We start from the raw sequence: 116,054 nt of genomic DNA, 5'->3' as shown, positions 1-116,054 counted from the left end.
AATAAGCAAATAATCATTGCAGCGATTCCAGCAATGTCGAACATACTGTAGAATAGTACAAGAAGCCAATGCCTGTTGTTGCATTTCACATTATAGGTGCCTACGAGTTGATCCACAGTGTTAACACCTCAATTGAGTTTGTTGCAATTCTCTATTACTCCTGGTTTTTTTATCATGCATTACAGTTCTTAATAAGGGAAGGGAGGAGACCAATATAGTTGGTGTTGATTTCTTTTGTACACATAATACTAGTGAGATGGAATCAGAAAATTCAAAAATTAACAAATTTACATCCATTGAGCGATATGGCTACATCTCCATAGGAATTTCAATTCCCTTGCTAAGGGTATATTATTGAAAAAATTGTCAATTGAAATGCTACAGCCTTTATTGGAACCATTTGGAAATAGAGTTTTTATGAGAATGGAAGCCTGATTTTCGTCTCTCTGTTGGCTGGGTTGTTTTCCCAAGTAAAGCTGTCCATTCACAGAAAATGCATTTCTAGAATCACAATCCCGCCTTATTTTTATACCATGTTTAGTAGGCTTACTTTTAATGTATTATCGAAATGGATATTTCCCTCTAAACACAACAAGTTGCTTATTAACAGTTTTGTCTAAGCCTTGACTGTATATGGAAGAGGTCTATGAAATGAACATTTCTCAAATATCTCTAAATGCAGCTGATTTATCATGAATCCTACAATCAGCACTTGCTTCTGTACTGTAAAATCGGAGAAAACGTGTGATATCTTAAACTCTTTTCAGGAGCATTATTGCCCTGAAAATGGCCTACTGTATTCTTCATTCCACTGTTCACTCTGATCTTCCCTCCCTGACCTCTCGGATCCAGAAGATGTAGCAAAACCAATGTGTGGCCCTAATCGTTCCATATCTAGTTCCTTCAAATACATAGGTAAACTACTAATCTTCATTCTACTAGTTGTTTTCACGCCTATCCCCTCTGTTAGTTTCCTTTACCAAGACAGATATAATTTTTGGTATAATTAGGAGCTTTACGCTCCTTTTGTTCAACTGCAAGATGTCACCTTAGAGCTAGGTTGATTCTGGATTATATTATGAGCTGGAGTTTGGCACTTAGGTGGAGGTTCTCTGTAGCAAATCATTCTTTTTTTTCGGTGAAAGGATCTTTTATAGGGTTATCATTACTTACATAATCATCAGAATGAATTACACCATCTTCATTCTGTTCCTTTTCCTTTATGTTACTGCCTTCCTACTTTTCACTATCTAATAAAAATATTCATCACATTCATCAACATCAGCATAATCTCACATCTGAAGAGGAAATGTATTTGCCTCTTCAGCCTGAATAAGCATTCCATGAACCGTGAAAAAAAATTTATTATATATTTATATTCTAACGTAAGTTATCAAACACTACTTTTCCTGACAGTACTCACAATTTTCATAATTCATGAGTCCCTTATGTCATAATAAGCAGACATTATTTCCTTTTTATGATTAGAATCATGCACATACAAATTATAAGATTTGAAACAAAAACTAAGCTCGCTTAATAAAGCCAGCCATCATATGTTTCCTTTACACTAACAACACTGCCTGAAGCTCAACAAGTGAGTAAGACACATTTTAATGAGATCTGCCAACTTCAGCCATTTGCTGACAACAATGAGTCAGGCTGCAGTCTTTGAAGACCTGAAGCGCCCAGTTTTGTTGATTCCTAAACTAAGTCACCATAAATAAAAGAAGTAAATAATTATTGGTATTCTTTATAGTAGTCCTTTAGATCATAACTATGAGGGACATGTCAGAGACCAGGAGCATTGCAGGATTACCTAGTAACAATGTCTGAAAAGTATAAGCAGTATGTGGTCTCAAACGGACTCACAGGCCCAGGAGAGGATTTAGTTAAAAGGAATTACAAATTATATTACATACAATTAATACAGAATACAATAATAATTTAATATATCTATAACTTTTAAGAAAATCACCTAAAATGTAGTTACTAGCATAATAATGCAAAATCTGAGGGCTCAGCTTGGATTATACTTAATTTAATTTATACTATAACCCTAACCTACACTCTAATAATCAAATTCAATTACTTACTCACAATGAAATAATTGTTTTGTAGCTATTAATGAAGCTATTAATACACATAAAAATGTAAAAACGTAATTAAAAATATGTTAGACAAGTTGCCAAAAGAAAGGATACAAGCACTCATTGGACAAGATAACTGGAGTACTTGGCACTGCATTAACACAGTCGAGGAAAGCGTTCATAATTCATTAATTTACTAGAAAATATGGAAAAACATCTTTTTATTTTGTAAAAATAATAACCAAAAATGCTTCTCATATCCCATTAAATTTAACATAGTTATAAGACAGAACAAGAAATAGATATATCTATTAACATCTATTCATATTACTATCATTATGTAGTAAATGCAATAGACATAATAGAAAATAAACAAGCTAACCACATTACTCTGCACATTGCTATTGGATATACATTTCACTGAATCAGTAGATGGAAAAAAATTGAGAGAGATGTTTAATACATTTCCCCTTAGAATAAAAATAATTATCCATAAAGAATTGTACAAAAATGGACTTCTTTACCCACAAAATGAAACATCATTTATTTTCGAAATCGCAGTTAAAAATCGGAGTACAATCTGAGAGTTATGGTGATTTTGGAAAAGTTCTTAAAAAATACAGCAAAATTGAAAAAGGAAATTTGTCATCCACTTGAGGACTAAGAGAAATCCTTTAAGCTTTGGCTACGTAATTAATCATTCAAATGTAAAGGCTGCAAATTCACCCTAACAGCTAGGAATTACAATTATGAACAGTTTTAATTGGAAAGAACACATAGAAAATGTTGTGAGGAATAGGAACCAAGCACTAGGTTTTATTTGTAGAACACTTCGAAGATGCAGCAGATTTATTAAAAAGATTGCCTACACTATCGCTATCCATCCTCTTTTGGAGTAGTGCTGTAGGGTGTGGAATCCTTACCAGATAGTATTAACAGAGTACACTGAGAAAGTTCAAAGAAGGGCAGCACATTTTATATTATCAAGAAATAGGGGAGAAAGTGTCACAGACATGATATAGGTTTGTCGTGGACATCAATAATACAAAGGCGTTTCTTATTGTGGTGGGATAGTCCTACAAAATTTCAGTCACCAACTTTCTCCTCCAACTGCGAAAATATTTAGTTGACACCATCCTACATAGGGAAATTTGATCATCTTAAGAAAATAAGTTAAATCAGGGGGTGCAAGGCAACATATAGGTGTTTGGTTTTTCCATGCTCTGTTGGAGAGTGGAATAATATAGAATTATTGTGAAGGTGGTTTCATGGATCCTCTGCCATGCAGTTAAGAGAGATTTGCAAAGTCCCCATGCAGATGTAGACGAGGATGTAGATGAACCTGATCCATAAGTGAATAAATTCTTAAATTTATTGAGAGGTATCCAATAACAACTGAGGACGGTTTCACTAATGTTTTATACAAGGATGTAATAAAAGATAAATATAAACCAAACAATGAACTAACAAATCTTATTAAGGTAACATTAAATTACATGTTTCACTACATGAAATGTCAGAAACATGAGATATTTGGATTTTCGTATTATATAAAATATATAATGGAAACAATAAACTACTAATTGTCTATATAGATTTAAAGAATTAATTCTCAATGAGGTAGATATTTTAGATAAGAAATACAGTGAAACTGTGCTTCTTTAATCAGTGAGGGAATAAAATATGCCACATGCCTTGTATATGATGAGTGTAGAATTTAATTTAGAACAGAAAATTAAATACAAAAGGAAATAAGAGTGTATGTATGAAGATGCAAGTATAAATAAAATAAAAAGGCAATGGAAAATCTAAAAATTACAGAAAAATTATTTTGCAAAATTAGAAAGCCTAAATAACAGTGAAAAAGAAAGCATCATTAAACTGTGAGACCATAATCATTTAACTGGATAATATCGAGATATTGCTGAGAGCCATTGTAGGCACCATCATCAGCAAACTAGCTTCGTACCCTTATTTTCCCATGATTTATCTGGTTAAGATTTATGGTGAGATAAGAGGTGTTGATTTAATACCAAATATGTAGCTTTTGTAAACTAGCTAATAAATTGCATATTAGATTCATTGGCACATTCATTTCATATCATCTTTCTTAGACAGTTTAGTCTCAGATATATAAAAACGGCCAAAGGTCTAATGCTACAATACATTATTGAGATAAAAACAAAGATTTAGTTACAGAATACGCATTTAACAATACTATTAGTTGAATTTTTTTCATGGATAACATGAAAATAGATTTTCACATTAAAATGACATTTATAACAAATTTGATGATATATAAGTGTTGAAATATATCAACATGGAGTTTAATAACAAACAAATTCTATCTAAGAGAACTTTGTGCTCATCACAATCAGAAGTAATAATATTAGCTAATGTGGTTGAACATTTTAGAGATATGTGTGTAAATTCATAAAATTAGAACCTGCATGGTGCTATACATTGTAAGAATTGTCATGGGATGCGATATTATTTTTACTAATTAATCACTACACTCAGTAAATGACTGCAATGCATTACAATTAGTGTTAGTCGTGAGGTATCACAGAGTAGTAAGAGAGACATTAAAGAAAATAACATATATAAGAAATATTATGATATAAATGCTGAATGAAAATATATTGTGTATGTTGATTCAAATAATTTACATGGGTGGACTACTTCATGGATTCACCATAAAGTATATATATATAACCACCAATTTATATATCATACCAAAATTAAATAAAAAATATTACATAACTCGATCGACAGATGTAACGGTACAGTAGTGTCTGAACTGATAAGATTATAATAATGATAGATATATGATCAGATTCTGATCAAAGATTTGTGTACACATAGTGGAAACAAATAAATTAAAATTCAAATCAAATTAAAAAAGTGGTGTATAAAACATTATAACACAAGCTAAATAAAATATGGTTTATTGAATAACAAATCCCAATTTGGCACTATATACTTAATTAAAAGTATCTACAATGCAGTCTATATTGCTGAAGCTAGGTACAAATAGTTATGCCCACATGAGAACAGTAGAGTTACATTAAATCACAAAACTAATACAACATAATATTCACATTATAAATTGTTGATAACACAAAGATTTAAAATTGTGTTATGTAGTTGATGTAGAAAATATATCATATTGTGTATTGTGATTTCTCGTCTTACTGAATTAAAAATATTTACTCTTTGTACAAACATAGATTATTTATTTAATTAGAGATTAAATCATATTTTTAAAATGTTGCAATACACAAATCAATAATATGTACATTGTCCATCACTTATTTGACTTAAAAAATTATTTTATATGTTTATGCAGTATTTAAATAAATACATGTACTCCATACTGTCTCTATTAATCTCTTTATTAACATAATTAGAGGTTAATACATATTCTAATCTTCCATTGTTATTTTATTGACTTTATGATTATATTAGAACTAAAGTAATGTACACATTATTTGATTTGGCATCCATTATTCATATAAAGATAATTTCTTTTTTAAGGCCACGGTGATAAGTAATATTAATAACAAACAGTGTTCTAATAGTACATACATATTTATTCTACTTTATATAAAAAAGAACCTGTAATTTCTTTGGTAACTGTAACCAAAACTTCTGTTACATTATATGTAAAACAAATTTACAAATTATTACATGTTTATATTAATCTTACCAATTATATGCGTAATTTAATCATAAAATGAAATTACGTTAGTGATAAAAATTCTGAAGATGTAATACAGTCAGTTAGACAGTATGGATAAAATAATATAAAACAGAATAAGCCCACGAAAACTAGAAAATAACCATTTGAAAGACGTAAATGAAATCAGAGAGATGTTACAATTTTAGATGATACTTAGTTTTACAAGGTAATATTTTTAATGGAAAAAGGATTAATAATACTACACTGTCAAAATAAGAATCTAACATCAGTATTTCGTTTTAAAAAGTAGTGGAAAAATTTTAAGTTGATTGTAATTTTATCTTTCCTTAACTGCAAAAATGGTGAATCATATGCTTACCATAAACAGTTGATAATAAGGACTACTATAAAATCTGTTAATTTATATCAGAAAACTGAAATGTAATTGAAATATAATTTTGTATTTACTACAAACTGTATGTCCCATTAATTACAAAAGTTATGTAGAATATTTGACATATCTTATTACATTACACCAATTTAATTAGATTTCTATCTATCTTTCTCATTATTAATTTTCAAAGAAGATTTAAAACCTTGTTCATCAAGAAGTACATCGATACTTCACCCACCGTCAAGCCTGTCAGTGCAGAATGGTGTTTTACTTTGACACACTGAGAATGGCTAGGGCTAGGCTATCATCCAATGCATTCTTCAGGGTGGTTGCTCGATAGACACCAGGACCAGATTCACACTGTGAGACTCCATCTCCTTGCTGCTGCATTCTATCTTACAGATTCATCATGCACCCAGGACCCAGAGTCACGGACACCCACCACAAACGAGATGGCTTCTTAGCCCAAGGAGCTACCCATGGAGGTCGACGCACACTCATCCCCAGTGTCATAACTGCAGCTCCGCATGTCACCTTGGGCAATTTCTCTGCGCCCTGGGTCCTTCCTTTCCGAGCAGAGTCGCCGACTTGAGTCGCAGTTCACATCCCACTTGCTCTACGTGCACCCAGACCTCGCCCTTGCCATCATTCTCACCGCAAACACATGCAACCACAGCCAGGAGATTTGGGAGAGAGGAGTGTGGTGTTGTAAGCACAGCAAGCACCACCAGGCAGCACGAAAAGCGTTGATAGCTCTGCTATCCACTCCAGAGATGGCGTATAACCCAGTGATTGCTGCACAAAGACGTCACAGTGCACGTGCTGCCAGAGAAGTTACATGCACTCGATCCATAGTAGAGTAGGCTGTTCCAAATTAGCTCAGCTACCAAGAGGACCACTTATGTACTCAGTGCATTGTCTGCATCTAGCGAGTACACACCAGCCCATCTCCTGTGAACGTTCTAGTGGGACAAGAACTGTCGAGCCTTAGCTTCTGGAATAGGGGCTGAACTTCAGGACCTGTTGCCTGTACATAGGTACATAGGTGAATACTGATCAATAAATGCGTGTGTTCTACACATTAATCAATACCAGAGTTTCAATGTTCTCTACGTTATACTCTTGTAGTGTGTCCCTTAGCGTACAACATTTAACAACTAATTGTCTTTAATAAACATGTGCTTTTATTGCAGTGTATGTTGAATATTGATAATTACTACATTTTTCATGAGTTGTTTACAATTATTATATCAAAAATCTTTTTCATTATCACCTTCTAAATTTTTTGCTGATCTACTTTGAAACATATTATCGAATGCTTGTGTCTCACTTTAAACTCATTAATTGTTAATTGTATCAGCAAATGCATTCATACAAAAACATTAATTGTTAATCTATGTTTCAGTTTATAGAGCACATTTCTTTCATGCTAATTTGCCACATATCATCTATAAACAGTGAAATTATTAACCATTGCATAATATAATTTATCAGATTTGGTTTTCTTTTTACAAAATTCCTTTTAATATTTTTGTGCATATCAACACAGTTTTTATATTTTGTGCATCAACCACAGTTATCCTGACGTAATTATTGTTTAAATATTATTAATTTAGGTCAACTATTACAATAGTAGCGATACTTTTAAGTTTTACAAGTAGAAACTCAGATGAATGTACAGTTAGTAATTTATTTTTAATTATCTGTTAAATATAGTTCATCACATTAACTTAGTTTAAAATTAAAATAAATAAATGTTTAATATTTGTTTGTATTTCAACTAATAAAAATGCTTTTATTGGTAAAAATTCATACTCGAAATTGTACACTCGTTCATTTCCTATCATAAATGAAAATTAAGTTACTTGTGTGTCATGCATTATTCATTCTGATTAATTACTAGCATTATCAGATGATTTCCCCTCATTCAGGAATAAATTATTAGAATCAAAATAATTTTTCACCAATACATTATATTGTCATGTAATGAATATAAGTTATATGTGTGGTTATTATTTTTGTAACAACAAATCCAGTAAGTACAAGGGTGGTTAAATATATTTGAATTAACATATTCACAATCAATATTTTTGTGATATTGAGTAATAATCAATATTTTTGTGATATTGAGTAATCCGTTAATTTTACTCAAATCTCAAAAATTTTAGCGTATATAAATTAAAAATTTGTTGCATAGAATATTACTTAATGCTTTGTTATATTTTAGTACCATTTGCTGGAAAATGTACATGATTTTTTATCTGCTGAAACTTCTTGTTCCTTTTTTTATTATTTTTTCATTAAATTAGTTAATATTCTTTCATTTTTGTTTATGTTAATAACAGTTTTTGCAACTGCTACATATGCAACATCCAGTGTATCAACTGCACCAACATCATCTGAATGCAGTGTTGTTGAACTTAATACTGCTCGTGTGAATAATGCAAATCTGCCCTCATGTTTATTTCATCCCGATCATGCCTTGTTAGTATGTAGATATTCATAAATTCTTTGATTAATAGAATAGAAAATATTAAAGTTACATTACCACCTAATTATTTCAAATGAATGCTTCGTTTTCCTTGTGTATGAGTTACATGTGTATCAATAAAATAATTTAATTTTAAATCATCTTTAGAAATAATAGCTTTTATAGATTTTAGTTTTGTTTTACCACATAGTGTGGTACTACTATCAATTGTTAAAGTATTGATTTAAATTATGTAAAAGTATACGAGAAACTTAAACAAAGTAGTGAAACAAAATAAATTACAAATTTATTATCCTTAAGTATTATTATCTATGTTTAATATCACACCTAATTTTAATTTTCTTTTACTCCATATTTTATCTGTAATTGGTTTAGCAGGCAAACTTTTCACCATGAGATGCACCTGGGCTATTCATTTTCTAATTTGCTATGTTTTGTAATTGTCAGTCATATGTCTATTTTGTATATCTTTATGATCTCTGTTATGCAATATCATGTTGGTTACATCAAGGTATTTCTTCCATTACCACCACAAGGAAATCCGTCTTGTAAATTACTATCTGACCCACAGTCATCATAACCAAATGAAAGCGTATAAATAGACGTTTACTAAATAATATGTTAAAAAACCATTCTTCCTTGTATCTCAATTTTAGAAAATGTATGTGAAAAAAATAATAAACCTAATGAAATAATGCATACCTTTCAAATTATTGATACTAAATTCATGAGATTTAATTGATCGTATTTTTGTTATTCATATTTCAAATCATCACCAAAATATTCCAGGAAATGTTATTTAAATTTAACTCATCTTGTCTAAAAATGGTTTAAAACTTTAAATTATCACTTAATAAATGTTTGGATAATATTTAATCCTTCTGAATTAAGTAAAAGCAATCAATATTTTTATGCTTATGTCCACTAAAATGTTCTATAAGAATGTTTTCATATTTTAATATAAATTCATAAAATATTATTTCTATGTAAACTTCGGTTTTCTTGTACTGAAATAATATATCCATTAATTTCAACAAATGTTACTTTCCTGACATCAAATTTATCGTCAATTTTGAAAATTTATTTTTAATGGATTTCGGGCATGATGGGATGTTGAAGAATTAGCACCTTCTGATACTGTTTCAATTTAACTTACAGCCAGAGTTGCAAAACAGCTCTTTTTATTGCCTGGCAATGATTAGTTTGCATTTTTATTCATAATCCTCTCTCAAATCATCTGTCCAATCAGAATAAATATTACTCCTCATAGCAAAATAATAATAACAATCTTTCTGCAAAGGTGTATAATGGAAGTGATTATGAAACTGGATATAAACAGATCTGTTTTCACTTGCATTATACTCTTTTGCATAAGGAGTCTCATGACTGTTTTTCCTATGAGGAGTAATGTTTATTCTGATTCGATTGATGCTATAAGATTGTGGTTGTGAATAAAAAACCTAAAACCCATCACCAAATAGAAATAATAGCTATTTGTAAGTATTTATAATGACATAAACTTTTAGAATATACATATAAATAATTAATATTATCCCAGTCTATCCATCCTGTTGTTGATGTAAAATCGTCTGTCACTACTGTTATTCCAACACATCAACTAAATCCAAAAATAGCTAATGAAATAGAATCATGCAATAATTACAATGTTTATTATGTGCATGTTTATTATGTACATGTTTATCTCTTATTGTTACATTCAGATCCCAATCAACATTATCTATTGATTTATATTAGATTTTTTATATTACACTGAAGCATGCTAGAAACTGGTATAGGCAGGTGTATTCAAATACAGTGGTATGTGAACAGTCAGAATACGGCGCTGTGATTGGCAATGCCTATGTAAGACAACAAGCGTCTAGCGAAGTTGACAGCTGAGTTACTGCTGCTACAATGGCAGGTTATCAAGATTTAAGTGATTTTAAAAGTAGTCCTATAATTGGCGTATAAGCAATGAGACACAGCATCTCCAAGGTAGGCGATAAAGTGGGGATTTTACCGTATGAGCATTTCATGATTGTACTGTGAAATCATAATTTCAGTATACAACCAACTCACCAACAGCAGTGCAACTGGAAAAATATCCTGCAAGAATGGTACCAACAATGACTGCAGAGAATCGTTCAGTGTGACAGAAGTGCAACATTTCTGCAAATTGCTGGACAGTTCCATGCTGTGCAATCAACAAGTGTTAGCTTGTGAACCATTCAATCGATATGGCTTTTCAGAGCCATAGGCCTACTCGTGTACCCTTGATAACTGCACAACACAGTGCTTTACGCCTAGCCTGGGCACGTCACATTGGTATTGGACTGTTGATGACTGGAAACTTGTTAACTGGTCAGACAAATCTTGTTTCAAATAGTATTGAGCAGATGGAAGTATACAGATACAGAGACAACCTCATGTATCCATGGAACCCAGGTGTCAACAGCAGACTTTTCAGGCTGGTGGGGGCACTGCAATTGGAGTGATATGGGACCGGTGATACACTATGTGATAAAAAGTATCCGGACACCCCCATAAACATACGTTTTTTATATTAGGCGCATTGTGCTGCCACCTACTCCCAGGTACTCCATATGAGTGACCTCAGTAGTCATTAGACATCGTGAGAGAGCAGAATGGGGTGCTCCGAACAACCCACAGACTTCGAACATGGTCAGGTGATTGGGTGTCACTTGTGTCATACGTCTGTACTCGAGATTCCACACTCCTAAAGACCCCTAGGTCCACTGTTTCTGATGTGATAGTCAAGTGGAAACATGAAGGGACACTTATAGGACAAAACCGTACAAGCTGACCTCATCTGTTGACTGACAGGGTCATAAGGTGTAATAGGTAGTCATCTATCCAGACCATCACACAGGAATTCCAGACTTCATCAGAATCCACTGCAAGTACTATGAAAGCTAGGTGGGACGTGAGAAAACTGCCACGCATTACGCCGTTAAGCGCCAAACGACGCCTCACTTGGTGAAAGGAGTGTATACATTGGATGATTGAACAATGAAAAAACATTATGTGGAGTGATGAATCAAGATACACAATGTGGTGATCCGATGACATTGTGTGGGTATGGCGAATGCTTGGTGAATGTCATCTGTCAGAGTGTGTAGTGCCAGTGGGAAAATTCGGAGGCAATGGTGTTATGGTGTGGTCATGTTTTGCATCCCTTGTTGTTTTGCGTGGCACTATCACAACACAGGCCTACATTTATGTTTTAAGCACCTTATTGCTTCACACTGTTGAAGAGCAATGCGAGGGTGGTGATTGCATCTTTCAACACGATTGAGCACTTGTTCATAATGCACGGCCTGTAGTGGAGTGGTTACACGGCAATAACATCCCTGTAATGGACTGGCCTGCGCAGAGTCCTGACCTAAATCCTATAGAACACCTTTGATGCTTTGGAACCCCGATTTCATGCCAGGCATCACCGACCGACATGGATATCTCTCCTCAGTGCATCATACCATGAAGAATTGGCTGCCATTCCCCGAGAAACCTACCAGCATCTGAATGAACATATGCCTGCGAGAGTATAAGCTGTCATCAAGGCTAACGTTGTGCCAACACCATACTGAATTCCATCATTGCCGGTGGAGGGCGCCACGAACTTGTAGGTCATTTTCAGCCATGTGTCCAGATACTCCTGATAACGTAGTGCATGTCAAGATATGACTCTGATAGGTGACACATATGTAAGCATCCTGCCTGATCACCTCCATCCATTCATGTCCAGTGTGCATTCCGACAGACTTGGGCAATTTCTGTAGGACGATGTGACACCACACATCCAGAATTGCTGCTGAGTGGCTCCAGGAACACTCTTCTGAGTTTAAACACTCTCCAGGCATGAACATTATTGAGCATATCTGGGATGTCTTGCAATGCGCCGTATGGAAGAGATCTCCACCTTGTCATACCCTTATGGATTTAAGACAGCCCTGAAGGATTCGTGGTGTTAATTCCCTCCATAACTACTTCAGACATTAGTTGAGTCTATGCCATATTGTGTTGCAGCACTTCTGCATGCTTACGGGTGCCCTGCACAGTATTAGGCAGATGTGCCACTTTCTTTGGCTCTTCAATGTATTTCAGTTAATTGTATATTCATCAGTTCTAAACAAGGAAATTAAATAGGCCAGTCAGAAACCATATAGCGTTAATGGATTTCACACCTAATGAAAAATTCAAACGATCAAATGGTATTGTAAAACAGAACATATCTTACACCAGAGGGGTAATATTTGTGTAAAAATAAACAAAAGAAACATACAAGTCCAAAGAATATAGGTATAAAAGTCATAGAACGTAAACTGTTATGTGGAATACTAACAGACTCATATAAAAGTGTACATCGATAAAGATAATAGTACAGGTTGTTTTTAGGCCTCAATAATAGAAATGTAGAACCAAATATAATAACTACACCTAACAATACTGCATCTTCTATGCTAAATTTTAATTTGGATATTCGGTCATTTATGAGATTAATAATCCTTTATTTCCACCAGTTTGTGTTAAAATTCAATATATCGTAACAACCATAACTAATATAAATGATAAATTGTTTGCTTTTAATGGTGCTATTCAACAGTAATTTTAGGCATGACAGAACTTTACTCTTTTTATAATGTATGTAGAAATGAACACGATTGAAAGTTACGAATTTCATTCTTTCTGTTTGAATGAGAAGACCAAGAACGATTTAAATATTCCTAACAATGATGCAGCAATTAATATTAAGGTCATGGTGGGTGGGTTCATCTAAGTTACGCTCAATTATAAATGAAATTTTTGTTATGCAAAGAGATGGAACAAATTTTATAGCAAATGAAGGTAAAATAATCTTAAAGTAATTGAAAATTTTGTTACAGAGCCAGTAACATATACAGATATCATTATTTGATCGTGCAAAACTATATAATATCTATCTTAAGAAGATACAAACTGAAATATTTCCACAAAAGTCATGCAATAAAAATGTAAATGCTCATGTTAATCCACATAATACTAAAAGTAATTGTCCGAATTATGGTGTCAGTACATATTATAGAAGAAATGTAACAGATATACAAAATAGTATGAAAGTGTGTGCCAACTTTAATGATGAAATGTCTAAATAAAAGTAACAGAAATTGAAAATTAGTTTTATTCAATTTGAAAACGATATTCAATTTTAATCTCAGAGCAAGAGAAAAATAAAATGTATAATTAAACTCAACTGAAATTATTTGACATCAACTGTGGTAGCAAGAAAGTCATATTTTGGATGATAAGTGTGAAATTCACTTACTGATAGACATTTTGCTGTCAAAAATTTTCAAATGTCTGATAAATTTTCAAGAAAATGAAAATGAGTCGATTTGAGGATTTATATATTGACTCAATGTTTATTTCATGATGATTTGTTTATTATTAACACTGCACCAGCGATACTGCTACTGAATAAAAAATAAGCCTCTTTCTCAAAGTACCTTATTACTCTCAAATTTTCTTTCCTGCATTCAATTTCTGCCCAAATCAGATCATTTCTGTCGTTTTTATATTCTTCCTATGCATTACTTTGGCAGGATCTGAATTATGGATAAGAACAAGCAACATAGGGTAGTGTTTAGCACACTGGACTTTCATTCATGAAAAAAATGGATCTGATAGAGACTTAGGTTTTCCAAGATTTCCCTGAATCTCTTAGAAGCCTAATGACGAGATAGTTCCTCTGAAAGGACTAGGCCAATTTCTCCTGCATCCTCCCATAATCTGAGCTTGCACTCTGTTTGTAATGACCTCATTACCAACATGATATTAAACTCTAATCTTTCTCTGTTTCTATCGAATGTTCGAATTGCTTTGATACTCACATGTATTGTCTACACATATACTTTGTGCCGAATCGCTATTTTTTGCATTCCACTAAGTTCTCATACTATAGAATAATATCTCCCATTCACAATGTTTTCTTTCCTGGGTGCAGTTCATACCTGGTTTGGGTCCAGGCAGCAGTTTTCATAGACCTTCATGGTCTTCCTCAGATGCTTCCACTCAGGTATGTTTTACATGCAACTATTTTCACCGTGCAGCAAATTGCCAGCTATTCAGTAGCCCACAGTGTTATGTTGGGTTCTACAGAACGCTGGCAAGTGCTGTATTTTATATGTGCCTTCCCACTGAGAAGCCGGCCGCGGTGGTCTCACGGTTCTAGGCGCGCAGTCTGGAACCGCGCGACTGCTACGGTCGCAGGTTCGAATCCTGCCTCGGGCATGGATGTGTGTGATGTCCTTAGGTTAGTTAGGTTTAAGTAGTTCTAAGTTCTAGGGGACTAATGACCACAGCAGTTAAGTCCCATAGTGCTCAGAGCCATTTTGAACCCACTGAGAAGCTGGCTGCACTATGCCTGGATACCTTTATCCACATGCAGAGGATGATGTGAGGCAATGGCTATCTTCCAACAATGACTTGAAAGCTAACGGCGAGCACTTGGCTCCTGCACAACGACAGCATTTCACTCTTTATTGAGTGTATGGTACTGCTGAGGGAAAATGGTCACTGAAATCGACAAAGAGGAATAAATGCCTTTGGTGCAGGAAACACCTGTGCTCCATGATGAGACTACAGACTTACACAAAGATCACAGCTCCTCTATGAGTGCCTCAAGAGAAGTGTACACTGCTTGCACTGTTGGGCTCTAGCCAAAGAGAAAAAATCATACACTGAGTAGATCAATGAATGACATCAGTGAGTATACTTTCATCACTCTCCAAATGACAGCACTGAGCTTAATGCAAAATTTTTAAATACTGAAACTCTTGCCAAGTCATCAGATCATAATCGCAGTCTTGTCATAAGAGTTGTAAGAAATGTAACCTTATAGAAAGAAAGATTCCAGCATCTTCTTTCACATCAAGTAAATTTAAAACTCTAGAGCCGGCCATAGTGGTGGAGCGGTTCTAGGCGCTTCAGTCCAGAACCGCGCTGCTGCCACTGTCACAGATTCGAATCCTACCTTAGGAATGTATGTGTGTGATGTCCTTAGGTTAGTTAGGTTTAAGTAGTTCTAAGTCTAGAGGACTGATGACCTCAGATGTTAAGTCCCATAGGGCTTAGAGCCATTTGAATCATTTTGAAAACTCTAGAGTTAGAAGAACCTACTGATTACATCGACCTCTCCATAGACGGAATGGAGTCTGCAGCAGTACAAGTTAGTTTTTACAATAGTTCTGACTTACCATAAGGGTTTGTGACACGTAACTTTTGATTTAATATTCTCGTGTTTTGATGTTATAAAGCTTTGTCGATATAATTGTTTTCATTATTCTAATCGCCACCACTTCGATGGCAGGAATAAAATTCATTTTGGAATTTTACAGTTGTAGATTCATCAACTGCATCTTGTCGAAACCTGCAATAGGGTTTCGGTAAAAATTTAAAAAGAGTTTGTTCGTGTTGAGCCTTAGTTATTCAAACTGGAGTCGAAAAGCACGAAGCAGCTCTCTGTTTTGATTAATCTCATTAATGCAGAGGATTATCTGACACTGTTGTTGATGATGAATCCACAAATCAAGTAAATAATTGCTATTCATCTTCACTGAAAGTTCAGCTGGGATTGTTGCTATAAATAATCACCTGTGGGGAGCATAAGCCAATAGTTGTTCTGCAGCTGACGCTGTCTGTAACTGACATGATACAGAACATGGTACCAATACTTTTACTTCAGATCGACTCTTTCATGAATGGAGATATAAGTCAGTACCTTGCCAAGATTAAAATCCTCAGGTACATTTCATATGCCGTTAAGATATGCTACAAAATGTAATGAACAGCAAGTTACACCCAATCATAATATTTCAATACAATATTCATGAATCATGTGCACATGCTTGACTAATGATGAGATTTTGCAAAGAGCATGACGAATTATGACAACGGGGGCGTCTGCTATGAGGCTAAAATGTTATCCGATTGCATAGTAAAAATTCTGATATTTTCAGCAAACATTTCTTTCAAAAGTGAGTGAGAAAAGTTGTAGTCCAAAAAATCTTACAAAATGAGAAACAGATGTTTTCTTTTTTTGTCTGAGGAAAACTAATACACTAATTAATAAGCTAACTCCAATATCAGATTGTGTGTACTGACATTAACATAAAAACATTTTTAGAAAAATGAAGTCGTACAAGCCCATTTCAGGCTATTAGATCCAGTCGGCACTTACAAGGAGACCATATGGCAATAGCTAATGCATTTATTTATTCCTGAGTACATCAGTACATAGAAATCCAGTTTTAATTTTAAATATAAATTACATAACTCATATTTTACAAAAGATTGTTAACAAAGATTTTTTAAATTAATAATATTATGAATTAACTTTTTATGTTTCCGAATTTTACTTTTCAGAGAAATATTCATGAAACATGATCCTTTGTTTTAAAACTTACAGTGTACAGAAATTCACCCTCCACCACACACATAGCAGGCAGAGATAGACATGGCACAGAGCAGTTCACTGTACAGTAGGAACCGCAGTGTATGGACTTGCGTCCTTTGAATTCAAATGCCAACCTTAACGACCGAAACTGCCATATGCAGTTCTTCTTTCAACCATCAGACCACAATCGCTGATACCCGTCGCATGCAGCAGTTCAACCACATTTACTACCAGCAATCACCCATCCACCAGTAGCGTGCATCTGCATATCATGAACTTCGCCATAAGCATAAAAGCATTATATATGTTTGAATTTTCTTTCTGAGCGTCTTTTTGTATTTTATACAGCTGTATAATTTTTAAGTAATGTGGGCTGTAGGCAATGCCACCTGACACCCTACCAACATGATGAATAATTGAAAATACCGATAAAAATTGGAAAAGTAACAGGTCGCGTTGCATTTAGTGCTTTGTCAATGATGGGGAGGATGCCTCCAGCTTATTATATAGTAGTGAGTATTTTACACGAGGCTGTTCCATAAGGTGTTCAAAGCAATATTGCTGATTTTTAGCAAACAAGGGTAATTTCAAAATGTTCAAATGTGTATGTATTCCTAAGGGACCAAACTGCTGAGGTCATTGGTCCCTAGAATTACGTACTACTTAAACTAACTTACGCTATGGACAATACAACAAACACCCATGCCCGAGGGACGACTCGAACCTCCGGCGGGAGGGGCCGCATAATTCGCAATATGGCGCTTCTAACCGCCATGCCACTCCGCGCGGAGATGGTAAGCAAGACATTCAGTTGACTGTAGTCTTGACAGCAACGTGATAAGTCCTTTGCAATTTGGGAACGATGAGGATTGTCTAAAAAGCTTCATAGTATTAAAAACGAAGCGCCAAGATTGAACCTACCTTCACAACTCTAACCAGATACCTCTGCGACAATGTGTTCAGAGCTTTATTGAAAACCCTGAAGGTAAAATTTTCCTGCTTATATAACAGGAGTCATTAAATATAACAGTAGTAAATTTGTAATCTCTGAATGGTTTCCGTGCGAAGATATTTAAATTTTCTGTCTCTACTCAGTGAGGCTGCTAAAAAGACGGCTCTAGCGTGCTTGAAGCGTTAGCTTCAGCAATAGCATCAGCAGCAGCTGCTGCTAAAGCTAATGCTTCAAGCACGCTAGAGCTGCTGCTGCAGCAGTTTACTCGAAGCTATCTTCCACCGACAAACAAGGTCGCATTTGAGCCCTAAGTCATTCACAACCGATTGTGACGCAAGCTCACCCTGATCTGTGTACAAACAGTTGCCCGCTATCTCACTCGTTTATTTACACGCATACATACAGACATGCACGCACATGCACTCACGCACACAGTCTCTCTCTCTCTCTCTCTCTCTCTCTCTCTCTCTCTCTCTCACACACACACACACACACACACACACACACACACACACACACACACACACACACAACAACTGAAACTACTCTTTGCTTTGATGCTACCCATTCTTGGGAGGAAAAAACACAAAATTCTGAGCTCTCGGTGTTGTTAAGATCATGTGTCAGTGGATTAAATACTGACGTCTCCGATTTTCGTCCTCATTTTTAAAAAGCTATTTAGATGACCATGCACGTGATACCCTTGAAGAAGTCATAATTATCTTAGTAAGACATTCTATGGGAGAAGCACTGGCTACTTAGCAGAGTAGGAAAACATATTCACACACAGCGTGAGATAGCTAATGAGACAAGCCACCAAAATTAAATACATCGGTTGTGGGGTTTTGGTCAAGTGTCAGTGTACAATGTGGTGAAATTTATGACATACGCAAGTTATTTTTGACTTTTATAGCGACCGAATTATGAAATTGACAGTAGTTTTTAATGTAACTTTTTCAGTGTCCTTTGAAAGTGTCTTCAAAGATGATTTCCACGGCGTAATTTGTATGGAACTTGATAAAATAATAACCTTGTAGCAGCGCTGTAAAACTGTATCTCGTCGTCAGGACAACACGTACCACAAAGAATTGTACCAGATGTAAGAAAACAGGTAACACAGTTACGGATAAAGTGTTTAATCGTATGACCCTCATATCAAGTGCTCAGAGTGAGGATCTTGGGCACTGATACACGGTATAAAGCTACGCCAGACAAACAATGCTGCACGTAGTATTTCATCTGGACTGATTGCAGCATTGGCTAGAGTTATACCACACTTCATGTCCTCAGGAGTCGTCTTACCTTAACTCCAGTCCTATAAACTCCTGAAACTGTCACACAACTGTACACGAGGAGCGCAATGACCCTCAGTTGCTTGCTGGATAAATTGCCTGAATATTGAATATTTTTAAGGAAACTGGACTCTGATATAGAAAACACATTCCATTTCACCTCTGTGAAGTACAGGGTGTGTATAATTAAAGTTCCAGATTCAAAACCCTGTAGAAAGAGAACCATTGCTTAGAATGACTTCGAATTTGAACAGTAGATTAATCACGCAGGGGGAAACGTCATGAAATTAAAAAAAAAATTGCAGAAATTTTACCAATAGTTGGCGTTGTAATCGTCTTAACGTTAATCTGGTCGACTACAAATGACAAATGAACTGCAATATGACGGTTATGGTTTGGGCTGCACATTACAACATCTGTACTGTTCAATGTGCACGACTGCACAAGATCGGTAGTTAACAGATGTGGCTCTGTTAGTTAGGTAAGTCGACCCAGCACGGCAAGGTTGTACCACATCGAATGGAAAAAAAATCAGTTTTAATTGTTCTGACACCAAAAATAGCGTAAAACGCAAATTTACAACAGCTTTACTTTTCCTGAGGCCAAAAATCGCATAAAAAGGAAAATGACATCGGTTTTTAATTGTCCCGGGGCCAAAAACGTTATAAAAATCAAAATGACATTGGCGTTTAACTGTCACGAGGCTGGCGCAAGAAATGTTCAGTATACTGTCCGCCGGATTCTGCCAAAAGCTGAAATCGAAAAACAACACGTTCCACAGCATATAGGAGTGTCTCGCGGGTCACGTTCAGAATGCGTTGCGCAATGCGTACCTTCAGTTTAGCTACGTTGGTAGCTGGAGCACTGAACACAACATCTTTCAGATAACCCCACAGGCAAAAATCACACAGGTAAGACCAGGTGATCTGGGCGACCAGGCTGTAGGAGAATGATGGCGGACTGCAACGCGTTCGCGTCGCTCGAGGCGGAGGGTCAATGTGGAGGCTGGCCGGCTGGCCTCGCCCATTCGTCCTGTCAGTGGGCAGGTGGCCGCTCCTTCAGCAGGGCCCGAGCAGGCACATGGGGGCAAAGGCTTGCTGGTTATTGGGAGCTCCAACGTTAGGTGTGTGATGGAACCCCTTAGGGAAATAGCGTACAGGGCTGGAAAGAAATCCAACGTGCGCTCGGTTTGTCTGCCGGGGGTCCTCATCCAAGATGTGGAGGCAGCCTTTCCTGCGGCTATCGAGCGTATGGGGTGCAGTCGTCTGCAAGTAGTTGCTCACGTCGGCTCCAATGATGCCCGTCGCTTGGGTTCTGAGGCAATCCTCAGTTCGTATAGGCGGCTCGCCTAAGACCACAGGCCTCGCACGCGGGGTGCAAGCAGAGCTCTCTATTTGCAGCATCGTTCCCAGAGTGGATCGGGGTCCTTTGGTTTGGAAGCGAGTGGAGGATCTCAACCAGAGGCTTCGTCGACTCTGTGAAGGTCTTGGCTGCAGATTTATAGACTTGCGCTATTGGGTGGGGAATTGTAGGACGCCACTAGATAGATCAGGGGTGCACTACACAAAGGAAGCGGCTACTCGGGTAGCAGAGTACTTCTGGCGTGCACATGGGTTTTTTTTAGGCTAGGCAGTAGTGCGAGGTGTCCTGATTAACACTCATCAGTCGACGTGCAGGCAGGGAAATCAGGACGAGCTCAATGTAAAGACACTTCAGCTATCAAGATATTAACAGTAAATTTTCAGAGTGTTCGGGATAAAGTTCCTGAATTTACTGCCCTCCAGGAAGCGTGTGGCTCGCAAATTATTCTCGGGACTGAGACCTGACTGAACCCTGAGACAGGAAGTTCTGAAATATTTAGTGTCTTCACTGCAGTTGACCAAAATATTGTGTCTACTGAGGTCGAAGTAGAGTGTGATTGTGAAGTTATCTGGACACGTTTAATAGGGCTAGGGGAAATAAAGTTAATTGTGGGGTGTTATTACCGGCCACCAGGTTCCACCGTGACAGTTCTAGAATTATTCAAAGGGAGTCTACATTCTGTATCGCAGAAGTACCCGGATCATGCTATATTAGTCGGAGGCGACTTCAACCTACCTAGTATAGACTGGAATGTCTATGGATTCATTACAGGTGGTACAGACAAGTCGTCGTGTGAATTACTTTTTAACACATTATCCGAAAACTGTCTTGAGCAACTAAATCGACAGCCAACGCGTATTGAAAATATTTTAGATCTGGTAGCCACGAACAGACCAGACCTCATCGATGGTGTCAGTGTTGAGACATGGATGATGATTTTTTCATTACGACTATGGTTACGAAAGTTAAAAAGTCCGTCAAGAAGGCTAGGAGAGTATTCTTACTAGAAAGAGCAGATAAGCAGTTGTTAGCATCCCACTTAGTAATTGAATCGACTTCATTTACTTCCGGTACGATGGACGTGGACGAATTATGGACAAATTTTAAACACATTGTAAATCACGCATTGGACAAGTATGTGCCGAAAAAGAGGGTCACGGACGGAAAAGACCCGCCGTGGTTTAACAGCGCAATTCAGAGAATGCTCAGGAAGCAAAGGCAGTTAGTTGCACTCGCGGTACAAAAAAGATCGGGAGAATGAAAACTGGCAAAAGTTAGTAGAGATTCGTGCTGCTGTAAAAAGAGTGATGCGCGAAGCATTCAACCACTACCGCCGTCATACCTTAGCAAAAGATCTTGCTGAAAACCCAAGGAAATTCTGGTCTTACGTAAAGTCGGTAAGCGGGTCGAAGGCTTTCACCCAGTCACTCGCTGATCAGTCTGGCCTGGCAACGGAGGACAGCAAAACGAAAGCTGAAATTTTAAATTTAGCATTTGAGAAATCTTTCACGCAGTAGGATCGTACAAACATACCGCAGTTTGAGTCTCGTACAGATACCCGTATGGAGGACATAGTGATAGACATCCCTGGGGTTGTGAAGCAGCTGAATGAGTTGAAAATAAATAAATCGCCAGGTCCTGATTGGTTCCAGTTCGGTTTTACAGACAGGACTCTACTGCACTGGCTCCTTACTTAGCTTGCATTTATCGCGAATCTCTTGCCCAACGTAAAGTCCCGAGCGATTGGAAAAAAGCGCATGTGACGCCTGTATATAAGAAGGGTAGTAGGACGGATCCTCAAAATTACAGACCAATATCCTTAACATCGGTTTGTTGCAGGATTCTCAAACATATTCTCAGTTCGAATATCATGAATTTCTTTGAGACACAGAAGTTGCTGTCCCTGCATCAGCACGGTTTTAGAAAGCATCGCTCCTGCGAAACGCAACTCGCCCTTTTTTCACATGATATCTTGTGAGCCATGGATGAAGGGTATCAGACGGATGCCATATTCCTTGACTTGCAGAAAACATTCGTCTCGGCGCCCCACTGCAGACTCCTAACTAAGGTACGAGCATATGGGATTGGTTCCCAAATATGTGAGTGGCTCGAAGACTCCTTAAGTAATAGAATCCAGTACGTTGTCCTCGATGGTGACTGTTCATCGGAGGTGATGGTATAATCTGGAATGCCCCAGGGAAGTGTGATAGGTCCGCTGCTGTTTTCTATCTACATAAATGATCTTTTGGATAGGGCGGATAGCAATGTGCGGCTGTTTGCTGATGATGCTGTGGTGTACGGGAAGGTGTCGTTGAGTCACTGTAGGAGGATACAAGATGACTTGGACAGGATTTGTGATTGGTGTAAAGATTGGCAGCTGACTCTAAATATAGATGAATGTAAATTAATACAGATGAATAAGAATCCTGGAAAGTTTGCATACTCCATTAGTAGTGTAGCGCTTGAAACAGTCAAGTCGATTAAATATTTGGGCGTAACATTGCAGAGCGATATGAAGTGGGACAAGCATGTAATGGCAGTTGGGGGGAAGGCGGATAGTCGTCTTCGGTTCATTGATAGAATTTTGGGAAGATGTGGTTCATCTGTAAAGGAGACCGCTTATAAAACACTAATACGACCTATTCTTGAGTACTGCTCGAGAGTTTGGGATCCCTATCAGGTCGGATAGAGGGAGGACATAGAAGCAATTCAGAGGCGGGCTGCTAGATTTGTTACTGGTAGGTTCGATCATCACGCGAGTGTTACGGAAATGCTTCAGGAACTCGGGTGGGAGTCTCTGGAGGAAAGGACGCGTTCTTTTCGTGAATCGCTACTGAGGAAATTTAGAGAACCAGCATTTGAGGCTGACTGCAGCACAATTTTACTGCCGCCAACTTACATTTCGCGGAAAGACAACAAATATAAAATAAGAGAGATTAGGGCTCGTACAGAGGCATATAGGCAGTCATTTTTCCCTCGTTCTGTTTGGGAGTGGAACAGGGAGAGAAGATGGTAGTTGTGGTACGAGGTACCCTCCGCCACGCACCGTATGGTGGATTGCGGAATATGTATGCAGATGTAGATGTAGATGTAGATGTGTGGACGCTGGAGTGTCCTGCAGTGCGGAACACAGTTGCCCCCCTCTCTCTTGTAATTCAGACCTTGAGCAGAGCAGACGTCTTTCCAGGAGGCAGACCCTCTGGATCTGCTTTTCATGACCGGCGAGCAACACAAGTTAACGGAACCGCTTCTCCTTCTGTCGCCCATTTCAGTTAATTGGTCGACCTCCTAGACTGGCCTAAACTTGGTAACTTCCGACCCTAGGTGCGCGCCTTGTATGCCATACACTGAAATATATTCTCTTTATTGCACCTAATTTCCTGTCTGTCATTTAACGGCAGCCCTGGATGCCCACTCTCAAGTCCTGACCGCTCGGCCTCCTGCACACTGTCGTCACGAGGCATATGTAACGACTTTCTTCCCCCTTCCCTGACCATATACAGTACAGTGTCATAGTAAATCACTTATAGCGCTTATAGCGCTTCCAGCGAAGTGGCCTTGTGGATGACTGTGGAATTGACTACCTGTCAACGATGTCCTTGCAGGTTATTAACTCAGATCTGTTAGGTCGCATTATATTGCACCGTGTTGTCCCACAAGCACAAAAGCAGATTTGTGTGAGAGAACCATTACTACCAGGAGAAGCAAGAACTAAAAGGAAAGACTGACTTCGTATGGAAGTACACTCCTGGAAATGGAAAAAAGAACACATTGACACCGGTGTGTCAGACCCACCATACTTGCTCCGGACACTGCGAGAGGGCTGTACAAGCAATGATCACACGCACGGCACAGCGGACACACCAGGAACCGCGGTGTTGGCCGTCGAATGGCGCCGTGCAGGTGAGCGCTACAATAAGGACTGCATACGACCGAGGCACACAGGGCCAACACCCGGCATCATGGTGTGGGGAGCGATCTACTACACTGGCCGTACACCTCTGGTGATCGTCGAGGGGACACTGATTAGTGCACGGTACATCCAAACCGTCATCGAACCCATCGTTCTACCATTCCTAGACCGGCAAGCGAACTTGCTGTTCCAACAGGACAATGCACGTCCGCATCTATCCCGTGCCACCAAACGTGCTCTAGAAGGTGTAAGTCAACTACCCTGGCCAGCAAGATCTCCGGATCTGTCCTCCATTGAGCATGTTTGGGACAGGATGAAGCGTCGTCTCACGCGGTCTGCACGTCCAGCACGAACGCTGGTCCAACTGAGGCGCCAGGTGGAAATGGCATGGCAAGCCGTTCCACAGGACTACATCCAGCATCTCTACGATCGTCTCCATGGGAGAATAGCAGCCTGTATTGCTGCGAAATGTGGATATACACTGTACTAGTGCCGACATTGTGCATGCTCTGTTGCCTGTGTCTATGTGCCTGTGGTTCTGTCAGTGTGATCATGTGATGTATCTGACCCCAGGAATGTGTCAATAAAGTTTCCCCTTCCTGGGACAATGAATTCACGGTGTTCTTATTTCAATTTCCAGGAGTGTATTTAACTCAGCGGCAACACACCAATAGAAGGCAAGACATGTTGTTTCATGTCTTTAATAGTTGTAGTAAACTTTTTTTTATCTTTGCCTGTTTGCAAGATTTCTTTTGTTCAATGGTAGTGATACTGTTTCTCTAACAGAATTGACTTTAATGCACCACAATTATATGCTATTCTGTGTTTTATGAAGTGCTGTTGATGGTATCATTGAACGGACATACAGAATGGGTGACTCTAACATAGTGCAGCTGTTCCTCTGTCACGTTTTGTGCTGTTACTATGTTTGATTGTGCAGAAGTCGCCAAGTCATGTCTGGGAGGACTTTGTATAAATTTTCTTATTGCGAGCTGGCGATTTTTCATGAAGGTACCAGTTTTTGCTTAATAGTTGGAATATTTTCTTATCTACCATTTAGGTACGTTGAGGAGCCTGAAGGCTACAGGTCTGTTTTTTAATAGAGATTTTGTTTACTGTGGTGTTTTTAAATTATGGGTAACTTTTGTTAAAAAAATGTTCAAATGTGTGTGAAATCTTATGGGACTTAACCGCTAAGGTCATCAGCCCCAAAGCTTACACACTACTTAACCTAAATTATCCTAAAGACAAACACACACACCCATGCCCGAGGGAGGACTCGAACCTCCTCCGGGACGAGCCGCACAGTCCATGACTGCAGGGCCTAGACCGCTCGGCTAATCCCGCGTGGCTAGCTTTTGTTAATCAGTGAGTTCAGACACTATCGAGTGTTGAATTTTATTAATGTTTAGAGTGTCTTAGTTTTTTAAAATAAATATACATGGAAAGTAAAGGCCTCCTAACGCTCAATCAATCGTTCCGCTCCTTGACTTCCATCTTACAGTAATTATTCAGTGTGATACCTTAATTTGTAGTTTCAAAATATGTAAGTGGAAAGCAGCTATCAATAACCATGGTTTGGTGAAAATTAAATTGTTTTTAGAGTGGCCTCTTTACTCCAACTTCCCCTAGCCGTAATCAAGAGCAACCACAGTATGAAGATTGTAAATACCACCACTTTTCTGCTTCTCGCGTCAGCACAAAAGTAAGTGAAAAAGTGATCAAACAAACGCTTTGTATTCTGAAAATGAAAGGAAATTGGCTTTTAAAGGTGGAGTTCAAAATGCCGACCACCAACTTCAGTACAAGCTACTAGTCCGTCACGTAAAGGCTGATGTACATTTTCTCGCATTTCATCAGAAATTTCAGCGCTGACTGGTGTAACACGTCGTTTCATATCACTTGGTGTCGTCGGTATGTCCTCGTAAATAGTGCCTTTTAGCTTTTCCCAAAGAAAAATATCCTAAGAGGGTCACTGCCATACGCAGAAATTTGTGCAGGGTGGCAAAATTAGTAATGACACGTTTTATGTAACTTACCCTGCTGCTTCCTCTCTAGTGGTCTACCCTGATGCAATTAAAAAAAAAATAGCAACGTAGAACTTTATAAGGAGCACATTTCTTGATATATTAGGAGGGTAGAAATTCGAATTAACCAGTTAAACAGCAAAGTCTCGAATCACCTTAAAACTGTGGAATATTAACATACAGTAGATCGCGTCCAGCTGCACTATTCCATCTGTAAAGGATTAGCTTAACTACAATGCTCAACAAAATTACAGGATCACTTTTTCGAAACCTCATAATTGACTCGCATTGCGGAGAATAATATTGAAATTTGAGTCAAAGGTGCTTACAACCCACCTCTGTAATGTTGGAAAAAGTAGCGCTCTGCGACGTCACCCTCGAGCTCGCCGACGCTTGAAAGAGGAAAGTGTCGTCACACGCGAACAAAAGGTGACAGCTCAGAAGATCACGTGCGCAGTAAGGCGGGTTAAGGATGTCATTTTTCTTTCCATCAGTCTACTGACTGGTTTGATGCGGCCCGCCACGAATTCCTTTCCTGTACTAACCTCTTCATCTCAGAGTAGCACTTGCAAAATACGTCCTCAATTATTTGCTTGACGTATTCCAATCTCTGTCTTCCTCTACAGTTTTTGCCCTCTACAGCTCCCTCTAGTACCATGGAAGTCATTCCCTCATGTCTTAGCAGATGTCCTATCATCCTGTCCCTTCTCCTTATCCCTCTCCGATTCTGCGTAGAACCTCCTCATTCCTTACCTTATCAGTCCACCTAATTTTCAACATTCGTCTATAGCACCACATCTCAAAGGATGTCATGTTGGCATCAAATTTCACCGCAATTCTTTTCAACGCCACTCCGAACGTGTTACACGATGAGAAGGTCGTCACAGGCCCTCTTACTCGTATTTCACCCCTTCCTTTGACGTTTCTGCGATGGAGGTCAGAACCGTGTCTCACCGTTGAAATTACGTGATTTTCTCATGGGCGACCGAGGAAAACAATTCAGACACAACTCCCCTGAGAATAGACACGCAAAGGCCTCGGGAGGACGGGGGGTGCATGAAGGACGTCAATGAAATCACCCCTTTTCCTGCGAAGTTGATTCCCACACATTTCGCTGTTGTAAATTAGAGTTCGCAGTGCGATGAGCAACAGGAAGACGTTCTTGATAACTTTGATACTGCTGAGACTCTCGGACGTTTCGTCCCTTCTCTGAGGACATTGTGGAGCTACATCCTTATCGAACGTGATCGCAAACCTTTGGAGTGCAGCGCGACCGCAATTTTTTCCTTCGGGTACAGGTTGGAACCACTAGCGACCGTTGAAAACCATTCGACAAAATTTGAACATGATTCCAAGCAGGAAACGGTATTTACGCATTTTCAGCCCTCCTGTTTTCCGTCCTTCAGTGACGGATCACGCGGGAGTGGAACATTAACATGCGCATGCACCCCAGTTCGGCAACACCCTCCTTGCCAACCACGCACCTTCGTACAGCACATTTTTAACGTACCTACGGAAATATCGACACTAAATCAGCCTGGCTGCTGCTCTAGGGCCTGAAGCTTAGGAGACCCCTTCTATGCCCCTTGGGATGGTTTGCCTAATTTCAGTCGCTACAGCACCTACCAGACTGAATTGGTGTCGAATTGCAAGGTTGATAACAGCCCTCTTTAGCATGGATGGCAAATTTCTGCTAAGACTTCACAGGTCAACATTTTTTTTATTTTAGTATTACATAGCATGTAGAAATTGAATACCATATATAAAGAATAGTTCCGTCTACGTAAGACTGATGAGAGAGGGTAGGGACACAGGAGGATTAGACTGCTGAAAGCGGCGCGGCGCGGATTCGACAATTCTGAGTGTGACTGTAAGAAAGACAAGTTTTCCTATAGCAGTTTCAATTTATGACACGAAGAATACCACCTTCTCTGTTACAAAGTAATAACAATGGGGGGCGCCTATTGTGGCTGAGCGGTTCTAGGCGCTTCAATCCGGAACCGCGCTGCTGTCACGGTCGCAGGATCGAATCCTGCCTCGAGCATGGATGTGTGTAATGTCCTTAGGTTAGTTAGGTCTAAGTAGTTCTATGTCTAGGGGACCGATGACCTCAAATGTTAATTCCCATTGTGCTTGGAGCCATTTGAGCCATTTTGTGAATAAGAATGGGTAAAATAAGGTTCAAAAATGGTTCAAATGGTTCTGAGCACTATGCGACTTAACATCTGAGGTCATCAGTCGCCTAGAACTTAGAACTAATTAAACCTAACTAACCTAAGGACATCACACATATCCATGCCCGATGCAGGATTCGAACCTGTGACCGTAGCGGCCACTCGGCTCCAGACTGCAGCGCCTAGAACCGTACGGCCACTCCGACCGGCGGTGAAATAAGGCATTCGATTATGAAGAGTAAGTTTCTTTCCTTTTTGAGTCTTTCCCCTTCTGTACTTTTTAGCTTATTGTTGTGCCGCGCAGCAAAGGGAAGCGCAAAAAAAGCCTCTCTTTTATGCATGTTGTCTTCCATTATTGCCTTTCCTCGAAGTACTGTTGTCAAGTGGACAAAAGGCGTAGCCCGACTGTTGGGGTAATAAAATTCCTCGTACTGTAGATTTTAAAGTCATACTATGGATTATAGTGTAGGCCCTATGTCCCCCATTCTCTTCTATAATGTGAGTTGCTGTGCACGTACTACATGCACACTTTAAGAAAACTCTGGCTAAGTTGGCTGATGAGACTACTTAAATCGATAGAAATTAAATGACATCGATGGGTATTAACTGGTTCTTACTGCAACTGACGTGAAGTAGCAGAAAACACTGTTTAGCACAACTACATCTTCGAGAGCAGAAAACGATACGCCCAGTTAATGATCGCTGAAATGTTATGTTCAATTTATTTTGAAATCATTTATTGGAATCTTACACCCAGTACACACTGTGCTGTTTCGTGCCTAAAATTGTTAGTGATCGGAAAGTAATCAATATCGATTACGAGCATTTTAACTGAATCGCTGCATCAGGAACCTCGCAGGGAGTCTTGCTAGAATTCGCATACACTATTGTTATATTGAAATAATATACTGTGCAATAAAAACAGGGCCTCTAATGTCAACATTACTGTGTGAAGCCCACTTATAGACCTTGAAAAGTGTTAAGAAATATATGAACTTTTAGTAGTCAAGTCAGAGAACATACTGACTCGTTCCTCAGGGCCCATCCTGGCTCACGCTGGCATGTGTAAGTGGTTACATGTAGCATAAAAATGTTAATTATGTCTTAAAAACGAAAAAATCTATAAAATGTAATAAAACATTTACAGTAAATTTTAAAGGCGAATTTTTTCTGAAAACATAGAAAACAAAATCGAAAATGTCGCGCACAATATTGAGAAAGGAAGGAAGAATGGGTTCAACGTCCCGTCGACATCGAGGTCATCAATGAGGAAGCACGAGCTCGGATTGTGTAGAGGATGGGGAAGGAAATCAGCCATGCTCTATCAAACGGACCATCCCTGCATTTGCCTGGAGCCAATTAGGGAAATCACAGGAAACCTAAACCTGGATGGCTGGACGCAGGTTTGAACTACATGCATACTGTAGAATATGAGCTAGATAAAAACAAGTGTATTGTATTTGAGAAAACATGTCTAACCTTTCAGACAACTGAACATTTAGCATAAAATCCTTTCTGTGATTGAAACAAGCACATCTACTGTGTAACATGACCGTATCCTTCGACGGTCAGCCACATAAAACTGAATCGTGTCCATGCACCCAGCCTGTGTGCAACCAAGTATGGTGATTCGACAGAAAAAGGCTGGGAGCTCTTTTGCAGTACTGTTCTGCAACGTTTCGCATCTTTCTTGAATTTCAGTAAGCGTAAAAATGCGACTGCGGGGAAAGAAGCGGTGTGATTTTTCTTTAACAGCGTGACAGCCAAACATGTTATAAAGTGATATAAGACGGGTAAAAGATCGGATCTACACAATTACAGATGAATTACCCTAACATCTGTTTGCTGCAGATTTGTTGAACATATTCTCAGTTCGATCTAATAAAATTTCATGAGGCAGTGAAGCTAATGTCCACGAATCAGCAAAGTTTTGGAAAGCATCGCCCGGGCGAAACTAAGCTTGCCATGACATATGAGAACTACAGAAGAAGGAAAACAGGTAGATTCCATGTTTCCAGATTTCCGCAAAGCATTTGACACGGTGTCCCCCAGCAAACTGTCAATGAAGGTACGAGCGTATGGAACAGATTCCCAGTTACCCGAGTGGGTCGAAGATTTCTTAATTAATAGAACCCAATGTGTTGCTCTTGACGGGGAGTGTTCATCGGAGAGAAGGGAATCGTCAGAAGTACGCCAGGGAAGTGTAATAGGACCGCTATTACTTTCTATTTACATAAACAATCTGGCGGACAGGGAGGCCAGCAATTTGCGGTTGTTTGCTGATGATGCTGTGGTTTAGGGGGCGATTTCGAAGTCGAGTGACTGTAAGAGGATACAAGATGACTTAGACAAAATGTCTTTGGGTATGATGAACGGCAATTAGCTCTAAATGTAGAAACATATAATCTGATGTGGATGACTACGAAAAACAAACCCATAATGTTCGGATACAATATTAGTGGTGTCCTACTTGACACAGTCACGCCGTTTAAATATCTGGACGTAAAGTTGGAAAGCGACATGAAAATGAATGAGCATGTGAGGATAGTTGTTAGTGTTGTTAGCGATGAGGAATATTTGACCTTGGTTTTTTGGGAAAAGTTTAGGAAAATGTGTTTCATCTATAAAGGAGACAGCATATAGCACGCTAATATGACGCATCCTTGAGTACTGCGGGAATATATGGGATCCATATCAGGACGAATTAAAGGAAGACATAGAAGCAATTCAGTTGCGGGCTGTAAGATTTGTTACCGGTAGGTTCGAACAACACGTAAGTGTTACGGAGATGCTCCAGGAAAAAGGAGTCCCTGGAAGGTTGGTTCAAATGGCTCTGAGCACTATGGGTCTTAACTGCTGTGGTCATCAGTCCCCTAGAACTTAGAACTACTTAAACCTAACTAACCTAAGAACATCACACACATCCATGCCCGGGGCAGGATTCGAGCCTGCGACCGCAGCAGTCGCGCGGTTCCGGACTGAGCGCCTTAACCGCTAGACAACCGCGGCCGGCGTCCCTGGAAGGAAGTCGACGTTCTTTTCGAGGAACACTATTGAGAAAATTTAGAGACCCAGTATTTCAAACTGATTGCATAATGATTCTATTGCCACCAACATACATTTCACCTAAGGACAACGAAGATAAGGCACGAGAAATTACGGCTCATATGGGGACATAGAGACAATCGTTTTTCGCTCGCTCTATTTTCGAGTGTAACAAAAAAGCAAATCACTAGCAGTAGTACAGCGTATCCTCCGTCAGGCATCGTACGGTGGTTTACGGGGTATTATCTAGATGTAGATTACTAAAGGATATAATTTTTCTTTGTGGCCGTCCATGTCAAGCTATAACCACCCAGTCGTGCGGTTTAACCAAGTAATATCCACTTATTTCTAGAAGCGTACGAGAATTCTGTAATGAACATAAAGTTGGTACTCCCGACTGATTCAACCATTTGGAAACAACCGATGAAGACAATCTGTCGTATGTGGTGCACTATGAACTGGACAGGCACAAATGATAGATAATGCACACGAATAACAGAAAGAACCATCGGATGAAGTGACGCAGTGGTTAGCACACTGCTCGCACTCGGAAGGCCGATGGTTCAAACCAGTGTCCGGCCATGGAGATTTAAATTTTCCTTGATTTCCCTAAGTCACTTCAGGCAAATCCCGGGGTGGTTACTTTGAAAGGGCACGGTAGATATCCTTTCCCATTCTTCCCTAATCCCAGCTCCTGCTCTGTCTCTAACGACTTCGTTGTCGACAAGAAGTTAAACACTAATCTCTTCTACCTTCTCTCACAACAGAAAAAATACGATGATGAAACTTCCTGGCAGATTAAAACTGTGTGCCCGAGCGAGACTCGAACTCAGGACCTTTGCCTTTCGCGGGCAAGTGCTCTACCATCTGAGCTACCGAAGCACGACTCAGGGCCGGTACTCACAGCTTTACTTCTGCCAGTACCTCGTCTCCTACCTTCCAAACTTTGCAGAAGCTCTCCTGCGAACCTTGCAGAACTAGCACTCCTGAAAGAAAGGATATAGCGGAGACATGGATTAGTCACAGCCTGGAGGATGTTTCCAGAATGAGATTTTCACTCTGCAGCGGAAGGTAGGAGACGAGGTACTAGCAGAAGTAAAGCTGTGAGTACCGGCCCTGAGTCGTGCTTCGGTAGCTCAGATGGTAGAGCACTTGCCCGCGAAAGGCAAAGGTCCTGAGTTCGAGTCTCGCTCGAGCACACAGTTTTAATCTGCCAGGAAGTTTCATATCAGCGCACACTCCGCTGCAGAGTGAAAATCTCATTCGGGAAACATCCCTCAGGCTGTGGCTAAGCCATGTCTCCGCTATATCCTTTCTTTTAGGAATACGATGATATCTCATTCTAGCATTAGTAGCAAATTACTGAATCTTGTCTCATAGTTTAAAAAAATATGAAATAATGTATTCAGTATGGTAAATGGTAGATTTTGGTTAGTTAAGGACGTTCTAATTAAGCGCAGTGCACCTAGTAGGCAAAGCACTCACAAGATTTTGGTAGAACGTATTGTAGCAGAATAGGGCTCAAGCCGCTAGCGGTCCTTGTCTAGTAGTCTTGACGAAGTTCAGCAAAGTGATTCAGGGGCTCAATGTATGTATATACTGTGAATTGAGAAGAAAACCAAGTGTAGCTATATAAAGTATATACGCATGTGCTTGCTCGCTCGCTTGTATGTCTGTGTGCGTGTGTGTGCGTTTGTTTGTGTGTGTGTGTGTGTGTGTGTGTGTGTGTGTGTGTGTGTGTGTGCGTAAGCTGAAAAATGTACATTATCAGAATGAAAGCGTTATAGACATCACAGTCACTACGATCATAGTGTCTAGCTACACGTGGTAGAGACAATGTTCCTGTAACACCTCCATCTGAAGATGAGCCTATAGTGGCTTGGAAACAAAATATTAGTACAATACAATAAATCTCATCAAAATAATAAGTACTATACCCACAAAACTTCCCAATTTAAATTAAAGTTGCAGTTCGGCATCCACAATAGACATAGTGATTTCTAGCATTTTTCTTCTGCTTAAAATGACTCATTCTGGCGAACCTTTCAGGAGATGAAAAGTGTCAAATTTTGTAGTAGTTCAGATTCTTCGTCAACTAGTAGGTCCCACTATAACTGACTGGCTAAGTCACTTTGCATGTTGGACTGCAGAAGCGCACACAATTCTTGGAAGGGCCACACCTGATGCAGCACTGTGGTCATCCTTCAAGTTAATAAAGATTCATGTGCACGTAGCGTGTATTTTAGCTAGTAAACAGTTTCAGATACAGACTACGAGACTTATGTGCCAGTGTACATTTTTTACTTTAGATCAGAAGGAAGGATACCCCCACCTGTACATAAAATGATGTAAGATTGAGGTTTACCGTCTCGTCGGCGACGTGGTAATTAGAGACAGAGCACAACAAACTAAAACTTCACAACTTTGGAGAAAGTTTGAGTCCCCATTCTGGTATTAGCATCAAGAACTTTTGGAAAACCACGCAAGTGATATATTGGATGGCCGAACGAGGATCTGAACTGCGTTTCTTAACCACTACGCCACCTAGCCAACTAACTAACATAACCCAAAACGGTGCTAGAGTATATAGATATTAATGTTTGCTGATGTATACCAGTACAATATGTAATAGATACAGTAAAAGACAAAGATGATGGAAACAATTAGCATATAATTAGTTTCCGATCTCGAACATAATATAGTGACTGAGAAAGTACATTTCTATTTCTTGGCGCTTACCTTGTCCTCATTGAGGAACTTTTCATGAAATTACATGACTTTTATAGTTAAAATAATTTGTCTTCTCTTGTAAATAAAACAGCATTATTTATTTTTGTGTCGATTGCAACAGAAGAGGAGGCAGTACTAGATACAGTATGTACAGATGTACAGTTAGTACATCGAAATTAAGGTTAAATCGAAATGTCACGTCACCAAGTAAACAGTGCAGATTCACATCGTATAGACACGAATCTGTTGCGAACTCCTGTTGTGTCTAGTAACACACGTATTCAGACACCCGCCTGCAGGTGCCATTTAAAATCTGAGCCAGAAATGGGCAAAACGTTCTCTTCACATATGTGTCACTCTGTAGGCCCCAACATTATAAAGTCTTCGGGTGCAGTGCACGCAATATAAATTGACTTCATTCGGCGCCAACGTTAGCTTCCATCATTTCTATTCTTCTCGCGAGCTGCCTGCGACAAAGACCATCTGCTATTGCACCGCCAGGTGTCCCCACGTGGCAGGTGTCAGTGATGGGCGTCACTTTTGACGCTGTTCTTGCGGGAGTCACCCACGGTCGCCAGCATGTGCACCGCCTCGGGAGCGTTGGTTGCCAGCGACATCTTGAAGCGGCGCAGGTCAGGTTTAATCAAGGCGGTGACGACGATGGCGGAGAACATGATCACGTTCAGCATCACGTTTGCCCACAGGTCGCCTGTGACGTTGACCATCCAGCCGTAGAGCACAGTGCCAACGGAGCTGGTGCCCATCATCACCGCCATGAGAAAGGCCTCTGCAGTGCTCTCGGGCTCCGGGTACGTCAGCTCGGCCACAAACTCCATACTCACCGGGAAGTAGCCGCCAGCACTCATCCTGTCAACAGAACACACTCCATCTCCAACATATGCTTCTACAAAACACCTCATCCGCAAAAAGAATTAAGCTCTGTAAGTAACGTCTTGTCGAATGTTTAATCATTAGCGGCACAGTCTTAACTGACTGTTGGTGATCCAGGCCCTAATAAGTGTGGACAAGAATCTCGGTTGAATATATTTGTGTTACAGAGGCTGTTTTGCTTTGACAATCCGTATAACGTAAAGGAAGGAAGACTGAGGTTTAACATCGTCTGGACGATGAAAACACTGCAGATGAAGCACAAACGCATGTAGGACAAAGATGAGGAAGAAAACTGGTCCTGTCCATTTCAAAGGAACAGTTCTGGAATTAAACTTAACTGATTAGGGAAATCACGGGGGAAATCTGGATGAACGGAGGGGACTTAGATTGTAGTATATGGCCAATTAGACTTGGCTCTTCCAGCTTGAGTGCCCGCCTGCGGGTAAAAATGTTCAAATGTGTGTGAAATCTTATGGGACTCAACTGCTAAGGTTATCAGTCCCAAACCTTTTACACTACTTAACCTAAATCATCCTAAGGACAAACACGCACACCCATGCCCGAGGGATGACTCGAACCTCCGCCGGGACCAGCCGCACAGTCCATGACTGCAGCGCGCTAGGCCGCTCGGCTAATCCTGCGCGCCTACGGGTAACTGGGTGCCTATGGGCACAGAGGGGTGACGCACAGGTGGTTGACGCACAGGCATTCCTGTATTTGAACCGTAGCTTAGGCGATGGTAATGCACTGACTGGATGCATGCAGGCAGGGGCGACCATATGGCTACTGCCTTCTTATCTCGTTACTGAATATGTGTAGCTTTCTATTGGTTTTAGTGGCTGTTTGCACTTTCGTTATCATTGTTGCTACTACTGCCCCATGGTCACTGATAACACTTTCAGTGTGAACTTTCTCAAAGAGGTCAGTTCTGTGTGTTGCCACTTGATCTACTCTATTAGCCTTATGAGTGGGATTCCAAACTATTTGTTCTTCGTAATTTTCTGAGAAGTCATTTAATATTGGTTTGCAAGATGGTTTGTCAAGCCCACCACTTAAACGGTATTATAATTACCCTAATCGACTGTTAGATAACTAACGTCTCCTTTAATTATGCAGAATTATTGGGGAACATCTGTATTAGTGAGATTTCTCTAAAATTTACATCTGAAGTTGAGTCGAGCTGTCGACAGAATGACCGAATTACACGTTTTTGTCCACCCTTGATATTGACTCTTGCCTAAACTGTCTCGGATGAACCTTCAATGTTTATCTCGTTGGATTCGAGTTTATTGTCTACTACAGCAAATATGCAATCTCCATTTCCCACAAAACTGTCTTTTCAGTATACACTCAGATTCGTCCTAACTCGCGCGGGATTAGCCGAGCGGTCTAGGCACTGCAGTCATGGACTGTGCGGCTGGTCCCGGCTGAGGTTCGAGTCCTCTCTCGGGCATGGGTGTATGTGTTTGTCATTAGGACAGTTTAGGTTAAGTAGTGTCTAAGCTTAGAGACTTATGACCTTAGCAGTTCAGTCCCATAAGATTTCACACACATTTGAACATTTTTCATTCGTCCTACAAATATCACTGCTCTCAATTTCGCGTTTTAGCCAGCTGTCTGTACCCAATATAATGTAATTTCTAGGAGCGCTGCAAACCTGGCCTTTTGTCGCCAATGCTTCGACAGTTGACCACTAAGATTTTAAATGACTCATCTGTGTGGGATATTTCTTTGAGTCCTACATCACCACTTCGGTGTCACCTGCAGCTACCACTATCTGGACTCGAAACTTCAGCTAGGAGAACCCTCAAGTTCTCACCCCTTATTTTGCAAACCTCTAGTTCAAGTCTACCACTCGACTCAGTACCAGGGCGCACAATCAGTTCTGGAACAACGATGTAGATTGTAAGCTTCGTTGGAATTCTATGAGCAAGGCAGGCTTTCTCAATCTTGTATGTAACTGAAATGATCCAGGTGCTACCTCAGAGCCCAGAGAACATATATAATTTGTTCCATTGTGCTCTAGAAATTGCAGACGGTTACATACTGTTCTCGTAATGGCAACTGAAAATGCCATTTCAACATGTTAAATGAAGCCCTCGGACAAACGAACTGATCGCATATGGTGAACCTTCTTATCCCTTTCGGTCATTTTTATAAGAGACACCATTATTTTCCGTACGTTCAGAGTCCCGAGGATTAACTGACGAAGTCTTTTTACTCTTGGTTCCTCCAAACATGGGACACAGCAGCCTCTCCCCCTCTCTCTCCCCCTCCCCCCCCCCCCCCCCCCCCCCCCACAGATGGAAGTGTGCCGCAACGCCTCAGTTTCAGTGGGAAATAGCACCTCAAACATGTTTCTATTATGTACAGAGCCCCAAGACCCACCACTGACATGATCCTTTACAGCCGCGTCAACCAATAGTGGTGGCGCCTTTATTTACTGGTGAGGATGCAGTGTCCAGGGAGAGTATAGTTGTATTGAAATGTAAAACTAATTACACTTGGTCAAAAGAATGTTCGATAACTTTAAATGTCGATGACTGCATCCTAATGCGCATAAACAAAAGAAGACTTTGATAGTGACAGATTACACCATTAGTGGTAAACTTCTACGGCCTACCACATCGTCTTAATATCTAGGGTTAATAGTACACAGCAATATGAACAAGTAGAGTCGGTAGAGCGGAAAAAGCATGTAAGAGTTAGACTTATTGGCAAGATTCTAGGATACGGTGTGCAGCGGTTAATGAAACTGTGTACAACACTCTAATGCTACTAGTTTAGAGTACTACACCAGTCGTTGACATGCACACGAAATATACTTGACGAAATGTGTCAAAGGCATTCAGAGACGCCGAGCTGTAACGTTCGGTATTGTCTATATACAGGGTGGAGCAAACAACTGACCCTGAGAACAAGTCCAGGTGGAGAATTCGTCCGCATAATCGCCGTGATATGCCGGTCTCTTGCGACTGGCGTCGGGTTGATTTGGTAGGAATCTGAAGCATTTTCTGGTGAACTGTAGACACATTTCCTGGCACGTTTCGGAATGTTTTATTGACTTGCTCAAAACAAATCCTGTCTGACGCTATTTCCGGTCTAAGCGTTGCACGGCACTCTTTGCTCTTTGATACCATTGAACTTCTCTGCAAACAACCGACCACACCGTTTCCACCGGTCTGTTGTCACATAACCTTTCACAACGAACACCCCTTGCTCTACTGTGAGTACCATCGTACCCTCTGCACTGCTTCACTCACAGTGACACAGGGTCCGCCTCCGTAGCGTAGCAGTAGAGTTATCGTCTACCACACCAAGGGGCCCGGTTTCGATTCCCGGCTGGGGCAGGAGATTTTCTCCGCCCAGGGACTGGGTGTTGTGTTGTCCTCATCATCATTTCATCCCCATCTCCGGCACGCAAGTCGCCCAATGTGGCGTCGAATGCAATAAGTACTTGGCCTCGGCGGCCGAACTTCCCCGCATGGGGGACTCTCGGCCCACAATGCCATACGCTCATTTCATTTCACGGACACAGCGTACACTGCGCTCTGAACCGGTGTGGATCACGTAACTAGCGTACACGTGCTGTGGGCGTCACGGGGTGTGGTTATATGGGTACATTCACGTCCAATCGTATCCACTCGTCTGGGACACTTTTATTCGCCCCATACTGCACGAAGGAAGGGTGCTGTTGTTCTCGCGAAACCCTTTTGGCTTGTGATTGGAGTGGATTGTGCATCAGTTCAATTGTTTAATTGTTTCCACCATACATGGTACGTAGAGATGCTGAGAACACGGTGAGAGAGTGAGAGTGTGTGTGAGAGAGAGAGAGGAAGGGAGCATGCTGTGACACACACACACACACACACACACACACACACACACAGTCATTTTCGCCTCCCTCCGTACACGAATCGAGCTACACACAGAGAGGCTAATATTGTTACCAAGTACCCTCTGTCACACTTTGTACCATGGCTCGCAGAATGTATTTAGACTTACATATTAGGCGATGTATTTGTGCCAAAGCTCAGTCCACTGATTTTTTGAATCAAACTAAGCTTAACTTTTGTAGCAGACAGACTGATGACCATGAACAACTCTTTGTATTTTTAGAGCCAAGGGATTATCAGAAACTGCACGCTACATTCTGTACTGGAACTGAAGGTCAATATCATGGAGATGAACTTGAGTGTGGCCCAGTAGGACTCCACGTCTGCTTCTACATGAATATTATGAAAATCTCTTTGATGTGCGTGGCAGAGGGTACTTAGTATGGTACCCCACGTTCCCGTTCCAATCGTGTATGGAGCGCGAGAAAAATGATTTCATAAATGCCTCGGTGCGGGATGTAATTAGCCTAATTTTGTCTTCAAGGTCCCTATTGCAGCCATAGGTAAGGGGCTCAAGATCATCTCTAGACTCTCCTTTTAATACCGATTCCTGAAATTTTTGAAGTAGATTTTCTCCCAATAGTATGTGTGTATCTTCAGTAATCTGCCAATTCAAGTTTCTCCACATTCTCGTGACGCTCTACCATGGATCATTAAAACTTGTGATCATTCGTGCCGCCCTTCTTTGTACTCGTTCAATAATCCTTGTTAGTCCTATTTGGTATGGGTCCCACACACTTGAGCCATAAGCTAGGATGAGTCACACGAGTGTTTTGAAGCAATATCCTTTGTAGGCTGACTAAATTTCCCGAGGGCTCTACCAATGAACCGAAGTCTGCCACCTACTTTATTTACGACTGACTGTATCTAATCGTTCCATTGCCTACACCTAAAAGTTGTTCAACGTATTTGTATTAGCTAACCGATTCTAACTGTGACTCAGTAATATTGTAGTCATAGGATGCTATGATTTCTCCCTTTGTGAAGAGAAAAAGTTTTATATTTCACAACATTTAAAGCAAATTGCCAACCTTTGCACCAGTCTGAAACCTTATCTAGATCTGACTGAATATTTGTGGAGTTTTTTTTCTGGCAGTGCTTTATTATAGGCACCTGCATCATAAGCGAAAAGTCAGAGATTACTATTAATTATTTCTGCAAGGTCATTAATATACAACATGATCATCAAGGGTCCCAACAAATTTCTCTGGGGCACACCAAAGAGCGGACGTAAGATGACAACGTGTTATTGTGCACGGTAGTGACGTAAAATTTGTTTATAATAATAGTAACAATATTGTCCAAATATTAGAAAGTGCGTTATAGCGACAATTTCCGTAAAGGAAATTTAAGGTGAGATTACAAATAAAATCAGTGTCTTGCAGTGTAAATGTCTTAACCGTACTTACCCCATGAACCAAAGGACGGCATAGACGAGAGCCTGGTTTCTTAGGGGCAGCGTGAATGTGAAGACCAGCATGCTCACGAAGATGGCTACAACCATAACCACAGCGGTTTCCCTGTTTAAAAGAATAGGTAAGGTGATTCACAAGCAGACTGTAAAGTATACTACGTTGTACATGTATGTGTATTTAGTTCAACTACTGGGCATAGATATTGATAGATGTACTGCAATTATTTGCATGTTAGTAAATCACAACGGTTAGCTAGCTTGCTTTGCCCTTAAAGTGCGCAGGAAACCACTTTTAAAGTAAGAGTCTCTTCCAAGAATTTATAGAAAGCATTTCGATAGTGTATTCCAGATAGAGGGCCAAAGACACATCCTAGCATTTTTATTTTCACTGAATATGTACATCATCCATTTTAGTGCAGATCTGTAAACGCAGAGAAGACGTATTATCGCCTCGCAAAAATTCTCAAGAAGTCTACAGGGTAATGTGTTCAATCACAGTCGTTTTAGAATGACACTGTGTCTACTGAAACAGAACGAAACCAGATAGGAATATAGTGCCTCACCAAAATTTTTGTTTGTTGTCGCTGCCGTAGGCTAAGAGAAGAAGGTAGATGTTTACCTTCACATTGTTAACTGAAAGTGTACCATATTTACGAATGCCAAATTCTTTGGTAACTTGTCGGGCAGTAGCTCGACAGCTATAAAAGTTCTGTAACAACTGTAGTGTTGTCAATGGGAGGTTTTCAATTTCAAGTGCTCGTGTGGTTGCATGCGAGTGAGTCGGGTGGAGGCAATTAGAAATTTGAGTAACGGTATTACACGGAATAGTAATGAACATTAAATGTGAGATTAGTATAGGTGATGAATACAGCCAAATGAACGTGATGAGAGGATGAATATTAATTAGTAATATGGGTGAGTGGGTTATTAAAGAAATACTGTTCTGATTTAATAGTGACTCAGGTGCTTAAAGTTATCAACCGCGTGTGAATAATAAGAAACAGTATTTTTCACATACGATGTTCAGACTAAATTTTCGTAGTTTTCATGGAGAACAGTTCAGAACGACACTTGCCATAGTGCAAAATAACAGTGATGAGTGTGCGAACGAAATGAAACTGTTAGGATTCAAATGAATGTTAAATAAACAGTGACTATATTTATGTATTTAGCTCGTTTTCGCTATCGACTGTTTGAATTAAAATGAATAATGATCATATGATTGCCTTTAACCAAATTTTCGACCCATAATGCTCATCAAATGTAGGTCGAAGTATCGGAGTTTGGGTGAAGTTTACATGACGAGGATATTAGAGACAGAATTCATAATTAGATCTAATGTGGATTTGTATGTAAAACGGGCACGTTCTTTTTCAAAACTGTATTTACAGGATTTACGATATTGCAGTGCCTGTGACGTTCAGAACTACTATGCAGCGTTCCTTCGGACATACATGCATTTATCTCCTGATAACGGGCAAACGACTTTCAATTAAAATGTCTCCCCTGTTTTGGTCTGGGCATGACGTGTGCTCATCTAGCCTACTGGAATGGCGACCGCTTGCGATATGCGGGGAATTCGGGTTCGAGTCCCGGTCCAGCACGAATTTTCGTTATAGTCATTCCATTATACAGCTGAAGCTTGTCCACATTCGTATTCATGTGAGTTCGTCTCACTTATTTACTTAAACCAAGGATTCTCTAAATTCGGGTGGCTGAATGTTGATCCCTACATTGGAAGAAACGAATATCATAATAAAATAAGGGAAATAAGAGCTCGCGCGGAAAGATATAGGTGTTCATTTTCCGAGCGGTGTTCGAGAGTGGAATAATAGAGAATTAGTGTGAAGATGGTTCAATGAACCCTCTGCCAGCACTTAAGTGTGATTTGCAAAGTAACGATGTAGATTAGATGTCGAAGTAGATGACTCGCGACCCACCAGAATGCGAGCCCAATGGCGTAAAGAGGGCGCCAAATTATTCCATGACATTAGCTGAAGGCACACTAAACCACGTGTTGTGATATCACGATCATTTGTTGCACGCGTTGCTGTACCATTGGAGCTCTTTAGCAGATAGTTGTTTCGTAAAGTATCGACAACACAAGTATCTAATATTCTCAAGGAGTCATTTCGCCCCATTTCAGTTGTCCAGCTGTGTTCGAGCCTATGGACGGTGGCTATACGTGAAAACACAAACATCGTCAGAAGGTTTGTTTGTGTGGTCACCTTCCGCAGTAGCTATTATAATTGTTATTCTATTTCAGTCACAATCGTAGTTGGTGGCTTTTGATACCAAGATAGATTTAGATGAATGGATATCCAGCTGTTCTTTAATAGACTGTTTCTCAACAAATGGTTCTCCACAACAATGTCAAGTGTCAAGGAATGCCGTACGCTACAGTAGCATTCATAAACACTCAGATTTCCGCAGTGGCCTGAAATTATCATACTCATTTATTCGCTTGATCGACAGGAATTCATAATAAACATACAAGATTCAATAGAAGGGAGAATCTCAAGTCTGCCGAGAATAAAAAAGAAAGAAAACAGATTACATTACAAACTATCGAAAGAAACAATTAAAATTGTATGTAACTCGTAAAAAATATCTGTCTTAACCAATTCCCGTTTTGAAGCTTACAATAATCGAAAGATCAAAAAGGTGTTACATATACACAGTATTTGAACACCACTTCCAACACCATTTCCAAGAAATATGAACACTTGTGCAAAAAAACTTTCTCAATTACGGCTCATTCAACGTGAAAAAAGTCAAAATAGTGACTGTTTCCAGAATAGGTTCCTGTAGGTATTAATACCCCCTCCCCTCCCAATGCCGTTGGTGGGGAAGCCTGCGTGTCTCATCGATATAGTTAGCCGTATCGTAGGTGCAACCATAACGGAGGGGTATCTGTTGAGAGGCCAGACAAACGTGTGGTTCCTGGAGAGGGGCAGCACCCTTTTCAGTAGTTGCTGGGGCAACAGTCTGGATGACTGACTGATATGGCCTAGTAACATTAACCAAACCGGCCTTGCTGAGCAGGTACTGCGAACGGCTGAAATGCAAGGGAAACTACAGCCGTAATTTTTCCCTAGGGCATGCAGCTTTACTGTATGCTTAAGTGATGATGGCCTCCTCTTCCGTAAAATATTTCGGCGGTAAAATACTTCTCCATTTGTTTCTTAGGAGGACATCGTTATCAGGACAAAGAAAACCGGCGTTCTACGGATCGGATGGTCGAATGTCAGATCCCTTAATTTGGCAAGTAGGTTAGAAAATTTAAAAAGGGAAATGGATAAGTTAAAGTTAGCTATAGTGGGAATCAGTGAAGTTCGGTGGCAGGAGGAGCAACACTTCTGGTCAGTTGAATAAAGGGGTTATAAATACAAAATCAAATAGGGCTAATAATGAACAAAAAAATAGGAGCGCGGATAACCTACTACGAACAGCATAGTGAACCCAGTATTGTAGCCAAGATAGATACGAAGCGCACGCCTACCACAGTAGAAGAATTTTATATGCCAAATAGCTCCGCAGATGATGAAGAGATTGAAGAAATGTATGATGCGATAAAAGAAATTATTCAGACAATTAAGGGAGACGAAAATTTAATAGTCATGGGTGACGGTATTCGATAGCAGGGAAAGAAAGAGAAGGAAAAGTAGTAGGTGAATATGGACTAGGAGTGAGGAATGAAAGAGGAAGCCGCCTGATAGAATTTTGCACAGAGCATAACTTAATCATAGCTAACACTTGGTTAAGAATCATGAAAAGGGGTTGTAAACGTGGAAGAGGCCTTGAGACACTGGAAGATGTCAGATTGATTATGTAATGGTAAGACAGAGATTTAGAAATCACATTTTAAATTGTAAGACATTTCCAGGAGCAGATGCGGATTCTGACCACAATTTATTGGTTATGAACTGTAGATTAAAACTGAAGAAACTGCAAAAAGGTATGAATGTTAGAAGATGGGACCTGAATAAACTGAAAGAACCAGAGGTTGTAGAGATTTTCAGAGAGAGCGTTAGGGAACGATTGACAAATATAGGTGAAAGAAATACAGTAGAAGAAGAATGGGTAGCTTTGAGAGATGAAATAGTGAAGGCCGCAGAGGATCAAGCAGATAAAAATACGAGGGCTAGTAGAAATCTTTGGGTAACAGAAGAGATTTTGAATTTAATTGTTGAAAGGAGAAAATACAAAAATGCAGTAAATGAAGCAGGCGAAAAGGAATACAAACGCCTCAAAAATGAGATCGACAGTAAGTGCAAAATGGCTAAGTAAGAATGGCTAGAGGACAAATGTAAGGATGTAGAGGCATATATCACTAGGGGTAAGATACATACTGTCTACAGGAAAATTAAAGAGACCTTTGAAAAAAAGAGAACCACCTCTATGAATATGAGAAACTAAGATGGAAAAACCGGTTCTAAGCAAAGACGGAAAATCAGAAAGATGGTCTATACAATGGCGATGCACTTGAGGACAATATTATGGAAATGGAAGAGGACGTAGCTGAAGATGAGTTGGGAGATATTATATTCCGTGAATAATTTGACAGAGCACTGAAAGACCTAAGTCGAAAAAAGGTCCCAGGAATAGACAACATTCCATTAGAGGTACTTATAGCCTTGTTAGAGCCAGACATGAGAAAACTCTACCATCTGGCGAGCAAGATGTATGAGACAGGCGAAATACCCTCAGAATTCAAGAAAAATATAATAATTCCAATTCCAAAGAAAGCAGGTGTCGAAAGATGTGAAAATTACAGAACTATCGATTTAATAAGTCACGGCTGCAAAATACTAACACGAATTCTTTACAGACGAATGGAAAAACTGCTAGACGCCGAACCTGGGGAAGATCAGTTTGGATTCCGTAGAAATGTTGGAGGGGCAATAATGACCCTACGACGTATCTTAGAAGATAGATTAAGGAAAGGCAAACCTACATTTCTAGCATTTATAGACTTGGAGAAAGCTTTTGACGATGTTGACTGGAATACTCTCTTTCAAATTCTGATAGTGGTAGGGATAATATACAGGGAGCGAAATGCTATTTGCAATTTGTACAGAAACCAGATGACAGTTATAAGAGCAGAGGGGCATGAAAGGGAAGCAGTGGTTGAGAAAGGAGTGGGACAGGGTTGTAGTCTATCCCCGATGTTATTCAATCTGCATACAGAGCATGCAGCAAAGGAAACTAAAGAAAAATTCGGAGTAGGTATTGAAATCCATGGAGAAGAAATAAAAACTTTTAGGTTCGCTGACGAACAGAGACAGCAAAGGGCTTGGAAGAGCATTTGAACGGAATGGATAGGGTCTTGAAAAGAGGATATAAGATGAACATCAACAAAAGCAAAACGAGGATAATGGAATGTAGTCGAATTAAGTCGGGTGATGTTGAGGGTATTAGAGTAGGAAATGAGACACTTAAAGTAGTAAAAGAGTTTTACTATTTGGGGAGCAAAATAACTGATGGTGGTCGAAGTAGAGAGGATATAAAATGTAGACTGGCAATGGCAAGGAAAGCGTTTCTGAAGAAGAGAAATTTGATAACATCGAGTATAGAGTTAAGTGTCACAATGTCTTTTCTGAAAGTATTTGTATGGAGTGTAGCCATGTATGGAACTGAGACATGGACAATAAATAGTTTAGACAAGAAGAGAATAGAAGCTTTAGAAATGTGGTGCTACAGAAGATGGGTGGATCGCGTAACCAATGAGGAGGTATTGAATAGAATTGGGGAGATGATGAAATTGTGGCACAACATGACTAAATGAAGGGACAGGTTGGTAGGACACGTTCTGAGGCACCAGGGGATCACCAATTTACTATTGGAGGGAATCGTGGAGGGTAACAATTGTAGAGGTGTACCAAGAGATGAATAAAGTAAGCAGATACAGAAGGATGTAGGTTGCAGTAGTTACTCGGAGAAGAAGAAGAAGCTTGCACAGGATAGGGTAGCATGGAGAGTTGCAATCTCTGGACTGAAGACCACAACAACAGGTATTAATGGTGTGTTTTACCGTTGGCAACCTGGACGAGGGGGGAAATTCATTTTTCGTTTCTTATAAGACTCTCCATCCTACTGAACCTTTTGTGAGTCCTACAAATTTCTGTCAACTTTACACATAAATGAGGATGGTGATTTCACATTGCTGCGGGAACCCCTGTATTCCCAAAACGTATTCTGTTGTATTGCATTCTTTTGAATTTGACATTTGACTGAGAGGTGTTTTGTGAAACTATCTGCTATGGTAAAAATGTATTGTGATTCATCTAAATTTGTACAAGTATCAAAACGCATCAAGTATGATTACATGTTGAATCAGCAACTACACAACATCTATTCGCGTATGTTATAAAGGAAAGCACTAGAAGGGCTGAATGGTGTTTCACAGATTGATGGAAGAAAAATTAACTACTTAGTGTTCGAATCTTCCTGGCAGATGAAAAGTGTGTACCGGACTGGGACTCTAACCCTGGACCTTTACCTTTCGCAGGCAAATGCTCTGGACTGCCAAAGCACGACTCACGACCCTTTGTCATAGCTTTACTTCCTTCAGTACCTCATCTCCCGCCTTCCAAACTTCACAGATGTTCTGCTGCGAAACTTGTAGGAGAACTTATGTGAAGTTTGGAAGGGTACCAAATGAGGTTCTGGCGGAAGTAAAGCTGCGAGGACGGATCGTGAGTCGTGCTTGGGTAGCTTAGCTGGCAGAGCACTTGCACACGAAAGGCAAAGGTCCCAGTTTCAAGCACAGTCCGGCTCAAAGTTTGTTAGGCAGGAAGTTTCATATCAGTGCATACTTCGCTACAGAGGAAATATTCATACTCAACTTTTGGTTCGTTAACGGTACTACCACTCTCGTTTTCAGTTAGAACCAGCTGGCAATCTTTGTTAGATGAGTAACTCAGTCGTCATTCAGAATTCTAATTATCAACGAGAAGAAGAATAAAAAGCTTATGGTAATCGAATGTGGGACTCAGGTACCAGTCAACGTTGGAGTCTTGGTCCGGAAAAACTAATGCGGTCATCAAACAAGGAGTAAGTATGATAAAATGTCTGCTAACCTACTGTATGAAGAACGCATTACGATACTTTGGAAATTCTACCAGTCACAATGAAGTAGGGGTCCTTGGCTAATGTCTGTGCAGCCACGTGTAGGATTCGGCTTTGCGTCTGACTCTGGTCCCCAGCAATGATGCAGAACGATAGAATAGAATAGACTGATGCTAACGAAAGACTGAAAACAAAATTTAAATACCATTAGCTGAAAAGCCAAGGACAGACACAGAAGTGCAACGTGGTGTAGCGTCTACCGTCTGGGATGTGAGACCTAGAAACACCGCCGTAATATTACAGAAGCTGCTGCTGCACGGAAATGCATGGTCACCACTTGCATCAAGTTCGAACTACAGTGTACCGCCATTGCAACCGTTCCAGATACAAAGAGTTGAGGAAGAGGAAACGATGCTGAGGTGCTGAGGGCACAAGACTAACCCTGCGGGATGCCTTTCATATAGTCGAAACTGAAAGGCCAGCTGTTCGTGTTTCAAGAGCCTTACTGCAGTTATGGTCTCACCATATATCACATTGTGTCTTGTCTGCTACTGCACGCCGGCAGATTCTCTCGATCTCTAACGCTAAGGCTTCTGCATACAGCGTGCCATACTGACGAATACGCGGATAGTATCACCAACTGTACGATGGAACTTATTCAATAACAGAAATATGTGCTTGTTGACAATAGTTTTATGGACATTAGGCCTGTTCTGTGGCACGTTTCTGTATCTAAACTTTTTGTATCCAGCAACGGGAGGCATCTGCAGACGCTGAAAAGTCGTAGTCAGTTAATTTTCAAATTTAAACTTTAGCAACTGGAAGCTGCCGAATTGTATCGTCGTTGGGGGGAAGCGTTTTCGCTTGGTGTAATGAATAGCAGTTTTCTTTATATGTAAATAAACGTAAGAAAATTCCTGCATCAAAGAGAAAGAGCATGCTAGTATCTGATTACAAGATTAGACATGAACACCTTTAGCACGCCACATAGTGTAAGTATTTAGGGGTAATACAAAGAAAAGGGTGTGCTATGAAATGGGTCGATTGTTTAAAATGAATATTACGGAAGTCAAATGGAATGGGCAAATTGGTAGCCTGTCTATGAGGCATACCTTAACGCCGTTGAAACAAATTTCTACATGAAGAAATTTTAAAAAGTAGTCCTTTAGACGGTCTAGAAGAAGTCCACTTTTTGGTTTCGATTCTTTGATTCTTTGATAACGCTTTCGTCTCATGGACTCATCGAGAAAATAAAATATCCGAGTTTATAAATATTCTTAGTGATGTGAGTTCTAAAAGACGTTCTCAATGGAAAAAGAGAAAGAGGGCCAAATTTCGCTTTTGGATGTACTATAACGCTCAAAGCTATCCGAACGACCTGAACTGCATTCCGCCTGATTTGCATGCAAGGAATATAACGCGACTTGCTTGCACGTGTTCTGATCTCTTTAGAGACCACCAGAGAACATTGCTCTGTATGGCAATCATTTCAGATGCAAATTAATGTCATGGTAATGCAAATATCAGGAAACACATTGCAAGAGATGACACAGGCTTGTAAACTCAAATTTATTACAATAAACGACATGTCTACAAAATAAGATTCGCCTCTCAATTACATGACGATAATTTTTTTCTGGACTGCAGCACGGGTCTCCTATCCAGCAGCTATTGTCCTTTTTAACCAACAACAAAATATCTTGAATAAGGTTTCAGCCACAAGTAACAAAGTATGTGAATATCTAACCTGGAAGATGTGAATATCTAAACTGGAAGCAACGTGACGTAAAGTTTGTGATGGATGACGATTCGAAGGCAGCACCCAATCGACTGTTAACTAATCACAGTCAAAAGCAGGCTATCGAAGTTTTTCATCAGTAGCTAGATGATTGAAATTTAAATGACGAGACGAAAAAGTATTCCCTTACCGGAATTCGAAACTGGCACCTATCACTTTTGTTTTCTAGCCATGATTATACGTTAAATACCAGTATATTCACAAGCACAGAGATGTGCGTACATATAACTGGAAATAACGTGACGAAAAGTTCTGTGACTGGGAGTAGAGCCCGCACATATCATCGTCATTGAATACTCACGAAGAGACGTTAACTAGCGAAATATTATCACCAGTAATTAGGAGTGGTATATTTGAATCTGGAATGATATCAAGAGAAGTTTTGTATCGCGTTGGGAGGCAAAACAAGCACCAGTTGTTGCTATTGACAATGCACGGGGAGATGTTAAAAATCGTTATTACTTTTTCAGCTATATTTTGATTGTGCCGGACTAGAATTTGATCTAGACATGATCTTTTCGTGGAGACTTTGAGGAATTTGGAACCTTGGAGAAGCACTGAAACATTGGAACAGTATCATCCCGAAGGGGTGAAATTCCGTGATAGGTAAATCTGAATTTTAATACCAATCCAGGACCAATATTTTCAAAGCCTCCAGTTCAAATACAATAAGAAACAAGTGCCCTGTGACCTTACACGACGATTCGTGCACAAATAAAACAAAACTTCTGGTCCAAGAAACCTTGCTGTGACTTCTGCCTCTCTTATGGCCCAGCTTACACTGACTCTCCTCCAGTCGATAACCAAGGGACGTAATGTTTAAGGTGGATTTGGAACCACACCGCACACCTACGTTGTTCACCTGGCGTTATCACAGGTGAAGAGTGTCTGTTCTTGCTTGTTAAAATTGCTTGCCTGAGGTGAGACTCGAACGCAACCCTTAAGCACGAGAAGCTAGAATTACTGCAAGTAAACATATTGCTAGTTTACTGTTTTTTGTCGTATAAAAAGATTCTCCACACTGGACTTTGACACCCGGAAGTGAATTACAGGCCGATCAAAACAGTTCCCTTGTTTTGCCACATCGCCATTCATCGCTGCCTCGGATACCCAACGAGTACTTCGACTTGATTTTGTAATCACTGAAAAAAATCACGTAACAGCATGGTACGATGCGAAAATTTCTACAGGAAATATTGCTGTGGTGGTGCTGTATGTATTAGTGTCTAGTGTAAAACGTGGTGCAATATTAATGCAAAGCCGAAATATGGAGCGCATTGGTGTCTTTACTTTGAAAAACGCATTTCTTCTGATACAGTTGTGTAGGCAATAGTGTTGTCATCATTGTTCCTGCAGCATGAGACATGAAGAATACTGAATTACGTTTTTACCATTGCAGACAAAATCTTCCTGAAAAAAGTAGATTGGTGCATAAGTTCTTGTTGATTTTGTTTGGTGTTTTATCGCACAGATTGCTATAAGTACATATAACAATTTTATTTAAGGTTCTATAATTTTTCTTGCGTGATTTATTGCATATTGTACAATTGAAGCTTATGAGGAACATTGTTTCATTATTAAACTTTTTTTCCGTTCCACACTCTTTTCTTTAACACTTATGACATTTTGTTCTCCTTCGTTTTAATGGAGAGATACAGGCAGGGGAGGCAGCTAGAAATTTGTTTGTTATGTTTGGGGTAAGTGTATCGAAAAAAATCACGTCAGAAAGTAGGTTCATCTTTTGCACTACGATCCTGTCGACGTGAATTATTTGACACATTCAAGAAGACCATTGAGGGTTTGATGAATGGTGTTTTTACTGTTTACTACTTGGATCCACCCGAATATTGACAAATGTGATCAATTGCGACGATTTAACCTTGGTGAGACAGTTGCTTTCAATAGGTAATGTTGGGGGAAAAGGAAGGAAAGATTATTATAGTTAAGCACTGCGTTGATGACGAAGTCATTAGAGACGAAGCAGAAGCTACTATTGGCAACGAAGGAGGAGGATATCGACTGTATCTTTCTAAGAAAAGATTCCATCAAATGCTAAGGAAATCGCAGAGAACATAAAACAAGATAGCCAGACGGGAATTTTAATTACTGTGCGTTAACTTCATAAAATGAAAATAATGGCTGGCCCAAGCAAAAAATGTATTCATCAAAGGCCAGTGTGAGTACACATAACGTAATGTTATGCATTTGGTGGCGCTAGGAAGGTGTATTATGCTATGAACTACATCCCGGAGCTGTACCCGACACAGCTGGCATCTGTTACCAATAACAGAAATGCCTTGCGGTGACATATAGTAAACACTAACAACGAAACTGCATCATGTGTTGCTACTGGACGAGAACACTTTCCTACACTCTTCTGATTTCACAAAAGAACCTATGCAGGAGCTTGACTGGAAAGCAATCCCTACCACACATTTCCTCTAACTTAGCACCCTCAAATGCTTACCTTCTTGCTCCTTATCGAACAACCATCAAGAAAATTTCTTTGTGGACGAATATGCCCTTTAACTTGGATTGACGTTATCTTAAACTCCACAGGAATAGCTTTCTACAAGTAGAGAATCCAAAAACTTCTGCGCATCATAAGACTTTTTTTTATTTAATGTGAGAGAATATATTTTTGATGATTAATTTCTCTCTTAAGTTTTTCTGTTACCTAATAAACAAAAGAGATGCAGTATAAAATGTATTCAATAGACAGAATAGAAGTACTATAGAATTATGCACAGTTTTTGTATTATTGAATCATAACTTACAATGTGAACCTTACAACGAAAGTATAATTTAATAAAACAAATAGTATCTGTAATTCGAGCCTGTCCAAAATCTAATGCATTCGTGAGATATTATGTTCTTTTCACTTCGATATGGTTTGTGTCTACGTGAGCCCTGTGCCCTGGCAGAAAAGTGTTTTGGAACTACCACGAAAATATGTAAATCTGGCAGTGACAGTAGACCCAAGAAGAAACCCAGTTCACATATTATTCAATGCCACACATAAATCAATCCAATAGTCTACTCACAAGAAACTAAAAATTATGTTGGTATAAGGGGATAAAGCTTTAGTAAAGGTGCAATGCAGCAATTTCTTATATTTGTCACCTGTAGGCCTGTGGGGTGCTAAATCAAAATGGTGAGAAATAAGATGAAAAAATTAAGATTCATTTAATGGTTTTCAATCCGGAACCCTGAAGCTTCGTAAGACTACTAGAAAGTTGAAAAATTGTGGAGGTGTCCAGCGCGAAAATATGTAAGCCAAGAGCTAATGTATTTTCACCTTCACAAAGCAGCCGTGTTACTACTTAGCTAGCAACCCGGTACTGCTTGCAGTATGCTCTCATTGCTATACTGATCGTTAACATATACACTGAAGCGCCAAATAAACTGGTATAGACTTGAATGTTCAAATACAGAGACATGTAAACATGCAGAATACGGCGCTGCGGTCGGCAACAACTATATAAGACAATATGTGTCTGGCGCATTTGTCAGCTTGGTTACTGCTGCTTCAATAGCAGTTTACCAATATTTAATAGAGTTTAAACGTCGTACTATAGTCGACGCACGAGCGATGAGCACAGAATCTTCCAGGTAGCGATGAAGTGGGGATTTTCCCACACGACCATTCCACGACCGTACCGTGACTATAAGGAATCCGGTAAAACATCACATCTCCGACATCGCTGGGACCGGAGAAACATCCTGTAAGAAAGGAACCAACGACGACTGTAGAGAATCATTCAACGTGAGGGAAGTGCAACCCTTCCGCAAAATGCTGCAGATTTCAATGCTGGGCCATCAATAACTGTCAGCGTGCGAACCATTCAACGAAACTTCATCGCTATTGGCTTTCGAAGCCAAAGACCCACTCTTGTACGCTTGATGACTGCATGACACAAAGCTTTACACCTCGCCTGGGCCCATCGATACCGACATTGGACTGTTGATAAGTGGAAACATGTTGCCCTATTGGACGAGTCTCGTTTCAAATTGTATTGAGTGGATGGACATGTATGGGTATGGAGACACCCTCATGAATCCATGGACGCTGCATGTCAGCGGGCGATTGTTCAAGCTGGTGGAAGCTCTGTAATGGTGTGCGGCATGTGCAGTAGGAGTGATGTGGGACCCCAATACATCTAGATACAACAGGTGACACGTTTGTATGGATCCTGTCTCATCAACTACATCCAGTCATGTCCATTGCGTATTCCAACGGACTTGGGCAATTCCAGCAGGCCAATGCGACACCCCACACGTCCGGAATTGCTACAGAGTGACTCCAGGAAAACTCTTCTGAGTTTAAACACTTCCGCTGGCCACCAGACGCTCCAAAAATTAACTTTATTGAGCATATCTGGGATGCCTTGAAACGTGCTGTTCAGAAGAGATCTCCACCCCCTCGTACCCTTACGGATTATGGACAGCCCTGCAGGATTCATGGTGTCAGCTCTCTTCAGCACTACTTCAGACATTAGTCGAGGCCCTGCCATGTCGTGTTGCGGAACTTCTGCGTGCTCGCGGGAGTGCTACACAATATTAGGCAGGTATACCTGTTTCTTTGGCTCTTCAGTGTAATTCACAACATAGGATATGAGATTAGTCGTAGATTCTTTATGAAACGTCCTTCCTGGAATTGAGGGGAGGAGAGCGGCAGGTAAAGCAGCCTCGCTTTGTCGAGGCTTAAGTTGCTTCCTGCTCGTGCAGGATCCATTGTGCTGTTTGCAGAATCGGTCCACTGTAGATGACTGAAATAAAAGCACTCATTCTGGAGGACGGAACTTTCTCGGCGGGCTGTAGGCTCTAAGATCATGTCAATAGAGATACTTCAGCAGATAAACAGCTCTCGGCTTTCCAACAAAAGATGGCGAAACATCTCTGACCTACTAAAGGTTTAGAAATTGCACCGACTCAGTAAGTAGCCCCATGGACAGTTTTTTAACATTTCTCATTACCTGTAATATGAAGGTAGCTGGTGGTGTGATATAAGTGGCGACAGCAGGACGTAACATTTAGTGGGAAGTTTATAGAGAAGAGGTGAGAAAATTTAGTTCGTTGGCATGTTCACGTTTCACCTTTTCTCGGTAGTATACTTTGTTAGAGAGACAATTACTTCATTGGCAGGCTGTAGTAAATTTTGTGAGGATTGGTGGTCGCATTTTATTGGCAGCAAGAAGGGAGAAAGAAGCTTTTTACGGAAATGAAAAGTAGGGACTTCTTTGCGGGGCTTGGAGGTGAACATATCCGTGCTCTGAAGGCTACGCCCTCATCTGGCGGAGCCTTCTGGAGTCCAATATTCGAGACCTCAGCCGATCGATCATGGTGGTGAGCTGCATGACACTGAGGTGCGGTGTCTCCACTCTATTAGTATTACACCAAGATCATAGTGAGCGTCTTACAGCTTTAGAATATTAGACGAGCTAGAGTTTGGAGTTCAGATTCATGATAGGCTCCACTGTCTCATGTCTGTCCGAGCATCCTCAAATCTTGGGGATTCTTCAGTTTTTGGTTCAGACCAACAGTCATTGTAATCGTGATATAGTGAGGCTGCGATACATTTCGGAGTGTTAGATAAGAGATTATTAAGCAACTCGATCCCATAGAGTAGCTTTGCCAACTGGTAGTCTTAGTTTTTTAATTCTCATCGGAAAGTATGTCATTGTAACGTTGATAATTTCACAGTTGTTTTGAATGCTTCATGTTTTCAAAAGTTGTTTGTAATAAACCACAGAGTGCATTTAAATCATGAGTTTACCATCACATTTTTTTTCAGTGTTAAATATTCTGTCAGTCCAGTCCCCCACCCTAAGATTCACTGCTAGGGCCTAAAAAATTTATAGCCTTACTAAATCAGTCATGTAATTTAAATTCGGCCCTGAGTTTAAAGTGAATGCCTGATTCACGACACTTAAATTCACTTACGCATGCGGGGTTTTGCAATATAGTTTTAAACCAGAGAGCAAACTGTGGAAGGAAACCTTCCAGCATGACCGAAAAATAGGACACAAAAAGCTGTGAAGGAAATGAAACAAATGAGTGAGTGGAGCGCAGGTTAGATTCCAGGTTCTGATAATGCGGAAGGGGAAGCAAGTTTGATGGGAATGTGGAACAAGGAACACAAAATGCTGACGGAAATATCTCGAATATGGCATCCTTAAGGGAAACTGCCATTCAGTCTATAAAACCCAAAGGAAGTACTGCTACTCATAACGATTACAATATAACAGCTGGCGATGCTTTGTCAGTAAAAGTGAAAGGTGTCTGTTGAATGAGGCTTCCAGTTTGTAGACTGCTTAAGATAGAGAGAAACCAATGTAACAGGAAGGTCCAGAGCCTCTATACATCTCTCCCTGGTCCTCCAGTACAAAAGTTTTCCTCATATCATATCAAGTTGTAGCATATGCACATCAAGCAGCAGGTGAAAAATTATTATGACTTTTAGCGTCTCTCTGTGCTTTGTCAACCATAAACATAGGTGACCGTTTCGACTTTCAGTCTAACACAGAACTTTTCGCTACATCATTTCAGTTTCAAACATGTCACTCCTAGCTAAGAGTGAAAAATAATTCGTTAGTTAACGTCCCTTTGTGTGTAGTCAAGAACAATGATAGGTGTGGGATTAGACTCCCAGTCAGCGCGAACTTTTGTGACATTAATTCTGTTTTCGAGACATACACCTCTCACTACGGTGAGAGAAAGCGATATTTACCGTCTATTCGTGGCCAGAAAACGAATGCCGATAAGAGAGAGATCGAATACCGGTAAGGTAAAACTTTTTTGTCTCGTAATTTCAGTTTGTGAACTTAGTATTTGGGGGGACAATTCTATGTCTAATATTTAATTGTGCCAGTCAAAACTCCGATTAAGTACTGGGTTCGAATGCCCGTTCAACACAAAACTTGCATCATGTCATTTCAAGAATTAACATGCTCACATATTGTTACCAATGATTGAAAGCATATGTAAGATATTTTGTGGTTAGTTAACTGGGACTATGGACAATAGTCGCTGGATAGGAGTCACAGGTCATGCACCAATACAAAAATTTTCGTCATGAAATTTAATGTTGGAACAGCTTTTGAAATGTCATTTATTGTAATAAATTTGAGTTTAGAACATTTAGAGACTGTATCATCTGTAATAACGTTCTTCCTGATATTTGCATTTTGTGATATTGAGTTGCATCTGTACTCTCTGTCATACAGAACAAAGTAGTCGTTTTCTATAGTCAAACTACGGTACCGAAAAGAGAATAGAGTGCTTTCAAGGAAGCTACACTATGTGGGTTGCATGCAAATTTGGCAGAACGCAATTCAGATCGTCCGGATACTTTTGAGAATGATAGTACAAGTAAATGGGAGAACTGACGGAATTTTAGGCTACAAGACCTCCAGATAGCCTCCACAAAAATTCTAGTAAGCATCCTCCCGAGCACAAAACAGGAGTAACTAATACATTTGTGTGCTGGACTGGAAAAATCTGTGAGCCACAGTACTTGGAGGAAGAGCTCAATCGTTTGAAAATTACTTTCAGAAGAAATGGTTACTCTGATACTGAGATAAACAGATAATTATATTTTAAATATCAGAAGCTTCTAGCGAAAAGCAACCAGATAAAGAGAAATTCGACTCACAGAGAGACACAGATCGTTTCGTCATATAATTTCATATTCGAGCATGCTACTCCTAGATACTGTTGAAAAATAATTCGATAGTTAACGTGTCTTCGGGTGTAGTAAGCGATGATTTGTGTGGGGCTAGATTCCCAGTCATCACTGTACTCTTCATCACGTCACTTCCAGTTCAAACATGCGCTCATCTCGCTTCTTGTGAAAAAAAACTACATTTAATGTCTATTCGTGGCTCAAAACAACGACCACAGATTCCGGGTTCGAATCCCGGGGAGGCAAATATTATTCATTTTTCTCGTCATTGCAAATCCAAAAATCTGGATACTGCTAAGAAAAGTTGATATCTGGAACATCACTGTGCTTACATAACAATCGGACTCGGTGCTGGGTTCGAATCGCCATCCAACACAAACATTATCTCATTTCAGGTTTGTTATTTGGGACTGAAACCATATTTAGCATCTTTCCTCATTGGATATCAGTTTCTGGATATTTGTCTCGATCCATTACAAAACTTTTCGTTGTGTAATTTAAAGTTCAGATATGCTAACTAATACTGGCTAAAAACAAATTATATCAGTCTCTTTAAGGCTAGCCAGATATGACGATCAGTGACGTGATCGAATGTCGGTCAGGTACGAATATTTTGCTTAGTTCGTATTGGGTCTCACTCCATATCCAGAACGAAACCGTTCATCTTGTCATTTAAAGTTCAATCATAACCACAGCTACATGCTCCTTAATAACTTAAATTTTTTATGCCACTTTGTGTTAGATAACAAGTGCGATAGATGATTTTTGAACTGTACGAGGGTTGGCCAGAAAGTAATGTTCCGCATATTTTTTCTTCAACAATTCCTTACTGAACATAATAAGAATTACACACACGAAAGAATGGTGTTTTATTTACGCACACGTCCAGTTCTATGGACTTCCTCCGGCGCGGAACAATGTCATGTATGCCCTGCCGGTAACAATCCTTGTCCTGGAGATAGAGCCAGTGTCTCACTGTGTGAATCACCTCCGCATCATCATCAATATGTGTTCCATGAATGGCATCCTTTAATGGCGAATGACAATATCAGCTCGCTGCAACATGTCAGGTGTGACTGTTGTGGATGATCTCCCCGACCGCCGCAAATCGTGGAGCTCCGCCGAACAGCCTTCTGATGACCTCACACTCCGTGCCCAGCGACCAACTGTACTTCCGTCGACAGCAGATGCTCCATAGACTTTGCACAAACGCTTGTGAATATTCCCCACAGTTTCGTTATCTGCAGTGATAAGTTCAATGACGGCACGTTGCTTGTAATATATGTACATCACCTACAGATGCCATTTTGAAACTATCCTGCAGCTACGCTATCTGTCGGAAGTGACGGAAACTTGGTGAGCTCGCTCAGGAGCCTTCAAATAATTCTTACGTGACGTTTCGCATTCGCGGCATTGTTTTCGGCTGAGAAAAAAAATGCGGTTCATTATTTTCGCAGGAGAGCTTCTGTAAAGTTTGGAAGGTAGGAGACGGATACTGGCAGAAGTAAAGCTGTGAGTACCGGGCGTGAGTCGTGCTTCGGTAGCTCAGTTGGTAGAGCACTTGCCCGCGAAAGGCAAAGGTCCCGAGTTCGACAGTTTTAATCTGCCAGGAAAGTTTCATATCAGCGCACACTCCGCTGCAGAGTGAAAATCTCATTCTGAATGAACTAGTTCAATATCAGTATTAATCAAGTGTATCCCCCAAAGAATATTGTGTTTTCTTCCAGGAGAATGACGTCTCCTCCTAAGCAGTCAAGAACTATGCTATTATCATTAGAGGCCCAGGCCGAGGAATTTCAGTTGACATCCACACTGCCAAACTAGCCAGATACCAGACTTACTGAACTTGGTTCAAATGGTTCAAATGGCTCTGAGCACTATGGGACTCAACATCTGTGGTCATAAGTCCCCTAGAACTTAGAACTACTTAAACCTAACTAACCTATGGACATCACACACATCCATGCTCGAGACAGGATTCGAACCTGCGACCGTAGCGGTCGCGTGGTTCCGGACTGAGCGGCTAGAACCGCTAGACCACCACGGCCGGTACTTACTGAACTCAATGGCGATGTCTTCCAGAGTTATCCGAAGTGTGTAAAGAGCGTGCGTGTAATGTATCCGTGGACATTTGCCACCACCTAGCTACAAACTAAGAAATTTGAGATCCACACTGTGACGAAGTGAAGCTGTTCTGTGTGGCAACCAGGCTATTACGAGAGTGGTTTATAATGGTTTGGCTGATCAGTGTAGCGATTTGTGTACATAACCAGTGATGTATATCGTTGCTGGCAGTAAATACGTACTTGAATTTGTGTGTTTTATCCAAAATATATCCGCTGATGACCCCACCAACAGTTCCTGAGACTACGAAAAGCAGTCCAACGCGTCCAGCAAATGCCTCTCCGCCCTAGAAAAAGTAAGATAATTGTATTAAAAATTAAATTCTTTAAATTGGTTAACATATAATACAGTTGCATGGCAGACAATATCACATGTAAATTACATTTAGAAAAGCAAGTTAAGAGTTTAAAGTCTCAGCTACTTAAGACATGGAGCAGTAGTTCAGTTGCACATTCGTGCTTAATGCAAAGGAACAACCGCAACCTAACGGCACATTAACAAAAATGTGTGTGGCAGGTGGAGATGTTGGATGCTAATGTTACGCTTGGACAAGAGACTCTTGAAGATGTGGAAGAATTTTGCTATCTCGGAAGCGGAAAACATAAAGAAGAAAATCGCAAAAATACTTAGCAGCATGCGCTGTTCGAGGCAAAACGGCTTTCTATTAAAAGGAGCACCTGTTAACTTCCAAACATATAAACGTTGAGACCAGAAAAAAATTAACGAAAAGCTATTGTGGAGAAAAGCTCTTTTTGACTGCGAAACATCAGCCATTGTGGAAGACAGAAAGGACACGATGAAAAGCTTGGTTTTGCAGGAGACTGTTGATTAGTCGATGATTTGATCGAGAAAGGAATGAAGAAAAAAAAATGGTTCAAATGGCTCTGAGCACTATGGGACTTAACATCTGCGATCATCAGTCCCCTAGAACTTAGAACTACTTAAACCTAACTAACCTAAGGACATCACACACATCCATGCCCGAGGCAGGATTCGAACCTGCGACCGTAGCAGTCGCGCGGTTCCGGACTGAGCGCCTTAACCGCGAGACCACCGCGGCCGGTAAGTAATGAATAAATCCTCCAACAAGAATTGGTCGTTCCTGAAAACTATAGTTGAATGAGTGGGTAGAAAGAATCGCAGGGAGGACCGTGGGTGATGTGTGATGCAGCAGTTGTACTGAAATGAAGCGGAGAGTTTGCAAGCGACACGATGAAGAACACCCAAGGGATGATGACGACAACCAGCAGTTTTCTGGAGTCATTTGAGGAAACGAGAGGTCCTAAATCAAATTGCCTGGAAGGAATTTACGTCCTCCGTCGTGTAATATACCAATGTCTTAAAAACTTCGCTCCGTTTCTCGTTAAATTGGTACATCAGTGTGACAAGAAACCTTCACGTGAAGCACGATGAAACACTATAATTCATAGAATATAGAAGGGTCTCAGCTACTATGTCAATTTCCTTTCTGAAACTTCCTGGCAGATTAAAACTGTGTGCTGGACCGAGACTCGAACTCGGGACTTTTGCCTTTCGCGGGCAAGTGCTCTACCATCTGAGCTACCCAAGCACGAATCACGCCTCATCCTCACAGCTTTACTTCCGCCAGTACCTCGTCTCCTACCTTCCAAACTTTACAGAAGCTCTCCTACCAATCTTGCAGGACTAGCACTCCTGAAAGAAAGGATATTGCGGAGACATGGCTTAGCCACGGCCTGGGGGATGTTTCCAGAATGAGATTTTCACTCTGCAGCGGAGTGTGCGCTGATATGAAATTTCCTGACAGATTAAAACTGTGTGCCGCATCGCGACTCTAACTCGGGACCTTGTATAGGGCTCGCCTTGCCTTGAGTTCACCATAGATCGCGTTGTGGTTTTGCTTCCCCCACGCAATTCGTGAGAGGGCAGTAGGCGCCACTAAAGACTTCCCGTCTGCAGAGTGCGGAAACCAGGAAGTGAACGAGAGCGACTGCTGAGACATTCTCGGAAGGCCGCTCTTTTTACAAGGAGTGAAAAAATGATCCAAATGTAACTTATTAACAGAAACTGTCGCTTAAAATTAATAAATAGTAGCAGATTGAAAAAAACGTGACAAGGAAATGTAATGGAGCATTTGCAGTTTACGTGGCAAACTGATATATCGCCGTTGTGGGTTATTCGTGGATGTTGCCTTTGCGTTAGAAAAATGTCGACGATAGAATTCCGCCGTTAGTCACAGTATTTTATTTCCCTTTTTATGTCAAGTTAGTTTAGGTGCTACAACTTCATTTTCATCATCACACATGATTCAGTTTTCCATCTGTGTTCAGTCACAGAATACATGTCGTTTCCAACGGTGAGAAACTACTACCGTCAAACTCACACGTAACATAATTGCCTTTGGTAATGACATATATCCAACCTCTTTGCTCTCCAATTGTGTAAATTAAATAAATGTAAGGTTTCGGAGATTTGCTTCTCAATTCGGCCTTACTGAACCAGACGTGCAAAATAAATTTTAAAAAATCAGTTACATTCATGTACAGATATACATTTCATAATAAATAAAAATTCAAAGACAAAACTTTGTCCTCTGCAGGTTCCTTATTCAGCCTGAGAAATAATTAACCTTCGTAATGTGTTTTTCTGTAACAACATAGTAAAATAACAAAAATCAAAAGACACTTAATTCATTGTAACAAAGAGTTTAGAAGAAATAACTTGACGATTTTATTCTTAGGTGATTGTTCATGTATATCAGGCACTCAACAGAATACAACTATACTGGAACATCTTTCGGTACTAGTGACTCATGAAAACTTTCATTTTGGTAAATTTTGGAAAATCGCCATCCTGTACATAAATCCATGCAGTTTTATATCACTTCAAGCACTACACAGATATAGTTACATGTCTCACGATTGCGTCACACAGATCAAACTCGTTGCCACTGTCGAAATCTCTACATGTAGATACATCACAAACATTCGTCTCAAGAAAAATCTTTCTTTTAATTTGTCCAGAAAGGAGGCTAACGGTTGTGGTTAGTATTAGGGACATAGTCACTGCACCGCCATTTTCTTATGAACTTCTAAACAAGAATACTGGAGTTCAGGAACCGTTCATAAAAAGTTTTGCGAATTTTAGTAAATGAATCAGTACGGATGTAAGCCTCAAACATTTGTACCCTTTCTTTTACGCAGTACGGTATAATAATTTGAATAACTCATAGATCGTAGGAAAGACACTCAATGCATTTTCAAAGCATTAACTGAAGCTGTGACAACTGACCACACTCATCTCGTGTGCTGGAAATAGTGAAATCACAACATTTTCTTTTCGTAGCGGGACTCGGACACTGTCGTTTTACAGTATCGGAGCGGTATACCAGTGTTTCAGGGGAAGGATGAGCATCACAGAAAATATACACCAGTTAGTCACCCTGAATCTGAAGCGTCGTAGATAGCCGCCTCCACAGTATCTGCGCAAACACTTCAAATACGAGGCTTTTTGCAAGTATCCGCATTGTCCGGTAGGTACCTCTATGGTTCAAATGACTCTGAGCACTATGGGACTTAACATCTGAGGTCATCAGCCCCTAGAATTGGAACTACCTAAACCTAACTAACCTAAGGGCATCACACACGTTGTAAGGTGTCAGGCAAATCCAACACCTTCCATGAAAACCCTGACATGATAAGCAAATCCAGTAGTATGTCACATAGCTCCGAATAAATCGTGACATTAAATTAACCAAAGTAATACGAGTAACGAGTGAGCAAATTGAATACCACAGACTAACACAAGAATGCCTAAATGCATGTCATACCTTCCCACCGTGAGACCGACGCAGTTCCGAGGGAGAAACGAGAACAGAAGTCGAGAGCAGAACCGTGTTAAGCTAGAAGGCCCAGCGATAAGGGACGGACTGTACACCTACGTCGCCAGCTAACCACTAGGGCCACACCACCTGCAGGTTTTAGCGTGAGACTTTTTCGCGTCTCTGTTACTTCAAGGACCACCCCCCAGCCCATGTTAAAATCTACAGCCCTCCAGAAGAACAGTATAGATCTTACGATAACGCTAAAAGGACCACACCAGCTGCAGGTTTTAGCGTGAGACTTTTTCGCGTCTCTGTTACGTTGAAAACTTTAAAAACATTGCCCCACCACGAAAAGTATAACGTTTCTCATTGGATAGACAGAAGTTTTGTAGGCGGAGCTTAAGGTTTGCATTGAGACCCTGATTGGTCAGATGAAAACACAGCCAGATAGTTTTTTTTTAAACCAACTTCGGTAAATTGTAGTAAGGAGAAATTAGGAGAGAGTTAGTTCCGAGACAGCGAGCTGGATGGCTGCTGCGCCGGCCGCCGCCCCCCTGACGAACACCGACAAGGTAATGAACGCACGCGATGCAGCATAACAGCGCATAAAGCTTCACTCAGAACTGCAGAAGTCTCATCAGTTACACCTCCTTTTTGTGTAATACTAGTGTCCATCGTCAATTAAAGCTCATGGTGTTCACATTTGCCACTTGAAGTAAATATCTGAAACGCGATGATTTTTCTGTTATTGAGAAGCCACATCAGCCACTGTAATTTACGACAAGTTAGATAAGTTATTAAAGATAATTGAGGGTCACTATAGACCATTTTGATAGTTTTTCTCTTTTGTGAAACTTAATTTAAACCTAGATTACAGATGTGACATGGCATGGGTCATCCTTCGATCCATTGTAGAACTTGGAAACCCATTCAGGGAATATTTGTTCAACTTTTTGTTGAACGCAGTTGGTTTTTACCATCTTGTATTAAAACACTTCCTTTTATCAATAGTGCAATTTATAAACAATGTTTTGTGAGTCGAATAAAATTTCCAATGGTAAACTTAACTGCTTTTTCGACGTTATTTTACCAGCTAACTAAAAATAGGAAAGCCTTGAACCCCTCCCACTAAATTTAGTTAGTATTAAGATTCTTTTACAGGGAGTGCAGTGGAGCTGACGCTGAGATCATTTAGTATTTGGTTATATCATCGCTAGTCTCTTAGAACTCTTCTGAATTCTACATGTCATGTGTGGTCTGGCGTCTCGTTACCAGCAACAGGTCCCAGGTTCAAACTAGTCAATTCCCTAAAGAACACCCTCAGAGCGTCGTTGCGCGAAAGTGGTAGGGAGACACGATATAGAACAATCAGACACCACCATGAATGTTTAGAACGTCCATCCCCGAGGCAGGATTCGAACCTGCGACCGTAACAGCAGCGCGGTTCTGGACTTACAATCTTTTTTTCCACAAGATGTATATGTAAGTGAATGAATCAGGTCACATGGAAATGTTTTATGATACTATTACAGGTTACCGCGCGGTCTTAGGCGCCTTGTCACAGTTCGCGGCTCCCACCGTCGGAGGTTACAGTTCTCCCTCGGACAGGGGTGTGCGTTTTGTCCTTAGCGCAAGTTAGTTTAAGTTAGGTTAAGTAGTGTGTAAGCCTAGGGACCGATGACCTCAGCAGTTTGGTCCCATAGGATCTTACCACTTACAGACTTCGGAAGGGAAGAACCTACAGGTCATGACTTCTTATTGTGAAGCACGTGAGGTGGAGCAATATTTTATCTTAAGTCATATGATTACTTTAATTTAACAAAAAACAAAACCATAAATGAAAATATTGACGAGAGATTTCATTAAACTGTCCAACTAAACTGAAAACGCCCCCTTCAATTTCTCAGTGTATTTTTTTCCAATAAATTATTACCCGTTCAGTCCGAAAAGAAGCGAACTTCCACTTTGGGCAAACAAAGCTATTTCTGGAGTTTATTAGGTCCATTACTAGTGTAGGTGACAGCAGTTTTTCCCATAACGAAGCCATTTTCCCTGAAAACACTTTAACAAACTCGCAGCCGCTCTCCTATCTGGTGGCAGCACGTGCTCGTATCTATTCCACCCTTCCAGGCAGGACGTCTTCAGACATGTTACATGCACAGTGTGGTACTGAAACTTCTTGGCAGACTAAAACTGCGTGACGGGTGGGACTCCAACTTGTTACCTTGCCTTTGGATGTCGATGCTCTTAATGACACATATCCAGACACGCCTCACATCCCATCCTCTATTGTCACGTTTGGAAGGTAGGAGAGAGGCAATAAGGCAGTGAAAGCAGGTGGTGAATTGTGCCTGGATTGCTCAGTCGGTAATAACATTGCTCCACAAAGACAAGGTTCCGGGTACGAGTCCCGTGAGGCAATGGAAATTTCAGGACCCCGCTGCAGAGTAAACTATTCAATCTGGAAACTCAGCCGGTGTGCTCGGCGGGAGTGGTAGCAGCGCAGGGAGTAAGTGCACTGCAGGGGACTTACCGGAAAGTACTTGAGGATGAGCGGGTTGAGTAGCGTGGCGATGGCGTTGAAGGCGAGTAGGACGAGGCTGAAGGAGAGCACGACGAGCAGGAAGGGCACAGAGCGCATCAGGCGGCGAACAACGGCCATCGTGCTCAGATCGGGGCCCTCCTCCCCCGCAGGCACTTCCTCCCGCGCCGCCATGGCCGCGCTGGGCGGCGTCTTCGGCTTGTCCTGGAAAACTGAGCGCCACAAACAAGACAGTCACTCGAGGAAACATGAAGTTACACTACTCGCCATTAAAATTGCTACACCAAGAAGAAATGCAGATGATAAACGGGTATTCATTGGACAAATATATTATACTAGAACTGACGTGTCATTACATTTTCACGCAATTTGGGTGCATAGATCCTGAGAAATCAGTACTCAGAACAACCACCTCTGGCGGTAATAACGGCCTTGATACGCCTGGGCATTGAGGCAAACAGAGCTTGGATGGTGTGTACAGGTACATCTACCCATGCAGCTTCAACACGGTACCACAGTTCATCAAGAGTAGTGACTGGCGTATTGTGACGAGCTAGTTGCTCGGCCACCATTGACCAGAAGTTTTCAATTGGTGAGAGATCAGGAAAATGTGCTGGCCAGGGCAGCAGTCGAACATTTTCTGTATTCAGAAAGGCCCGTACAGGACCTGCAACATGCGGTCGTGCATTATCCTGCTGAAATGTAGGGTTTCGCATGTATCGAATGAAAGGTAGAGCCACGGGTCGTAACACATCTGAAATGTAACGTCCACTGTTCAAGGTGCCGTCAGTGGGAACAAGAGGTGACCGAGATGTGTAACCAACGGCACCCCGTACCATCACGCTGGGTGATACGCCAGTATGGCGATGATGAATACACGCTTCCAATGTGCGTTCACCGTGATGTCGCTGGATACGACCATCATGATGCTGTAAACAGACCCTGGATTCATCCGAAACAATGACGTTTTGCCACTCGTGCACTCAGGTTCGTCGTTGAATACACCATCGCAGGCGCTCCTGTCTCTGATGCAGCGTCAAGGGTAACCACAACCATGGTCTCCGAGCTAATAGTCCATGGTCCTGCAAACGTCGTTGAACTGTTAGTGCAAATGATTGTTGTCTTGCAAACGTCCCCATCTGCTGACTCAGGGATCGAGACGTGGCTGCAAGATCCGTTACAGCCATGAGAGTAAGATGCCTGTCACCTCGACTGCTAGTGATACGAGGCCGTTGGGATCCAGCACGGCGTTCCGTATTACCCTCCTGAACCCACGGATTCCATATTCTGCTAACAGTCAGTGCATCTTGAGCAACGCGAGCAGCAATGTATTGATACGATAAACCGCAATCGCGATAGGCTACAATCCTACCTCTACGTCGGAAACGTGATGGTACGCATTTCTCCTCCTTACACGAGGCATCACAACAACGTTTCACCAGGCAACGCCGGTAAACTGCTGTTTGTGTATAAGAAATAGGTTGGAAACTTTCCTCATGTCAGCACGTTGGAGGTGTCGCCACCGACGCCATCCTTGTGTGAATGCTCTGAAAAGCTAATCATTTGCATATCACAGCATCTTCTTCCTGTCGGTTAAATTTCGCGTCTGTAGCACGTCATCTTCGTGGTGTACCAATTTTATGGCCAGTAGTGTAATACCATAAAACCCCGCCTCTACCCTTGGTAAAGGTTGCAGTACGGCCACAATTTTGTTCGTGTATGTCCTATCCAGCTGAAGTCACTAACTGATGACTAGATTCCACAGAACTACCTCACCGCGGAGATGCTGACTACTATATTTCACTGTCAGTTGCAGGTAGTCCTAGATATTTTCTGTGGGATTACGATTGCATGATTTAGCGGGCTTGTCTAGGTGCAATGGTGTGCCTGTGTGTTCGTCAAACCACGAATGTATGATGCAGCCCTGTCAACACTGGTGAAAACTTGGAAGACCCAAGTGTCCACAGCGCACGCATCATAAATATGAAGAAGAAAAACACTTGGTCACGAGAATGTTGAAGTAAACGTTCTCATTCATGTCCAAGGTAACCTGAATGAGCGGTTCCAAGTTATGCAACAATAAACAACCCCAAAACGTATCAGAACAATCTCCGCCTTGAACTACACCCTCCATATACTCGAGGTGAAAAGCCTCTTTGGCACATCGGTCTACTCGATGTTGTGAGCACATGAAACCATGAGTACTTTTATCTGGCCGCAACTGTGGATTCTTTATTGTTTTAGGAGAAGGCTCATCAAACTAGAACACTTGAAATGCTAAAGCACTTTACTACGTTACTGAATAAAAGATTCACCTAACTTGGACACACTCCTTTACTACAACAGTACTGGATAATTACAACTGTCATGAACTAGCAAAGCACTATTTGACGCCCTAATTAGCAAACTATCGTGAGGTACAATGTTCAACATTAACAACACTACAAGTTCATCTGAAACCATAACTACTCGTGGTCCTATATTATGATGTTGACTGCTCTATGTGAGGTTTTGAACTGGGCTGAGCTTTTGCACGCTCAGCACTTTATTGACCTCAGTGTGAGGGCGCTACAGTACCAGGTTCAAATGGCTCTGAGCACTATGGGACTTAACATCTGTGATCATCAGTCCCCTACAACTACTTAAACCTATCTAACCTACAGACATCACACACATCCATGCCCGAGGTAGGATTCGAACCTGCGACCGTAGCAGTCGCGCGCTTCCGAACTGACGCGCCTAGAACCGTTTGGCCACCGCGGCCGGCACAGTACCAGGGAAGAGACGTGATCTTCAAGAGCGCCTCCCATATGTCGTTGCGAATTGCAGCGAGCACTCGCTAATGTCTGTTGTATCGATTCACGACTTTAATGTGCCACCGCGATCTCTGGACGACACCATGCTCGATGCCTTGTGTAATTTGAAATTAAGGCAAAATGACAACTCGTGGAACCACCCCATACCTGTCCAGTTTCCATGTAGTTTGGTTAATGGAAGAAGTCTAATTTTACGTGCCTATCTGAATAATAGTCTTTGCGAGGTACTCGACTCTAAATATCTACTGCATGCAATTTTCTTCGCCATGTTCGCTCCGAAATTTGTCGAGTTGGACCATCATTCACAGACACCATCGATTTCTGACGGATTGTCATTGACGAGTCGTCACAGCCATTTCCATTTCCTGTCGCTTGTGATCTTTTCACGACTACTGTTCTTATGCCATATTATACGGCTACGAGTGACAAACCATTACTTGTAGATACATAGTACAGTCTGCGTTGACACCAACAAATCGTGCAACTTCATTCACAGTGTGGTCATGGCCACGTTCAGACACTACAGCACAGCGCAGAATAATTATTTGTGTTTTTCTACTACCATCCCACTGATCTATTTTATGTTTAATTTAAACATAAAATAAATAAACGTGACTGGTAGCAGAAAAATGCAAAACATGAATACCTAGTTTTTTATTGGCATAAAGTTCCTACACCTTCTAGGAATAATGTATGATCATAGCATGGGTTCGAAGTGATGACTGACGATTTCATTGCATGTATTGCAACTGTGTAATCCATTGACAGAACTGAACTGTGGATTCAAAATCATTTTGCTCGATCTCTTTCATGATTGATTTTCCAGACAGGGATGTAACTCGTGCTCCACCAGTAATTTCCTACTGTACATTTCTCTTAACTACTAGTTGCTCGTAAGTTTCTGTCAACGGCCCTAAATTTGTCCATAATTAGGTTGAAGCCTATTTCAAAGCTCCCCTTTTCTCATTCATTATGCTTCCCAGTTTCTACATACAGCTGCAGCATACATCAAATGCATGTGTGGCAGTTCCTATAGCAATTAATTCTACATTTTCGACACCCAGTTCTTAGCTATTTACAATGGTGAACTCCGCCGTGGACACATTACAACTGCATTATTCATTCACATACTCATACAGCCAACAATATTCTTTTCCGATCATTGGTTCCTTATCTCAAATCATCAGGATTATATCTACGTGTATGCTGCGGCATACTGACATCTCATAACTCAAGTGTACACTTATATTGAAATACCAACGATTTAACGTTGTATATGTTAGGATTAAAAATATACAGACTATAGAAGATCCTAAATTGAGCATTCTAAGATTAAGAAACAATAGTCGGAAATGAATATTTTAGCTTTTTCGTGGTCTTGCATGAGTTATTCATGCGAGGCACGTCTTCGTAAACTGTCAATGTTTCTTGACTATCCGCCTTAGGATGCTGAAAAGCAGTGCATAATAGTCTGTGATGTGTCCACGATGTTGTTTACCAACGTTTATAGTTTGTATCTGATTATCGAAGATGGAGTATTAGTCATTAAAGGAATTTTAACACAAGGCTCTTTAATGTGTGATGCGGAAGCATGTTGTAACCCGAAAAGCGAATGAATAAAAAGAGAAAAGTTTCGAAACAGGCGTCATTGTAACTGAAAGAAATTTATCGCTGTTCATACAAACTTCCGAGAATCTGGGTCTTCAATCTACAGAGATCTTAGGAAGAAAAATTAAACTAATTATGTGTGACAGTCACTTTTATTTAACAAAGTTATTTGTAAGACGGTCGAGCTAAAAGAATCCTGACTGACGTCATGTTCATACATTTTCATCATTGTGTGGCTCAGAAACACGAAACGATAACACTCACAGTCCAGAGGTTGTAGAGATGTACAAATACAGTGCCTTACAAGTCAAAGGGTATTACCAGCTTACTATGGGAATCAAAGATTTTCTATGTCATAAACAATACCAGCTACCGCGCAGCCTTTATAAACTCTTCAAATTTTAAACAGTTTCCCCTTGTTCCACATGGAGGTATAGGACCAAAATGAGAACCGCTTTTCCGACTGTTGGGACAAAGCCATAAAGGGAAACTTATGCCAGCAAAATACGTGGTCAGTTCATTACGTCACAGCAGGTATGCTTTGACCCTTGTTCCTGCACGTAAGTTGGCAATGACCCTATTTTTTGGGGTCAGTGACTCACTACAGGGTGGCATCTCCGAAGTCATAAAATGCCTGACCGTCACCGCCCGAGTCCATTCAGTTTCAGCTTTGATGTCATCTAACAGATGCAGCGGCTCCGTCGCGGACGCGTTTTGCTATAGACAGATGCCGCCTTGCACTTAATAATGGTTTAAATCGAACAGAACTCGACATTGTTGCTCACGTACACTTTCCAGGGGAGATATCGATCTAAAAGCTTCCTAAGAAACGAGCAGTCCCTCGGAATGACGGACACAGGCTTCCGCCACCTGTTTGGCATCAAGCTCAACATTTTTCACTTTTCTCTTTATACGTTCCTACGCTACAAAACAACACTTAAAAGGCGCCAAATATAAGACATCTGGATTGGATGGAGTAGTATGACAAAAAATTTTAAGTTTCTGGTAGAGGGGTTTCTGTACACTTGACAGGAAGGGCCTCATTTTTCCTACCTAATTTGGCGTACCGTGGCGTCTGCTCAACCTTTTCATTGGCGGAACAAAAATGTTACTTTCTGCTTGAGACGCGGGAAGCGTCCGCAGTAATGACGCGCTCTGCGATTTTATCTTCACACCGAATTTTGCTCTGAGCAGAGTGACTTCCGGTTCTGCTTCCACAGGGGACACTTCGGCCTCTGTTTGCAGCAAGTCACTTCGCGTCGTACACTCGGTAGAGATACTTTGGGTTCCGCACGCTGCTGGGGCATTTCGCGGTCACGACGCTCTAGGTGGAAACTTCTCTAGCATACTATTGTGTCGAATCTCGTCCGAGGGCGATGCAGCAGAAGTGTCTACACAGCCGCGCTTAGCAAGCCATCAGCATCTCCCGAAGCCAGCGCCTTCACACTTTAGTGATGGTGAGATTTACGGGCAGCACCAGCGGTATAGGTCGCTAAAAATTTGCGAACTTTTAACAGTTTCAATTAGGTTCTACCTGGCTACTGTGGCAGGCACAGTTGCACAACTTTATTTATATTCCAAGTATGAATACAATCACTGGTGTCGAGTCGCGGATTTGATTCAGTTAAAATTGAATGGGTTCGAGAGCTGAACTTACTATCACGTGCTTCCCTTCTTGGACTTTGCCAACCATAAGTCACTTCAGTTTTTCTTGTTTTGTGTTTATTGTTGTCGTTGCATTTGGAGTAACTTTTAATAAATTACTTGGCAAAGTTTTAACGAAATCAACTTGTGCTAATAAACTCAGGAATTTGCCGTATCTTTGAATTTCGCACAGTTATTTAGCGTGGTTCACAGGGGAGAGATCTAGATAGATAATTAAATGGCATCATTTCTCATGCTCTTTTAATAGCAAAGGAGAGGGAGGCAGAGCGGGGGTTTCGCGTGTTGATCAGGAAGCTTATGCCACAATGTTTCCTTCCCTTCCTGGCCAAATTCCATGATTACTTTTTTCCGTTATTTAGATTCCTACAGTTTATATTCGGGTAGAGAAGCACTGCATAAGCATTCATTGGCGACACAGCTACAGAAGAGTGTTCGAGGTGAGCGTCTTGTCAGCAACCCACTCTTAGCAATTTAGAAACATTTCCTCCAGGTGTCGTCTTTGGAATAGCGAATTTGTTGTCTCGTTGTAGGTATAGTGTTTTTGATAAGAGCAATGCTTTGCTACAAGTGTTACAAATGGAAAACGTTCTCTAGTTTCGAATTATTTTAAAACGAACACCCGGTAAGTCTGCAGGAGGCCGTGACACAGCAGTCCTTAGGTATGATGCAATTCGTTTATTGTTGGTTTGATATATAAACAGGCAAATGTTATTACAAATCATGAAGTTTTTTGTGTACCTGTATTCCTTGAAAGTAGAATATAGATAACCACTTGCAATAAAAATATAATTATATGTAAAAGGAAATGTCATACCTAATTCACTGACTCATCATCACCAAGACCAAACGGCTATGGAGAGAAACTTGAAGTTTATTGAGGGTGTTGCAGTTATACTGTAAGCATATTTCAAGAAGGAAGTTTTAGAAATTTCATCCTTAAGGAGATAAAGAAAACCGGGGTTGAAAGGTTTTATAAATATGTCGCTTAAAGGTAATTTTGAAGCTATACCTATGAAAATTGGTATTAGGCCTCTCAGTCAGAAGTAAAAAAATAAGTGTTTCAGCATTTTTGGTAGTCCAATCCCTAAGGTTGTGAAATAGTGTGTGAACGCTTTTTTAAAAATAAATAATTATGAAAGAACTACTAAAAGCTACATCTATTAAAATTGGTATTTGATTTCTCGGTTAGAAATTAAAAAATATGTTTTTCAGTGTTTTTGGAAATTCAGCCCTTAATGTGGCGAAATAAAGGATCTCGGTTAGAAATAAGGAAATATGTGTTCGTGGATGAAAGTTGCTATGGAAATATCACCACAAGGAAACGCAACAGGCAGGATGAACAGAAGCCTCTGACTTCAGCTGCAGGAATAAATTTTTGGTCGGAAGTGCATTCGGGAAAGACCATGCATCTGTGGCCTTAAATAGGCAATATATTCTACGTAAGTTGAGCAGAGGATTCTAAGCTACTCATTTATAATCACTTCTTATTTCGTAACTCAATATGATTAATCCAATAACGCAGAAAAACCCTACAGTCATTTTGACTGTGAAGGATGCGGTTATAGTTTGCGTCACCTGGGTCATATTTACCATGTATTTCTTCTTTAATCACTTCTTCATCACTAAAATACAGAGTGTATAATAACAGTATCGAAAGCTAACACGGAGGAAACTATATGACAAAACGTTCTAGCAAACGTTGTGAAAACGGTTTCTGTGTGAAAATCGTAATTGTTGACGAGTGGCTGTACGCGTTTGTACGAAGGACGGACACGTGATTCTTTCCTTTCAGTAGAGATACGTCAAGCAGCACGTCCCAGTCGCAGTTACAATCAGAAACCGCGTTCAGCTGCCTGAGGAAACTTCGTAAGTTGCTGCATCCGAATGCCTGCGAGGTCTGCTGCCGACAGCCACAGGGGATTCCTTCCGCAGACGTGGAAATTTTAGGGAGTTGCACTCACTCTAGCTTTCCGAGGTAATCGTTGCAATGAGGTCCCTTATATACCACAGATTTCGGTTTGTTATTAAGATACGTATAAAAACAGCAGTGTACCCTTGTTCCGCATCCGTTTCATCTTTTCGGAGGCAAGTAATATGCAATGTTTACTCACATACATCGACGCTTCTTCTTTCTCGTAGCAATGTCGTCTGCTAAAAAAGCTGAATTGCCCAGTTTACTATGAAAGTGTCACACATACCATATAGTTATGTTTCATACCGTGAGACGTTCACAGAGGTACATTTTGCGTCTTTAGGTTTGACACACTTCATAATTCCCGGAACACGTCCACGAAGTTGAATATATTCCTTGAGAAACTGACCCACCACAACTTTTCTATATTCATGTTTCCACTATCTGACTTGATTGCTGTCAGCGACAACCGAGATTACTTTTCAGGAACGGATAGAAATATTACAAGCCTGCCTAGGTTTTTCATTTCAAGTGCGATATCGGTTACATTCTTGACCTAAATTGTTAATAGCACCGTCAGCTATCACGGTGTTCGATATTTGTGTGATAACCATGCATCCCGCTTCACTCTATAGAAAACGTCTTACATGGAGAAGAATATTCTTAATACCTAAAGGGTACTCTCGGAACGAAGGAAGTTGTTGAGATTTCCAGTAAGCATTCCGAAATTTTCCATAACTCCTGGCCTAAATCTAAATGTCAGGAAGCAGATCTGAACTCTACTCTTCTCGAACACCAGTCCAAGGCCGTAGTCATCGCGTAAAACAATGGAAAGTATATTTTGAGAACCGTTACGACAGATAGTCTGCAGAGCGATATTGTGACCTCCAAAGTATATTTCGAGCAAGAAGAATGACGTCAAGATAAGGAAGATTATGGAGCCTACGGAAGCATTCAGAGTCGGTGTTCCAAACAATTTCCCCAACAGCATTACAACTTGTTCTGCTCCATGAGCATCATAACTTCTTGTCGAGTAGATCACAGATGTAGAAGACCTTCGGGGAAATGTCTGATAGGAACTTCATAAAGCAAAAACCGAGACTTATCTCGAGAGTTTCATGAAATGGTTAGCTTGTCACAATCGAGAAGTAAAACATTCTTTGTGGCTCAAGTCTCCTGCCGTCGTACACGTCCTTCAATATCTCACACGTGTTGGTTGAAGCTGAAATACATATGAAAAATACCTATTTAATGAAACAGGAAGGAAGTCTTGCAAAACGACGAGGGTCTAAACAGGCACAAATATTCCTTTTTTTCTGTTTCAGTTTCCTTAGTGTGACTGATGTGATTCTCCACCACTTCCCATTTGTGCCACTCATTACATATCTTAATATCTGTTACATCCAACATCCTCAGTAATCTGTTTCATGTATTTTAATCTTTGTCTCTCACAATGATTTTGCCCTTCCACTGACAAAATAAATTATCGTAAATGTGTTAGAACCAGCCTTTTCTTCTTGTAAGTGTTTCTGATAAATTTATTCTTCTTTAGTTCTTTGCGGTACATTTTCGTTTCGTCCTTTATCTCATTGCTTCATTCCAGCTCCCTTTGTTGTAATAACAATAAATGCTTCCAGCTATTCCTAGCCAGTTTACCCATATGCAATATTTTAGTTGCGAGTAATTCTGTACTCCAGATCTGCAGTCTCAGAAATGTCTTCTTTAATTCCGTGTAGATCTTTAGTACTGGTAGCGTGCATTTGTGAAGTAAGGTTTCTTTGCCTATAAGAATCTACTTCTGTTATTCTTTTTTTGTGGTTAAGATTCCTAGATAGATGATAACTTCTGCTTCTTTTACCATCACCCCGACTATGAGATTTAAACACTGTCTGCTCTCTTTACTACTATGTCCTAAATTATTTACCTTTAACCGAAAGACTGCTAATTATCCTTACCAGCTCATTCAATCGATTACGATATCCCTCCTCTAGTACAGGACTGGGTCATCGGTTAGTCATAGGTTGCAGTTCCCTCTTAACGTTTCTCTGGTCTGAACTTCTTTTCACCTCCTTTGGTTCAAATGGCTCTGAGCACTATGGGACTTAACATCTGTGGTCATCAGTCCCCTAGAACTTAGAACTACTTAAACCTAACTAACCTAAGGACATCACACACATCCATGCCCGAGGCAGGATTCGAACCTGCGACCGTAGCAGTCGCGCGGTTCCGGACTGAGCGCCTAGAACCGCTAGACCACCGCGGCCGGCTTTTCACCTCCTTCGATACTTCTTCGACAAAAGTGTAACTAAAATCTAGTGATAGTGTGCAATCGTGCCCAGCACCCTTCATACAATGAACATCTCTTTCTTGATGCTTAGCTTTTATTACTCCCATTTTGTTATGGTGGTAACTGTCGATGATTCACTTGCCTCTAAATTCATACTTCTGATGCACTACCACTTAGTGCTCATCAGTTAATCACTGCCGTTACAAATACACCACGCTTCTCTGGAAATATTAGCAATGATAGCCACTCTGTTGGGCGCATACGGAGCTATGGTTATCAGGTTTGTGTTTTGACTCCACATTGTGATTTTAATTACTTGCAGGTTTCCGTAAATAATAACTCAAAATTTAGTACTTCGCATGCGATGAAACTTAACCAAAATGCATTGTAGAGCACACAAGACGGCATAAATGAAAGTAAATCACAATTCTAAATTAAAATTTATCTTCAAACATAGAATATTTTGAAATATTCAAAGTGGATGTTTCAAGGCTATAGAGTGTTGTTACTCCGTGCATTAGTAAACCACATTCAGCCTGAATTGTTGTGCTGTTAACTTTCATGAGCGAGCTCTAAAGTAAATAAATTTCCAACGTTTTGTAAAGCTGCACTCGGTTCTGCAAAACTTTGGAGAAGTGCACTGCAAGCAGTAACATGCCATCTGTGTTGAAGTTGTACTATTCATTATACTAATTATTTTCAGCTTGTGACTATGTGCAATGGAATAAATGTAATTTACATTTTACCAAATGCGGCCGGCCGCGGTGGTCTCGCGGTTCTAGGCGCGCAGTCCGGAACCGTGCGACTGCTACGGTCGCAGGTTCGAATCCTGCCTCGGGCATGGATGTGTGTGTTGTCCTTATGTTAGTTAGGTTTAAGTAGTTCTAAGTTCTAGGGGACTGATGACCACAGCAGTTGAGTCCCATAGTGCTCAGAGACATTTGAACCATTTTTTGAACCAAATGCGGTTCGCCGCTATATGTTGAAGTGTCTTCATTGTTATGAAATCACTGCACGTTTTCGTTTAAATGCAGGACTTTTGATATAGTTATTGTTCCATTATAAGGATAATATATAAAAAGTTGGTCCCCGGCTCTTTCTTGCTGATGAGGTATGTTTTGTAAGTCAGAGTATGTTTTGATGTTATGTTATAGGTGACCTGTTCCTCCTCTGCCTCAACCACTAAAAATATTTGTCATTCCAGCAATACAAACTGTACACACACCTTTCCACATGCTATTATATTTAGTTTTTGCAGTTTGGCCACCTGTAGAATTTATGTGTTTGATGATTCAGTAAACCGCGGAGAAACGCATCTGAATAAATTTAAATTCCACTTATTCAGTTCTACAAAGACAAAAATAAAAAGCTGACTCAATATAATATTATCAGCAGCTGAGAGCTGACCGATCAACAACACTGAGGATCCTCTATTCCATTTATTCCGAATCCAGAGGTCGAGCTCGCCACTCTGTTCACTAAATTGTTTGTTGAGGAAGCCATTCACCAAGGAAAAGATATGTCGCATAGTATTGTCGCGTTCAAGGATAATGGCATCAGCGTTTTCACTGACATACGGACGTACATATGCAAAAAGACGCTATCTCTGCATATCTGAGCAGTTACAGCTCCACGCGGGAATATATACTAGTCTAATCGGGCACCTACATATCTTTTATGCAAATGAACCTATTTAGAGCTGCACAAAGTACTTGGAAATGTCATTTGACCTTATTTTGTGCCCACGTTTATTTCATTCCTTCGCTGTGAAATTGTTTCCTCGTTCCAGACCAATCTGCCCCGGTGTTCTTTGGTTTTTCCTCGTGATCAACTAGTCATCTTCCCATAGCTGAAAAATTTCGCTTAACCAATACGCATGGCACTCCACAAACAGATCATGTCGCGTCCGGAAACATTCCTTTCACGGATGCCTTTTGGATAATTATGTGTTCCACTCTCGCAGCAAATCAAAATTCACCATCACTTTACACGCTAAACCGAGAGGAGTACCGTCACTTATTGTTCTGAAGTCGCGTGGTTATGTTTACGTGGTCACTATAAACGACCCTTTCAATGAAGATAATTCACCGCATACACGCCATAGTCATGAAGATTTCTGTAGACAGTAGGTGATCATATCACCAATCCTGAAGGCGAGCACAGCGTTGTTTACGGGGTTGCGGTTCTATTTCTCAGATCTCTCAGCCTAACACGTCGGTCGTCGAGCCCTTTTACTATTTTAGAGAGGCTCCGTATCTGTATTTAGCTGCCGCGTGGGATTAGCCGACTGGTCTGAGGCGCTGCAGTCATGGATTGTGCGGCTGATCCCTTCGCAGGTTCGAGTCCTCCCTCGGGCATGGGTGTGTGTGATTGTCCTTAGGATAATTTAGGTTAAGTAGTGTGTAAGCTTAGGGACTGATGACATTTGCAGTTTATATTTTGCTATTATTGCCACTCACTGTCAACAATGGGACGAACATCTAACCAGCTGTCTGAGTTTGATCGGATACTGTTCTACCAATGACTTTCCATTGCATTTGGTGCCATTCTACCAACTTGGTTACTCCCACTGCCATGTTTTGCTCTCAGAGTTAACAACTGTCATCCTTCTACAGTAAACTGAAGCCAGTAACTTTTTCAAAATATTCGATTATTTCATAAACCAGTTTTTTTAAACTTTTCAGGCCGGTATTCAGATTGTGTACAGGAAAGTTAAATGAACATTTCATAACGTGATGCTACGTGCTGGTTCTGTTGTAGCAAGATAGAGAAATATTTTAATATAAAACCAAATTCGGTTTATTGCACCTAACATGATAATATGTATATGTGTATTAAATTATTTTAACAGTAGAAGGCTTGGATATTGATCTTCATAGTACAAGATGTATTCTTTGGAAGGTTAGTGACATAGACATAAATGTAGTTAGGATGTGTAGGATGTAAAGAGAGGGATCTTTGTAACAAGCGCCAGTTGTACATTACATGCTGGATGTTGGAAATGTATTGTGACAATCTGTATACAGGGTGAGTCACCTAACGTTACCGCTGGATATATTTCGTAAACCACATCAAATACTGACGAACCGATTCCACAGACCGAAGGTGAGGAGAGGGGCTAGTGTAATTGTTTAATACAAACCCTACAAAAATGCACGGAAGTATGTTTTTTAACACAAACCTACGTTTTTTTAAATGGAACCACGTTAGTTTTGTTAGCACATCAGAACATATAAACAAATACGTAATCTGTGCCGTTTGTTGCATCGTAAAATGTTAATTACATCCGGAGATATTGTAACCTAAATTTGACGCTTTTAACCTCCGATGTTCAGTTTCGTGTTGTAACAAACACGGCCCACGGTCGGCGAGCAGCATCTGCAGGGACATGTTTACGATGACGACCGTGTTTACGAGTGTGGCTGTAGTGCACTGTTGTGGTTTGGTCTAGCTCTCGCAGTGTCCGCATGTAGCGCTTGCTGCTATTGTTATTCTGCATTCGTCTCCGCACGCAGACCAACTGTAGTACACCGTGTTGCCAGACGTCTGTGATAGTGTAGTGTTGTAGGAACTGTGACCATGGTGTATTCGAGCTCTGAAAAGGTGGAGATGATACCCATCTATGGCGAATGTCGACGAAATGCAGCTGAAGCCTGCAGGGTGTATGCAGAACGGTACCCGGACAGAGAGCATCCAACGTGCCGCACATTGCAAAACATCTACCGCCAACTGTATACAACAGGTATGCTCGTAGCACGCAAACGGGTCCGTAACAGGTCCGTCACAGGAGAAGCGGGTGCAGTTGGTGTGTTACCTGCAGTTGCCATGAACCCATACATGAGTACACGGGACATTGCGAGAGCCGGTGGACTGAGTCAAAGTAGTGTCATGCGCATACTGTATCGTCACCGCTTTCACCCGTTTCATGTGTCGCTACATCAGCAATTAGATGGTGATGACTTTAATCATCGAGTGCAATTCTGTCAATGGGCATTAACAGAGAATGCGTTGCAGTTCTACCTGTTTACCGATGAAGCGGGTTTCACAAACCACGGGGCAGTGAATCTACGAAACATGCATTACTGGTCCGTGGACAATCATCGCTGACTCAGACAGGTAGAGCGACAGCGACCGTGAACTGTAAATGTATTGGCGACCACCTCATTGGTCCTCACTTCATTGCCAGCGGCCCAAACAGCTGCAACATACATCGCGTTTCTACAGAATGATCTGCCAACGTTGCTCGAAAATGTCCTACTGGAAACGCGTCGACGTATGTGGTATCAGCATGATGGTGCACCTTCACATTCCGCAATTAACACTAGGCTGACCCTTGACAGGATGTTCGACGGACGTTTCATAGGACGTGGAGGACGCATAAATTGGCCAGCCCGTTCTCCTGGTCTTACACCTCTGGACTTCTTTCTGTGGGGTACGTTAAAGGAGAATGTGTGCCGTGATGTGCCTACAACCCCAGAGGATATGAAACAACGTATTGTGGCAGCCTGCGGCGACGTTACACCAGATGTACTGCGGCGTGTACGACGTTCATTACGCCAGAGATTGCAATTGTGTGCAGCAAATGATGGCCACCACATGGAAACATCTATTGGCCTGACATGTCGGGACACACTCTATTCCACTCCGTAATTGAAAACGGAAACCACGTGTGTACGTGTACCTCACCCCTCATGGTAATGTACATGTGCGTCAGTGAAAAAGACCAATAAAAAGGTGTTATCATGTGAACTTAATGTGCTGTTCCAGTCTCTTCTGTACCTAAGGTCCATCACCGTTCCCTTTGGATCCCTATTTAATTCGGTGCTCTCCGATACACACGATCGAACAGCGGAGGAGTGGTACTCAATCGTCAACTTTAGGTTACAATATCTCCTGATGTAATTAACATTTTACAATGCAACAAACGGCACTGATTACGTATTTGTTTATATGTTCAGATGTGCTAACAAAACTAACGGGGTTCCATTTAAAAAAACGTAGGTTTTTGTTAAAAAACGTACTTCCGTGCATTTTTTTATGGTTTGTATTAACCAGTCGCACTGGCCCCTCTCCTCACCTTCGGTGTGTGGAATCGATTCGGCAGTATTTGATGTGGTTTACGAAATACACCCAGCGGTAATGTTAGGTGACTCACCCTGTATATGTTCGTATCTAGTGAAAAATAAATGATCTGTAATGGAAGCTGCTAGATGGATACTAATCACAAAGGCGCTCATACTGTCGCCGTAAGTACAGAATTAATTTTTGGCTACAAATACCAAATCAACATTACTCATGGCGATATATTAAAATCCACACATCAAACAAGTTTTGCATCACCCCGGTTCCCAGAACTCCTGAAGACAGACGTTGACGGTGGATATTGCATCACAGACACAGTCCCTTTGACTGTTCAGAGATGTCACTAAACACGCCCAAAGATGTAAACAACCATGCAAGAGCAGCGCCTATTGGACGGAGGGGGTCCGGCAGCCGATTAGTTCCAGTAATTCCACCAGCAAGGAAGAACACGGCTCGTGTTGTCTGTAGTTCAACCATGCCTAGTTCGATCGCGTCCGCATTGTTATTTCGTGCCAGGAAGGGCTCTCAAAAAGGGATGTGTCCAGGCGTCTCGGAGTGAAGCAAAGCGATGTTGTTCGGACATGTAGAAGATACAGAGAGACAAGAACTGTCGATGACATGTCTCGCTCAGGCTGCTCAAGGGCTACTACTGCAGTGGATGACCGCTACCTACGGATTATGACTCGGAGGAACCCTGACAGCAACGCCACGATGTTGAATAATGCTTTTCGTGTTACGACTCAAACTGTGCGCAATAGGTTGCGTGATGGGCATACTGCATGCTGCATGACGCTCCCGACGTCTATGGCGAGGTCCATCTTTGAAAACACGACACCATGCAGCGTGGTACAAATGAGCCCAACAACATGCTGAATGGACGGCTCAGGATTAGCATCACGTTCTCTTCACCGATGAGTGTCGCATATGACTTTAACCAGACAATCGTCGGAGATGTGTTTGGAGACAACACGGTGAGGCTGAACGCACTGTCCAGCGAGTGCAACAAGGTGGAGGTTCCCTGCTGTTTTGGGGTGGTATTATGTAGGGCCGACTTACGCCGCTGGTGGTCATGGAAGGCGCCGTAATGGCTATACGATACGTAAATACCCTCGTCCGACCGATAGTTGAACCACATAGGCAGCATATTGACGAGGCATTCGTCTTCTCGGAATACAATTCGCCCCCCCAATCGTGCACATCTTGTGAATGTCTTCCTTCAGGATAACGACATCGCTCGACTAGAGTGGCCAGCATGTTCTCCAGATATGAACCCTATCGAAAATGGCTAGGACAGATTGAAAATGGCTGTTTATGGACAAATTGACCCACCAACCACTCTGAGGGGTCTACGCCGAATCGTCATTGAGGAGTGGGACAATCTGGACCAACAGTGCCTTGATGAACTTGTGGATAATATGCCACAACGAATACAGGCATGCATCAATGCAAGAGGACGTGCTACTGGGTATTAGAGGTACCGGTGTGTACAGCAATCTGGACCTCCACCTCTGAAGGTCTCGCTGTATGGTGGTACAATATGCAATTTGTGGTTTTCATGAGCAATAAAAAGGGCGGAAATGATGTTTATGTTGATCTCTATTCCAATTTTCTGTACAGGTTTTGGAACTCTCGGAACCGAGGCGACGCAAAACTTTTTTTGATGTGTGTATTACTGTTTCTTCGTGTCACAGATCCAGACCCAGTATCACGCTGTGAAGTAGTCATGTAGCTTCCATGTGCACCATCTGAAGATGAGCCTGTTTATGGGATAAACGTGTATTTTAAGCAAATGATTTGTCGCAGTTTTCTGTATTATATTGAATAAACATCTATAGTGGATAAGCTTAGTCTGTTACCCTTCCGTTAAATTTGGTATTTTCTGCTGTTTTAGAGGATTCCAGCAAATCACAGTGTCCCTGGTTTTTGAACAGCACAGCTGTGATAACATATTTTGTACTTGTTAGATTTTTTGAGTTTATGTGGTTTGATGCTGTCTTATTCTTAGTTATGGAAACTGGGGTAAGTTCCTCCTTCTGGGTGGCGGTAAACTAGTGCTGTTACTATCATCAGCAATTCTTGTGTACCACAGAAAGTAATCTTAAGTGGGAAATGGATCTCTTGCGGCAACGCGCCGCATCTCTTCATGACTCAGAACTTCCTGAGAAGCATTACGTTATAGGGAGAAAACAAAGACCGGAAAATATTTTCGGGAAAGAAGGATCGACTTGATGTCCAGCCGGATAAGAGCCGTTGTTGCAGCCAGATGTGGCAGATCTCTCATCTTTGAACTGGCGACTGATGTTCGATACTGCTGCATGTCAAACCGTTGTTGCGACCCGCGATAGTCGACAGCACCCTGTATCTTTGGCATTGGTCGGTCCAGGCTAGTTCATATGACGCAAGCTGTTTTACACGAATGGAGGTACTCATTTAAGACCGTTGACACGGTTGCACGTGAAAGGTCCCGTGTCTGTGCGAGATCGGAATTAGAATATACCATGCATCAGCTACCCACTATATCGCAAAAAGGAAATGCTTTAGTATAGCACATCTTGCCCATATTTCGCCCATTTGTCACACAAATACCCAGTATAACGTCTTTTGACATCCCAGTCACGTGATACGTGGAACAATTACATTCTCTGCAGCTACATAAACGTTCTCTCTCCGACAAATCAGCAGTCTGTAACTGAATTTTTCATGAATGTATTATGTAATTGTGTACTATGGTATGCATCGAGACGAAATCCATAGTCGAATCAGATATTGTGCGGTCGTTATAGTGTGTTGAATCTTAGAGGCTGTGCAACCACATGCTTTCGTTTTATATGCTTCTTCTGTGTCACAGAGGTGCTTAACATATGGATGATAATGCCGCAATGAGGTCAGCTGTGATTCTGCAGTGTAGCTTCTCTACCACTATAAACATCACTAGGCTGTCTGTATAGCCATCCAATGTGCCAAGTGCAGAATCTCAGCCGCTCTGATAAAGGAAGGAAGGTCAGTCTGTATCGTCCCATCGACGTCAACGTCATCAACGACGGAGCGCAAGCTCGGACTGGACAAAGCACTTGGTCTTGTTTTAAGGAATCATCCCAGCATTCCCCTCAAGTGATTTAGAGAAGTCATAAAAGCTAAATTTAGTCGGCCAGGCCGGAATTTGAACCACGAGTGCCTCAAGTACGAGTCTTAAGATCTCCGCAGGTCTGTTTAAAGGGACACCAAGCCAACTGAGTCACAGGCATGGGAAGCAGAGGGACTCACCAGGCAATGACGTTGCAGTCGCCTTCTGGAGAATACTACCAAAGTAGCCTGAGAATCGAATAGGTGCTTATTACTTTTTTACCTGTACGCCAGTACACTAATATTACAATGGAGAAGACAGTACAAGGACACTGACAAAATTTTTGACCCAACAGGACACGAGTTTGCAGATATCACAGAAATTAAACATTACACAAGACTAATATGCTTTTTGAAATGAGCATATTTGCTGATTGTGTGTTTCCTCACACAGGGAAGAAGGTCATTAAGCAAAAGCCAGAAAGTTCCTAAAAAATAAATTCAATGGAGGAACTCAGAATACAAATTATCCAATAAAATGTAGGGACATTCCCAAAGAACAGCTTGTGGAGTGTCGTGTGTGACATATCCTACTAGGACACCTTACTGTCTTTGCAGATGCAAAATATTTCAACATTTGTTAGGCGATGACTCTAGACTTTGGTCGTGGACATAAATTATGTCCATCACTTGGAGCCACTAAATGCCTACCCTAGTTTGTCACAGCCACTGTACACACAGCTCGCTGCCGTCATCATGCACATGCTACCTAAAATAATCTGTCCTGTCCACAAATCGTCACGACCTCACAATGTCAACACCCATCTATTAATGCACATAAGTAGAAGTCCACTTGCAATTATTCCGTAACTAACTTACAGGAAAGCGACCTTGAGATAATAATGAAACAATGGGTATATTATCTTTTTTAATTTTAATGATGGCGAAAAGATGATAATTGTTTCAGAATAAGTTTTCCAAAGGGTAACTGAATCAGTTAATCTGCAGTCCTGAATCAGCTGAAGTTTAGTGAAATAAAAAGTTCCTGCAGCTAACACACCTAATCCATTTACCTCATATTAATTACAAATGCGTCACTCAAGAGAAAAAGGTTATAGTTAATAAACGTTATCAATATAAAAGAGATTATTATGCTTGGCAGTATAATAAATGCACTACTACATAAATTAGCTCCTAGAATCGCACTAGCATACTGACCACTACCTAACATAGCCTCCCAATGTTGTCCTGACCACAAAAACCGATCTTTGCAAAAGTCTCATGCAAAGTGAGCTCTTAAAAAACTGTCACTAGAGTTTCCATTGGTCTTAATGAAGCCTCCATGTCCCTCGGTCGGCCTTTGTGGTGGAGTACATGATACATTTAACTTAGTATTTCCTCTTCAGAAACAAGCTTGGTAGTATAATAAATGCACCACTACATAAATTAGCTTCTAGAGTAGCAGTAGAATACTGACCGCTACATAACATAGCCTCCCAATGTTGTCCTGACCACAAAAACCGATTATTGCAAAAGTCTCATCCAAAGTGAGCTCCTAAAAACTGTCACTAGAGTTTCCATTGGTCTCAATGAAGCCTCCATCTCCCTCGGTCGGTCTTTATGGTGGAGTACATGATACATTTAACTGCTGGAAACCTACAGAATGCAAGATGTTTTTGAAATTCGAGTGGTATGTGTAGCAACTTTCAGCATCCACCTAACAGTTTACAATGTTACAAATGTTTTAATGGCGCCCATGTTATTATAAATTTAAATGTACTTGCTAGTCGGGCTGGCGTTACTTACATGCAAGAGCAAGCAGGAACACTAACGTGCATCCACCAGCGAAGGCGTAGGCTGCCACTTTGAGGTCCCATCCAATGTCTTCCACGCTCTCGTGATCCCGTACTACGAGGGGGTTCACTAGGAAGCTAATGGATACTCCAAGCTGCAACAGACATCCATTCTTTCGTGAGTGTACTTTTGTCGTCTTGCATAACAGCTAATTAGATAAGGATTAAAAGCTCTTTGCCCATGAAAAATGCTTTCTATTCTTAGATGTCTATAGTATAGATCAAATCGTCCATTAGCTTTAATAGCGCTTCAGTAGCTGATCTTTATTGAAGAGTGATGGAAGTTTACACTGATTGGCAACTGTGGGTAGGTGCAGTGTAATAACACATCTGTTGTCTAACACAACAGGTTTTTTTGTGAATGTCATTTTTTTCAGGAACTTCATGTCCTACTCTTTACTCTTGTTAATTTCATCCTGCAGTTGGTACCTACATTTCTAAAACAGACAGAATCTTTTACAGTTTAGAAGGAATTTCGGGTTAAGCATTATGGTTCTGCCTAATAGGGTATTAATTTCCCCAAGACATAATATAATCAGAGTATACCATTATCATCTGCTTAATTAATAGCTTCTCTGTCATCCCAAGTACTAGGTATGCTCCCACTGAATACACTCTCGAAGAACATACCTGCATCTCTTCCTACAGGTCACACCACCTTATCATGCTTAGGAGAATATTCATTGCACTTTATGATCCACCAATACAGACACACAGACGCCACCGAAAGGAGCCGAGGATAGCCTCAGAACCCAAGCGGCAGGCGTCATTCGTGCTGACACGTGCCACTACATGCAACAGGTTGCACCCAGTGCGCTCGATAGCCGCCGGCAGGGCCTCCTCCACATAACGGATGAGACCTTCCGGCAAACATACCGAATGCACACTGGAATTCGTTCCCGCCTTGCCTGCTATTTCCCTGAGGGGCTCCATCACCCGCCTAACATTGGAGCTCCCAATGACTAGCGTACCCACCCTCTGTACTTGTCCGGACTGGGCAGGAAACTCGACCACTGGCCCAACAAGAGAGGCATCCCGTGCTGGCTCAGAGTTATCATCAACACTGGGTAGCACCTCGCACCTGTTACTAAGACGTAGGGAGCCAGCCGCACGGCCAGCTCCCTCTTTCGCCTTCCGCCCAGTGACACGAGAACCCACCACTGACTGCCACCCACTCTAGAGTGAGGATGGACCAGTCAGATGTTGCGTATCAGGCAATGCAGCGACGTCTGGTTCACCAGGGGATTCCAGTGGCATCAAAATTGTCGCAGGTCTCGTCACAGATTCAGTTGATATGCTTCCCCTCCCAACAACTTTGAGGGAGCAACGATGCTAGATAGCAGCTGCAGTGAATGTGGTAACTTCAAGGCAAGGAAGGAGGGGAGATTATTGTTTAATAGACTGTCGACATCGAGGTCATTAGAGGCGGAATGTTTCAAGGTGGGGAAGAAAATTGGCTGGGCCCTTTCGAAAGAATCAGTACGGCATTTTCCTGGAGAGATTTAGGGAAATCACGGAAAAGCTAAAGCTGATTGGCCGGACGCGGATATGAACAGCCGTCCTTCTGAATGCGTGTCTAGTGTGCTAACCACTGCACCACCACGTTCGGTGCAGTAACTCTAAGCATGCTTGCAAAAGTATGGGTCGAGTTCTACTATCGTCTGGATGTTATTTGTGCGACCGGTGGAAGGCACATAGAACATATTTAAAAAACCTGCACGTAGAAGAAGTACCATAGAAGAAGCAGATACTTTTTTAAAATAAAACTTCTTAATCTTATGCGTAATTTAAAATTTACTTGAAGTTTCTGTCTTCGTTAATGAAAAAAATGTAATTTTGCAAAATAGGATAAATCTTTATGAAACATTCTGCACTTCATGTACACAATGTTCCTCTGATGTGTCATCGTCTCAGCGTGTACTGAGGGCTAGCTGGGGAGAAAGAGATACATAGAAGTGCAGGAAATACCTGTCCCTGATATGTCCAAAGAATAATCGCGTATAGATGTCTCGTATGCATGCACTGTGTTTTTCCCTTCGATTTTTGCTCCACTAGGTGAAACTGAAGTATGTTTGCGAATAGCATCTCAGATACTTTATGCCCTGAGGAAGCCCTTACGATGTCATGTGTTTTTCCAAGAAATTGTTCTCTGTTGATCTTGGTTTTTAGTTCTATATTCTTGCTTTTCTGCAATACTAGTATGCATGCCTTGTATAGGAATTTCCTGAGCCGCATAATCAGTACTGCTTGATAACGTGCATCGTAATTCTCCATGTTCTTTAATGGGCGCAACACAGCTTCGTTGTAATTATCTAATATACATTTATCTAACACTGAATTGTAATCCTCACCGTAAGTCATTCGATTTTAACAGCCATTATCATAGTCCAGTAGGACAGGAACTAAACGCCATCCTTCTTATTATGTGTGCTGTTGTCTATAGAGCTATTCACAGGAGCAAGCATGTTTTGCAGGAGGACATATTTTAGGATACGTACACTAATGAGCCAAAATATTATGACCACATGCTTAATATCCTGACAGTCCATATTTAGAATGCAAAACTGCAGCGGTTCTGCGTGGCATGGATTCGACAAGTCCTTGGTAGCTTTCCGCTTCTATATGGCTTCACGCAAGTCCCGTGAATTACAGGACGGTGGTTTGAGGGTGTGTAACTGGCGCCCGGTACCGTCCCAGATAATTTCATGGACTTAATATCAAGAAAATTTGATGACCAACACACCAACGTAAGATCACTACCATGCTACTCAAACCACTGTAGCACGATTGTGCCCTGGTAACAATGATACCTACCCTGCTGGACAGCTGCCTTGTTGCCTTCGATTACTACATAGGTCTCATGAAAGCTCGAGTGAATGTCCTCAATAGCATAATACTTCCTCCACCGGCCTACGTCTATGGCGCTTGGCATGTTTCGAGCAGCCTATCGTTCGAACGAGAAAGTATCCCGACACAGTCATCCAGCTGGTGTAGCAAAAATCGTGATTCATCCGACGAGGCGACTCACTTCCACTAATACACGGTCCAATCTCGATCATCACGTTCCAGCTGCAATCGTAATGGGCGATTTCGTTGAGTCAATATCGAAACATGTAGGGAATATCTGTTGTGGAGCCCCATGTTGAACAACGTGCGCTAAACGGCGTGCGCCGAAATAAACGTTCGGGCACTAACATTGAACTGTGCCTTCCAATCTGCAACAGATCGCCGCCTCTCCTGATTTACAGAGCGCGCAAGCCTCCGACTTCCGCATTGTATGATGACAGCACCACAGAAACGTCCAATCAGCTTCTCCGTTTCCGAGATGCTCGTTCAGATTTGCAGCCAGTAATTTTTAGTTCTATGTGGGTGATGATCAACTTTACGTATACTGACGGAAATCAAAAGCTACACCATGAAAACCTTGGTCGAACACAACCTAGCTGATACTCTTGTGTCTCAGCGCCTGTCGGGTAGGCTGATTAAAATGTTAGTCTTATTTGAACTTATTTTCAACACAGAAAACAGCCAGCCCTACAGATGAAGAATCGTGTGAATACATCATGGCTCTTGGGTGTGATTAACTATAATGGAACCTCTCAGGTGGAGATCAGAACACAGTTTGCCAAAGTACGTGCACGCGAAATTAACCGTCATCTTTCGGATTTTCAGTCATTGGCATAAGGAATATGGGTTTATCATACCGTCAAATCTCTCAGACTGTTGGCTGCAGTGCAATGAGTCCCGAGCGATTGGTGTCTAGATGGATTCAGGACAGCTGTCTGGCAAGGACTACAACACGAAAGAATCGCAAAATTTTTCAACTGGCCCTGACGCATTAATGAATGGTAACAGTTGAAATCCGGGCGTATTTTCACCACTATGGGTTAGATATCGAGCTTCCATATGTCTTTTACCGCTCTCAGCATACCAAACACAACAGAGACTTCCATGTTGGTAGACAGAGTCATTTGGGACAATAAGTAACATTCTGTAGTGTTCAGTAATGAGTCTTTTTCTGTTTGTGATAGTCACGTCGTCACTAACGTTTCTGTAGACTATCTGTTGAAAACAGCGATTCTCAAGACCCATACCTCTCCAGCTCTTTTAACAATGGCGTGTGGAGCCACCGAATATGACAACAGGAATGATTTGGTGATTGCTGAAGTGAGACTGAATGGTAGTAGTATGAGGCAAGCATGGTAAACCCTGTTGTCATGTACTTCATGACCAGAGCACCAAATGACATTTTCCAACAGGATAATACAAGAGCCCACATTTCAGTTCTCATCACAGATGCCCTGAAGATGTATAGACTTTTGACGATGGACATCGGTTCCGACTGGAATGAAAGTTTAATCGTTTTAAAACCGTCGTATGATGAATATCTTTACAAAGTTTGTTAACTATCTAACTTGTGATTCATGATGTAACATGTTCCATTTATTCCAGTGCGTACACTGATCAACTAAAACATTATGACAACTGCTCACCCCGACGTTGGCTGCCACCTCGTGGCGTTGCGAGCACGTGACAAGGTAACAAAAGTATGAAAGCCGAGCAGACATGGGCAGCGGATCAGTCTAATGAAGATATGGCCTGCAAATGGGGAAATCCATTGAGACAGGCGACTCTGACAAAGGGCAGATTATTATTAAACAGAATCTGTGAACGAGTATCTCGAAAACGGCGAAGGTGGTCGAATATTCAAGTGCTGTTGTCGTGAGTATCTATGGAAAGAAATGGAAGGACAGTAAAACTACCAGTAGACGCTAAATGGTCGGACGTCCACGACTCTTCACAGAATATGGTGTTGAGAGACTTGACTGCTCCGTAAAGTAGGATAGATGGTGATCTGCAGCATCTCTGCCGAAAGAGCACAATGCTGGTGCACGCACAAGTGTTTCAGAGCACACCCTTCATCGTACGTTGTTGAACATGGAACCCCACAGTAGACCACCCCTATGTGTTCACATGTTGACTCAACGACATCGTCAATTACGACTGCAGCGGGTGCGGGACCATCGGCATTCGACCGTACTGGCTCTCCGGGTTAATCACATTTTTGCTACACTAGGTCGATGGCCGTCTTCACAAATGCCGTCATCGAAGTGAAACGTGCAGCGCGTCACGTACGCAGGCTGATTGCAGTAGTATCATTCTATGCGAGACAGTCTCCTGCGCTTTGCATGCGACCTGTGGTAGTACTCGAAGGCACGCTGACTACTGCGAACCATCTGCATCCTTTCATGCTTGATGTCTTCCCCGACGACGATGTCATCTTTCAGCAGATAATTGTCCGTATCTCAGAGCTAGAAGCGTGGTACAGTGGTTTGAGCAGCATTGTAGTGAACTCACGTTGATGTCTCGACTACCAAATTCTCTGATGTAAATGCTATGGAATCCAACTGGGTCGCTATCGAGCGCCATCACTGCGCACACAAATCGGTGATTCGTTGTTTACGCCAATTACGTGTTCGTAGACATCTAATGCCACATACCTCCACAAGCCTGCCATCAAACTGTCGAATTCCTGATACACAGAATCAGTGATATATTTCGTCCCAAAGGCGGACAAACAAGCTATTAAGAAGATGATCACGATGTTTGACTCATCTGTGTATATATGCGCGAGCGCGCACATACACTCACACACACACACACACACACACACACACACACACACACACACACAACACAACACCACGAAGATAACAGTGACCCTAAAACTCATCCTTGACGAACATCTAGCTATATGTATATTCATTGTATCTTCAGTGCATCTTTCAATGTGCACTGCTTGCACCTTGTAAGATAGTTTCACGGTAGCCATTTCCTATGCGCAACACAAAAGGTTCTGTTTTTCATTTATGCAGTTATTAGTATGAAGTGACTAAACACTGTAACGACGCACCTGGTTGCCGAAGACACCGAGCGCGCAGGCTGTGGACACCTCCTCCGCGCCGAACCAGACAAAAGCTACGGTGGACGGTACGGAGAGCACGAAGACCTGCGCCACGGCGCTAATCGACTGGGCTAGCAGCAGCAGCCAGAAGCGGTCGGGCGCCACCGCCAGCACCTTCAGCCACGTCGCCGCAGCGTTCATAGCCGCGCCCACCACAATCGACAGCCGCAGGCCCTGTAGGTTGCAAAGATAAGCGCTTACACATCCAGCACAGGCCGCGTGACTGAGGGTGTCTATTACCGTCACTATCTTATCCTCTAATAATCCAAACAAGAAAGTCACACAGGGTAAGCAACCACCTGACAACTTCCATACGTGATCCAGTACTTGTTTTTTAGTGTATCATTGGTGTCCTTGCGTTCAAGTTGTGAAGCAAAGTCTATGTTCTCAGAATACACTGTGCAGTGAAGATCTCGCGTTTTTAAAAGTAACTCTTCGTATGGCTCTCTACGATAAAACCGATAAAATATTTGACTGAAGGTCAATGAAAGTGTATGTCACTTTGTGGTGCATGAATACCTGTAAAGTAGATCGGTCACAAAAGAGACTCCCATTTTCATGTTTAAATGTCTTTAAAATAGAAAACATGTGGGGAGAATTCACGTCCAGTTAAGCAACAGATTTTCTTGAAGTAACCCGAAATTCCACTAAATTCATTAAAACAAGACATAGTGCTTACACTTCAGTCTCATTTTAATGCAGGAGGATGAAAGATTGTGCCAGTGTCACATCGAAATTCCGACCCCATTAAGTGAAATCGCTATGAAGGACTTCACGAACTCAACATGTGTACATGAACGTGATCATTTTCCTGAGATTTATTCCCAAATCCAGCGACCCAAGTGATTATTTTGAAGAAGGATGCATGCACTAAAACCTGTCTTGCCCTCCAAGTGATCATCACGAGAATTTGAAAACGAGAGAAGTTTAGGAACTTCAAAAGTTTTTAAAATTTTAAGATTTTCTTAAAATGTCGCAATACACGAAGATAAAGTGCCTTCAGAATTGCAATAATCGGGCGTAGTGTCTGGAGCTGAAAAATTCCAGAGATTATCACTACGGTAGACCGGGGCCCAAACGCAGAATGCAGTACTGTCACGAATGCAGCAAACATAAGCGCGTCCGAAGAACTACGGCTACAGGTGAAGTTTATGAGTCTGTATGGATGGCGATTTTGTTGCTGGTGACATGGAGTGTGGACTGTAGTTAGATTACACCAATAGGACCCATCTGACATACACAATATGTAGGAGGGGGGAGTGACATAATTGTTGATCTTTTACCTACGCCAACAACCTCCACAAAATAATTATTTTATTTCAGTATACTACAAATGATTGACGTGTTCACGAATATAGCTGTGATCGTGCCAGGCAATGCCTGACACTGCCTGTATTATTTTTAGACGCAATTTCACCAATTATTCTGACCTGATAATCTTCTCGACAAACTACCAATACAGAATGCTAAAAGATACCAGTGTCGCACGTTTGTTTCATACAGAAGTTCCTCGTCGCAGAATCCTTCCTAAGGGAGGCATTTTCTTTCTCAACTGCGAGATTCACATGGTCGTCCCATAAGTTGATTGTGATATTGTGTTCCGTACTTATGAGGCAGCCTGTATGCATTGTGCTAGGCCTGAAGTGTAGCTACTGCACCTTTCCACTGATGCGTCGTTTGTATTCACTACTGATAGATATTGATCCGAAGATTAGCAGAAGTGCTTTTATTTCTAAGACCGTAAAATGAGATCATCTACGTTCGTCAGGTATCGTTGCAGTAGGTACGTTTATGTCACACAGCAATACTGAACACTTGCACCTTGATCTCTCTAGAGAAGTATACAATAAGTTTTTGACACATAGGTGTATAGTGCCCTCTGCTTTTAGACTCCCTCATTCACTTCCCTGTCTGGTCATTCTCCTAACAATATCTGGATTAAAGTAAATAAAGAAATAAACATCTAGAGGATAATGTCATCCACCATATGGGTAACAGAATTCGCAAATTGTTGGGAGAACATGATCAAAACTTCAGAGTACTTCCTAGGGTCACACATTACGAGTATCACAAGCCGACTGAAAATCTGAGGGTCCATGTCTGTCTTTATAAACACTATGAGAATCCTCTATCGCGCATCTCTGAACAGTTGTAGTAATCGTTGCAAACAAACTGGTTCCAGGTATGCATGGGACCCATCTGATTCACTTACGTGCAGGGTGATACAATGGTTAAGACACTCGGGAGGACGGCCCTTCAAATCTCAGTCCGGCTTTTCAAATTCAGGTTTCGTCTGGTTTGTTTAAGACAAATATCGGAATGGTTCTTTTAAAAAGGAAATGGACGTATACCTTTGCAATCCATAGTGTGCTTAGTCTGTAATGAGCTCGTCGTCGAAGTCGCGTTAAACCCTACTCTTCCATTGTTCCCTGACTACTGCCAGATCATCAAATAGCAACGCGTAGTGGTTCAAAATGGTTCAAATGGCTCTGAACACTTTGCGACTTAACTTCTGAAATCATCAGTCGCCTAGAACTTAGAACTAATTAAACCTAACTCACCTAAGGACATCACACATATCCATGCCCGAGGCAGGATTCGAACCTGCGACCGTCGCGGTCACTCGGTTCCAGACTGTAGTGCCTAGAAACGCACGGCCACTATGGCCGGCTACGCGTAGTGCAATCGAATATTACCGTGGTGGCCGTAATAACGCGAATCCATAACAGCTTCCAGCGATGAAAAACGTGTGCTCCTAGGAGGGAAAAGACGTTTGAACACCATACATTGGTCAGCTGTGTTCATTATAGATGACACCTGCGGAACATTGAGTCTCTGCAGGAGGAGAAGAGTCTATCGATTAACAGTTGCAAACTGTACGACGTTTGGTTGTATTTGACAATACAAGATCCAGCCACAGGAAGAAGGAAGGAAGGAAGGTTCAAATGGCTCTGAGCACTATGGGACTTAACTGCTGAGGTCTTCAGTCTCCTAGAACTTAGAACTACTTAAACGCCGGCCGGTGTGGCCGTGCGGTTCTAGGCGCTTCAGTCTGGAACCGCGTGACCGCTACGGTCGCAGGTTCGAATCCTGACTCGGGCATGGATGTGTGTGATGTCCTTAGGTTAGTTAGGTTTAAGTAGTTCTAAGTTCTAGGGGACTGATGACCACAGATGTTAAGTCCCATAGTGCTCAGAGCCACTACTTAGACCTAACTAACCTAAGGACATTACACACACCCATGCCCGAGGCAGGATTCGAACCTGCGACCGTAGCGGTCGCCCGGTTTCAGACTGTAGCGCTTAGAACCGTTCGGCCACTCCGGCTGGCACGAGGTAAGGAAGGTTAGAGTTTAATGCACAGTCGTTAGTTATTGTCCACAAGAAGATAACAGGCACCAAGCTAGAGCTAGTGATACTGTATGTGATAGAAACACATCTAGAAAGACACCGTCCAAGGGGAGCAACAGTAATAAAACGCTTAAAATCGTGAGCGACACTTCGAGTCAGGAGAATCATTAACACCTCACATGAATGAGCTAAACACGCTGTTCATTTTTGTCCAGTGTACTACACAATTCGTAAGTAATAAGGAGTTCATGGCACGTAAAAATACCTCTATCATTAATTGCATATAATATTTAAGTTTTAAGTAATAATGTGCCATTGAGCAGTGTATAAAATAGGTGGGATAATATTTGCAGTGTGTAAGGATGTCGATAAACGGAGAACCCTTTGCGGGCCACTCCAGATTATCTCTTCCTACATGTTTGCCGGCCGGTGTGGCCGAGCGGTTCTAGGCACTACAGTCTGGAACCGCGCGACCGCTACGGTCGCAGGTTCGAATCCTGCCTCGGGCATGGATGTGTGTGATGTCCTTAGGTTAGTTAGGTTTCAGTAGTTCTAAGTTCTAGGGGACTGATGACCTTATAAGTTAAGTTCCATAGTGGTCAGAGCCATTTTGAACCTACATGTTTCAGAGTAAGTGGGAAACATCAGGTCGACGTCAAGTTTCTGAAGCAGCGTTCAAGAATTGCAATAAACATATACCCGGTGAGGGCGCATCTTAGTGGACGCAAGGTGATACAAAGACGTGCTAGTCCACAAAATTGGTAAGCAAATATCCTGATACATTTCGTATCACTACAACTAATTATAAGAAAATGAATATACACTTCCGAGTTACGTTAATGTGAACGCCTGTCAAAAGTCAGAATAACCACTTTTTGCAGCGCGAGACATGCAGGAAGAGGGTCAGTGACGTTCTGGAAGGTAACGACAGAGATGCGGAGCCGTGCCGACTCCAGTGACGTGGCCAGCTGCGATATGTTTCCCGGTTGAGGATGCATGGCGTGAACAGCCCGACCGAGTCCATCCTACAGATTATCGATTGGGTTTAAAACTTGAGGATTCGGTAGCCCGGTCACCTCATCTTGCTGCCCTTAGAACCACACACGTACACTGCATACTATGTGACATGTTGCATCGACCTGTTGGTAGATGTCATCGTGTCGAGGGAAAGTAAACTGACCCAGGGATAGATGCGTACTTTTTTTGATCCATTGTGCCTTCCAGAACGACGAAATCACTTAGAGAACGCCACGAAAACATTCCTCAAATCATAATATTCCCTCTGGATTGCAGGATGTTGGTTCGCAGACGTTTCGCGCCGTACACGCGGGACGGCCACCTGTCTGATGGAGTATAAAATGTGATTCTTCTGAAAAGGTTTCCTGGTGCCACTCAGTGGACGCCCACTTGCGGTACTGGTTTGCAAATTTCAGTTTTCGTCGTCTATTAAGAGCAGTCAGCATGAATGCATGAACCACGCGCCTGCTGTAGAGGCCCATACGCACCAAATTTCGCTTAACAGTCTTTGAGAAGACCCTGTTGGTAGCCCAGTGGTTATTCTGAGAGGTCAGTCGCTCAGCTGTTGCACATCTATTCGCCCATACACATCTCCGCAGCGGTGGTTAACCCATGTCATCTATGGCCCGTGATACACCACTGTGGTCTCAGCGCCGCTTTTGGACAGCATCATTTTGCCACGCACAGTGTACTTTAACCACGGCAGCACACGAGCAGTTTAAAAACTTAACCATTTCGGAAATACTGCAACTTTTTGCCCGAATGCCGATGATCATGCCCTTTTGTATGTCTGATAAATCGCTCCATTTGCCCATAGTAACAGCTGCTGCACTGTTTTCCGTGTCCCTCCAACATGATTTATATACCTTCCACTGCTAGTGCTGCCATCTGTCGTCTGTGAGTAGTTATTGCACGTTTACGTCGAACATAGGCGGTAATCACATTAATCAGACGGGACTGTGTATACAGCAAGAAGATGTGTGGTACATAATAGGCAGGTAGTAAACCTGGGAGCCAGATGCATGTGTCACAGATAACCTGAGCATGAGACTATAATTTGAGAAAACTAATTTACTGTGGACGAGCACATGTATTCAGGTGATAATTTTCATTTAGAATTAGATTTTATGCAAGTTTTTTTGTTAGATATGAAACCCATCTCCTCTCCTTCCAACTTAATACCTGTTAGTCTGCTAACTTTATTTGCCTCAACCTACAGAACACCTATGACTGTGTATGGCATTCCAGGCTTCTTTTCAAGCTCCAGACCTATGCCCTTCCTATCGACTTCATCCATCTCATTGCCACCTTCCTCTCCCAGTGTCCTTCCTATGTCACCATCCACAATACCAATTGTTGTACCTTCTACCTATCTGCAGCTGTGCCCTAGAGCTCTGTCCTTTCTCCTCTCCTTTACCTCCTGTACACCGCTGATATGCCAAAACCACACCCATCCGTCCATCTCCTTCAATATGTAGATGACACAACTTTCCTTGCCCTCTATCCTAACCTTCAATGGTTCCAGCGCTCCCTCCAAACCCAGACCAGTTTACTGCTTGGTACAACCAGTGGCTTTCTCAGATCAGTCCTTCAAAAACCCAGGCAATCATAATAAAAAATGGTTCAAATGGCTCTGAGCACTATGGGACTTAGAACTACTTAAACCTAACTAACCAAAGGACATCACAACACACATCCATGCCCGAGGCAGGATTCGAACCTGCGACCGTAGCAGTCGTGTGGTTCCAGACTAAACCGCCTAGAACCGCTCGGCCACCACGGCTGGCCAATCATAATAGGATGTACCACCTCCTCATTCCAACTCCATGAGTTCTACATCACTATCTATGACCATCATATCAAACTTACTCTCACATTCAAATATCTAGACCTCACCCTTGACCATCACATGACCTGGAATCTCCATCTCCTTACCACCCGACACAAAGTCAACAGACTCTGCTTCCTGAAACTCCTGTCTGGCTGGACATGGGGATTGCATCCTTCCACCATCCTTCATACCTATAAATCCTTGATCTATCCCGTCCTCTTTTACGCCAGTGTCACCTGGATCTCCACCCCTCCCAAGTTACATAAAGCCCTCCTAATCCTTAAACACCATATGCTCTGCTTCACTTTCTGTATCCGCCTCCAGTGCCCCATAAGAATCCTCTATGACCTCATCCCTTTCGCACATCTCCTTTTCCTTGAACACATCCATATTTTCTTCATCAAACGCCACCTCGATCCCCCTCACACGCTGGTGTCGCCTTTCCTCTCCACCCCTGGCCTGCTGCCATGTCTCTACCGATGTGTCCCGCCCTTTGTGCATCTCCACACTTTCCATCTCCTCTCCCAAAGAAACGTTTGGTGTCTACTCATCCTGGATAATGACTTCAACCCAATATTTATCCTTCCTTCCAACTCTGACCCTCCTCTTCCTCTCCCATCATTCCCAGGGCTCCCTCATCTTTCTCTGCCTCATTGTTGTTCCCCCTCTCACCCCCTGTCCTTCTCACTCCTCCTTTCCCAGTCCTTGTGCTCCTTCTTATGCTGTTCCCTTCCTCACCCTCCACATCTCCTGTCACTTGGTGTGCCACTGGGTCCCCTTCCCTTCCTTCCCTTCCAGCTCCCCCTTCTCCATCTACCCCCCTGCTCTCCCTCTTGTTTCCCTCCTCTTTGGCCTCCCTCCCTTGGCAGGTCCTCTGAGTTTTAGTCCAGTTACTCTCCATCGTGTTTTGGTGCTTGCCGTGCTTGTCACTCAAGTGCAGTGTGATTGAAGTGTCATCGTCCCTTGTGGCCTTCATACTGTGAATGCCGTTTTAATCCTGCTCTTCATGCCGCCAGTGTTTATCTGCTACATCCTAGTCCGGTGTCATTTTATCTATACATGGATCTTATGTAAACGTGCCTCGACAAATTGCTCCTTTTTTGTATTTTTAACTTCCTCTGTTTCCCCTTTCCTTGTATCAACTTCATCTGTTATTCCCATATTTTATATATTTGTTTCTCCTGCGATTTTATTAAGTCCCTTGGCTGAAGAGTGGCGAACTGTGCCACTGCCAGTCCACCCCTACCCACATGGTGTAAGGGTATGAAATAACTATAAAGAAAAAAATTAGATAGTAAGTTTTCGTTTCTAGACTTCATTTTTTATGTAATTAATATACATGTTCCTCTCTTTCTCCCATTTAAATGATTATAGTAGCAGCTGTACGAACCTGCTCGTATAGCGTAAAGCTGTCGGAATACAGAGCGAGCTACCTAATGGTGACATCACTTCCTGCTATTTCATGTTGAAGAGCCTTTTCGTCACGTGAAACTCAAAGTGAGGTTTGCGATATTTTGGCGATGTGTCACATAGAATAGAACCAATAGGAAACAAGAAAGCTCTGTAGGTCACAAGTAGAAAGCCTGAAATCTGCAGAAAGCAAGACGCCATATTGTATTTGTCACGTTCAGTAGAAGAGCGTATATTCGGTGAGTTTAATGTTACACCTTATATCCCATGAATATATGCTGTTTCTAAGCACTAGCACAATGAATGTCTCGAGAAAGAATCGTTACTGCTACGATCTGTTGTAATAAAAAGACGTGAAACATCATATTGGTGGTTAAAGAATTTTCATATGTGGTTATTTAGAGTTCGAGTCCTGATGTATCTAAATTTTTAACTGTCGCGTAAAATGTAATGTGACTTTCTTACGGAGGTGATAAAAATAATTTCCTTAATACTTGATGTTATGTAAATATAAGTACATTCTCTATCAGAAGTGTGAAAATGTGGGTTTTGATGGAGCTAACGTAGGAATTTTACGCGTGTCCTTTTCCGTGAACAAACTATTTTGTTTGCGGGCCAAATAAGGCTGACAACTGTCGTTGGAGAGCACTGAGAGCCCAAAATCACGTTAACCAGATCGCCCGTGTGCCGGCGGCGTTTTGTCTTGTGACGCTGGATATCCTGTCTGCGTGCATGTGTACATTAGCTGTTTCTTCCCATGTGCCGAGTGCTTAACACGCAAAGCGCTAGCTTGTAAGACCTGCAATATGAGACAGGTCTGGACCGAATTCGCGCGGCAGATAACAACCGTGGACTGGTAGACGTGCATGCCTGTGTGTCGATTTTAGGCGGTTTTCCACTTTCGTTTAGCCAAACGCTGGGCTAGTCACCAAATTCCACCTCTGACAATGCGATACACAAACAGTTGAATATGATTACATACAGAACAAAGTTTCCACGATTCACAGACGGATGGCACACATGACTTCCTTGCGTTAGGTTATCTTGACAGCTGTTGTGTCTTAATGGTCATCTGACCACAAAGTTAAATAATAAAATTAAATTTACCACATCCTGAAAGAGCAGATCTCACGATACGCTGGACAAACACTACGTAAAATGAGGAAGAAGAAGCAGCAGTTATATGGTTTGCTTTTGATTCCTATTTAATTGTTTATTTAACATAGTCCAATTTCTTGGTGACAATAATGGACCGTTACGGGTATGTGAAATTTTGTGATAACCTATTTACTTTTCTTTTCTTTACGCTTTTTTTCGATTCTGAACATGGAATTAATTTTAGGGTCCTCATACTACTTTTTCCTTGCTGTGTATTTCTTGCCAACTGCAATACTTGTCCGAACACGTATAATAAGTTATCCTACTTACGCTTATAATGTTTCCTAAAGCCATATTGTGGCTGACTTTTGCCGCTGAAATCAGTTAACTGTCGGACTCAAAAGAATTCACTGTCTATGTGTCCTAAGCATTAATAAAAATTATACTATCCTTAGGGCATCAAGGATAGAGAAGGTAAGATTAATTCTTTGTTTATCGACATGCACGTACAACGTTTTGTCGAAACTACTTATGTAGGTCCATGGTAAACGGCGTCTGATTGTTACCGCGAGTAACGGATAAAGTAAGTTGGAACTGTACATTGAAAAAACGTGAAGTTACTTGAATTTAAGCTGTGCTTGATACCCGCTCGAGAGATGGTGTTTCCTCCATGTGACTGCAGAGCTGTAGTCATACGTATCTGGCGGTTGTAGGAGTCCGCCTGCAGCGCGTAAACAAGACAATGAAACACGAGTCACCACGCAATCTCATCGTCTTAATCACAAAAATCCCACCAGAATTTTATTCCTTGAATCTGAGTGATGTAAGGCACAACTGTGCTCTAATATTTTCCTCATCCCTTACGTAAGTGCTCACACGAAACTGTGGAACTTCACTCTGCGTCTCTTCTCGATTCAAAAACTCATTCTGATTGACATCTTCGTTTGTACTGATGCAAAAGTACGTCTTACTTTCTGTCTCTGACAGAACATTTTCTCTTTCTTGCATACTCGGATGGAGTACGACCTGGTGCAGTATTCTAGCAGACGCCCCTTGGGCGACTTGCGTTTCAGATGTTTTTAACAGTAAACTGCTGTGTATAGGACACTGTAGTGAGTGCGCGCAGGATGTTGTTGTTGTTTATTATGATTATGTTGCTGATGACTAGGGAGTGGATGAAGCCCGGAGCTATCAAAAAGCCCACTCCTCTCGAGTAACATCAAGTTCGTGTAGCTTAACGCACCCATCGGTAGGACGGATGGTCATCAACAGTGTCACAAGTCCTTATTCCCTGAGACAATGTGGAGGTATTTTGAATTTAACTTAGGACCCCTTGTAATGTCTGGCGACCTGGGATTGTGCTCCACCGCCACCTATCCTCTTGCCTGCTAGACACTCAACGTTTTTTCACGAGCAGCAACCAGCCCAGCTACATCCAAATAGAGCACTGTCGTACAGGCGTGTTAGTGACGTCGGCTACGTTAATGATTATAAGAGTAAGAAATTTATTGTTCTGAAACATCTGGTAAATGTAAAAGTTACCACATCACAAAAAACGGCCATACTGTACTTATATTCAGTATCTAAAAAGGCCTCACGATTGGAATTATTGTTTAAGTTAAGCTTATGACATTGGTTTGCAGTGAAAGATCCTGTTTTTTAAATATACAATACACAGATCTATCTATTGGAAAAATCTGTTGGTCAGTTTATGAGAAAGTAGAGACGGAGATTATTTAGTCGAATAGGAAAATTGTCGCTAACTCATACCTGGAACCTATTCATTTCTTAATACGTTTATGTCATGATGGAGTAAAACTGAGTTAACATAGTTTTTTTTAAACCGAAGACAAATTTGACAAGATATATTTGTAATCTTACATTTAACAAGTACAAAATTAAGCGATCTAGATGGGAACTGTTTATTTCATGTTTCGCTTTCTCCGTGGCTGCAATATTTGTAACAACACTGTCGAGCAAAACTGGTAAGTAACATAATTCGATGAAACTTGGACCATTCGTAGAAAGAACTGCTACAGTAAAGTACAGAAGGTAACTACAAAAACAAGCAGGGAGACAAATAGAATTGACACTTTTATTCAATGACAATAATAACGCTGAAGACACAAGGAATTATGATGACCACTAGACATTACAAAAGCTGGACCATGATCCTTAATGGGATGTATGATCACAATGGACAGCAGTGCATTCTCCATAACGTGCTCCCATGCCACAAGGGTGGCCACAAGGTTTAAAAGGAGTCCTTGTGGTATGGCGTTGCATTCCTCAACCAGCGCGGCTGACTACAACGACTTACGCATGATGTGTCACTGACGAGTCACATATCTCGATGAAACTTGGACCACATATAAGAAGAGCTCCTACTTTACAGCACAAAATATAACTGAAAGAAATACGCAATGAGACGAAGAGAAATTACACTTTTATTCAAAGACAATAATTACACTGAAGTCACTGCTATTTACAATGGTCCCATGGACATTACAAAAGGGCGTATAATCATCACGGACGGATATGCATGCACTGCAACGGCCACGAAGTGAGTAAGGAAGTCCTGCTTGGCGCTCCATTTCTCCACCAGGGCGTTTGACAACTCCTGGATGGTAGTTAATGCCTGTGGAGATACTGCAGTTCGCCTTCCCAATGCATCCCATACATGTTCTATGGGGTTTAAGTGGGAGAAACGAGCAGGTCTGTCCATTCGCTGAATATACTCTCTTCCCAAGAAAGCCTCCGACTGCGCTGTTCGTGCATTGTCGTCCAAAAAGTGAAGTCATGGCCGATGGCACCTCTGAAAAAGATGCAGATGGAGAAGAAGTACAATATCGCAGTGACGTTGAGCGGTAGGCGTACCGTGTTCAACACTTCGAAGGTCATTACACCTATGCAACATTGTGTGTCCCAGATCGTAAAGCTTGGAGCACTAAGGTGATCGTATTCGACATTGTTCCTAGGGCCATATGATGGCATACCCAGCACTGTCCAATATGAAAGATTTATTTTTTTTGAACACGGTACACTCACTGGTGAATGTTATTGTGACACTGCACTCCTTTCCTATATGCGTCTTTTCGGGTATGTCTTCGGGCTTCGCTGCATTGTTATGGATGACAATCAGTGACTGCATCGAAATGTGCAGGTGGAGGAGCCCATTGGAACGAGATGATATTCGACGTAGGCGCTGACCTATCCATTCCCCCGATTCAAATCTCATCGAGCACGTGTAATATGCGTAGGGTACACGTACTGCAGCACGTCCATATGTTCCAACGACCGTCCAACACTAGTCAGCCGCGCTGGTTGGGCAATCAAACACCATGCCACAAGGACTTCTTTCCAACCTTGTTGCCAGCATGGGAGCACGTTGTGGAGAATGCACTGCTGTCCATTGTGATCATTCATCGCATTAAGGATCATGGTCTGGCTTTTGTAATGTCCAGGCGCCATTATTATTCCCTGTGACTTCAGTGTTATTATTGTCACGGGATAAAAGTGTCATTTCTATTTGTCAGTCTGCTTCTTTCTTTTCGGTTACTTTCTGTACTTTACTGTAGCAGTTATTCCTAAGTATGATCCAAATTTCATCGAATTATGTTACTTACCACTGACACATCATGTGGAAGTTACATCCTTCCTTAAGTTTTGCACGCCACTGTACCAGCAACGGCACCAGGACAAAATCTCCTCTCATCACTAAATACAACTTTGCATCATTCATTGTCCAGTTTCATCTCTTTCTATACAATCGGAAGTAAGCTGTGTAATCATGAAGTGTGAGAGGGAGCCGGCGATTGGCATCCTTGCTCGCAGCCCAGCCTGCGATAAACATTTCCTGATGCTCTAATCGGATAGCGTGAGTGTGATATCCTGGCCATCGACGTGTCATCACCAACGGCTGCTCGTTTCATGGAGCGGCCCAGCCAAGCATGTGCATGGCACGACGAATATGTCCTCTTTCCTTGGAATGTAGAACCAATATTGACAAAGAGCTAACACGTCCCAACCATTGTGTTGGAAAAGTGCTCGAAGCAACACCCAGCCTTGCACAACATGACCTCGTTGAAACTGTGTTAATTGTACTCGTACGAGTTGTGCTCCTCACCAAAGACTGACAGCTCTACAATTCTTGTGCTCCAAAGAGTAAATAGCTCTTTCATCCGCATTAATGAACTTGTTAATTGGTTCAGTTTTTCATGGACAGTAACCAAATTATTCAGTAGGTTACTGTATTGGACAACGAATGGGAAAATTTAAAGTAGACTACCAGACGACAAATTCTGTTTTAGGAGAAGCAGAGGTGCCCGAGAAGCTGTTTTAAGTCTACAATTAACATTAGAGGGCATATATAGCAAGAACATGGACACATACATTCATTTCTGGAGTTCGACAAAGATTTTGATAACATGAAATGGCAGTATCAACTATTTGCATAGAAGGGCGAATAGCAGCAGAAGGCACTGGCGGAATAGTCCATGAGGCCGAAGTCAAGGAAAGTGTAAGGTCTGGTTGATCACTGGCACCATCGCTATCTAACTTGTGTGTTGAAGAGTTTATTAGAGAAGAAAAGAACTGTCTCGTTGCGGGAGTTACTTGTAGCAGCCAGAAAATCAGCATGATACGGTACGCTGTTGACATAACAGCGGTCGCCAAAAGTGAATAGAAATTAAACTGGGTGCTCCATGAAATGGAGAGCGTGGAAGCTGACACCTATCCCAAGATTTTACAGAGAGTACTCTTCGGCATTCTCCACTTATTTAGCCTGCCTTTATCTCGAATCTCTCGCCCAGAGCAAAGTCTCAAACGACTTGAAATATGTGCAGGTGACTCCTTTATACAAGAAGGGTGAAAGAACGGACCCGCAAAATTATAGACTAACATTCTTAAGGCTGGTTTTCTGCAGAATTTAGAAAGCATCGCATTTGCGAAACTCAGTTTTCCCTCTTCTCGCACAATATCCTGTGAACCATTGCTGAAGGGCAACAGGCAGGTTCCGTATTCCTTGACTTCCAGAAAGTGTTTTACGCAGTACCAAGCTGCAGACCGTTAAAGGGCTGGTGTGGTAGGAACATTGTTGTTCTCTATACAGGATGTACATTAATAAAATCGACAAACTGCAGGGACGGATTCCTGACCGAAAATGGAGGAAAAATTGTGCTATCAACACTTTCAGTGTGTTCTTTGTGTGTTGCAGGCTGTGTGTCTGACGCAGCGTACTGTAAGTGGAAGAATGGTCCGGAATTCACGTGGGGAAAAAACCGAGATGGTGTTTGTGTACAGCCAAGCAGATGGAAACGGTCGAGAGGTAGTACGTCTACACCAAAACAAGTGCCATCACAGAACCCAATCAAATCAGACGTTACAACTTTTTCTGGACATTTGTCTGATCATCCGTCCTTTCAGACAGATCAACGTGCAGAGAGGCGGCGGACTGTGAGTACACCAGATTTGGAGGACCGGGTTCTCCAGGATATTGAGACGAACCCTAGTATAAGCCCCAGGCAAGTGGCCCGCCAACATGGTGTAAACGAAAGTACGATTATGTATACTTCACGACAACAGCTACTTTCTCTATCATCTGCAACGAGTACAAGGATTATCATTAGCGGATTTCCCTCTGTGGGAAGGATTTTATACCTGGTTTTGCACCAGACCATCATGATTATGGAATTTCTGTCATCAGTCCTCTTTACCGAGGAGGAACCTTTACTAGAACTAGCATCATCAGTCTGCATAATCGTCATCTGTATAATACAGACATGGCATGTGGTCAGAGGAACTTTCATTCGTTAGCGCCATTTATCGTGGTACTGATGTATTTCCGATCACATGTTCATAGGACCCTTTTTCCTCCATTTCCAGACAGGCAAAAACAATCTGACGGATTGGGTGACCTGCACCCTGTAACTGTTTCCTAATGACGCTGTAGCATACGGTCGTGTGACTAGGGCCTCCCGTCGGGTAGACCGTTCGTCGGGTGCAAGTCTTTCGATGTGACGCCATTTAGGAGACTTGTGCGTCAGTGGGCATGAAATGATGATGATTAGGACAACACAACACCCAGTCCCTGAGCGGAGAAAATTTCCGACCCAGCCAGTAAATGAACCCGGACCCTTAGGGTTGACATTCTGTAGCGCTCACCACTCAGCTACCCGGGGTCGAACTAGTGTACGGTAAAGTGTTGCCTCCGAGTGACTGTTGAAGGATCCAAGATGACTTGAACAGAATTTCTATAATGATGCGATAAGTGATTGTTTGCTCTAAATGTGGAAAAATGTAATTTATAGTTGATGTTGTCTGAGTAACAGAGCCTAGATCATAATATTATTTATTTTAGATGAACGGTGTGAGCCAGTATGCCTTCAAATTTAGGTACCTAAAAACTCGTCGCAGCGAGTACTGTTGAGTGCCGCCAGCATGCAGATGAGTAGGGAAAACAATCCTGTAATACTGGAATAGAGTATGAACGGTGTGATGTATGACACAGCCACGTCGATTAAATATCTAGTGGTAACGTTACAAAACGACATGAAATTGGACGGCTACGTAACGTCGGCAGTACGGAAAGCGAATTGCTGACTTAGGTTTGCTAAGAGAATTCTTGGAAGTTGTAGCTCGTCTATGAATCAGCCCACGTACAGAAGAGTTGTGACCCATTCTTGAATACTGCTCAAGTGCTTGGGCTTCCCACCAGGTCGGATTAATTGAAAACATTGCAGCATTTCAGAGGCGTAGTGCTGGATTTATTACCGCTAGCTGCGATCAACACGCCACAGAAATACTCCGTGAACTCCAATGGCAACCGTGGATCGAAGAAGGCGTTCTTTTCATGAAAAACTGTTGACAAAGTTTAGAGATCTGGCATTTGCAGCAGACAGAAGAACGATTCTGCTGCCACCAAGTAAGGAGTAAGGTCGACTTAGATGAGATAAAAGAAATCAGGGCTAGTACGGCAGCATATGCACAGTGGCCAAACTAAAAGCTGACCGGAATATATTTCATGCACCTTAAGATACGCAAGCCAAATTACATCATTTGCACTCAAAGTAGATGATGTAATTTGGTTCGTCTATTTTACTGTGCATAAAGAAATTTCTGGCGCACTTTTATTTTGCCCACCTTGTAGCTGTAGAGTGTAGACAATAGCTTTTCCCCCTCTCTGTTTAGGACTCTGGAATGACTAGCATTGGTACAGAGCACGCTCCGCCATTCACCGAATGGTGACTTGCGGAGTACGTATGTAGATAAAACAGACATAAACGAAACTAAAACAAAGGTAACTGTGTGTGTGTAGGAGGTGGACATTCTGAATTGTGAAATATTAAATGTGGAAAAAAGACTGTAGAGGAACAGGGCGTATTTTTCTATCTGTTATGTAGTATGGATAACGAAGGAATATTTAGCGAAGACATACCAGAAAGAATTGCACCAGGTAAAAATGGTTTGTATAGCAAGTAACTGCTGTTAATATCCAAAACTATAGTCTTTGAGATCAGAAAAATGTGATGTTTGGAACACAACTCTGTATGGGTACGAAATAGTGACTGGCAGACAGAAATGAAATAATCAGAAGTCTGTAAAATTTGGTTTTACAGAAGACTATCGAAGATCAGATACACTGATCGAGTAGGGAACTAAAACTTATTGCAACGAGTTACCGATAAAAATATCAAATGATGAACTTAATAAATGGAAGATATCGAATGACTGAACAAGTAATTATTGTGCATTGGTATGAAAACTGTAGCTAAATGGCAGGAGCAGGCTTAGATATGGAAGTTCAATGACGATGTGGAACGCAACAGTTATGCTGAAATAAATAGTGTATGTGGCAAAGGACGGAAATGGTCATCTGCATCAAATCAACCTTAGCGTTGATGACCAAAACAAAGCTGCCGACGTAGAAATTTCTTTTGTATTTATTCACTGTTATTACAGGTTGAATACTGGGCATTGCGATCGTCTGAGAGAAGGTGACGTCTCACGACGAGGACTTATACAAAATTCATACGTCAACTTTTGTGCTGACAGTCGTACGGCTTTCGTACTAGGTAAATGGACGATCATTTTACCCAACAAGAACATTCCTATGGGCACAAAGAGTTTGTCTTATCAAAAAATATCTTAAAATCGAACAGTTCAACGCTAGGTGCTTGAAAATTGATCTCCCGACGTGAATACGGAAGAGAATGTCTGCAGATTCTCTCTGGAGGCCCTTTGCTGCTAGGAGTTCTCCACCTGTAACCTGTTGTGCTGAAATTAGCTTCGCAATAATAATATTCTCTTCGCACTAATAATGATATTCACTGTGTTTCATCGTTACTTACACTACCGCACATCGCGTTATGTCATCTTAAGCTGCTCTGAAGTAATCATATACTGTGCTGACATACCTTCTTCTAAACCAAACCATTTCATGTCTAAGATAAAATCGACCATGCTCTGTAAGCAACCCGTGCATTTTCTATATACACTCCTGGAAATTGAAATAAGAACACCGTGAATTCATTGTCCCAGGAAGGGGAAACTTTATTGACACATTCCTGGGGTCAGATACATCACATGATCACACTGACAGAACCACAGGCACATAGACACAGGCAACAGAGCATGCACAATGTCGGCACTAGTACAGTGTATATCCACCTTTCGCAGCAATGCAGGCTGCTATTCTCCCATGGAGACGATCGTAGAGATGCTGGATGTAGTCCTGTGGAACGGCTTGCATGCCATTTCCACCTGGCATCTCAGTTGGACCAGCGTTTGTGCTGGACGTGCAGACCGCGTGAGACGACGCTTCATCCAATCACAAACATGCTCAATGGGGGACAGATCTGGAGATCTTGCTGGCCAGGGTAGTTGACTTACACCTTCTAGAGCACGTTGGGTGGCACGGGATACATGCGAACGTGCATTGTCCTGTTGGAACAGCAAGTTCCCTTGCCGGTCTAGGAATGGTAGAACGATGGGTTCGATGACGGTTTGGATGTACCGTGCACTATTCAGTGTTCCCTCGACGATCACCAGAGGTGTACAGCCAGTGTAGGAGATCGCTCCCCACACCATGATGCCAGGTGTTGGCCCTGTGTGCCTCGGTCGTATGCAGTCCTGATTGTGGCGCTCACCTGCACGGCGCCAAACACGCATACGACCATCATTGGCACCAAGGCAGAAGCGACTCTCATCGCTGAAGATGACACGTCTCCATTCGTCCCTCCATTCACGCCTGTCGCGACACCACTGGAGGCGGGCTGAACGATGTTGGGGCGTGAGCGGAAGACGGCCTAACGGTGCGGGACCGTAGCCCAGCTTCATGGAGACGGTTGCGAATGGTCCTCGCCGATACCCCAGGAGCAACAGTGTCCCTAATTTGCTGGGAAGTGGCGGTGCGGTCCCCTACGGCACTGCGTAGGATCCTACGGTCTTGGCGTGCATCCGTGCGTCGCTGCGGTCCGGTCCCAGGTCGACGGGCACGTGCACCTTCCCCCGACCACTGGCGACAACATCGATGTACTGTGGAGACCTCACGCCCCACGTGTTGAGCAATCCGGCGGTACGTCCACCCGGCCTCCCGCATGCCCACTATACGCCCTCGCTCAAAGTCCGTCAATTGCACATATGGTTCACGTCCACGCCTTCGCGACATGCTACCAGTGTTAAAGACTGCGATGGAGCTCCGTATGCAACGGCAAACTGGCTGACACTGACGGCGGCGGTGCACAAATGCTGCGCAGCTAGCGCCATTCGACGGCCAACACCGCGGTTCCTGGTGTGTCCGCTGTGCCGTGCGTGTGATCATTTCTTGTACAGCCCTCTCGCACTGTTTGGAGAAAGTATGGTGGGTCTGACACACCGGTGTCAATGTGTTCTTTTTTCCATTTCCAGGAGTGTATTAAGGACGTCCTAATTGTGCACATAAAATTTTTGTCCGCTTCTTTTGTGTATTAATAGTGTGTCATTTGGATGCTTCAACCATTTTAAATCTGCTGTTAAGAAGCCTCTACATGAAGGATGACAAATATTAATACAAAAATTATGGTGATTTTTTTTTTATATAAATGAACGGTTCTCCATCTCAGACAAAATTCTGTACTATTCTCGACATAGACCCCACAACAATAAACAAGCAGGATGAATAACGGTACTAAAAACGGAATTAAACATTTTTCGCTTGTGTGTTGAATACAACTTGGCACTGAAATCATATTCCACATCTCTTCAGACAAATTTACTAATTTATGTACTACATATAATGCGGTGTTATGAAAATAACAGAACGTTAACATGCTCATTTGCCTGTTTTCATCCATTCATATCCCACTGAGCGAAACCACAATTAGCTTTGAAATGTCATTTGCACAAAAACGAATATGAAGATAAACTTTTAGGTTACTGTTCATACTGGCACTTGATGTCACAACTCATCAACATAATTAAAGATATGAATGAAGAACGATTTTTAATTTACAACCACATCCAAGTATTAATCAACAAAGTGTGTAGCATTATTCAACGAACATTTTCAGTAGATTTTTGCAAGTACAGAAGACTGTTAATGACAAATCACAAGTTTTCAGAGTCAAAGTAAAAACTTCTCTCGTGACCAACACCTCCCATAACCTGACGAAAAACGTAAGGTTTAATTAATTGTGGTACGATGACTGTAGTTCCCTGAAATGCATATACGAGTTCTTCGCGTCTGCTCGATTGTTCTTGGGTTTGTAGTACACCAAACTGAAGTGGAAAATGGAAACTCTTTCTTGGAAAAAGGAATATGGCTTATTTACGTGACCCAGCTACCCTGATCTAAGTTGAACGCAATTTTCCCAGATCACTCTATATTAATTCAGGGGTGATTCATATTGAGAGGCCATGGACGAGACCTTTCGCATTATTAACCTTTCTAAAACAGGAAAAACTTTATACTGATTTATTACTACGTCGTTTACTATTTTCATTTTGGCATTTCATTGTTCAGTAGTTTTATATTTCTAATTATTTTAAGATTTAGGGGTTTAATTACCTGTTCCATCACCACTTGTCATTGAATAGAAGGTGTATTGGAATAAATAGAAATAAACAGATGAAACGATCGGAAGCCAAATCGAAATTACACTTACCTTCTGCTTGATGAAGGCGGATGCCGGAAATACAAATGGAATGTAGGCCAACATAAAAATCACTGAAGTCCAATCGACGGCGTAGCTGCTAACATTGTAGTATTTTTGTATCAAGTTTCCAACTATTGCGTATTGTATCCACTGCCACGTGTTGCACATGGAGAACAATATGAAGATGGCAAGGATGACCCATCGCCGGCGGTAGACTTTGAACGCGGTCGGTTGGTCGCCGTGTGGCCGCGCCTCCGCATCTTGCGTCGCGGGCGAGCCGTAATTATTCTTGATGGACATCTTCCGCGCCGCGACGTTTGCGATGGACTCCCGGCGGGCTCAAGGTGCCGGCACTTATGTACTTGGCGCCCAGTGTCACATGCCGGCGCCTAATCCCGACCCCTCTCCGTCGTCTTACGTACGCCAGCACGTGCTCTCAGCCGACTCACGTGTTAAAGCCGAGTCGATTGTCTTTCGAGATTAGCACGTACTGGCAAACAATTCTTAAAAAAAGAAAACTAGCGTACAAGATTGGGACAAGGATTTGTGATGCGCTGTTTGAACTGAAATTTTATCATGAGCACTAAGTAACTGACTGGTGTAACTCTAAATGATGGTAGCTTAAGGCGGTATGAGGAAAAAAAGTGTGAAGGGAAGCGACGCGGCTACAAATTTGAATGTGCAAAAACAAAAATTAATATAAAAAAACGTACTGTCACAGGGTAATTTGTTAGAAATATATCTAAGGAAAGTTTGCTTCAAAATTTGTCCAAATGGATTTATTTTTGTCTGTTTCACTTATTTACAGACACATACACACACACACACACTACACACACACACACACACACACACACACACACACAATATATATGCATATAAGAAGCACGAGGGCACCGGTAAAACGGCGGTGTAACGGAGGAACACACTTCCGGACAAAAGAGCTAAGTAGAGTGCTTAACTCACTATAAAGCGTAAAATCTTACTTCAGTGAGTGATTAATAAGCTCACCGGATAAAATTTTAATCGCCCCGTTAAAAGAGCAATTTGGTCGCATTGGACTGACGTGCAGGGTGGTTATAATTAAACTTTCCCTAGTTGAGAGGGCCTTCATGGAAAGCGAGTGATCGTAGGACAATGAAACTTCGTGGAAACATTTATAAGGACGTGTGGAAGAGAAATAACGAATAAACCAATGAAACAAACACATTTTAATTTCCAAATCTGAGGCTTACATTTGTTAATTGCGTACCATGTGCACCTTCCACTTTAGAAACTTTGCTCAGTGTAACGATCATCTGTATCGATAACAGTCTGAAACCGCACTACTGCTGCCCAAAACATCCCCTCAGATGTGACGTTGTCTACCTTTCTCGCTATGCTCATCTTCAACATCCAACATGTGTTAGTGTACCGCTCATAAACCCTGTCCTTCAGGTAACCCCACAGTGTCAGAAATCACTCGGGTTCAAATCTAGTTATCTTGGTGGGCACGCATTTTGGAATGATCGGCCAATGATTCGGTTTTCTCTAAATGTGTTAGAAGTAGCAGAGTGACCTAACGTCCAGCGTGAGGTGGAGCTCGATCGTGTATCAAAACAGTTGAGTCGTAAGTACCCTTCTCCTGTAGGGTAGGGATCACGTGTTGTTCGCCAACATCACAGTAACGTTTGCCATTCACACTGCTTGCCCTTGATCCTGGAGGTCTGAGTTTCCTATACGTCCCCGTAAGAGTACCGGTGTCCAACGGCAAGTCATGGCACTAACCCTACTAACCACGCAAATCCTGGAGCACACAGACTAAGCGTCATTCCTATAAAGTTGGCTAACCATACGTATAATAGCTTTCCTGCTACACTAACTCAAGTAGCGAAAGTTTAATTATAACCACTCTGTCGATGGTGTATAACTGGCACTAGCCGATCACGTGACCCTCCACGTGGGAGGTGGTTGTATGGAATCACCGCGGTACGATGAGTCGTGAATGAATTGGAGAAAGGAGCAATCGTATTTCAATGCGACCGTTGACCACGCTGTGAATGAGATTGTCCGATATTTTTGTGTACTAAAGTGGACTGTCCAAGCACTCACAGCCATGTAACACTGTGTAATAACAGTGGTAGTATGAAGATCGTAGCTGACTAAGGCTGAAGGTGAATTACACCCCTTGTCAGATACAATAGGTTTCAAATCCGAGACGAATCACTGCTAGCAATCAGTATACTTCCACACCAATCATTTTCCAAGCTCACACTGCGAAACAGCATGCAGTGGCCAAATTGAACCGGCTACCTCGCCAATGGTCATTGCAGACAGCAGCAAATAAATCTGCACGTCTTCAATGGGCCAAATAACCAGTGGTGGCGTGTAGTGTGGTCCGACGCGCCGCTGTTTTATGCCTTTTCAATTGATACAGCACGGAACGTCCAATGAGACCTTCAATCACCAATGTTTGGAGGGTACAGTTCAGGCTGGAAATTGTTCTGTGAGGTTCGAAAGATGTTTCTCGTACCGTGGCTTGAGCCCCTTCCTTCAGATTACCATAAACATTTACCAGGATGTTTATCTCAACATTCTCGGTACTCAGGTGTCGCCCTTTCTTCTACATCAACATGACGACTATGCTGTGCAAACTTCTGTCTTCCAAAATGACAACACCCATGTGCACGGGGCTGCACGGATATGCTACTGGTTTGATGAAAACTCAGGCACCCTATCGCATCTTGACTGGCCCAATAAGTAACTGGATCTTAATCTCATATAAAATCCATGGAATTGTTTGGAAAAGCGGGTCAAACGTAGCAATCAACATCGCTCCCGAAATTTAGTAGCTTTACGGGATGTTCGAGTGGCTTGAGCTGGATATCTGACGCATCAAGAAACTTGTGGTCTCTCTTCCTTACCGAATTCAAGCCCTTATCATGACTGGAGGCGGTGTTACACGGTATTAGCATTACGTTGACTAATTCATTTTTCATTATGTTCACTCTTAAAAACGAAAGTATCATATACGAATTGAAGATATGTAATACAAAGAAAGGTAGAATAAAAGGCAGAACAAAACTGCAGCTAGGACGAGGAGTTATTACGAACGGAGGACGAAAAGACGTCAAAAAGACTTTACTTTACAAACACACTGGTTGGAGACGTGCTGAAAGCCTGTGAATGAGCTTGATTCTCAATTTGAGAGAAACGGAGCGCCCGATACCTTACAAAGGCGATGAGGATGTTGATGGTGATGATGATGGTGGTGATGATAATGATGGAGATAATAATGATGATAATGATGTTGATAATTCTGGTATCACGGGCCAACAAAACTGAAAGCCCACCACAATACATGAACCTAGACGACAGCCGCTAGGCGGCACTCCTCATACGCACATAAAAGAAAAGGTTTGCATCACCTTGGTTCCGAGAGTTAAGGAACCTGTACAGAAAATTTGAATAGATATCAACTTAAACATCATTTCCGCCCTTGTTCTTGCAACCACACATTGCATGTTGTAGCACGGTACAGCGAAACCTTCAAAGGTGGTGGTCCAGACTGATGTACACACCGGTACCTCTATTACCCAGTAGCACGTCCTCTTGCATTTATGCATGCCAGTATTCGTCGTGGCACACTATCCCAATCCTCAACAGCGATTCGGCATAGATCCCTCAGAGTGGTTGCTGCGTCACATCGTCCATAAACAGCCCTTTTCACTCTATCCCACGCACATTCGATAGGGTTAACGTGTGGAGAACATGGTGGCCACTCTAGTCGAGCGATGTCGTTATCCTGAAGGAAGTCATTCACAAGATGTGCACGATGGGGGGGGGAGGGGGGGGGGGAGGGGGGGAGGGGGGGGGTGCGAATTGTCGTCCATTAAGAGGAATGCCTCGCCAATATGCTGCCTATATGGTTGCACTATCGGACAGAGGACGGCATTCACGTTTCGTACAGCCGGTACGGCGCCTTCCATGAGCACTTGCGGCGTGCGTCGGCCCCAAATAATGCCACCCCAAAATATCAGGGAACCACCACCCTGGTGCACTCGCTGGACAGTGTGTCTCAGGCGTTCAGCCTGACGGGGTTGCCTCCAAACACGTATCCGACGATTGTCTGGTGGAAGGCATATGCGACACTCATCGGT

The 116,054-nt window shown here is 41.7% G+C and overlaps 1 protein-coding gene across 1 annotated transcript; it reads right to left on the bottom strand.

The window, feature by feature from the left end:
* Window positions 1-34,665: 34,665 nt before the first annotated feature.
* LOC126297754 (feline leukemia virus subgroup C receptor-related protein 2-like) lies at window positions 34,666-112,267 on the bottom strand. The gene is made up of 7 exons (XM_049988927.1): window positions 111,925-112,267; window positions 92,027-92,251; window positions 86,066-86,207; window positions 65,818-66,038; window positions 59,665-59,768; window positions 40,801-40,911; window positions 34,666-35,471 (listed from the first exon to the last, which is right to left on the bottom strand). Exons 1-7 carry the CDS (start codon window positions 112,213-112,215, stop codon window positions 35,126-35,128), a joined length of 1,440 nt encoding a protein of 479 aa, XP_049844884.1. The 5' UTR covers window positions 112,216-112,267; the 3' UTR covers window positions 34,666-35,125.
* Between the last annotated feature and the right edge of the window lie 3,787 nt (window positions 112,268-116,054).

The sequence above is a fragment of the Schistocerca gregaria genome, chromosome X, assembly GCF_023897955.1.
Source record: "Schistocerca gregaria isolate iqSchGreg1 chromosome X, iqSchGreg1.2, whole genome shotgun sequence".
Lineage (NCBI taxonomy): Eukaryota > Metazoa > Arthropoda > Insecta > Orthoptera > Acrididae > Schistocerca > Schistocerca gregaria.
The sequence above is the reverse complement of the archived record's forward strand: the minus strand, read 5'-3'. Positions and strand labels throughout refer to the sequence as shown.

Coding starts and splice junctions, on each gene's coding strand:
- LOC126297754 (XM_049988927.1), bottom strand. CDS start 112,215: ATGTCCATCAAGAATAATTACGGCTCGCCCGCGACGCAAGATGCGGAG. Junction 86,208..92,026: donor TCGGTGTCTTCGGCAACCAG/GTGCGTCGTTAC, acceptor TGTCTGTTGCAG/CTTGGAGTATCCATTAGCTT. Junction 59,769..65,817: donor TCATCCTCAAGTACTTTCCG/GTAAGTCCCCTG, acceptor TACTTTTTCTAG/GGCGGAGAGGCATTTGCTGG.